The 143,387-nt window shown below is 43.7% G+C and overlaps 4 protein-coding genes across 8 annotated transcripts in view; all 4 read left to right on the top strand.

Annotated features, from left to right (window-relative positions):
• Nucleotides 1-16,287, top strand: part of CSF1 (colony stimulating factor 1) — a 22,221-nt gene extending 5,934 nt beyond the window's left edge. Inside the window, exons 3-10 of one of the 2 annotated variants that reach the window (XM_033152462.1) lie at nucleotides 5,182-5,247; nucleotides 6,850-7,023; nucleotides 8,601-8,757; nucleotides 10,293-10,296; nucleotides 10,354-11,482; nucleotides 12,916-12,974; nucleotides 13,287-13,345; nucleotides 15,235-16,287. In XM_033152462.1, the coding sequence (XP_033008353.1) occupies nucleotides 5,182-5,247; nucleotides 6,850-7,023; nucleotides 8,601-8,757; nucleotides 10,293-10,296; nucleotides 10,354-11,482; nucleotides 12,916-12,974; nucleotides 13,287-13,344 (1,647 nt within the window). In that variant the 3' untranslated portion in view covers nucleotide 13,345; nucleotides 15,235-16,287. The remainder of the gene's footprint in view (nucleotides 1-5,181; nucleotides 5,248-6,849; nucleotides 7,024-8,600; nucleotides 8,758-10,292; nucleotides 10,297-10,353; nucleotides 11,483-12,915; nucleotides 12,975-13,286; nucleotides 13,346-15,234) is intronic. The other variant, XM_033152463.1, reaches the window with a different exon arrangement.
• Nucleotides 16,288-33,719: 17,432 nt separating this feature from the next.
• Nucleotides 33,720-84,607, top strand: AHCYL1 (adenosylhomocysteinase like 1). Of its 3 annotated transcripts, XM_033152460.1 has the most exons (17): nucleotides 33,720-33,953; nucleotides 65,607-65,718; nucleotides 66,635-66,778; nucleotides 67,333-67,433; nucleotides 67,840-67,942; nucleotides 69,561-69,655; nucleotides 72,216-72,322; nucleotides 73,606-73,722; nucleotides 74,665-74,728; nucleotides 76,519-76,607; nucleotides 78,471-78,541; nucleotides 79,020-79,114; nucleotides 79,196-79,294; nucleotides 80,125-80,193; nucleotides 81,396-81,474; nucleotides 82,474-82,594; nucleotides 82,994-84,607. In XM_033152460.1, the coding sequence occupies exons 1-17, from the start codon at nucleotides 33,843-33,845 to the stop codon at nucleotides 82,998-83,000; spliced, it is 1,584 nt and encodes a 527-aa protein (XP_033008351.1). In that variant the 5' UTR covers nucleotides 33,720-33,842; the 3' UTR covers nucleotides 83,001-84,607. The 3 variants fall into 3 exon arrangements, 2 of the variants coding, with proteins under 2 accessions (XP_033008351.1, XP_033008352.1); XR_004426853.1 differs by lacking the exon at nucleotides 81,396-81,474; XM_033152461.1 differs by lacking the exon at nucleotides 82,994-84,607 and having other exon boundaries at nucleotides 82,474-82,598.
• Nucleotides 84,608-88,595: 3,988 nt separating this feature from the next.
• On the top strand, nucleotides 88,596-110,461 carry STRIP1 (striatin interacting protein 1). 2 transcript variants are annotated; one of them, XM_033152459.1, is made up of 21 exons: nucleotides 88,596-88,760; nucleotides 89,603-89,672; nucleotides 90,800-90,874; nucleotides 92,067-92,201; nucleotides 96,698-96,818; nucleotides 97,597-97,659; nucleotides 98,802-98,908; nucleotides 99,277-99,404; nucleotides 101,539-101,721; nucleotides 101,832-102,049; nucleotides 102,387-102,452; nucleotides 103,668-103,731; nucleotides 103,882-103,953; nucleotides 104,388-104,462; nucleotides 104,779-104,876; nucleotides 105,760-105,886; nucleotides 105,996-106,096; nucleotides 106,695-106,761; nucleotides 106,890-106,994; nucleotides 107,135-107,339; nucleotides 108,195-110,461. In XM_033152459.1, exons 1-21 carry the CDS (start codon nucleotides 88,617-88,619, stop codon nucleotides 108,440-108,442), a joined length of 2,472 nt encoding a protein of 823 aa, XP_033008350.1. In that variant the 5' UTR covers nucleotides 88,596-88,616; the 3' UTR covers nucleotides 108,443-110,461. The 2 variants fall into 2 exon arrangements, with proteins under 2 accessions (XP_033008350.1, XP_033008349.1); XM_033152458.1 differs by having other exon boundaries at nucleotides 97,591-97,659.
• A 3,148-nt stretch (nucleotides 110,462-113,609) lies between these two features.
• UBL4B (ubiquitin like 4B) lies at nucleotides 113,610-114,503 on the top strand. Its single transcript, XM_033151016.1, has one exon. The coding sequence runs from the start codon at nucleotides 113,868-113,870 to the stop codon at nucleotides 114,450-114,452; it is 585 nt and encodes a 194-aa protein (XP_033006907.1). The 5' UTR covers nucleotides 113,610-113,867; the 3' UTR covers nucleotides 114,453-114,503.
• Nucleotides 114,504-143,387: the final 28,884 nt, after the last annotated feature.

Here is a 143,387-nt window from a genome sequence, read left to right as displayed (position 1 = left end):
CGCTGGGCAGAGGCACCTCTCCAGACAAGCCACAAACCATAGCCAAGGTTTGTTCTTGGCTTACCACTTGTGGTATGTCTGGGGGAGACGAACTACGAGCCTGGGTTCAGGCCCAAAACAAAATATACATAGATCGTGTGGTGATGGCATAAAGTTACCAGCTCCTTTGGTCAACAGAAGGCAGTGGCCCTGGTGTTTGTTACTTCAGTCTCACTCAGAATGCTGAATGATCTTGTTCAGTTTGCCTTTTTAAGCAAATGCATGAAAACTACTAAAAATCAACAGGAAATATATTAATCCATCAGTGCCAGGAACTGTTTGTTTCTTCGTTCGCAAGCTGTTCTTGCCCTAAGGGCAGAAGTTGAGAAAGGGGAAGGTAGAAAATGAAAGTAGAGAAGAGATGGTGGAAGGAAGTTGAATGACTGCTTTTAATTGGGATAAATAGTGCCATTTTAATTGGGAATAAGTGGAGCCAATATTGTGAGGAGGGAGTGTTAACACTGAGCATGCTACTAAGAAGGAGGTTCAGCTGGATGCCGCCTGGACTGTGCTGTGATTCTGCAGGCTAAAGAGCTTCCCCAGCCACTCTGGGCGGATTCCAACAGAACATTAAAATGCAATAATCTATTAAACATTAAAAACCTCCCTAAACAGGGTTGCCTTCAGATGTCTTCTAAAAGTCTGGTAGTTGTTTTTCTCTTTGACATCTGGTGGGAGGGCGTTCCACAGGGCGGGTGCCACTACCGAGAAGGCCCTCTGCCTGATTCCCTGTAACTTGGCTTCTTGTAGTGAGGGAACCGCCAGAAGGCCCTTGGCACTGGACCTCAGTGTCCAGGCAGAACGATGGTGGAGACGCTCCTTCAGGTATACTGGACCGAGGCCGTTTAGGGCTTTAAAGGTCAGCACCAACACTTTGAATTGTGCTCAGAAATGTACTGAGAGCCAATGTAGGTATTTCAAGACCGGTGTTACGTGGTCTCGGCGGCCGCTCCCAGTCACCAGTCTAGCTGCCGCATTCTGGAATAGTTGTAGTTTCCAGGTCACCTTCAAAGGTAGCCCCACATAGAGCGCATTGCAGTAATCCAAGCGAGAGATAACTAGAGCATGCACCATTCTGGCAAGACAGTCCGCGGGCAGGTAGGGTCTCAGCCTGCATACCAGATGGAGCTGGTAGACAGCTGCCCTGGATACAGAATTAACCTGCACCTCCATGGACAGCTGTGAGTCCAAAATGACTCCCAGGCTGTGCACCTGGTCCTTCAGCAGCAGAGTTACCCCATTCAGGACCAGGGAGTCCTCCACACCTGCCTGCCTCCTGTCCCGCCAAAACAGTACTTCTGTCTTGTCGGGATTCAACCTCAATCTGTTAGCTGCCATCCATCCTCCAACCGCCTCCAGACAATCTGATAATTGGTGCAACTATATTGAGAGAAGGCTGGAGTGGCTTGGGATCAAATCTTACAGTTCTTGTACCTGCAGCATTATGTAGAATCCTTAGTTGGACCCTCTTCCATTTTCTAGGTTTGCATAACAGCTTGCTCATTCTGTAGCCCAAACATGCATTAGGCACTAAGATAATAGTCTTGGTTCCAAAGATGCTGATCAATAACATCTCCCTCTTCCCACAAGACTGCATAGGGTGGCACAAAAGCCTGAGTTTATTTGGGCTCGAAAATAGGTTTGCCACCTTGACATCCATGTGGCTAACGAAGTACAACCCTTGAACTGCTTCATGTTTAGTAAGACATTAGTCAGCTACCTTAAAAACCTTTTCTTGTGTTTATGGAGAAATTTAGAAATTAAATGGTGAGATAAAATTAAATGCTTATATGCTGTCCCCATCCTTTTGCCTTTGGGAGATGCCTTCTGCAAACCTTGTTGCTATGAGTTGCTAGTACATGCAGGTCCCACTACACAAACACTGGTTACAGAAAATTCACTTTATCCAAACATGGGGAATTAGTACCCAAACCTTGCTATACATAACACAGATTCAGATACCCCCAACAGCTGGACCTGTGTGAAATACTGTAAACAAATTATTATTATTATTATTATTATTATTAGTAGTAGTAGTAGTAGTACTGTAGTAGTAATCCCATCTGACTCCATTGCCCCAGCCACTCTGGGCAGCTTCTAACAAAGTAAAACATCAAACATTATAAACTTCCTTGTACAAGGCTGCCTTCAGATGTCTTCTAAAATTCAGGTAGTTTGTTTTCCTGACATCTGACAGGAGGGCGTTCCACAGGGCAAGCATGACTGCCAAGAAGGCCCTCTGCCTGGTTCCCTCTAACATCACTTCTTGCGATGAGGGGAAAGCCAGAAGGTCCTCAGAGGTGGACCTCAGTATCTGGGTTTGGTGATGGGGGGTGGAGACACTCCTTCAGGTATACAAGACTGAAGCCATTTAAACAAGCCTTTAACTTTTTGTGTTTTGCCGGTCAGTGACAGCTGTTTTGCCAGAAACCATGATGGGAGGGGGGGGAGATCTGACAATTAAGAGAGCATTTGGTTTCCTTGTTTGCCTTTTGCAAGGTTTCCCTGGTTTTTTTTCATCATTTGAGTGTCGAAATTCTGTGGTTGGGAACACCTTAGTAATTCCTCCACAGGAGTCAGTGGAAATCTTCCGCTTGTTATGTAAATACTCACTTCACAAACAAATTCCTGAGAATGCATTATGTATTGTCACTTTCCAGGGTTCAGCTCTCTCCCCTGGAAAGCTAATTTCTGGCTGTTTACATGGGCACATTCTGTCTCTAGTACACAAGTTGAGGAATGCTAAAGCACCATGCAGTGCACAGCTTGCCACTTAGCACACTTCAGCTGCTGAGGTATATCAAAGAGTAACTATGCATTTCAAGTACAGTACATTTTTTTAGGCTATAGCAAATCACACTCTTGCCATTTCCAAGCAGTGGAGGTGGTCAGCGCCATTGCAGAGTAATTAAGGGGTTTTTACTGCCATCTACAATGCGTAATAGTCAGGGTGTGGGGTTGAAACTGAGCTTTGGTGTGAGATTAGGGGCCTTAGAATCATGCCACTAATTTCCCCTCTGAAAATGCTGGAGGAGAAAGCTCTAAAGCCTTAACATTACCCAAATTACTATGTAGTATCAAGGACACAATTGGTACTAATTATCTCTTGTCTGAGAGTGATAACACAGTGTCTGACTTGTACAAATAAACTTCTCTTCACAAAGTCTCTTCTGGGCCAAAAGTAATTTGATATATTTGGTCAAAGCTAACATTTGATCACTGCTCCATGATTGAGATTCTTACTTAGCTGTAATTTGGGCTTGCAACCACCAACCATTAAATGATTTCCTCTTTTAAAAAAGAAGCAGAAAAAAGTAACTCGGGTTTTTGCAAAGCTGTTTTTTTTCTACTTTTGGTGTGCTTTGCTTACATTAAAGGGGCAATAAACCTTAATTAGGAGAATAATGAATGAAGACCTAGATATCTTGTAGCACATCAGGTGAAATGAAAATAGTCCGTTCGGATTTAAGAAAATGCTCAGGAGAGAGCACTGCTGTAAAATGTGTGGTCTGGCTTGCAAAGTGCTGGAATTCTTTTTTTAAAAAAAAAGTTCTGCTGCTGCCCCTTTAAGTTTCTGTGCAAGAAACCAGGATGCAAATCAAAATGTTGTACTGCCTGCCAAGGATTAGGTTGTTTAGCTAGCTGTTGCTGTGCTGACCCCAGAGCTGTTCTTCTTGGTTCCATAGAATCCAAAATCCTGTGATCTCTTGGCCAAATGGAAACGGGATCACGATTGTAAAACCAAAACTGAAAGTGAGATGCTCCTACTGCTGCATATGCTTCCCTCGTCTTTTAGGGCAGTGAACCTAAACTTTGCCCCCCCCCCCACCACTATGCTTTCTTCTGCCTGGGCTTCTCTGTGATGAATAAATGTTGCTGGCGGCTGCTCTCTCCAGATAATGAAGCAATTGTTTCCAGTTCGACATGCCCTCCTGGCAGTCCCATCTCGCGTTGGCCTGCTGAAGAAGCTCAAAATCATTCCCTGGTGTTTTCCCCCTGCCGGCACTAGGCTGTGATCGCTGGAGAAGGTGTTCTAAAGTGTTGAGTCAGCACTTGACTTGGAAGGCACAGCAGGGTGGTAGACTCTTGACTTCTGCCTCTGGGCAAAGAGAGCCAGCTGTTTGCTTTGGTAAGGATTAGCAAAGCTCAGAGCTGGCTCAATGGCCACAACATGGTTCTTGCTGGTTTGTAGCATGGCCTGCTGCAAGAGCTTGGTGCCCCTGGTGCATGACGCCGGTCATATGCTTGTGCGCATGCTACCACTACTGCTCTAATGTGCAGTGTATGTTTTCTAACAAATTGCCGTTCAGAAAATAGCAGGGTTCACATCGCAGGTGTCCTCTGTGATCTAAAGTATATGTGCTCTGCTGAGTAGATGTGATGGGGGAGCCCCCACTGCCTCAGATGCTTAGTCAGCCAAGATGCTGCAAATTTACCCAGAAATCTTTGGGGAGAGGGTGGTTTGTTTGTTTTTAAGAAGCTTGGGTGTATTTGCAACATCTTAGCTGGCCAAGTAGCCACAGCAGTGGATTCCCAGCAAAGTGATGCAGCTGGCTGACAGAGTTGGCCCTTGGATTATCAGTCCTGCAAAACCGTAAAAAGAAGAGAGTTCTTAGATACTCAAGCACGCATTTCTAAATCTTGTCCTACTGTTACTACAGTGGTACCTCGGGTCACAGACGCTTCAGGTTATAGACTCCGCTAACCTGGAAATAGTACCTCGGGTTAAGAACTTTACCTCAGGATGAGGACAGAAATCGTGTAGTGGCAGCGGGAGGCCCCATTAGCTAAAGTGGTTCCTCAGGTTAAGAACAGTTTCAGGTTAAGAACGGACCTCCAGAACGAATTAAGTTCTTAACCCAAGGTACCACTGTATTTGGCTGCCCCTAACCCTAATCTCTGTAAACTATTTCAGTGCAGAAGGTAGAAGACCGTAGTCTAGCCCTTTGCAGTAAGCAGAGGGATGTCATCCTATACCTCCAGAATCGCCCCCCTCTTCCTCTCCCAACCCCCCAGCCCAATAAAATATTCCTAGCAGTGTAGCCTGGTGGGGATATTCTTTCCTGTATGCTGGATTCCTAGGTGAAGGAAACTAAAAGTCCACTAAAGTTGCTTTGACTTGACTGTGCCTTTTTGTTACAGGTTGATAGCCAGATGATGAAGCCCTCTTGTGAGCTGTCCTTTGAGTATGTGGATGAGAGAGAGCTGGTGAGTTGGAATTGAGAGACACGCACCTGCTGTGCTGCTGACACCCCTGTGGGACTTGGTGTGTGTTTACCAAGGAATGTCTCGTGTTTAGACAAGGGGCAGGGGGGAAAAAAACATTTTTCATCCCTGCTGGGCAATGTTCTGAGGACCACATACCACTGCTGGGGGTGGCAAAAGTGGGAAGGACCAGACATACATCACTCTCCATCTTCCATCAAGGTGGTTGCATTTTGAGGGCACATTCCAGCCAAGCAACATCCCTGGAGGAGGAGAACAGAGCAGGACAGCAAGGGATTGTGGCCTGGGCTGGCTCCCCACCCCAAGTTGAGAACAGTGGCTTTGAACATCATACCTTCAGGGGACACCTTACGCTATTGTTTTGTTTGTGTTTTTAATACTATACTATGATTTGAGCATTATGAGCCTGTTGAAGCCTTAGGTTCATGTGCTTTCCCTCCACACCCCCACCTACATACACACATCCCTCCTTCTTGCATAGTCACAAGTACTTTGGAAGTTTTCATCTCTGGTTGCAAACCAACCACTTCTATGTCGAAACCCAGGGAATTATGGTGTGGTGAAGATCCTGACTTATGATCAAGATCTTAAGACTCAAATGATGGCTTATGATCCTAGTTGGTTGTCTATTCGTTGCTTAAACTAAGCAGACTTCCCCTGAGTTTGGATATAAATGAAGAACTTTGGTTTGGAATCAGATGCTTCCAATCTCTTCCTTGTGGCCATTCCAGGTGAGGAGGAACTGTGCAAACACAAGCACAAGCACATCACACATAAAACACTAAACCATACTTCGACTGTTGAACGGGGCCACTAGCTTAGCTGAGGAACCGCTGTGTATCTGCCAAATAATTCCATTTTGTTGTAGATTATTCTGGGCCATATCTGGGAACAGACACACTTTTCCTGTGGGATTCTGGCTGGGGCCTATTGAGATTTAAACACATGCCTGGCACAGCTTGTTGTAGAGGAAGTTTGGTAATGGCAGCAATGTGTCTCTCTCTCTCACTCCTGATCTTCTTACTGAAGCACCTTTGATGAAGCTTCTGAGGAACCCTGAGTTCACTGATTTAGAGAATGTTTGAGCTAAAATCCTGCATAAGATGACCTTGTGGTTAAGTCACCAGTCATGGATTTGGTAGACTTGGGCTTCCTGCCCATCCCAGCCCCTTATAAGATGTTGTACAATTCCTGTGGTCTCTCGGTTGTATCATGGAGTATTTCATCCTGGAGGACACTTGGAGAAATATCTCTGCTGGCTTCAGGCTTTGGGGGAATTATTTTAAAGCAGCCCTTGCTTGGGGGTTCCTCAAAGCTGCTATTGCCCATTCTCTTGGCCTGTTCTTCTGGACCCAATCCAATTCAATTACTCAGAGGGAGAAGCCAGATCAAGAGAAGCTGGTCCTCTTTTTCACTCCAACCACCATTCACTTGTTTGGAGAGGGAAGGTGGAATCTGCAGCACCAACAAGGAGAAGTAGCAACTGCCTCTGGGGGCTGATGATGGTAGATGCCGTGCATTGCTGATCTTTGACACCAGCCATGAGTCTTTCTATGATGGACACCTGTCCCTGTTGCCTTCCAGGATGACCCCAAATGCTTTCTCAGAGCAGCATACTCGCCTCTAAGAAACATCCTTGAAAGTATTGAATTCAAGCGCAATACTCCAAACTCTAACACAATGAAGGATGTAAAGGACTGGCACATAGAAGTTGGAGACTGCATGAATATTAATAGCAGGGATGAAGAAGAGAGCAAGGTAACCTCTTACTTACCAGACTTGTAGTTCTCACAGATGCTAACAGATCTGTGGTGAGACTTAGGAGACTAAATGGCAGCTGAAATGTGTGCTCTATGGAAGTGGGAAAGAAGCTGGGGACTGATAATACTTGTGTGACGTGGAGAACCCTCTGGCCCTTTTGATGTTGCTGGACTACAGCTCCCATCATTTCTGGCAGTTGCCTATGCTGGCTGGAGCTGGTGGTAGTTGGGAGTTCCACAATATCTGGATTGAAAACAGCGGTCTGTGATGTGGGATGTAAACACAGAGCAGTCAAAACATAGAGTGGACGTGAAGGTGTTTCAGTCCTCCAGCTGTAACTTCCTGTTTACCTGGACTGAGGCAACTTCCTCTATGTAACTGGAAATGGGTGTGGTTTCACCTGGGCAGGTTTACACAAAAGCACAGGGGCCAGTCTCCATCTTTCTCTTTTTTGGACTCTTCTCTTCAAGGAACAGGATGCTCTCTTGGCTTGCAGCCGAGAGGGGCACAGCTGAAGCCTGTTCCCTTATGGAACCAGCTTCACACATGTAAATACATTTATCTAAGCTAGCCTGCCTTCTGGGACTGTACTGTAACTCAGGATGAAAAGCTGTGAGTAAACTCTTTTATACTTTTCAAGAGAAGTGTTGTGTCTTTACTTTTAAGAGTAAGGGGAATATACCAGGAATATAAATTCTTCTAGAGGCTTTAGCAAGCCTATGCAACCGTCTCTGCTGTGCTTTAGAAAGGGAATGGAACTCTGCTAAGTTTGGAGCTTGTTAACACAAGCTAGGATGAGATATATAAAGTAATATATCATCATCCACACTCCTAAGCATTCCCACATGTTTGGGCTGCTCTACACATAATGCTACTCACTTCTTTAGCTCAGTGCATGCTTTTTTTTTAAAATTGCTGGTGCAGGACTCCATGAGTCAGATCATGACCATGATGTAGGGGAGGGAGTTTTAATCCATGATGCCTCCATCCAAATTACTGAGCCAGTATAGTATAGTGGGTGAAGTGTTGAAGTAGGACCTGGGAGACCAGAGTTCAAGTCCCCATTTGGGCATGAAGCTCACTGGGTGACTTTGGGCCAGTCACCGCCTCATGGCCTAACCTACCTTACAGGGTTATTGTGGGGATTAAAGGAGAGGAGAGAACCATGTACACAATCTTGAGAACCTTGGAGAAAAGGTGGGATATAAATGCAGTAACAAAAATTAGGCAGCACCTATGCTGGTTATCTGCAGCTGGAGGAAAACTCCTCTTGATGGTTCTAGCAGCATCACAAGTGATGCAAGTTCTTCTCTGCACTACTGGGACCTTTTAGAACTCTTACACTGCTGAGTGCTCTCCAAATAGGGTTCAGAGTCCATCACTGAGAATTCAGAGGTGCTGGAAGCCTGCTTTATGTAGTCAGATAGCCTTTGCTGGGTCACAGTGACTGCCTCTTGCTGCATATGCTGCCTCGGATATTTTTTATGGTGGCTGTTTGGTTCTGGTAGATTCAGATAGTGGCTCATTGATTTCCACCACCACCACCCCAACTACTTGCTCTTTGTCAATTACAGCACTGCACCAAGCCGTTCTCCCAGACTTCAAGGCAGATGCTGAAGCTGGTGCATGAGTACTTCAGCAAAGCTAAGGAAATCTTGTCCGAAGGAAATTTCAGCCACGATTGCAGCAGTGTCTTTGAGAAATGTTCTGACTCAGAAGGGAAGAGTGCAGGTAACAGAAAATTCTGGGTTTTTTTTTTGCATCTCCTGGCAGCTGCTGGGCAGCATTTGAGGAGCAGGAGGCTTCTAAGTTAGCTTGGCTTTTCCCAAACTGGCGCTGTCCAGATGTTTTGGGCTTCAGCTGCCATTAGTTAGCCCTAGCCATCTGGGAGGTGTCACTGCATGGGTGAAGGCTGAGGTACATGGAGCATTCCAGGCTGGGAGGGTATTCCAGAGCTGCTATTTGTGCGCATTTGTTTGTGTGCTTCTCTGTGTATTTACACTTGTTTGTGCGGTTACTAACTGCTAAAGCCTTAAGTCAACAGAAGTTCCATGTTTTTGAAATGAGCATTATCTCTTTGATCTGTGGCAAGGGCAAAACTGACTGTCCAACAATCAATTCAAGGCCTTCTTTCCCATACCTCAATGCTGCAATGGACAGCTTTCACCTCCCCCTCTCCCAGTAAAATATGCATTTCCCCCACATAGCTTAAGAGAAGATTCAAAATGTGTTGACAAAGGCTGTTCAAAGATCCCCTCTGAAGGGTTTCTCCTAACCTTGGAAGTTCTTTGCTCATGCAAAGTACCCTCTTGATGTACCCTGACCTTTACAAATAAGTCTTGTCTGCTTGTGGTCAGACCATGAGGAAATCCCAGAAGTGGCTTGGCATACCATGTCTGTATGTGACCTGCAGAAATGGGGTCTTCTGATGTTATGGCCAGGGCAGAGGTTTGGAGATGTCATGCTTGTGGTGGCCCTCAAAACAGATTGGCCAGGCAGGGAGGCACTGGGCTACGCAGACAGAGAAAGTTGAGAAGACACTGCATTGCTGTTGATGTTCTTATACACATACATGCAACTCTCAGAAACAGGCTTAAGAAAAAGCCATCCTACTGTCCGCCTTTTAGAAGATGCTCACACGGTCAGGCTTATTGCTTTGGCCTCAAGTGAACCACTTCCTAGCTTGGTTTGCCTGCTCATCCGGTCCAATAGGCACAATGACACTGCCCGTTCTCTGAGTGGTGCTTGGTTGTGCCGGTGTGGAGAATGCAGTCGCTGTCTTCCTCTTGAGTCCATATTCTATGTTCTGTCCCTGTGTGCACATTGCCTGCAATGCTGGGAAGGACGGCGAAGTAGGAGCACCATGCTTCCTCCCTTGATTCTTGCTTGATCAGCTGCTTCTTGCTTGACCAACTTGCTCCCTCTGCTGTTCTGCTCATGGAGTCATGTGCCGAAGCTCTGGTTGCCCTTGCTTTGGCTTGCTAAACTAGCTGAATCTTGATCCGATGCTGTTCCTCCAGAGTTGGTTCTTTGGCCTCTTTGGTATCCTGTGTGCTCTCAGCAATCTTGGGCTGCATGTGATGCTCTTGGGAGTTGCTGTTCCTAGCTGACCTTGCAGTGTCTCGTTCCATCCATTGGTCCCCTGGAAGCCTTGTGGCTGCCTTGCTCCCTCTGCTTCATTTACTTGTTTTGTTGCTTTTTTGGCACTGGTCTGCCCTGCCTTAGCATGGTGGATTTTGAGGGAAGGGGCTGATCTCGGCTTGAAGCATCCATTCTGTTCTTCTTGCTGGTTACTCTATGGCCATTCTCTTCTCTTTATCTGGATCTTTCAGGTGTGGTGACTGACCAGGATTGCCCGTGTCCAGCCACAAGCCCCATGAGTGGCAGAGGCTCAGCTTCTCTCCTTCCAACCTTTGAGCCCTCCTCTTCCATTGCAGACCAGCTGGACAGCAAAGAGGCAGCTGCCAGCACTCTCCAGCTCTTTATGCAGCCTGGCACCATGCAGACTCAAGGCGGGTCACAGGGTAGCACCAGGCCCAGGATGCCTAGGAGCACCCAAAGGGGCCAAGGAGCTGCAGCACCCACGGATTTCGTAGCTAGCACTGAGGCTGTCATGTCCTCGCCGCCAGAAGAACTAGCGTTGGCAGCTGTGTCCCAGGGACTTGACCCTCTGTCTGCAAACATTGCATCCTTCCTGGACTCAGCCGTAACCCTTGATTCCTGGTCCCCCAGGCTCAAAAACATTTCTCCCCCTCCTTCTAGCCAACAAAGCATTGAACCTATGGGGACAGGGTCTCCTCTTCCTGGTTCTGGGGCTGGCAGCAGCCAGACATGGCCCCATGAATTCCCTTCCCATTCTTCCCTTTTCTCTGGCTCAACCAAACCCTACCTCAGAAAGCAGTGGCTTCGATCAACTGAAATGGATGTATCTGGTTGGGCTATGACTGACACAAGCAGCACATCTGGCCTGACTTTGGCGTCTCTTGCCAGTTTGGACTCTGCAGAGAGCTCAGGGGTGCCCTCCAGTGGCAGTGGGGCAACCCTCTCGCCCAGTGACCCCACACTCTTCCCTGTCTCTGAGGATCCTGTCTCTGCTGCACAACAGCTTTCTAGATTGGTGGTCACCACAAACAGTCCATCATCTCACAGGCAGGTACCCCCAGAAAGCTATTCCTCGGGCAGCCAAGGTAGAGCCCCAGGAGTACTGCAGAACACCCAGCTCCGAGAGAGACGAGCGGAACAAGAAGAGGGCCCAGCCAAGGGCAGGGAGCCGGAGGATAGCATGCCAGGTCCCGGCTCTGATCTGAGCTTCATTCCTTCGAACACAGACAAGCACAGCAAGAAGCCAGAAGCCAGAGTTACCCAAGGGATGGCTGTGACTTATGTGGTGGTGCCCAGTGTCCTGGGAATCCTGTTGGCCGTGGGTGGCCTGCTCTTCTACTTCCATAAATCCAGGGTAAGGCCCAGACCTGACTTAAACTGTTCTCCTTTATACTCTTTGGATTGCAAATGTGGGGCATAGCGATACCTTGTGAATACGTCAATGGAGAAGGCGGAAGTGGCTGAACTCAAAGTACACTCCCTCTGCTCTGGGTAGAACGTTATTGGATGTGAGCAATCATCTATCTGCATTTCTTTTATTGGGATGAGGGAAAGATTAGCCAGCTAGGTCTTAAGGGGTATGCATCTCCCGGTGCATGCTTCCCACTTTTGCTGTGTCCGGCAGCTGAACGTAATCCAAGCAGTTCTGCAGCCACAAGTTAGATCTGTTTTTTTTTATGGGGAAAACTCTCTTGTGGCTCTGCACCTCAAAGTCTGGAAGAGTTCTTGGCAGCAAGAGCCTAGTGCTTGGGGTGAATTCTGCTGTCCTTGCTGGGTGATGTTGAGCGGATGAGTTCTCCTTCCTGTGACATAGTTCTCTCATCTGTCTTAACAACGGTCACATTTTTCCAGCCTAATTGGACGGAAAGTCTTCTGGGAGTTGAAAGTGATGCCTTTCCCAGTAGGAACCAAATGGATATGTAGCTTTGGACCAGCAAGGTCCATTGTACTTCATCTTGCCAGTGTTAACTGACCACCTCTTCCGGTTCTGGACAGGGCTTAACCATTCCCAAGCACATGCTTGATTCATGCCCACTGCTTAAGAAGTCCTATAGGAAACTGAGAGCATCTCTTGATTTGTGGAGCTGCCTTGCAGTCAGTGTATATGTTCAGAAGGCTGACTCTTATCGCTGCTGTTAGGAGAGGGGATGTAGTTGTTTCTTGCATGCTAAAATATTTGTTATGCTTTCAGGCAAGTAGCAGCTTTCTTTTAATGCTGTCTTTATTGTTCACCATCTGCAATGAGATCCCTGTCTCATGCAACGGCAGGGGGAATAAGAGTTTTTTTTAAGTGTAGGAAGAGTGTGGTTGAGATGGTGTTCATGGAACTGTTATGGAGAAAAGTAGATATAAAAGGCAAAGTGTTTAAAATGGTATGGGAGGACAGGGCAGGAACCTGGTGGCATATCCTCACCTGTGCCTGTGACACCAGTTCTGTGGGTGCTAATGGCATTGGCACAAATAATAAAAAATAATTTTATTATTTGTACTCTGCCCATCTGACTAGGTTGCCCTAGTTAGGGAAATTCCAGTTATGCTTGGGCTTGGGCCTTGGGATGGGCTTTTACCAGCAACTGGTAAAGTTGCTGGTTAATGGGTGAACTGATGGCCTCCTAGCCCTCAAAACTACAACGAGAGCTTGCTGGGGCAACATGCCTGCTTGCCCTCCTAGGACAACCCTAGCATCTCAATCGGCACAGCCAGTTTGACAATACTAGCCATGCAACCTCACTCTTGCTTCATATCAACATTCCTTATAGTAGTAAACATTTCCTTTCTTCCACGCAGATGCTAGCCAGGAGGCGACTGCAGAGAAATGAGAGAAACCTGGAAAGGCAAGAAGGAAGGTAAGAGGGCGGGAGGTTTGCGTAACTCAGATGTATAACTAGGGTGAAATAGGCCCCTTGCTCTCAGATAGCTAATTCCTTGAGATTCCATCAGCCTTGGGAGGTTGCAGTGAGTTGTAGAGCCCATGTCTGAAAACTTAGCCTGTTCCCCACAGAATGCAATTATTGGGTACACCAGCTATTGTTGAGAGGAAAAGATACCAGATGGATTTCTACCATACAGAGGGAGATGTAGACTCATGATGTATCAGTTCTTGCTTTTAGTCTTCAGTGCTGGACTTCTAATCCTTTTTTTTTCCTTTCCCCCCCTAGGCCACTGAATAGAGGGGAGGGAGATCTGGAATTGCAGATACAGGAGGAGGAACTATGAGGTAAGAACAGGTTTGATCTGATTCAGTAGGGCTACCCACTCCCTCATTCTGTATCTGCAGTGGCCAGCCAGACTTCTAACCATCATGACTAGTAGCCACTGATAGCTTTATCCTCTGTGAATTTGTCTTAACCCCCTTCTAAGTTGGTGGCCATTGCTACATCTTCTGGAAGCGAATTCCATAGCTCTAACTACACTGCATGAAGAATTCCTTTCATTCTGCCTGCCTTGAATCTCCCAGCATGCAGCTTCACTGGATGATCTCAGGTTCTAGTACTGTGAGAGAAGCTCCCTGTCCACTCTGGCCCTCTTTTTCCAGAGAAGGTCTATTTGGAGGGGTTGTGTGTTCATGGATGGAGCTGAGGCACATCCTTGTGCCACAAACAAATCTGGATGGGCGTGGGGAAAATGGGACCTTTTAGACTCAAAGGCAGCTTTCCTCTGATTCCCAGCTACTGGGGACAGACTGAGGGCCTTCTTGCCTGGCATGTGGTGCCTTGGCAGGTGTGCCTGGCTGGCAACTGCTGGAAACGGGATGTTGGAGTAGATGGGCCTTTGATCTGGTTCCCCATGGCTCCTGTGTGCTTTTCTGTGTGTGGGCTCAGAAATTGGTTTATTGACCAGCCGAATGCCGTTGGGCACATGCAACCTGCTACCTCCTTTTTGCGTAGGGACATGTTTCCCGAAAATGTGTCTAAGTGCAGTGGAATGTGACTTTGTCCTTGGGGGCAGCCGCAGATAAGGATCTATGCAATTTGTGGTGCATTCTTAGTTTAGGGGTGGGGACTGAGGAATGGCTTAGAAAACTACCACTTGCTTGCAGGGCTTTCCTGTTGTTGTTGTTGTTGTTGTTGTTGTTGTTTGTTGTAATGTTTGGAGTCACCCTTGTGTAAAATGTGGGAGCAGAAAGTGGCCCTCGTAGGATGTGCTGGAGTCAAAGCTGCTGGTCATTAAAACCTGCCCTGCTTCAAAGACTAAATGAGTCTCATTTGAAGGTCTGCTGCCGCCTCCTGCCCACATTCCGGTTTAAGGCTCTTGGCCAGATACAGACTTTTGTTGTTGCATCTGAGATCTACAGATGAAGGGCGATATACAAATTTGATAGATAAATAAATAAATAATTGACCAAATCCTCTCCCCTTTCCAGAAGAAAGTTCTGGGGGGGGGGAACTATATCTTTATTAGGTCAACATACTTTGGTTGACCTAATAAAGGTATGGCTCTAATCTGGATTTTGGAATACATTGTCCTGAAGTTCTGTGATTTGCTTCCCATGGCTTCATTTAGATCAGTCACACATGAGACTAGGCTCAGCTCAGGGTTTTTTTTTGGGGGGGGGAGAATAACTGCTCAACTTTCTCCTCTCCTGTTTAAAAGTGCACTCCCAAAGCTGCCTTCCCACTGGGGGGAAGGTAAGAAAATTTCATACCCGTCAAGAAGCAAAAGAAAAAAATCCTATGTGTTAGTCCTCCATTTCAAAGAAACACTGAGTAAACTCTTTCAGCAAGCAAAATTTGGCTAGTAAACTAGCTTAGTTTTGAAATGTGTATCTGGCAATATTGCTTTCAAAAATTGGGCTCTATTTAAAAACAAAAACAAAAAAACTTTTGGTAGCCTTAGTGCTTTGATCCTTCCTATGGCGCTACTGTTGTTTTTGTTGTTGTGATTGTCGGCTGAGAAGGGATTTTTAATATTATTGTTGCATTTTTGTTGTTGTTATATTGTAAATATGAACTGTGTTCTATTCATAAATTGCTTTAATTTTCCCTGAAGAGAAAATTATTAAAATGGAAATCTGCCTTGTCCGAGTCCTGCAAAGTGGCTTGGCCTACGCTTGAGCCAATGCGGTTAGACATTGTGTCATTGTAATGCTTGTCTTCTTCTTTCCAGCTGGACCCCTTTCCCTCTGGGATGACAAGCCACGTGGGGACTGGGCAGCCAGCCCCTCTTTTTTAAAAGGACAGCGCTCTCGTTACTGCTGGGAGAAATTAACACAAACTGGACTCTGGGAACTGAAGCAATTGCAGTCCCTTCCCACGAAGAGTGTTTTCTCTTCCCAGACACGTTTTAATTTTTTTGCGATGGAAAGGGATTCATCGGGAAATGGACGCTATATTTATTCCTGGCATTCAAGGTTGGCTTTCACACTTAACTGCAAGCTGCCCTCTTTCTGCCAGTCGGACAACAAGCTGGAGCTTGGTGGGGAGGATGGAAACTGTTTGGAAGCTGACTTTGGACTTCAAAAGGCCTCTTCTGATGGTGAGAGAGGGAATTACTAAGAACCACTGTGCCCTACTGCCTTCCAGAGTGGAAAGGGTGACATCCTCTCCAGAGATGGATGTTGAGTCTGCAGTTTGAACAGCTATGTATCTGGGAAAGAAGACTCTCTTCCAGGGCTTCCAGCTCCTTTGGAGAAGACATAGGATTTTGGGCCTTATATCTATATATTTTCCTAGACATAACTCCCCATAGATATGAATAATGGCAAGTTGTGGTTCTGTAGAGAATGGGCACTCTCTCCCCACCTGCCTTTAAGCCATGTGTATAATGTAGCCCAAGGAAGGACACCCATTTTCCCTCCTCCCCTGCAAAACATCCTCCATTTTTAACTCCCCAAATAGCCTAATGCATTAATCTGAGAGTTTGCTATCCCAGTGGCCTTCTATGTCTTCATTCCAGGGACCCCCTTTTATTAATCCCAATCTACAAAATGGGACCCGCTTTTAACTTTTTAACTTTTTACCAGGACTAGCAGGGGTCACTTAATAAAATTTGATTTTAGTTGCACTTTAGGGCAGACTAGGTAAGGAATACAGCACAGCCTTATGATGGCGACTCCTAGCTTAAGATGGCTTTTTTTTTAAAAATGGGGTTAGATAAATGTAGCACCAAGCAACTGTCCCATTGGTGGAAAGATTTCTGCTTGTGCAATGGCACCCCCCCCCCAAAAAAAACCCTGTTTTGAGGATCTCCCAACTCTCCAGTGCAGAATAAGGGAGAGAAGGGTGGGTAGTGAATTGCACTAATAGAAATCCTTGTTCTGTTGGGATTCTGCTCCCATCTCTGTTCTAGCAGGGCTTTATGAATGGATCTCTCTGTCTTCAGACCCAAGTAGCCAACCAGATGCCCACAGGAAGCTGGCAAGTGGGCTGTGAGCAGAGAAGTCCTTTCCTGCTGCTCCCCAGCATCTGGCACAATGCCTCTGATACTGGGGGTGATATATAACCACAACCTTTATCTGCCTGGAAAAAGTGATGTGTTTATATCACTGATGCAACCCATCAACTGAAATCCAGTGTGTTACACACTCCGGTAATATTGTCAGAAAATGTAGAATATAACATCACTCCCTGGTCCCCATACCCCACCTGCATTGTGTCTTGACCCAAACAGGAAGTGATGCCTTGTAAGCCAGGACATGAGCAGATCTGGCACTGAAGTGGCTGTAACTATATCCATAGGAGAGATGCAGCCTCTTCCAACTGTGTTTAGATTATCCACTTCCCAGAACCTGCTGAACAATGCGGGGCACTGCAGGGAATTTCAGCAGTACAGAAGTTAAATATATTGGCCCTGTGCAGTGACACCCCCCCCCCAAGGTGAGCTTGGGCCTCGGAACTGCCAGAGCTTTACCATTTTACACAGATTGACACACACCCCGCAGACTTGATCTCTTGTACCAATGGAAGGAAAGTGTTAAGACCCACCCCTCCCATCTTCCACAAATTAATTTAGGAAACGGGGACTTTGGTAATCTGTGTTCCCATGCCTACATTTTCCAAGTTAAAGCAGAATGGTGGGGGAAACTTGCAGGGAAACATTGGAAAGTTGGGGTGCTCATAACAACAACATAAACTTGCTGTTTCTCCTCCAAATGCCCCTGCAAGCTCTATTCCTCCCAGCTGGGTTTACTTAGAATTTGAGAAGATGGGTGGTGGGCAAGGGTTAAGTTGTTGTTGTTTTTTAATGGTGTGAAGGCATTTTCAGGGGAGAATCTAATGGGGGCTACCTGCCACCATACCCACTGCCTATCCCCTGCAGTGCTACACCCTCAGTTTAGGATTCCAAACATATCATGGGTTTGAGGACCAACCTGTGTTTAATGTGTATTTCTGCTCTTAAGCTTAATTGCCGACCCGGGAGCTGCTACTGGAGGCTTTCTCCAAGAGGACCCACACTTTCCTTGCTCCCCTGTGCATCTCTTTCCATGTTGTAGTGGAGAGCTGATGAGCAGAGGGCCAACGGGAGTTGCCGCAGCCCAGCTCTGAAGTGAAGTGAAGCTCTTGCACTTTGTATACTTAACATGTTTTGCCTCCCGTGTGCTGAGAACGTTCCCACCCTGGATTGAATGAGTGAGTGTCGATGAGTGAGTGCATCTGGTCCAGCCTCTTGCCATTCCGTGCCTCTTCTCGATCCGTCCTCGCCACAACCAGCAGCCCTTATCTGCCTCACCTCTTGCCCTCCATGCTTTTTCCATCTCTGCTTGTAGCTGTGACGCTGAGCTGGCCTCAGGGTAATGACGCTGCCTTCCCCCATTTGTTATATAATGTAATGGATGAAATGTTGATAGACTGTTTGTATTGGAGGAAGGTGTGGGTGCACCTAGCCAGACTCTGTAAGGGGCTGATCGTGCGATGTATGTCACTCCATTGATGTGAGCATGCCTCCATGTTTGCACCAAATGCTGGTGACTCTTATTCAATGTGCCAGTGCATCATATTATGCCTTATAATGTGTGAGTGTGTGTGCAGCATTCTGAGACCCTGAGGGCATATTGCCTGGTTGGTGTTCAAGGCTTGCACACGCTAATTTTGATCTCGCTAATTCAATGATCCTTGCAAAAGTGGTAGAAGTTGCCTTATTTTTGCTTGCACATGCATTGCAGCAAAGGGGCCTTCAGTGAAACATGATTCGCCTCCCCTTCTTTGCTCCTAATTTAGCTGCAGTGCTCATGAGCAGCTTGCTTACACCTCAGAGGCAGACAAGTTCCCTCTTTGTTTTTGGCAGAGACCAAGCGTTAGCTGCTTCCATAGGTCAACGAGCCATGGCATAGGACTACCTTTTGACATGCATCAGATGAAGAACAGTCCCTGTTTGTTTTAGCACCCTGTGGCCAGGTTTGCAGTGGCGTTTGGATGCAGCAGTCAGTACATTCCATCTTGCACACTTATTCACTAGCATAGCAAAACTTAGGATCTGGCCTTAATGCCTTAACAGCCACCCTTCCCTTGCCTCTTTTTATTAATATAGGAAAAACCAATGAAGAGGAGTTCCTTTTTTAAAAAACGGAGTTACAATTCTGGTTCAGACTGTGTTCTTTTTATATATATATTTTTTACAAACAATGAAATATTTTATATTAAAGACTTTTTTAAAAAGCTGTTTAAATGTTTATTTAAAAATAGGAAAGTTTGTATTTAATAATAAAAACACGAATGTGTGTAACACTTTTTAAAGTTCAGTGTGAAGTTGTCCTTTTTACAATTGGATGGTTTGGAGAGGAGGGGTCTACAAGGAATGTATTGGGGGTAAATAATTAAGTCATGCCTCCTGAGCAGCCTGGAGGTGGTCAGCCATCCAGACATTGTACCGGGCCAGAGCTGCATAGCTTAAGTATCCAAGCATCTTGTACTGTCACATTTTCTGCGCTACCTAGCAGAAACTACATGAATTCCTAGATGGAACAAGGAGTTCTAGGGATATAGCACCACATAGAGATGGACGAGGCATGCAGAGGGCGAGTTCAGGTATGCACTAATAGAAAACCACGGTCAGTAGGGGAAAAGGCAACTCTCAGGGAACAACAAGAAGTGGAGATAAGGAAGAGCCCTGATGGATTGTGCAGCATCCTATCCCCACAGCCAGATGCCTCTGAGATGAGTAAGTCAGCACCTGGGCATTTTAATATGGCATATGTTAACAACTTTCAGCTTTGTAGTAGCAAACATCACTGTTAAAAGAAAATGTGTGTTAGTGATTTGAAGAATTGCGAAACATATCTTCCTCACTCCTTGAACATATGTTCCCACTTTATGAACAAATTAAGTTCTTGCTCAGGAATGGGAAGCACAGATAAGGAGCTTTGGGGGGGGTGTCCCCCATACACACACTTCAACAATTTTTATTTGGCCTTTTGAAGCAGAGCAAGAAAAAAGCCATCTGCCTTGTATCAGGTGTGAGGCATTTTAAACAATTGAGTTTTGGAGGGAGGTGGGGGCAAAATACACAAAACCAGGCTGCAATTTTGTCATATTTGCCAGAAAACATTCTGATTTTAAAAGTGAACACGCCTTCAGCATACCTCATCGGTTGAGAAATTTATTACAATTCCCTGTGGGGGGTGTATGGGCTCTTCTTTCCCTCCCTCCCACTTCCATGTTGTCCTCAAAACAACCCTGTGAGGCAGGTTAGCCTGAGAAGTTGTGTGTGGCCCAAGCTCATAGTCTAAAAACCTCATGGCTGAGGAGCTGGGGGTGGATCTCTCCCAACGTTTAGCAGCTCCTATGCTGCAATGCAGAATGTCAAATGAGAAGCCGTATGACACGCTTTCAAAGTAGTTTCCACCCTCCTTTAACGTCTTTAAACAAATACTTCAAATGAACTTGTAAAATTATTAGGTTCATAGCCCACCTTTCTTCTGAGGAGCTCAAGGTGGTGTATATGGTTCTCCGCTCCCCTTCATCTTCACAGCAGCCCTGTAAGGTAGGCTTGAGAGATAGGAACTAGCCCAAAGTAATCCATTGGCCCCTTGTCCCTGAGTGGGGATCTGAACCCTGGTCTCCTGCACCAACCACAACAGCAAGTAGTTTGCTTGCCAAGAGAAAACTGCCTTTACCAGATCAGGTGCTCAGAAAAAGGCCACAGCAACATGAAGACATAAAAGTGTGTATCCCAGTCCTATGCGTGTTACTTGATGAGAATGGTACTGTGTGCAACTTGGCCACTTCATGGTAAGCATGCTGACAACTGCAGTCCTAACTTACTGGTATATTGAGACCAGTGATGTGGGCAGCCTGCTTCCAGCCAGAGCTTATTTCTCTGTGTGTCAACGCAGGGTGGGGCATAGAATGTGAACATTGCAACACACTCTTTTCCAGAATGCAACAGAAAGAAACTGACAATTCATTTATAACAAGCTGGAGTTTGCAAAACATTGCAAAATGAGAACTGGAGGCAGTGCCAGATTTACATATACGCTAAACAAGCTACTGTATAGCTTAAGGCCCCACTCTCTTGGGGGGCCCCCGAAAAATTAAAGGGAAAAAACCTGGATGTACATTTCCAAAATAAAAGATAAAAAATAAAACCTACATACAGTTAGAGCTTAATAACTATTTCACTATTAACATACTTCTTAATTGTATTTTAGTTCAACAATTACTTTGATAAAATACATATTTTGTTATGTGCAAATGGCTTTAGATACCTATTAGGTCCATAAATTACCATATAGCATATATTCAACATAAAAACAGTGACAATTTGTTGATGACAAAGGACAGCTGGACATATAAAGGGCCCCATTACCTTCAGTAGCTTAAGGCCTCATCAAACCTAAATCTGGCCCTGACTGGAGGCAGAGTCAACTTGGAACCAGCCTGAAATGTAGCCTAACTTGAAGAAAGTAGTTTGATCCTATGTAAATGCAAACTGCACATTTAAAAAATAAATAAATAAATGCCAGAATGGTTTTTGGGACCCTTTCAGATTAAAAAGCCAGCAGCGCTAGATTCTATCCCTTTGTTATAAAGCCTTACTGTGAGGCAGGGATCTGTTTGCAGTTTTGTTTTGGGAAGACAGGAGAAATGTGTGGAGATTCCAGCAAAATGCCCCTCCCCACTCGCAATGGGTGTGGCAGATGGGAAACTAAATGTGTATTCCCACAACCTGACATGGTGACTGATGTAAACGGAAAATCCCAGGTGTGGAATGGCCCAGGCACCTGGCCCTTGGGGATAAGCCCACTGGTTTCTGCGGAGTTAAATAAAAGAAGTCCAGCCACTGGAGCAAGGACAAGACAGGGTTTATTGCGCAATAGGTTACAGTCAAAACTGCACACCCAGAGCAGCGTTACAAGAACTTTTAAAAACTCCTATCATATCCCAGAATACAGTTTGGAAACATCATTACTACCTCACGAAAAGGGAAGGGTTATACATGATTAACATATAGGAAAAACAAGATTAGCATATGAGGGAAACAGAGCAATATCAGGGAGATAGCCCTGGGCCAATGTGAATTGGTGTTAAGTATTGGCAAGGATACCTTGAGCACTTATCTGGGAGAGAACAATGGGATTCCCGCTGAGGGATATTAGCCCAGTGGCTTCCTGAAGCACCCAGAGATTACCTGCTGAGGATGGGTTCCCTTAAGGGCATCACTCCATACCCCAATGAGTTTGCTCTGGAGGAGACTTTGCTTGGGTGACCCCCCCCCCCATGATTTCCGTAACACTGAGCAACATGCACTATACAAGGATTGTTTGGGCAGATTCTTATGATACCCATGCTGAACATTGTTGGCAGTGTTAGCACTTGTTAGGACAAGGGTTGCCAATGGGTGCACGTGTGCCCACAGAGACCTTTCCTGGTGTCCTCAGAGGCCTTCCCTGGCACCCACAGGGTCCCCTCCCCCTGTTGAAATTACACTTAAAAGAAGCATATTGTAGCCAACAGAATAAGGTTGTGTTGTGTATGCATGGTGCCGAAGACAGTTTATGCAGCTTGCAACTGTGCCCACAGGACCTGAAAGGAGGAGGGAGGGGCTTCAAAGAGCAGTTTGCTACGTGGCTGAGTGAAGTGTCTCTCCTGTTAAGCCTTACTCAGGTGTGTTTAATGAAAACAGTTCACAGCAACTCCCCACCGCAGACTCCATGAAAAAGCTCACCTGGATTGTCTGTCACCCAGGCTGCACGCTCTCTTGCTCACCTGCCTGCTCCTGCCTGCCATCCCTCACACTGCAGGTGGCATGGCCACCTACTGGTGGCTGTGCTAACTGCAGCATGCTGACACCTTACATTTTTATGTATATGGGAAGAAATGCCATGCAGCACATTTATTATTCATGACAGAACAGTCATCTCAAGTGTATTAACCTAAACGCAAATGTAAGTTTAAATAATGCTCCTCTTTCCAAGTCCCTAGAGATTTCCATTACCATCTTGTTTTAATCTGATTTAAACCCAAATTCCTAAATAGGAGCACCAACGAAAACACCAACCGGTATACAAAGCAAAAAATTTACACTTGCCCACTGACTATAGTTCAGATTTTGGCCAATTTATTGTATGCTCTGAAATTCCACTTTCACATGCACAAACCATGCATCTCTCTGTTCTAATTGCACATGCCAGTGGTTCCAAACATAAATCAAACATCAATGGAGAAAGAAGGTGTTCCTCTCTTGTGCCTTTCTCTAAATATAATGGACCCAAAAGGATTCTACTTGTACTTACTGGAGTTTTAGCTTTATAAATTCTTCAGGGTAACCCAAATCACTCCAAAAGTAACAAACATAAATTGACAATAAATCTTGTCAAATGCTTCTTTGGCACCAAGAGAAATAATTGTAGCTGGATCCATTCTTTGATTATTCAAAACAAGCAAATTAGCTTACCAAGTGGAGAGAAAAGAGACTCATAGCTGAGGATTATTATGTAGGAAGGTCCTTTGCTGCCTGTGGGCATGGCTAAGCTAGAGAGGGAAAGTGGTTGCGGAGCTTTTTTGAAACAATTGGATCAGATTTCTCCAGATGAATTCCTGGAACCCAGAGAAGCTGATAATCTATGGGAAGTGAGCATGGCTGCACACCCTCATTCCCTGAAGCACAGTACCTTGTGCATCTGGCAACAACACTGAGATGTTATCTTTAAGACCCAGTTCAAGCTTGTGAGTTCTCTAGGTTTGTCCTTGTAAGCTGTAAGGAGTGTCTGTAGAGCAAATTCTGCCCAACAGGGGAAAAAAGGAAATTAAGTGTTCATTGGGATTCGTCAGAGCTTCAGTCCTTCACAAACTACAACAATTAAGGAAGTAATTTATATTTCCAAGTAGCATTTACAAAGATATAGCAGGCATTCTCTTTCTCTGAGGTTTATACCACTTCCTTACAGTTTTTCTTTCTGTAATCAGTGTGGCAGTAATGGTTTGAAAATTTTAAGAGTAGTTTAAGAGTAGTGCTGAGTCAGGTGCAGATAAGTTGCTGTAGCATCGGATAAGGGTCAGGAAACCTGAATGAGTCACAGGAAACTATTCGGATAGAAAACAATGACAAGGTATTTAGTACAGTCCCCATCGTTCAATCTCTGCCACTAGATCAGGCATCCCCAAACTGCGGCCCTCCAGATGTTTTGGCCTACAACTCCCATGATCCCTAGCTTAACAGGACCAGTGGTCAGGGATGGTGGGAATTGTAGTCGAAAACATCTGGAGGGCTGAAGTTTGGGGATGCCTGCACTAGATAGCCACGTGACCTCAGTGCCCAGGAGTGCCCTTTTACCAGCTTTCATAGAATTGTAGAGTTGGAAGCTTGACCACTGTTGTCCAGATTGGATTATTACACAATACATTCTCCATGGGGCTATCTGAAGTTGACCCAGAAGCTGCAGCTAGTGCAGATTGTAGTAGCACCTCAACTGCTCACTGGGGCTAATAATAACTATAATTATGATCTATTTTATTCATTATTACCCAACCTTCATCAGCAGTTCATTGGGTGGTTTATAACAGTTTTAAGTTCAGAACTAAACAGTTACAACAGATAACTGTCCCCAAAACAGGCTGCAAATACATCTCTCAGTAGCAAAGGCCAGGATAGAAAGGTGTGTCTCCACCATCATGTTACACTGTTGTTAAAAAAATTGCACTAGCTGCCAGGCTACGTTTGAGGTCCTGGTCCTGGTGTGCAAAGCCCTCTAAATCTTGGAATCAGGTTACCTAAATGATCACCTCACTCCTTATACACCCAACCAATCACTGCACTTGGCAGGAGAGGGCATCTGATCAGTAGATCCGTTCTGTACAATGCCAGAATTGGCCCACTATCATGGTGCCACCTACGCTATGGAACTTCCTCCCGTTGCATATCAGACAAGCATTGTCTCTATTGTCTCATTGGCATCTGCTGAAGACTCCCCTCTTTCAACAAGCTTTCTGAATGGAAATTCTTATGCCAGTGGGTATCTGTGTTGGAATTGATGTGGTTTTTATATCTGCACTTGTTTCAGCTCATTTATGCAGTCCTTCTACATGTACTTTCATTGTATTGTGAGATCACTTTGAGATGTTTCATAGGAAGCAATTCGTAAACAAAACAAATAAATAAAAGCCCCCAACTATTAAAATTAAAGACCGATGATTCAGTTAAAGATGCCATAATTTTCATGTTCTATGTCCATTTCACAACTGCACGTCCTTTCAACGTAGAGAATGGCCTTCTCTCACACTGTCTTTATTTAAACTCCCTCCTGGTGTGTTCTGGAGTGGATCTGGGCAGCCACCTGGGCCTGCCTGGAGCCTGAAGTGGGATGATTTCCTTTCTCTCATTTTCTACATGGCCCACGTTGGGAGGGCTGCCATAAGCTAAGCTTCTGCCGCAAGTGACTTGGGAAGACAGATATGGCTCCCTGCCTTGAAGATGGATATCAAGTGTTTTCTTTTCTTTGTGGGCTTCTGCCTCTCACATATTTCAATCCAAAACCTGGATTCCAAGCTTTCAGTTGCCAGCAATATACATGCAAATCAGGAGTAGCTGCATATTTAAAATCTCTCCTGCTGCTTGAGCCTGCTTCCCTCTCCATTTGCAAATTTGTTTGACTGACTGACATATTAGTCCACAAATAGACTGCAGATTCCGTAGTCTGTCTTCCCCTTCATTTCCAAAGAGTATGGGGGGGGGGTCAGTGTGCCTTTTTATTTTTAACTAAAGTACCTACCATGTTTACACTTAATCAAATGTGCATTGATTCCTCACCCCTTTCTAAAAAAAATCCAATCTTTAAAAATAATAACCATGGAAAAGGCACTTCGGGAAAGAGGTGGTTTTCCAACCAATGAGTGCTATGTGCTTGTGGCATCTGCTGAAAAACTCCCTTGAGTTCAGCCTGGGAGAGAAGATTTTATGCCTATACAAAACTCAGGGATAGCCGCCACCACCTCTAATTTTATCATCTTCACCCAGTTTTCTCCTGATGGGTCATCAAGTGATGCTGATGTTTTAAACTGGTCTACTGATGTGTGATGCAGCTTGCCCAGGTCTTTTTTTTTTTTTTTTGCATAGGCTAACTCAGGAATTCCTCTGCAGCTTGTATTTTCCTTTTATATCCAAAATAATCAAATCATTTATTATTTTCTACTATTCACTAATAGACTCTGTTACCTCAAATCTGTAGCAATACAAACACACACACACACACACACACACACACACACACTAACAATATATATGGGCAGTGCAGAAAGGTAATAAATAAATAGCTTGGCCCTGGTGAGTGGGTCTAGGATTGCACACCCGTCAACAGTCCTGATTTGAATGGGACACCCCGGCATGAGAGAAGCCATCCTGGCTTCGGATTGAATGCCCCGCTTTCAGTGCCGAGCTCTTGTGCAAGTCAACTGGTTCCTGCAGGAGCTCAGCACCAAAAGGCACATGTCTTTCATATGAGCCCTTAAGTTGGAGGTGGAGGAGCAGCAACTGGTGGTGGTGCAGGCCAGGAAAACTACAGTTCCCAAGATTGGAGGGACGGGGTTTGTGGTGGAAGTAATGACTGCTAAAGTGGCACCATAGTGCTGTAAATGCATAGTGTGGGTGTGGCACAATCACACTGAATTTTAATTGCATCTCTCGTTTCCTCACACAACAATGGATCACTTCCTACACTGAGGAAGTGATACCATGTTTAGCACCAGACTTTGGGCCACATTAAGTAAACCTGACCTACTTCTCCATTATGGCACCAGTTATCCAAAGGGCACCCTCCTCTTTCCACTTCCTCATTCCCTGTTTCCATCCTTATTTCATTCCCTGTGCTTGGTATTCTCCTTTTTGTAACCATTTCACATTTCTTGGTCCTGTACCGTTCCTTTCTACTATCCCACTCTGCTAAGCCACTAACTGCCTGTTCTTGCCACAGTCCCCGACTTCTCAGCAATCAGACCTCATTGTGCTTCCTTTTCTCCTGCTTACAAGATCTTGAATCAAGATCTACGTCCAGAGCCATAAATCTTTAAAACTCCATACAGTTAGCCTACTTTGTAATAATGAAGTTCTTGGTTTATCTTGGACCTTAGCTGGTGGTATATTTCAAGTGCTTTCTAGTTTGCAGAGGAAAAGGTTTGCCAGACCTCCAGGTCTGGCCCTATCCCTTTAGAATGAAAGTTATGAAGCAAAATATGTAGGCAGCATTCAAAGAAACTGCTTTGTGGGATATGAGTCTACTCGCACCTTTCAGTCTTTTTAGCCAATTGAATGAAGTCATTTACAGGTGGGTAGCCGTGTTTGTCTGCCATGGTCAAAACAAAATAAAAAATTCTTTCCAGTAGCACCTTAGAGACCAACTAAGTTTGTTCTTGGTATGAGCTTTTGTGTGCATGCACACTTCTTCAGTATCTGAAGAAGTGTGCATGCACACGAAAGCTCATACCAAGAACAAACTTAGTTGGTCTCTAAGGTGCTACTGGAAAGAATGAAGTCATTGTTATTCTGGCACCTGAGACAGAATTCCACAAGGGCCTCTCCCTTTCCTGGCAGCAAGAATATAATGATAAATTAAATTACTAACAATTCCTCATGACACCCAAATTAAACTGCCTGAGCTGACTGCCTCTTTCTGCCTAACGGTAAGGTCAGCTAGCATACATACCACCGACCTTGCAACCCCCTTGTTGCCAAGCCCTTTTTATTTATTTATCCCCAGGCAATTCTGGATGTCTTGTAGCTGATCAGGTGTGGATGGATGTTTTATAAAATGGGCTGCTGGGTTTTAGGGATTACCAGCTTTGGGCTGCTGCTGCGATTCATATTGTTGCAAGCCACTGAAATCTCCACTGAATGGCTGCATGAGATTCCGGGGGTTCTAGGAACTCATCCAGGGTTGAGATTCCATTGGGAAATCAAGACGCAGGGGAGATGAATGCCCTTCAGAAATATGGTTTATTGTACGCATATTCACACCTGGGTCCACTTTGGAGAGAGTTGAGAGTATCACATCTCAAGAAGGGCTTGTTCCCCACAGCAGTGCAACATTGGAGTCCAAGGCACCCTGCACGCCATCTCTGTGCCAACTTGCCAAGATGCTTCTGGCCTTCGTAGCAACAGTTCACGCAGTTCTGCCTCCACCCTTCTCCTTTCCAAAGACCCTTGCCAGAAAAAAAAACCCAGACACCTTTTTTCCTGTGGGCACACAGCATCCCTCTCCCCTGTTTTCCTAGTCATGGAAGCTGAAATCCTAGACCTTTCTCTGTCCACGGTAACCATGGGAACTGCCTTCTCTGCCCTGATGATGGTTTTCATCCATGGGTTATTGACTTGCTTCCAGGACCGTTTTTGTCATTTTTAAAGACTTCATCTATCCCAGGTGAGGCCCTGGCCTAGAAAAGCAGCTTAGCCTGTATTTTTCAGTGGCCTGGAACCTTCCCTTCAATACTCTAAACAAATATTACTGGTATCTAAATTCTACCTAAATTCTACCTAAATTTATTGATTTCTAACATTCGCCCCTAAATTCTGTTGCCCCAGATCTGTAACAACATTGACCTAATATAGTTTTTATTGTACTGATTTTTATTGCTTTTATTGTTCACTGCCCTGGGATTCTAGCACCTAAACATTTACGAAATAAGTTAATATTGGCTGTTTCCATAAGGTGATCCCCTTGGACACCTTAAAAAGCCTTGCAGACAGCTGACAAGAAAGCTTGAAACAGCCAGGCTTGCACATCATGACACTGGTCCATGATAATGATCACAGCAGATTCTGAGTAGCTGCGACAAGCTGTTTCCAAGAATACAGCTCTTTGGTTTCCTCTGGAGAGACTATCTGTGGCTTTACACTTAGTTATTTGCTTTTTAAGGTGCTATCAGCTGAGGTCTCAGGGCTTGCTTTGGGGTTAGAGGGGGGTGGAAAATAACCCATAGCTGTGCAGTCCCTTTTTTCCAGAAACGTCCATAAGCTTGTTTCCATACACGAATAGATTTGACCTCACAGGCCATCTTGAATGTAATTCCCCTACATTTCAACCTCTGAATTCATGCTATGTTCTCCTCCCTTTTTCTTTCCCTTGTTCTTTAATTCTTTAACAGGTTCAGAGGGAGGCAGAGCAGAGTAGACCCGACCCCAATGGCCATGGAGAAAGTCACTGGTGGAGTGTGAAAGGTGACAAAAAGCAAACTTTTTTGAGTTTCTGGTCCATGGCCTCTCCTGGCTTCAGAGGCGCCCATACAGCTCCTTGCCAAGGGTGCAAGGGAGCCTAGGTGTGCCTCTGAACAGGTTCATGGGAAGTACAGATAAAAAAATACTTTGCATTCCCTTAAAGGATCAGTGATTTAACTCATTGCAGGCGGTTGGATGAGATGACTCTCAAGCCAATTCTACAATTCTAGTGTGGGGGGACATACTAAATGGGCTTTTGGGGCCCCCCTCTGAGTTTCTATTAGCTGTAAGATGGGATACAGCAGATAAAGAGACTGCTAACACTGTCAGAATGGTTAAGTAAATTAACTGTTTGGTTTCATTATGTAAGCTGAAGATATTTCTGGAAGATGAGCTGAAGTGGGAAAGTCCCCTGGCTGGAGAGAATGTGTGTGTGTGTGTGTGTGTGTGTGTGTGTGTGTGTGTGTAACGGATCAATAAGACAAAGAGCTGCCAGTCCTGGAGCTGGAAAGACATAGAGGCTTGATTTGCTTTCTATGAGATTGCAAAGCTGTGGCTTTGGTGCCACCTCCTAGAAAACTAATGGTGAAGCAGGTTCAGTTAAAGCACTGGCGCTGTGAATCTTCCATATGTGTAAATAAACCTCATATCACAGAAAATGCTAGCCACCTCCAGTGACACTAATTTCAAGAAATCAAATCCAAGGTTTTCTGTTGGGATGCTTGAAATCTCTTACCACTCAGAGATTCAGTTGCACATAACATACCTGCTAGTCAGGTTGATCCTGAAAAGATATAAGTGATTGATCCACCCCAGAAATATAACTCTGTGTATGAAATCTGTACAACTGAATGACTTTTATTGATGAACATAAATCCTTCTTAACTAAAACTAATGCTAACACAAATGCCTTCAGGAGGTACCTGGGCTTCATGAGACCAAATGCAAAGGCTTCTCGTTGGTCAATAAATCAAAACCTGGAAAGGGTGCCATCCTATCCACCTTTACTGGGAGAAAATTTGAAAAGTCGTAAAGCAGTGAGTGAGTGAGTGAGGGCACTGAAGAGTAGAACCATGCTCAAGGAAGCTCATGTGCCCACTTCATTTTCAAGACTGACTTTTCTCTGAACCCTAGATGTCTTATTAGGGACCAAGAGGCCTCTTGGAGCATCTGTGGCTTCTAAAGGACCAACACTTGACAGAAACTATATAGAAAGTACAACATTGCCATCTTAAGGTCAGCAATGTAATGTCCAAGGAGATGTTTATTTCAGTATGTTGTGATCTATTTGCTCTTGACTACATCTTCTCTTTCTTCTCAAGACCAGATACGTCTGCCCTCAGAGCTGACCCAAAATATTATGGTACCTCAGGTTGCAACCCTTACAAGGGAGAAAGCCTCAGTGTAAATTGCTTCTGAATAAACATGCATAGCATCGTGGCTGATGACACACAGTGGATGTGCTGGACCAATGTTTTGCCTCAGTAATGGACTGGATGAGAGTCAATAAACTGAAGCTCAATCAAGATAAGACTGAGGTACTGTTAGTGGACAGCTCTCTAGACTTGATGGGAGGTTGCTGCTCTTGATAGGGTTACACTCTCATACCCTCCAACATTTCTCCAATGAAAATAGGGACGTCCCGTTCCATAATGATACTTTTCCTATTTATACCCCACACATCTTATCGGGTTGCCCCAGCCACTCTGGGCAGCTTCCAACATTTATAAAAACATAATAAAATATTAAATATTAAAAACCTTCTTTATACATAATTACCTTCAGACAGCTTGGAAGTCGAATAACTCCATAACCCACAACATTTATCCAACGAAAATAGGGACACCTTAAGGAAAAGCGGGACATTCTGGGATCAAATCAGAAACCGGGCGGCTTCTCTAAATCAGGGACGTCCCTGGAAAATAGGGACCCTTGGAGAGTCTGCACTCCCTGTGAATGAGTGGGTATGTAGCTTGGGGGTTACTTCTGGATCCTTTGCTGTCGCTTGAGGCTCAGGTGGCCTTGGTGGCATGGAGTGCCTTCCGTCAGCTTTGGCTGGTGGCCCTGTCCCTATCTGGACAGATATAGTCTAACTTCTATTGACTATGCTCTGGTAACCTCTAAGTTAGATTACTGCAACCTGCCATGGGGCTGCCTCCGAAGATTATTGGGAAACTTCCGCTGTTGTAGAATTCAGCAGGCAGCTTGAACATATAATGTGATTCCTGGCCCGACAGCACTGGCTGCCAATTAGTTCCTGAGCCAAATTCAAAGTGCTGGTTTTAACCTATACAGCCTTAAATGGCTCAGGACTACAATGCCTCAAGGACCACCTCTCCCCATATGAACCAGCCTGGACCCTACAATCATCATACAAGGCCCTTCTTTGTGTGACTCCTCCATGAGAGGTCCGGAGGGTGGCAACACAAGAATGGGCCTTTTCTGCAGTGGCTCCCCATCTGTAGAATGTTCTCCCCAGGGAGGTTTGCCTGGCAGCATCATTATATATCTTTAGGGGCCAAGCAAAAACTTCCCTCTATAAGCAGGTCTTTGGCCTTTGACTGTCTATGGCCTTTTAGAAGTGGGTGGGATGTTTTTAATGGGTTTCTCTTCCCTTTTGGTTGTTATGTATCCATGTGGGGTTTATGTGGGGTCTGTTTGGTTGGTTGTAAGTTACTTTGGGTTGCGCTGGGCAAGAGAAAGCAACTGACAAATTTAATAAACTATAAATAAATTAATATGTATAAATAGTGTATGGTCACTTTTTGTATGATCCTCATTATTTATTTTATAGCCTTTAGAACATGAACAAGCATGGGGAAATCAAAGAGAAATGATTAAACTTGGAAGAGTCTAAAACATTACATTTGGTCACATATACGTGTAAGGTGTTGGTGCTGGCAGGAGAGGGAACGGCACCTAAAATCCTGGGAAGGTGAAAGCAGAGTTCTCCTTAGTGAGTCCTTCCAAACAGATTCCTAATGCCCCAGAGCACAGATGCCTTTGACAGATGAGTTCATAAAAAGTGTGGCAACACCTGCACTTTGGAACTTCCTGCCCAATGAGATCAAGCTGCTGCCTTCATGGTACTTTTTACGGTGCCTGCTAAAAACATTTATGTTTAGAGAATCCTATGCAGACACTTCCACCTCATGAGAAGAGAAGACTCCTTGGAAAAGACCCTGATGTTGGGAAAGATGGAGGGCACAAGGAGAAGGGGACGACAGAGGATGAGATGGTTGGACAGTGTTCTCGAAGCTACCAACATGAGTCTGACCAAACTGCGGGAGGCAGTGGAGGATAGGGGTGCCTGGCGTGCTCTGGTCCATGGGGTCACAAAGAGTCGGACATGACTAAACAACAACATGCAGACACTTAGAAAGTTGAGGTAATTCTAATCTGTATTTTAACTTTTGTATGTTTTAAAGTATGGTTGTGAATTTCCCCCAATTTTATTGTTTTATCTTTTTTGTCAACCGCTTTGAACTTTATTACAATCAAATGGTGTATACAAATTGTAAATAAAAGAGATAAAATGGAACTGGCATTGGGGTTGTGCTTGACCAGGAGTCAGACTGATATGCTTCCGAAAGTGCAAAATTCCTATTGTGACTGTACCAGCTTGAGGGAAAAATCTGACAGCTCTTCCAGCCACTTGAAACAGTCATCCAACAGCCACTATTTAATATTTTAAACGCTATTACATTTAAAGTGTTATTTAATACTTACATTTTTGTAAGTTGCTTTGAGAGTGTTTTCTTTGCACCTTAAAGCAACAAATAAATTAATACACTATTAATAATACACCATAAATCCACGTGAGGCAATCACCTTAGGCGGCAGGATCCAGGAGGCAGCAGATCCTTAAGTTGATGTTTTGTTGTTGTTGTTGTTGTTGTTTAGTTGTTTAGTCGTGTCCGATTCTTCATGACCCCATGGACTAGAGCACACCAGGCACTCCTGTCTTCACTGTGGCCTCCCGCAGTTTGGTCAGACTCATGTTGGTAGCTTCAAGAACACTGTCCAACCATCTCACCCTCTGTTGTCCCCTTCTCCTTGTGCCCTCCATCTTTCCCAACATCAGGGTCTTTTCTAGGGAGTCTTCTCTTCTCATGAAGTGGCCAAAATATTGGAGCCTCAGCTTCAGGATCTGTCCTTCCAGTGAGCACTCAGGGCTGATTTCTTTGAGAATGGATAGGTTTGATCTTCTTGCAGTCCATGGGACTCTCAAGAGTCTCCTCCAGCACCATAATTCAAAAGCATAAATTCTTCAGCGATCAGCCTTCTTTATGATCCAGCTCTTACTTCCATACACCACTACTGGGAAAACCATAGCTTTAACTATACGGACCTTTGTCGGCAAGGTGATGTCTCTGCTTTTTAAGATGCTGTCTAGGTTTGTCATTGCTTTCCTCCCAAGAAGCAGGCGTCTTTTAATTTCGTGACTGCTGTCACCATCTGCAGTGATCATGGAACCCAAGAAAGTGAAATCTCTCACTGCCTCCATTTCTCCCCCTTCTACTTGCCAGGAGGTGATGGGACCAGTAGCCATGATCTTAGTTTTTTGGATGTTGAGTTTCAGACCATATTTTGCGCTCTCCTCTTTCACCCTCATTAAAAGGTTCTTTAATTCCTCCTCACTCTCTGCCATCAAGGTTGTGTCATCAGCATATGTTGATGTTACTTCCCCCCACCCCTTGTTCCTGATGTAGATCTCCCCTCACCCCTTTTTCTGCGGTGGCGAGGGAATGGGGAATGCCCTTTTGGGGTCCGATACTGTATGTCTTGGGCCGGCCCTGCGTAACGACTGGCTGCAATAGGCGACGAGTCACCTAAGCGCAGGCTACGACCATTTCGCGGCGTGTTCCGCCAGGTGGCGCTGAAACCCCCGCAAGCGAGACTCCTTCGCCAGATCCTTGCGTGAAGGCGTCGCGTGCCCGACCTGTGCGTGTGCGAGCGGCTCGTAGGCGACTCCGAGCGTGCGCGGTGACGTATTCGGCCCCTTGGCCCCGCCCCTTGCTGAAGCGCGGCGGCCGCAGTCTTGGCGGTTGCAGAGGGAGGTCGCGGCGGAGCCGGTGAGAAGCAGCAGCTGCCTTCGGCCTCGGTGCCCGGACGCTTCCGCGCTCGCCCTCACGATGTCTTCTGTGCCGGACGCCGCCGCCGGCGACGAGCTGAAGCAGACGAAGGAGATGGAGGACGCCGAGAAGTACTCCTTCATGTCCACGCTCACCAAGGCGCCCAAGAAGGTGCGGGCCGGTGGCCGGAGCGGGGAGCTCGGGGGGCGCTCGCGGGGCGGGGCGGCAGGGACGGGGCTCGGCGCCTCAGGCCCTCCGGTGCGAGAGGGGCCGGGGCTTGAGCCCCCCACCCCTGAAAGTCACGCCCTCTGAGTGGGAGAAAGCTTTCCTTCCCATTGACCCCTAACGCGCTTGCAGATTCAACGGGCGCTCTGCACATGCCCAGGGGAACTGTTTTCTGTGTCGGCGTTTCTCGTGTCCCGGCGCTGAGACCTGACCCTGAAAACTGGTTCCGGGGCTTAAGGCATGTAGACGTGATCCCCTCCGGCAGGGAGCGGGGACTGGGGAAGAGGAGGAAATGGGGGGGGGACTCCGGGAAGAGGAGGAGGGGATGTGGAGGAGTCTGGAGGGGACTGAGGGCCGGTTCAGCTGTGGCAGCGCTGGGCAGGTGTAAGAACTGGGAAGGAAGGTCTTTTAGGACACGGATCCTCAGCGTGGCAGGCCTGGGCGGTGTTCGTGCGAACGCTTTTCTTTGCAGCTGAAAGGCTGGACCGCCTGCCTCGAAGGACTCTATCCCCTTGTCTGCCAGTGGAAAGCATTTCCGTCTAGCAGTCGCAGAGGAGATTTGACTCTGGTTCCCTCCATCCACCCGGCTAGCTAGGAACAGTGTGGAGCCCAGCATGCATATGTGATATCTGACTGCTGTCTGTCAAGACTGCCCCTGGGAAGGAGGTGCAAGCTAAAAGTTCTAGCATAGCAGTACAGGCTTAATCCAGGCAGTCTTGTGGTAGCTCCCACAAGAGTTATTGCTTGACTTGTGCGAATGTACCTTCTGATAGAGGCATGGTGTCTTGTGCTACCTGGAATATGCTCTCAACTTTTTGTTCGTCATTGAGAATGTCAATCCAGAGATCAGAAAACGCCTTCATGCTATTCTTAAGTGCTGTTTAGTGGGAAGGGCTATTTTTGCTTTGTATTCCTACCTGGTTTAGGATTTTCAAAAACCATATTCCTGCAGCCTCAGTGATTGTAACTGTTAGTAATCATTGCTGTTAGTGGAGCTGTAACTGTGAACTACTGTATTCAGTTATGCATGGGCAGATACAGCCAGAATTCTCAGCTTAGATTTCCTGTGGGAAGTCCTTCTGGGCTGAACATTGTGTTCTCCCTAGCTTTGTGTTGCATGGCTCTGAACTTAAACCTGAATGGAGTATGGGGCAAAAGCTCCAAAGACAGCAGAGCTTTTCTTGGGAGAATGGGCATTTTCCTTTTGATGGCTGAACTGAAGCAGAATTAAACTTGTGAAGATAGTTTATTTCTTTAAACTCACATTTGAAACCTTTTGTACAGCCCAACCTTTCAATAACTAGCAGAAACATTCTGGTGCTAGTTGAAAGATCAAACTTCACACTTAGCAGGTGCCCAAGGACCACGCCTATAACATTCCAGTACAAAAAGTTTGCTCCACCTGAATATAATGCAAAACCATTAGTTCCACCTCAGACAGTAAAATTTGAGAAACTAGAGATGTTATTTCTTTTGGCTTTGGCAAATTCTATTCTTAGATACAAAATAATCACAAGTGTGATAATAAAAATATACATACATATTTGTTTTGCTGTGCCCATGAACTCCAGCAGGAAGCATTCCTGTCCTCCAAAATCAACTGTCAGAAAAGGCATATGGTCACCTATTCCAGACACACATCATCTCAGATAATGTTTCTGCAATTTGTGTGGAGTTGGTGTTTGGGGTACCTATCAGGACTGTTTCTGTGACCTTGTACTTTTCATGATCAAAACATGGATGGAAAACTGCATATATGAGGTTGGCAGAGGGAGGACCGCCTCAGGTGGCAGATGCTGGGGGATGGTGTCAGCAGCCCTCTGGTTGTACCCTTTTGTTGGAGAACAGAGCTGTAGTGCCACGTGAACTTACCTACACCTTCTAAACTAACCTGCTATCCTCAGCTGTGGTGGGTGATGCTGTACTGTCCCTAGCCAATCTGTTCAGTTTCTGTACATGAAATGAGGCTGGGATGGGGGCCTTGTCCTTAAGGTATCTTGGACCAGCCCTGGACACACGCTCCCCCTGATCTGAGATCTTAAATTATGGAAAAGACATTGATCCTACCTCATGAGTGTTCCCCCTTTAAAAAGAGCAGTGAAGGGGTTGGCATCAATGCTGTACCAGGCATGGCCAAACTTGGCCCTCCAGATGTTTTGGGACTACAGTTCCCATTATCCCCGACCACTGGTCCAGTTAGCTAGGGATGATGGGAGTTGTAGTCCCAGAACATCTGGAGGGCCAAGTTTGGCCATGCCTGCATAAACTTTATTCAGATGTAGTTATGCCATTGGTATACACTATTACAGCCAGTTTGCTTATGTGACTGTATTTAGTACTGCATTGTATTGTATTTAGTTGTATATGTGTGGCCTCAATATCCCATTGAAGTATAACATGCTATGTTGTTGGTTTGAGTGGGTTAGAAGAACACTGCAGGGAAAGAAGTTCTCAAATTTCTGGTTGCAAATAGTTGTTCTTTAAAGTTGCTTTAACTTTAAGCCTGTATTTAACTCCAATGTTGTCATTTATGCTACTTATATGGGCCTCAATAACAATTTGATTGAAATATTGCTCAGAGAAATATAGAATGTGCAGCTAATGTCTGAGACTCATAAATCAGAAAAGACCATTAAACCTTGGTTGATCTGGATATAAATTAATGTTTTCAGCTACCGTTTATTCAAATCATATCCGGTATGTAATGTTAATAATGGGGTTCCTGTGACACACTGTCCTTATCAATGTTTTTAAATGTAACAGAAAGGAGGTTTAATTGGACCTGTGAATTTCCTTGCCCTCATCTATTCCCAGAACCTTGTCTGTTTAGTTAAGAAGATGTACATAAGGTATCTTTTTAAGTTTAAGCATAGTTTATTTATATGCCACTTTCCCACTGTAAACATATACCCAAAGTGGTCTGCAATTTGAAAACAGTTTATTAGAAAACATATCAGGAAAACTGAAAGCAGTTAATTTAACCTGATAAGTTAGTATTGTAGTAGAGTAGTCTAGACTTAATTTTTATATTGCCCTGTATATATGTATTTACAGGGTAGTAATAATAGGACTAACCAGTGCTAGTAGTTATAGTCTTGCTGCCCTCCCAAGGGGCCGCAGCAGCCTGGCTTAAATACAGTTCAGAGTGGGTAGAGCTCTGTTCCCCCCACCCCCACCAAATGGTTCAAAGTCAGCTTGGCCACCTCTCCGCCAGAGGAGGCTGGCATCAGTAAAAGGGACTTATTGGGAGAGTATCAGTGATGTAAGCCCTCTTGCCCAGCCTTCCAGGTGTTCCAGCTGCTAGCATTGCTCCTACTGTGATCCTTGTGACTTCTATTGTGTCTATTGGCATCAGGATGGATTATTGCCCATACGTTGTTAGCCTGCCCAGAGGATCTGTGATGACTACAGCTAGGATGTTGGATTGGTGGTATGGATGGCGCTTCCTTTATTTTCAAAAGGCTCATTTAAGGGGGTTTGTCCATGTTCAGGGAATGACCATTTCTTGGGTGCAATGCTTTGTATTAGGCAAGAGTTTTTGGCTCTGACTCCTTCAAACTCTGCTTTTATGAATTTAAATGAGTGAAAACTAGTGCTCAAATTATATTTTGATTTTCATAAAATAAACAAGACAAGACTTACGGGTGCAGGCCACTTAAACTGCCAAGGGTGTAATTGAGAAGACTTGTTTAGCCAATGGGCTAAGGCACACTTTTTATATTACTGTACAGCAGTTAGAATGCTAATAGTATAGTGCTGCAGCTTTGCCATAGTACAGCTTGAGTTCCTACATACAGACTGAGGAGAGAAGGTAGTATCTTAGTCACTTTAAGTCTACAGTAGAGTACAACAACACCCCCCACCCCCGTTAAAAGAGAGTTCCTGGGTTGCTATGGATGCCACAAAGCTCCCTCATGGCTGCTTTGATAGATTCAAGAAGAATATGTCCTTGCATTTCTTTCTATCTCCTCTCTCCATCTTCCTAACAGCTGGTCAAAGAAAGTAGAAGGTCAAGCATATTTTGTTCTTCCACCCATACCAAATATAGGATTGTTTCCTTTCATTGTACTCTCATATTCACTCCTATATAGTCTGTTAAAATGCTTCAAACTGTGGCTTATTCCCCCGCCTGAAAGCTCTTACCACCACAGTGCTGAAATCTCCCCTTGAGTCTTTGTGAAGTACATTCATATCACCAATAACTCCTTCTTCCGATACTTACAAGTGGCTCATAGATCTTCTTAGCTGCATCAGTATTAGTCAATCCCTATATGCAAATTTGTATTTCATTATTTGCTTTTTTTTAAAAAAAAACCACCCTTACCATCGTCAGTCTGGATCGGGGGTCGGCAACCTGCGGCTCCGGAGCCGCATGCGGCTCTTTCGCGGCTCTGCCGCGGCTCCGGGGCGGCTGCCTGGGGCGCGGAGGTGGCGCGGAGTGGTGGGGGCACTGCGCCTGAGAACTCCTCGGCCGGAGGGAAGACGCGCCGGCCCTGCACGCGATGGAGGGGCGGTTTGCGGGAGGGAGAGAGAGGGAGGGGGCAGCCGGGGGGAGGCGCGGGGGGGCGGGGCCTGGTGCGGCGGCGGCAGCGCAGTTGGTGGAGCGGAGCGGGGCCGTCCCTGCCGCGGCCCGCCACTGAGCGCGCAACAGGCGCTCCTCCTTCGGCTCCGGGGCGGCTGCCTGGGGCGCGGAGGTGGCGCGGAGTGGTGGGGGCACTGCGCTGCGCTCCTGGCCCGCCTGGGCTGCGCCCGCCGCGCCGTCCTCCTGGCCTGCCGCGCCTGCCCGCTTCTCCGGCTGGCCGGCGGCCCGCCCTTGGGGGGCTGGGGCGGGCGCTGCTGCTGCTCATGCGTCCTCCCTCCTTGGAGTGTCGGGCCCGACGGGCGGCTGGGGTGTCCTTGTGGGGCTTGGCTCCGTTGCGCCTTCCCTGCCCCCGGAGAGGCGGATGGGCGGGGGACCTTCCCGGCGTCGGGCGTCGGTCGCCGGATGGCGCTGCTGCTGCCTCCGCCTGGCTTTGCCGCTCTGCCTCACCGTCCGGGCGCCTCTTTGGCAGCGGGGCCTGGCCGGGACTCGGAGCCTTCCTGCGCCGCCGTGCCTGCGCCGCCTTGGCCCGGGCGGGCGGGCGCGGCGGGAGGCTGGGGGCCCTTGCGGGGCCCTTGCGGGGACTCGGGGTGGCGTCCTTTTGGATGTGTGCCCGCCACTGTGAGCGCGCAACAGGCGCTCCTCCTTCGGCTCCGGGACAGGAGCTGCCTTGGGCAAGGGGGGAGGGCAAAGGGAGGAACTCGGGCGGCGGGGACAGCAGCCTCCTCCTCCTCCACTGCCTCCCCTTCTCCGCTCCTCTCCTCCCGCCCCACTTCTTCCTCAGCATGACGCCGATCATTTTTGCTTCTGGGGTAGGGGGGCACCTGGCTTCTAAGGGGGGCAGCTGGCTTCTAGGGGGGCAGTACGCCCATGGGAGGCGCGCTTTGGGGAGCCCCGCGGACTGACCTGCCGCGCGCCAGGGACAGGCTCTGCGCGCTGCAAAGCAAAGCGGGGACGGAGAGGCGGCGCTGAACTGGCGCGGAATGGTGGGGGCGCTGCCAGGGCCGGTGTAAAATGGAGGGGGCGCCACGCCGCGCTGCTGGCCCGCCTGCGCCCGCCGCGCTGCGCCGCCGCTCCGCAGGCGGCAGAGTGGCGGGGGAGGGGGGAGCAGCCTGAAATCAGGCTTCTCCGCCCCCTCTGCAAGCGGCTAAAAGCTGCCTCGTCGAGAGGAGCATTGTGCGCCTTCAGTTTCTGCCACGGCTCTCCCGCCCCAGTCAGTCCTGCCAGCTTGCAGCCCAATCCTCTCCTCTCAGCCGCTGCGTCCGGCTCAGGGAAGCCCCTTTGCGTCCCCTCCCGCCGGGGCTGCCTGGGTGCCTGATGGGCACGATTGGGGCAGGCACGGGGCACCCCTCTCTGGCTGCGTTGCTGCCTGCGCACCTCCCTGCGGAATCTGCGAGCGGAGCGGGGAAGTGCCCTGTCAGTGCAGCCGGGAGCAGATAAACCCGCTGCCCCTGCTGCAGTCGGGAGCGAAGAATCCCTCCGCCACCACTGGAGGGAAGAAATTGAAAGATCGTGTGCTTTTTGGAGGGGGAAGCGTCACCCAGAGAACCCCAGCTCAGCTGGTTTGAGGGGAGAGATCAAAAGATTGTGTGCTTTGGGGGGGGGGAGTAGAAGCATCGCCCAGAGATCCCCAGCTCAGCTGGTTTGAGGGGAGAGATGTAAAATTGTGTGCTTTGGGGGGGGGGAGTAGAAGCATCGCCCAGAGATCCCCAGCTCAGCTGGTTTGAGGGGAGAGAAGAGATTGTGCGCTTTTGGGGGGGGTAGAAGCATCGCCCAGAGATCCCCAGCTCAGCTGGTTTGAGGGAAGATGACATGCTGGTTGTGGGGGGATGGAAAGAGGAGAAACGTTGCCCACCCTGCACCAATACCTGCAGCTCACCCTGCACCTATCCCTGCCCCCTCGCGAGAAGCAACCAGCACCTGCACCATCAGGGGAAGCAGCCAGAGCCCACCTACCCACCCTGCCCCCATCTCTGCCCCCTCGGGGGAAGCGGCGATGCCCACACTTCCCCCATCCCTGGGTGGTAGGGTGCCTCCCCCCCCAAGAAGTACATAGAGATGTGCTATAAAATGAGCTCATTTTAGAAGCTGCATACTGGGTCATCAGGCTGCTTCTCTCATTCCCTCCAGTATATAATTTGGCTGACCTAAGACCTCTGGGTCCAAAATGCGCCGCCATGCCTGCGCCGCCTTGACCCGGGCGGGTGGGCGGGTGCGGCAAGAAGCTGGAGGCGCGCTTTGGGGAGCCCCGCAGACTGACCTGCCGCGCACCAGGGACAGGCTCTGCGCGCTGCAAAGCGAAGCGGGGACGGAGAGGCGGCGCTGAATGTCTAGCTGCGCAGAAAAGCAGCCTCGGCGGTCTTCGCGAAAACCAGCAGCCCTCCCATCGCCACCTCCCCCGGGATTGCTTCAAGGGGGGTGGGGAGAAGTTCGGGGAGCTCTTTCTACGAGAGCCGTTTGCTACCTCGCAAATACCGAGCGCGGGAGAGGACGCTTTCCATTTGCAGCTTGCGTGCTTCTTGTTGTCCTTTTTCTTTGCCTTGCAACCCCCCCCCCCCCCCCCCGCTCAGCTTGGCTTGTCAGCCTTTCCAGGCAGCTTAAACAAGGCTTTGCCCTGAAGCCAGATAGTACTTGCAGGCTCCCTGCTGCTTTAAATGTGCACAAAATAAGATTTAACGTCGTCCTAATAATAATAAATATAATACTTCCTTTTCTATTCTTTGCATTGGCTCATAATAATAATAATAATAATAATAATAATAATAATAATAATAATAATAAGGGTTTTTCCTCTGCAGTGTTATATTTGTTTTAAATCTCGCAATGGTTTTGCGGCTCCCAGTTGTTGTTTTTTCCTTCGGAAACGGGTCCAAGTGGCTCTTTTTGTCTTAAAGGTTGCAGACCCCTGGTCTGGATAGTTCAGTTGGTTAGAGCATGGTGCTGATAAAGCCAAGGTTGCAAGTTTGATCTCTGTATGGGACAGCTGCATATTCCTGCATTGCAATGGGTTGGACTGGATGATCCTCAGGGTCTCTTCCATCTCTACAACTCTGTGATTAGGACACAAGGTTGTGTTTTACTGTCTTACTCAGAGTAGATCCATTGAAGTTAATAAACCTAAGTTAGTCATGTCCATTAATTTAAGTAGGTCTGATCTGATTTGATCTAGCGTTGAATACTAATCACAGCTTTTAAAAATGTTAATAGCATGTAATAAAAGAAAACAAAGAGAGGTTGGGAGTTATAAAAGAGAGATTAACTTTCAAAAACAGCTTTAAGTTTTAGTCACTCCTTGGATTTCCACCCACACCCCCCATCGTGCCATTCATGTAGGTAGCAGACTGAGGCAAGTGGAGTCATGTACTCCCACTCTACAGAATCCCTTCCAGTGACAACATATTAACAAGTATAAAAAAGTGTTACTCTTCCTCTCTGCCCACTTCTTTTTTGTGCCTCTCAGCAATCAGTATTTCTGTTTCTCAGTTTGATTGCTCATTGGAGCTCCCTCCAATACATTCCTTATGCTTACATATACACATTGGACTGACACTTTCTTCAGTGATGTGTTTTTTTCTGCTTTACAATTGTATACTGTCAATTTTGTAAATATACTTTTTGGTCTCAAAATCTTAGGTGAAGAATTTTAGCAGCAAGATTGTTATATGCACAAAGAAGGAAAGATACAGCCCTACCTACTATAAATGAATGGTTGATAAAATTATTGGACTTAATTGAGATGGCAAAATTAATGTGTTTAATTAGAGAAAAAACATTATTGACATTTATTAAGGATTTGAAACTTCTTATGGACTTTTTGCATGTAAGAGAAAATGAACTTAAAATATCTGGATCTGAAGATTGAAAAATTTAGCTCATAGAAAATAGACTACTTCAGTTTTAATGAGTGAATACTATATTTATCTGCAGGACAGAGAACTGAAAGTCTTTTTATCTTTTTCATTTTCTTTTCTTTCTTTCTTATTTCTCTTTGTCCCTTTTCTTCTTTTTTCTTCTGTTCCTTTTAAGATTGGATTTTTAAAGCATTTCATTTATTCTGGTGTATCATAAAAAGTTACTTTGTATCGGGTATGAACTTTTGTATATAATGGACAAGTATCAATAAAAATAGATATTAATAAAAAAAGAATTTTATATTCCGGTTAATTTACTCTGAATGGTATTTCTCTAGTGCTATATGTGCACTACAACTGCAACAGAAAACTCAAAAACTATTTTTCTTAAATGAAGTTTCATTTCATTTGTTTATTACGGTTATAAACCAGCTCAGAATGAAGTTTATTTTTCTTAAATGAACAATAAGAAATTAAAAAATGTACAATTTGTTGTGCTGAACAACCAGGAATCAGAATGTGACAATGCATATTTGTATATTTCCCCGTTCCTTCCTACTTTTTAAGCATATGTTCCATACATGATTTGTCAAAGTCCCAATTCTGCAGAAATATTGCAGTTTGAATAAATTGCATGTATTTATTTTGCATAAATTTGCAGAATTCAAGCTCTGATGTCATGGATACATTTTGTATAGCACAGTCCACTTAGCACAAGAATCTCCTTCCTTTTTCCTTCCCTGCATGAATGGATATGAAAAGTCATCTTTTTTCAAATCTACATATGCCATCTTGAGAAACAGATAGATTTCCTCTTAACATGCAATCAACTTCTCCAGTTTTCATTGGTTCTTGACCAATAGCTTATTTATATCTTGACTAGAAGCAGTGTTCTCAGCCAAATTGCTTGGGAAAAGATTTTCCCCCTGCCTTAGTTTGGCCAAACCCTATATGCCCATTGTTTCCCAATCCTACATTGCTTTTCAATTACTGTATATATCTAAGAAGTAGCTCAGCTAGTGTTGCCCATGAGATTGTTGCTCACCCCTGCAGACCCACATTGATTTCTAACCATTCATTTCCATTTTTGTTATTCATAGAAATTGTTTCTCAGAACGTCTTGCAGTGTGGATGGGTCTCTAGTTTTCCTGGTCCTTATCTCTCAGCACAATTTTTGTGTGTGTGCCACTGTTCAATATTGTTTGGTTCTAAGCAGTGCTTTTTTTTTCTTTAAAAATGTTTAGGGGTACTCTCATTTTGACTCAAGAAAATCACCATTTTATAGTTCGAATTGGGAAAAATAAATACAGTAAATGGACAAAAGTACAAAGATTCACAAAATGTTAAGGGGTATGCATCCCCCCAGAAAAAAGCACTGGTTCTTTGTCTTTTAGAATTGGCCAAAAGCTGCTGCTGACAGGGTTGTTCATCCTAGAAAGTATCTATGCAACGTTTAGAAGTAGCGTTATAGAATACAGTGGTACCTTGGGTTACAAACACTTCAGGTTACAAACTCCGCTAACCCAGAAGTAGTACCTTGGGTTGAGAACTTTGCCCCAGGATGAGAACAGAAATCACGCACCGGCGGCAGCAGGAGGCCCTGATAGCGAAAGCGCATCTCAGGTTAAGAATGATTTCGTGTTAAGAACAGACCTCTGAAACGAATTAAGTTCGTAACCCGAGGTACTGGTACTGTACTTGCTTGCCGCTTAGTGCTAAAATGTTTGTAGCAATGCAAATAGCTGTTAGAAAGGGAAAGACCTACTATGCTCCCCTTTCAACTTCCTGATAGCACACCCTGGCATAGATAATCCAAGGAGTTCTACGGGTGGACAGATGTGCAGACTTAAAATGGACTTACTAGCACTTGAGTTGATAATAGTCATTCAACATCCCTTAATAAGAAGAAAGGTTTTGTCATTCAAATTCTTTGGAGGCAACTCTGATGGATTTCCCAAGAGTCTCATTATAATAAGTGCTTCAGTTGTTGATGAAATGATCAGCTCTAGAAATGCTCAAGTTTGCATATCTCCTTCTCTTTGTTGTTGTGTGTCCTCATAGCAACAATTGAGATGTGATTATTTTGTCGGTTGTGAAGTCTGTGAAAGACATACTGGGAGATGCTGAAGGGCTGTAGATTTATAAACAGCCTTATAAATTTCTCTCCCCCCCCCCCCCCCGTTTTGCATTATAGAGTAGGTTCTAATGCTTCCTTTGGGCTTATCACAATCCTTTTCGGGGTTCCAGTTTGTGTAAACTTAGAGATCCTTCCCTGATTTATTCTAAATATTGCTATGGTAACTGCCTTGCAAAGTGTTGTTGGAACATAGCAATCTTGTTTATGCATATAGAAACACTAGTTGTAAATTATTTGTGATCTATTCAGTAACCAAACAGGAACATGACAACAAAAAATATACTACTAGGTGTTTTTGGGATCCAGTAGCTCAAAATACTTTTGTCTGATTTGAGAGACCCCCTTACACTGGCAGTATACTCCTCAGGTGGAGAATCTATTGTAAGCTTTAATAATGTAACTTTTTTCCATTCCAGGTGAGAAATGTGTGGCATAAATGACTGATGCAAATGTGTGAGCAGAAGGGCTTGTAAAATATCGTAGTTGTAGTCATAGTAGTAGTAGTGTTGCTGTTGTAGGTTAGCAATTTTGCAGTTATTTCCAAGGCTGCTTTCATTGAATGAATTTTTAAGAAGTTGTACTTCAATTACTTGATTGAATTTTTGCTGATGCCTCATAAGGTGCTGAACTTCTTCTAAAGTCATTGCATATTATGTAGCAAAAGTACTAGTTTATGTTTGAATCCATTAGTTCTTGGGGACATAGCAGCCTTCAGGGCTTACCAACATTGAACTTGCTATCTTTGGCTGCCCTTTGTGCTGTTCCATTGTGAAGTTTCCTCAACCAGGGGCCAAGTAGCTTTAAATGTTTGTTTTAGTGAAACACTGAAAGGTTCATCTGTAGTCTTGTAGCACAACATAAAAACCCTTTCCTTAGGATGTATGCAGTTCAGCATGCTACTCAAAACTGTCCCTGATGGTGGCAACATGAAAGTGATTTTGAAGAAATGACAGCAGAAGGTTGACTTGTGGTCATACAACTTGCTTAGAATGTAAGCCAATCCTTTTTTAAAAAAAGAATCCAGCGAGCAGCTTTTTAGAAAGGATATTTCCTATTGACATGGTTCGAGTCTTAGAGTTTAGGAACTTTCCCTTTCATAGTGAGCTATTATTATTATTATTATTATTATTATTATTATTATTATTATTATTACCCCGCCCATCTGGCTGGATTTCCCCAGCCACTCTGGGCGCTTCCAACAAAAATCAGATACAAAATATCACACATTAAAAACTTCCCTAAAAAGGGCTGCCTTCAGGTATTTCTGAATGTCAGGTAGTTGTTTATCTCCTTGACCTGTGATGGGAGGGCGTTCCACAGGGCAGGCGCCACTACCGAGAAGGCCCTCTGCCTGTTCCCTGTAGCTTTGCTTCTCGCAGTGAGGGAACCGCCAGAAGGCCCTCGGCACTGGATCTCAGTGTCCGGGCTGAATGATAGGGGTGGAGACGCTCCTTCAGGTATACAGGAGCTAGTTGAACTATATTATGTGTTGTGATCAATACTGTGCCCTTGGTAACAGGCTTATTGCTGCTGCAGAATCTGCTCACTTTTAGGCTTGTAACGGGGGAATCAACTAGCTGGCCATGGATTGGGTATTCTAATCAAGTTGGAAGTATAGTGGTGTATGCTGAGAATCCAGGCGTGAGGGTGGGACAGGATTCTCTTTTTCTGCATACAGGCGAATGATCTTGAGCTAAATATCTGGTACCATTGATCTCCTGGCACTAGAGGTGGGAGGGCTGTTGTTCATACATATCAGAACTAGAACTTGGGAGCTTGCTGTTAGAAATGGGCAGAATCAGACTTCTTGTTGAATCAGTGGGAATTCCTTCTTCACCTTCTTGCAAAATTCTTTATATAATTTGAACCTGTATTCTGGAAGCTTTCACCTTCAGCCATTCATCCCCCCTGCCCAAGAATCCTGGTCAGAATTTTGTGCATTCTTTTCCAGCCCCACAGGAAGAGGATTAATTTGGATCCAGGCAAGCTCTAAATAAGAGGGTATTGCCAATTCTTATTAAAGTTGGATTGAATGACTGTATACATAACAAAGCATGACCTTTCTCTGTCTCGATGAAGCTAATTCTCCTGTGTTCTCATTGCTGCAGCTGTGTGGGCTGAATATTGCATTTTGCAATTAAGCTAGGGCATGGTTAAAAATACTTTGTAGCCTGCATGAGACCAACCAAAAATGCATTTTAGGGATTGGGTTTTGAAAAATTATTATTATTCATTAGATTTCTTACACTAACTTTACCATGAGGTCCTAGGGCAGGTTAGAATAATTTTAAAATACATTATTAAAATTAGTTAAAACAGATTACAGTTGAGAGATTTAAAGTTGTGCTTGAATCCTGCTTGCTGGTTTCCCACAGGCATGTGGTTGGTCACTGTGAGAACAGGATGCTGGACTGGATGGGCCATTTGCATATAAAAATTAAGCATATGTTGACTAACTCTGTGCAGATATTTCCTTTCCTGACTATCTGATATGTATAAATATGACTGAGTAGTTGCCACATTAGGCAATACATTAAAACCATACCATTTGCCACATTTTGCTATATGTTTCCTTGAATTTAAGCTGCCTAAGTATTTGCTGCAGGTGTTCATTTCTTTTTTAGGATGGTTATATACTGTAGCAGACAGGGTCGAACCATTTTCTACAACAGCTCTAAGGCAAATGTGCAAATCTGAAATGAAAGTATTAATTAATTAACCCTTGCCTGGATGTTGCGAAGCAAGAGCAAAGGGGTATGGTGGAAGGTGACTTTCCTGTACTTGTTCCCCTGGCAGCCCTCCCCCAAGCTTCTTCTGAATGTTGGGGACCCTACTGAATGGGGTGAGCTCTGGTGCATGAGAAGGACGGGGGTGTCGCTGAAAATTGGCTGGAGGTTCATTCCAGGAATGGAGTTCTGGCCATGGAAGGTGCCTCAGCTCCCTGCATCCCAACTCCTATGTGCCACCCTTAATACAACAGAGACAGAAGGACAACCACCTCTCATAAACAGTTTGGCACCATTTTGAAAAGAAGTGCCAAAAATCACCAAAAGGAGGAGGGAAGCGTCTCATGGTGAAAATGTTTGCAAAATCTGCCTCCTCCATTTCAGCTCTCTGCTACTTTCAAATGTTTTGACTTCCATTTTTTTACTGAGTACAGCTTGTGTCATCCAAAACCAACAAATGGTGGTTTAGAACAGTGTTTCCCAACCTTGTGCCTCCAGATGTTTTCAGACTACAATTCCCATCATCCCTGACCACTGGTCTTGCTAGCTAGGGATGATGGGAGTTGTAGTCCAAAAACATCTGGAGGCACAAGGTTGGGAAACACTGGTTTAGAAGATCACAGAACACCCCTTCTGTCATTGTGTGTATAGTTTATTCAGATTTGTTTGTGAGGTCCATAACTTTTAGTATATGCTGAAAGGGATAAGTTCCTCCAGTGTGCAGGGGTTGTGATCTTTTCAATAGTAAAGGAAGTTTTGCTTTGTGATTGCTGCTCACCAAGTTTTTCTTAAACCTTGTTTCCTGCTTTACAACCTGTGGCTTAATATGTAACCTTCATTAAGATCTTTGCCAAGAAACAGCTGTATCTTTTCCCCATTTTAAAAGCAATTAGCTGGTTTTTATTTAAGACCTAGGGGTAATTGCTGCCCATGCATCAGTACACTTAATATTAGTATGTTAATTTATAATGTGGCCCAAGGGTTGGATATGCTGGAAATAATGGCAGTCTGGATCCCCTCTTGACTCTTCCAGGTGCTGCCCTTGGGTAATCAATTAGTATGCACCTTTATTGTGTCCAAATGTATTTTGTGTTTGGCGCAAAATGACATGGCTGCCACTGCACCTTTAGAACAACCGAACTACCTTCCTACCCAACCACCCTGTGTCAAACACTGTCATTTTCAGTGTCCCATTCCTAAACTTGTTCCTGTTTGGTATTGCCCCTGCTTTTAAATGATGCTAGGCCAAAAAGAGAGAGCAAAATCATTGGCATGGATGGGAAATCATGACCTCCCCTTTTTTCTTGCAAACTATCAGGTACTACAAAATGCACTATTATTAATATTCATTTCATTTCTATGCCGCTTTATATTGTTAAGAAAAAAAACCCTCAAAATGTAACTATTGATGTGTAAACTTTACTCTCAAAAGGGAGGGGGGTTATTTGGAACTCTGCTCAGTAAGTAGTCTGAGGAACTGAACATATAATTTCATGTTGAAGCTCTGCAGCTGATACATCAAGATAGCTTAAATTCATTTGATGTTTAAGTTGACTAGCCAGTGGTGCCATGTACCAAGCGTGATGAGTTCAGCTCCATTGCTGCTGTCACAGCTCCTGCTGTGTCGAAAGCATACCAGCACGAGTAGATAACTAGGTACCGCTGCGGCGGGAAGGTAAAGGGCGTTTTCATGCGCTCTGGCTTCTGTCGCGCCAGAAGCGGTTTAGTCATGCTGGCCACATGATCTGGAAAGCTGTCTGTAGACAAACACTGGCTCCCTCGGCCTGAAGCTATTTGAGTGCCACCCCATAGTCAAGTTTGACTGGACTTAACTGTCCAGGGGTCCTTCACCTTTACCTGCCATGTACTGGATTAACAAGAACAACAACCAAAAAATGAACTGTCAGGGATAGGAGAATACCACCGTGAATTCATTCAAGGCCTTGAAAGCCCCAGTTCTGGATTCTACAGTCTTTCTGGTCCTAAGTGCTTCCCTTTTATAGGTAGCCTTTGGCATTTTAAAAAAAGTGGGAGTTAATGAGTTGCAGAAACGATTCACCTTTGCCCAGCAGTATTTGTAAGGCTGTAATGTTCAGCTGCTGGACATGGGCAAATCAGCTTCTAAGTAGCCCTGCTAGAATTCTTGGCTGAAACTTATCAGTGTTCTACCCTAATAAATTGCTGGTGTTTTAACACAGTACTGTAACAGCATTGAAAGAATAAATGCAGCAACAGGAATTACTACTCCCATAGCAACTGTGCAACTCCCCCACTAATCATTACATTCTCCTCTAGCGGCTCCCCTAGTAATCACATACAGAGCATGAGTCGTCTTCATGCTGCAGCACTGAAATTGCATTGCTGCCAATACTTTGCTTCCATTTTCAAGGACCTGGACAAATCAAGGTTATAAGAATAGGGAGCAGCAGCCATTCTCTTTGTTGTCTTTGGGCCGGACGCTGTAATATTTGGGATAGAAGTTCTGCATAAGGGAGATCTAAAAGTCTCTCCCCCCCCTTCCAACCCTTGATATTTTCAAAGAGCTTGTCTGCTAGACGTGCAGCTTTTGTGAAGCTCTTGAAGGTAACTTTTCCCATCTTCTCCCCATTGCATGACAAATATCCCCTCTCCCAGCACCATTTTGCTTATAGCCTAATGCAGGCATAGGCAAACTCGGCCCTCCAGATGTTTTGGGACTACAACTCCCATCATCCCTGGCTAACAGGACCAGCTGTCAGGGATGATGGGAGTTATAGTCCCAAAACATCTGGAGGGCCAAGTTTGCCTATGCCTGGCCTAGTGTGCCTAAGCAGCCAGGAAGGTGTAATTGCTCTTTGTTTTTAGAAATTTTGTATCTTGGGAAACTTTATAGGATCAAAATGGTACAAATGTGGTTATATGATGATTTTGGCCTTCTTATAGCCATCCGTTTTCTCCATGTTTCTTTCAAAGTATCAGAAAATTCTCTTTAAACCACACAATAAATTCTTTAGAAGTAGGTGTTTAACTGCTGCCCTAAGGCAAGACTGTTCTGTGTCATCTGTAAACCTCCCTCTGTAGATGAGTGGAGCTGTAGCATCTGTCAGTACTAACTGGGATTTTTGGTGGGTTCTCTTTTGATAATAGGCAATCTAAGACTGTTTACAGATAGTAACTTCAAAGACTTGATGTTGCTATCATTGCCCATAGCACACACACACATTATTTCTGGTCAAACATGTTTTGCAGGTTTTTGAAGTGCTTCAAGAAATACTTTGAAAGAGCCAAAACTGGCTCTGAGCACCATGATCAGTACTGCCACAATAATAATATTAAAATATTTTTTATAATACAGTCTCCCAGTCTCCCTCTCCGCCTCATTTAAGAACATTTTTTCCCTTTAAAACTTAATTAGGGGTGGATATTTTTAGACCAGAAGCTGCTTCTGATGCCGTCTGGTCAATTTCACAAGTCATTGACTAGTACAGGGCTCAAGTAAGTGACTGGAATTAGAAACGGGGTTGGGGGCAGGCATTCTCTTTCTCCTTCCCCTCCAACTTCCGTTATTGCAATTGCTGAACAAGGCTTGGGTTACAGTAATAGTAAAGGAGAGGTTTACACCCATTGCTCTACAGAAAAGTATCACAATGCAGCCTAAAATATGTGGCCTAAGCTAACTCCTGTCAGTCATCTCCAATTTGACCCTGGAGGATAATGCCCTGCAGTTCCAGGATGTCAGAGGAGCTTTCATGCTTCTGTATGACTGACACAAGCAGAACTGATGCATCCCCCCTTGAATCTGTTTTTATTAAATATGACAACTTGCTTCCAAAAATAAATGAATTGAAACAATTACCATCCCAAAGCCTCTAAACTTACAAATGTTACAGGAGCTTACAAGGAAACAGGTCTAGGCTCCTAAGAGGAAATTCTGCTGAAATAATGATCTTTTCTATGGGGTAACTAATCTTTACTGATGGCAATACTCATTCAAAGTAGTTTGGGTCTGCAGCCTAAATTGTAGTAGTAAGGTTCACATTAAAAAAATATTTTTCTGATTAGAAAGACTGTGTGAAAAGTACTTATTTTATTCGTACTTAAAAAAAAATTATATACTGCTAGATTATAGTAAAATCTCTAAGCAGTTTATAAGAAATAGTAAAATCATCAATTGTTGTTGTTGTTGTTGTTGTTGTTGTTGTGATATGCTCCAAAGATTTTATTGTTTGAACAGAAAAGCAAAGGACCACAAAGATCATATGTAATGCTCAATCTCGAGAAAACAAGAATATGGGAATGAGGAAGGGGTGCCTTTGGTTCTCCGGCCAGCTGGCAAAATGCTAAGTGCCACATCTGCCATCCCTAGGTGGGCACTATTCTATCATTGGCTTTCCCTAATTGGCCAAGCAGGGACTGTTGCTAACAGGTTGGTTACTGTTAAAACATTTGATGTTTAGTCATTTAGTCATGTCTGACTCTTCGTGACCCCATGGACCAGAGCACGCCAGGCACTCCTGTCTTCCACTGCCTCCCACAGTTTGGTCAGACTCATGTTAGTAGCTTCGAGAACACTGTCCAACCACCTCATCCTCTGTCATCCCCTTCTCCTTGTGCCCTCAGTCTTTCCCAACATCAGGGTCTTTTCCAGGGAGTCTTCTCTTCTCATCAATAAAATCATCAATAAAAGCTGATAAATGCAGTTAAAACATTTTAAAATAATTAGAACAAACAGTTTAAAAGATCAAAATGTGTCAGCATCTATTTGTCTGGGTAGACTTACATAAACGAAACTTTCAAACCAGTGGTGCAAAGAGTTCCCTATGAAGAGGAATTTCTTGTTAAAGCATTCTGGAAATTGTAGTTGTGTGAGGAGAAATATTTAAAATGGCACAATTCTTCTTTAAATGTATAATGCACATGGTACCTTACATTTTGTACTTTGGGAAGCAGGGTGCAGCATTTATGTTCACGTCAATATATTAATCTCACTAATGCTATAGACCTATTTTTTTATTTGGTAGTTTCTGCGCTGCAATTTCTGGGATTGGAAAATCTCACCCTTTCCTCCATTTAAAAAAAATGTAATTTTAAGGACAAATCACAGATTTTAGCAGCTGTGTCTTTTCATCTGGTTATGTAAGCCAGTGTGCATGCAACTTTAGATAAGACTCTTTAAAGTTCCATTTCAACTACTCATATATTGGACCCACAAAAGCTATCATATACTGGTAAGTGGCAAAACCATCATTTACTTGGGCTCTGTCTTGGGACAATTGCTGAATCTGTTCTGATAAAATGTAGAAGTCTTGTGTCAGAATGAATATGCTGTTATGAGCAAAAAGAACAGGTCATATTAGGACGTGCTGCAGTGTTTAATTTCTGTGGAAGCAAAAGAGCAGTGTGCAAATTTAGTATCCCCTCAGTGCAAGTGAGCTCCTGTTAGGGATCACTCTGTCTCCCACTCTGGGCCCTGGGGAAAGACAGTCGGTGTCTCCCCTCCTGAGTACCTTGGAGGGGTTGCTACATGTGATTAGCACAAAGACTCCAGGCTGGTGGCTTTGCCTGATGTTTCCTGGGGAAAAGGAGAAAGCACTTAGTTGTTTTTGGACTTCAGTCAATCCTGTATAAAGGATGGTAGTGGAGAGTTTATTATCTGGTCTCATTTTCATGATTTTCCCCTTTCCTCCAGTAGTAAACCACTGTCATATCAGGTCTTTTAATTATTTTTAATAGATGGATCCTAAACTGTTGATCTTGACTTTCACTACAGTGAACACTCAGTTTAGTAGCTCCCCCACCCTTTAAATTGCCATATACTAATGTAAGGGACAGAGAGGTGATGGCCAGGGTACTTTGCATGTCCATATTATTTTGACATTTAGGTCCCACCTCTTCACATACTTCAGAAACAAACATGATGGTACTTATATTCTGCTGACATGTACCGGTAAGCTGTGCTCAAAAGGGGGAAGGAAACAAATTAGCATAAATTGAAATAATCCTGACTCCTTACCTCTCACTGTCCAGATTCTCCAGAGTGAGTATGTTAAAGCTAGGGATATGCAAATAAACTGTTCAAACCTTCTGACAAGCAATGGTATTGCTTCTAGAGTTGTTTTTTTGGGGAGGTTGTGAAGACACCGTTTCCTGTTTGCAGCAGTTAGTAACATGAATGAAATGTTTGTTTGATTTAGGAACTCTAGAGCAGTGTTTTTCAACCTTTTTTGGGCAAAGGCACACTTGTTTCATGAAAAAAATCACGAGGCACACCACCATTAGAAAATGTTAAAAAATGTTAAAAAATTTAACTCTGTGCCTATATGATGATATATAAAGTAATTTTTCAATTTTTCCCACGGCACACCAGGCAACATCTCGTGGCACACTAGTGTGCCGCGGAACAGTGGTTGAAAAACACTGCTCTAGAGGTGGAGAGGAGTGCCATTCAGCAAAATATAGAGGATCTGCACACGGAGTTACCATGCCTGCAAATTTATTTCTGTCCGGCCTTTCAACCCAATTACTTCTTCACTGTTCATGAGTATTTAGATTCCTACACCAACCTTCAAAACAGTCTTCAGTCACACACTGTTTATTTGCCTAAGTTGTTTTTTTTATTATGAATGGTGGCTGATCTTACAGGTCCACCCCTACCTTCTTGTCTTAAGTCAGCTGGCAACTGGGATTGGCTCTCCCAATTTAGATGAGATTGCAGAACAAGTTAGTTCACTTATAAATTGCTTCCCACAACAGAGTGTCTGGAAGCAGTTTACAAGCATAGAACATGGTGACACAATTAAGAAAACAAAAACCTTATGCCACAAAAGTTTTTTCCTCTTAAAGAAATACACTGGCATGTTGAGCAATCTCCATGTCTTTGCCAAATAAAGACTGTCACAAAATTGCACTAGCAGTTTTAGAACATCCTGGTGTGTGTCTGTATTGTGGGAACAACAGATCATAGTGCTCTGTAGGTGGGATTGTACCTCTGCTGGAGTCAATATTTAGTCACCTTGAGTGACCAGACAATGATCAAACTGCAAGCTTGTTCTGTGAGAATGAAATTCGAGTCATGGCTGTGGGGCAAGAATCCAAGAAAGTTCAATTGAGGAATGTGTGCTTGTCTTCATAAAGCCAGATGATCTGTCACTCAGTTTAGATGGGTACAGAAGAAAGTGAGTGGGGTTACAGGAGCAGCCTACTCATGTCCTTTGTGGGGCACATGTTGCAATGTGTGGTGGGATAACATTGTATGGCACCATGTGGAACAGCCTTCCCCAATCTGGTGCCCCCCAGATGTTTCAGACCAGCCTTTCTCAACCTTGGCACCCTACAACTCCCCTCACCCCTCACCACTGGACCTGCCTAGGGATGATGGGAGTTGTAGTCTAGCAGCATAAGTGGACTCAATATTGAGAAAGGCTGTTTTACACTGTAATTCCCATCAGCATGGCCTGTGGTCAGGGACATCTGGAGAGCGGGCTGAGGAAGGCTGGTTTAGAGAGTACAGCTGAGGCTACAACCATGGGATGTTAGCTTTAGCTTTTGACATCCTCATGCCTCTTCACTTCTGTTTGGTATCTGCCGCTTTGCAGGATCAAGAATTTTGACTACTTCTATTTTGGGTGATATCCCTACTCCATTGTTGAATTTACTCCCGTCCCACATGGTTCTCTCACCACCCCCTTGGGTGTGTTTCAGATAAAGCTTAACTTCAGTAAGACCAACTGCTGTTCATATGGCTGCACTTCACATAAGGCTGCTTAGAAATCAGGATGACAAAATAGCTCCAATTGCAGATTTTTATGGGCTTATATGTTTCTTCAAGATTAGTTTATTCCAGTCTCTAATTCTGAGCAAAGGGACTGGCTGCTCTAGTTTATTTCATAAGAACCATATGTGCTGAACAAATAAGCCACAAAAAGCTACATGCAGAGTTCAGATGTGTTCTATTTTTTTTCTATAAAAAGCAATTTAATGTGCTTAAATGAGTATAGTAATCTCAGGTATGCAGAGAACAATTTTTGTGCTCAGCAGCAATAATTTGCACCCTACACAGCTTTTTCTTCATTTTGTGTTTTTAAAGGAGCTGGAGACCTGTGAGTGTTTTATTTTATTCCCTCGGTTCTTAGCCAAGGATTATCTTCAGGAAAAGATCAGGAATTGGGCTTTAGGATTGTGCACCCTTTTAAACATTAAAAGAAGTGAATTCCAAATTAGGAGATTTTATTCTGAGGGTTTCATTCTCTTTGATCAAGAACTATTCTACATTCCAAAATGGGGACCTCCCAATTTCTTGCTCAATTTTCCCTGAGGTAAGAGAATGCAAGAGCCTGTGCAAGACTGAGGCCTGATTCATTTTATTCCTGGAGGATAACTCATCCAAATGGTGGGATGGGAATAATGTCTATGCAGGCCTTGAGATGTCCATGTAGAAGTTGCTCTTTTTGTGCAGCAGTGCAGGTCAATAGTAGAAGGATCCAAGCTCTAGAATGTAAACTCTTCTTCCCCATCTTTATCATGGTCATGGAAAAAACTTGTAGAAGAATTGCTCTTGTAAGTAATATTTTACTCTCAGGTAAATTTATTAAAATACAGTAATGAGAAATTTGGGCTGTGATTCCCCAAACCACTTTTAACGGAGAATACTTCCAACTAAATGGTCAGTTCTTTTAAAATGCAGATTTTTCCAGCTGTACAAATCCCCACCCCTAGAAGAAGGCAAATGAACTCAAAGGCACTCTGTTCCTGGCTTACACCCTTCATTGGTGGAGTTTTTGCCATAGAAATCACTAGTTACTATCTACTATCCATTGGTGATTTATTTTTTAACTTGCCCAAGACTAACAGGTGCAAAAACAGGAGTATTTTAAGGGTATATACAAGGATGTGATGAAGTTTTTCCTGCCTGAAGATGAAAAGTGAAGAAGAGGAGGTTTTGGCCCCCCAAAAGAAGGGAGTTTAAATACAGTTTGAGCAGTTTGTTTAAATATGGAAACTGAGCACATTCTGTAACATATATATTTGGTGTACATGCTGTCGGTGACACTACCTATCATTTAAGGGCTTAATAAAACACATGTGCTTAAGATGTCTCCTTCCTCTCCCCTCATTTTTCCGACTGCACAGTATCAGCTTTCCAGCAGCACATTTTTCCAACTCTAGATTTTGTGCCAACTACACACTAAAAAAACCCTTTGTTAAATTGTGATGTTGGTCCTACCTGAGGTAATAAAACCAAAACCTGTGGATTGCAGCCATAAAACTGCAGCCATAACTTTCTAAAACCAAAGGAAGTGTCCATCTTGGGGAAAGTCTGTCTGTGAGAAAGGGTCGTAATTACAGTTGTGTTTCCTTGACTCTATTTGTAACACAAGTGGTTTATAAATGTTGGTCTACCATATTAACACATTACTACGCTGCAATAATGGCAGTAGTGCCAACAATATTAGATTATCACCTCTTTGGGTTGAGTAGCACTTGACATTGCTTCTTAGAATCCATCTTCCTGCCTCACCTTAAAGCAGGAACACAATCTCTTCCTCTTGACATAATGTACTAGGGTAAGGGCTGATCTATTTACTGATGCGTATAATATGGTACAGCTCGCCTGCAATTGTACCAATTCAGAATGAAGGTGTGGATAACATGATTAAATGTACTCAATGTTAAAAAAGCTTTTCAGTGTAGAAAATTAACTCATGAATTAGGATTCGAGATATACAATACTAGCTATCCTTGTCTCCGGAGTGTTGTAGCTTAGTTCTTGGGAAGCAAATTGGGCCTTAGGACAAATATGGTAGCTGCAGCAAATCCATTGCATCAGTTGGCCAGCTACATATTAATGCTGGAATCTTAATCCACCTACCTAGGAGCAAGCCCAACTGAATTCAGTAGGACTAACTTCTAAGTGAATATGGTTAGGATTGTGCTATAAATAATCATTGATTAGTTTCCCTCCCCGCCCCCCCCCCCCCACAAAAGCAATTAAAGGCTTAGAGTAATAAATATGAGCCATTCAAATACTCTGCAATTAAAATTATTGCAGCAGAATGTGGTAATTATAACATTTCCCCCTGCAGTAAACACGTATCATTCTTTCTTTCTGTAGGTAGAGACTCATGAAGTACCGGTAGTTAGTTATTAAAGAAGTTAGTCTAAATAGCCCCAGGAGTAGCTTTTTGGAACACCAAGTACCTGAGATATAGGCCAGTCAGTTATTGCATTTTTTTGTGTCGAAGTGGAAACTATAAGGTTTAGCTTTGCTTTTGGTTTTTATATGTGTGGTTTAACTGAGAATGTTTGTGGAATGCACTGTCACTGTCAATCTTGCTTTCAGGATTAGGGCTTTCAAATTTTCAATGTGTTACATACAACAAATGCAAGGTGAATTACTGTAATATTGGGGTTGGAGTATGAGAGGCAGGGAGACTAATAATGGTCACTAAGAAAAGGGGTTGGAGGCTAAGTGAGCAGACAATTGCCCAGTGAGAGTTTTGTCCAGATCTCTTGGGTTCTGAATTGTCACCAGACATAGCACAGGTATTTTGGAACTGTTCTTGCAAGTGTTCATGCTAGAAATGAGCTTTAAAAAATTGCAGGTATAGAGAGAGACCTGTAGGTAAAGGGCGGTATATACCGGTAAATTTAGTCAATCAATCATTCAGTGCAGATCTAATTCATTTTTTTTAAAAAAAAATCTTTATTAGGTTTTCAAGAAAAAGTGAATATATAAGTAGAGTAAGTTATCTGTTGAATGTCGTTACAATTGCATTGCACTATAGTATTTCCCTCAGGAAACAAACATACACAGAACTATTATAACAAAAAAAATCAATTAATTAGTTTAATTGAAGCAAAACTAAATCCCACTTCCCCCCAACTAACAGACTTTTTGGTTCCAAGTATCATAAGAATGTCCCGTCACCCCTCAACAGGTAAGTGTAGCAAAGAAATAGGAATTTACATGCAAATAATTTCCACAAGGTAAACATTCTTTGCTTGTCCTTAATGGCTTTACAATTATTATTTTTTAACAGGTTCTTGAGCTTTTCCTGTTTCAGTCTTCTCTGTTGTCTTCTGCTTCCCCACTCCTTTACATCTTACCAGTATTTTTCAGTATTCAGCTGGAATGTGAGAGCCAATAGTGTTCCTAACATTAAGAAATGCATTTAACAATTCAGGTTTCACAATAGAAATTCATTTTATATTAATCATGTTAGTAACTCTCAGTTGATATTGGGGATAGTATGTTTTAATAGTAATAATAATGCTTGGTTTGGTATTAGTCATATAGTTAACCTTTGTTTACAAAGTAAGGGCGATGCTGACTTAAGTATGTATGAGCTTCATGGATTAAAGGTTGAGGGAGAATCTAAACTGTTTCCCCCTACATTGTGTTGAAGTATTGGGATCTAAAATATTTTCTTTGCTGCTAAATACTGTGCCACACCCGGTTAGGAAAGCAAATTCCAGCAGCGAAACACGCGTGAGTTCCAATGAAAATATGACATTGTGAAGGTTGCTTTTGGCTTTGGGAAAAAGTAAGTCTCTACCCATGGTGAAAGGGGGCAGTTTTCTGCTTTCCTGGGTGAAGTCAAACTAGCAGGCCTTGAATATATAGCAAGCTGTCCAGACCTTCCCCAAAACACGTGCTTGGACGTCTACATTCCACAGCTGTGTGTGCAGGAGACACTCTGTACTAGTCAATATTGGTGTCAGAGAGATTTGAGAGAGGATTTTCCTTTTAATGTCATCTAGAGATCACAGCACATGAACAAAGAAGATGATATTGTGAGGTCAACTGTTGAGGTTGCAGTTGGGTCCTGTCTTTTTCCCAGAGTTGTATTCCAGCCCCGTGTCATACACCATTTTGGTTTCAGGCTAAGTTTGAAATTGATTTAATGCTGGAGTAATTCACTTCATTAGTAAGCTGCTTGCCATGTTTGATAATATTTTTAGACAGGACAGATTTTACTAAGCTGCAGAGTTCAGATGAGCGCCCTTAAAGCCGGTTCAGGGATTACAGTGGTAAATTCAGCAGTTGATTTCATTAGCAAGCAGTTTCCTAGATCCAAATTGTCCTTTTTAGAGCTTAAAAGCCAGATCCAAATGCAACTTGTTTGTTCCTCTTTGTATTCTGAAGAAATAGTGGTGACAAATGGGAGCACTGGCCAATTTTTAGCAAATGAATCTTTGCACTGGATAAACAGGGACTTTTCTTGGGAGTAAATGGGAATCCACTGTTCGTCTGGAACATTGGGAAAAGGTATGCTTATAGTTTCTATGCTTTCTCAACATGGTGGGAATTTGTTTTGACATACAGTATTTGCAAGCTTTAAAATTAGTTTGTTACCAATATGACAAACTGTAACCTGGATTATTGATTGTTTTTGCGTGATGTCTCTTGGGTTTTGAATTAGAAGTTTGACTGTCCTGAATTTTTTTTTAAAAAAAGTTTTGCTGATTTGTTTTTAAATAAATGTTACATTTACGGTTTACAGCAAAGACATAGGAAGCTGCCTTGTATTCAGTCAGATCGTTAGTCTGTCTCATTCAATATTGTCTACACTCACTGGCACTTTCAAATGAGACAGTTTCTGAGGACATACCTGGAGATGCTGGTTATTGAACCTGAGACCTGTATGCAAAGTAGATGCCCTACCACTGGGTTAGGACAGATGTCTGACATACTAACCACCTGTTAGGACTTGCACATATACTCGGGTTGCCATATTTCAAAAAGTAAACTCCCTGACACCCACAGAGTTGTTGAACTTTTTTGGGGAAGCCTCTCCCCAAAATAGTGATTTTAAGCTTTTGGAGCTGTTTCCGCTGCTTTTCCCACCACGTTGCCATACACCTGGATTTTTCCTGACATTTTACCAATTCAGCAAAATTCCCCTGACGCCATTTTTACACCCAAAAACCAGGACATGTAAGGAATTTTCCTAACATATGGTAAACCTAACATATACCAAATGCCTCTTGCTGGAACTTCATATTAACAATAACATTGTTACCTCTGCCACCCACCTTAGTTTGTTGCCCTTTCCTTGTGCATTTCTCAGTTCTCAAAGTTTCTGTTCTGCTTTTAAGGAATCCCCCTTTGATGTATTGCCACATTTATAAGCACCTTCATTGTTCAGAGGCCCCGTCTAAGCCTAGATTAACATCTTGATTTACAGCAAATAGAGGAGTCTGGATTTTCAACTTCAGGTCTACTACAGACCACCAAAAATCAGCAAGCCTGCATCAAACATTGTGTTAGTCATCCAGTCACTTGAAGATAGCTTTCTCTCACTTCTAGGTCAGTTGTACTACCAATAGTACAGAACATAATCAGTGGTAGATCCCTTCAGACACTTCTTTGTTGCTTTATAGGATCGGAACAGTTATTCCACCTTATAGGATTGGGACAATTACGGTGCACATAGGTTTATTATGAAATTTCATGTTTAAGCTACTGTTTCTCAAACTGCTTATAGTAGTATAGCCAGTCTTCCTGCCATTGTATCTTGACACCAACTTCATGAAGCAGACTGTTCAAATGTCACTAGTAGGTTTTGTGGCTAAGCAATGAATTGAATCTATGTCTTGCTGTAACTGCACACTGCTACACCACACTGAGTTACTGGATATGCCACAGAACAAAAGCACTTGAGGTATAGCTGGAAAGAGGTGGTATACACACAGAGAGACACACACACAAACTAACATGCATGCATGCATGCATACAACAGATATCCTATCACCAGTGCTGACAATGGATGTAGTTGTCCTGCCAGTTGAGGGCACTCCTTTTCTGACATTGTTCTGTAGCCCACTTTTTCTTAGGAGGAGAGGGTATTTTCCTCACATGCACAGCTATCACTTGTCTGATTAGGTGGATGCAGAAGGGAGGCTTTGTGGCTCTTGGGGCAGGCAGAACAGCCTTTGGCATCAGTTCACAGTTCCCTCTTAATTGCTCAAAGCTTTGTGGTCTGCGTTACATAGAGTTCACAGGACCAGAGTGCAGCTTTACCTAGCCTGTAAAATCTTGTTGAAATCTCATTTGCTTGCTTGCTTATTTATTTATTTAGCAAACTTTATATACCACTTGATAATAAATAAAACCTCTAAGCGGTTTGCAAAAATAAAACAGACATTAAAGTTATCTACAAAATAAATCTGTATCTCTCTCAACTTGTGTGTATTTATTTTATACTCACTGTAGTCTTTGATTCTTTCAACAGCTAAATTTCTAAGGACTTCCTGGTGGCCCCAAGTGGTTATTTGACCTCTCAGACCTAATGCAGACGTCTGCTCCCCCCTCCACTCTGTGCCTCTGGTGCAGTGGCAAAGAGGAAACCAGAAAGAGCAGTTTTCATTTTAAACTAACTACACATTTGTTCTGTCCATTTTGATTAAATAGTTTGAAGAATAGCAGTCTTGGGAGGAAAATCCATCTTCTGATACCACAACAATTGAAATGAAGTGAAGTTTATGTTAGTGCTAAAATCGTGAGTGATTTCATGGTGGTTGAGATGCCCAAGTTGTTTTTTAGGTTGTCAAAGATGCTTCATAGTTTTGTGTTAGTATAGCAGCTGAAATTCCACTCTAGTTGGTAATGGCAGTAGTGGAATAATGTAAAGATATTACATAGATGCTCTTCTGAATAAAAAGGAAGCTGTAACAATTAAAGCCCTTGTGAGCCACTTTCTTTACACTGGGCCATTCCGTCTTCTCAGAGGAGAGCTGGTTTTTCTGTGTGGCCTCTTATTGTTGATTGCTAACCTTCATGTTATAGCTGATGGCTTGTCTGGTAGTGCTATAGAGTACAGTTTGTATTCCTGGTTCTTTTCTGACTGAAGGAAATAGTATTAATTTACCAATATATCCCTTTTGGTCTAAAAATCTTCACAATTGTGACTGCTTCAACATTTACAGTTCCTGACTTCTACTGAAGCCTTGAATACTGCCATATAACATGCAATTAATGGGACTTGACAATGCAGTACTTAAAATGTCAGAGGCCAATGAAGCTCTGCCTTCACAAGAACAAATTCCTTTGCTCCCTGTGGTGGTACCCTTATGGTGATAGCAATGGTAGGGGATGTGATGTGATGTGAGGGAAGTCTAATTTAGGCGGATAATTTTGAATGCTCTTTCATCCATTTTGGTATCTATTTATTGTGCTTTTTCCATTTTTGAATGTCACAGCACTTCATTAATCCTATTTGTCATACTTTTGTTCTGAGGGAAGCATGGCTCCTACACATCAGCTGTGGCAAAGAACACGCACCTTTATTGGGCCAGTAAAAACAGCTCAGGGGGCCTGCCGGGCAGGGGAGGGGGAGAAACATGATAGATTGAATTCAGTCAAGCCAGTGTAAACAGATAATTTTAAATCACAAAAGAAAATAGACTTTCTTTATTTTGTCCTATTGTATAAATCAATTAACTAGTTGCTGTAGCATACTCCTTCTAAACCTAGAAGAATAATCCCAAACAGTTGGGTGTTTAGCACACACGCTTTTTGAAATACAGGATCATCTCCTTAGGGGCAAATTTGGGCAATTGTGAAATAAACACAATTGTACATATGCATAGACCCTAAGAAAGAACACTTGAGTAATGGCTAAATGCCAAATAACTTTTCAGAGGCTGGGGTTAGCAATTACTGAGCAGATTAGTGTTTCTCTGTGAGGTGAAAAGTAAGAGAATTGCCCAGTAAAACTTAATTCTCAATTAATTTTATGGAAGAGTAAATCATTGAATTAATACTCTCCCTTTTTTAAGTTAATGGGACTTAAAACTTGGTTGCCCTGTTTAGTTGACATTCTTCAATGCTCACACTCTGCCACAGTTAATATATACACTACTGCATCAGTATAATTCTTGATCAGAGCCCCACCCTTAAATGGAAAGCAAACTTTAATTCTTTCTGTTGTAGTAATTAATGGATTCTATTTTAAAAGGTTATATGAAGTTTTGTTGTATTATAATCAGATTTCATTTTCAGAGACACTAGATTTGAGTTTTATACATTCTGAAGACATGTGGAGCATTGTCCTCTACTGGCTTTCATTCTTCGTTGCACTAATTCTTTCAACAGTTGAACGGGCCGAAACATTAAACTTTGTTCAAGCTGGAATACTTCTCCCTTCAGGTTTCTCATCCAGGGTTTGATTTGCTGGGTATCATTCATTGATAAGATCTGAATGCAGTGCAGAGTCTCTGGTAACTCACCAGCTAAGTATGATAAGTTGGTGTTTAGCACGGGAAATACTTTTGATCCTAGTTTTTATTGGTTGGTCTTATCAGTGAAAGTTACAAAGCTCTCTGCTAGGCATTTATTAAATAAGGATTAGACTGAAATAAAGCAAACAGGTTTATGAAGAAAGGCGTTCAGCACAATGAATTGCTTACTAAATCTCACTCATAAACATACTTCCTGACATGGTGAACAATGTGCTGTTCCTATAGGACTTAAAATAGCATTTTACACAGTCTGTAGGGATTGGTTTGTTCAAAGTTCACTTGTTTTTGTTCCTAGACCTGGATGAAATCAGAGGGCAAGGTTAAAGTAGGCTCTTGGTTGCACTCTTTTCAGCAAAGGGGGGGTTTACTTTTTACTAACTTACTAACCTGTTTTTTACTATTGGCTTTTAGTTAATGACCTCCCTTTTTGTTTTTGAATTGTCACTAGTTATTTTGCTACTTGACATTAGTGAATTGTTTCAGATATGACACTTAAGCCATGATGGGAATCCATTAATTTTTGCCAAAGACATGGTTAAAGCCTGCATTTGAATATAAGAGAGGAAAATGGGGTGGGGGGGTGCCATAATTTTTTTATTGAAATAATTTTTGTGCATTATGAAGTTCAGATCTTAGAAAAGCACCCTTCAGGCCATAATGGTTGAAAGATAAGAGGCAAGCCTTTTTTCCATTATATCCAAGACTTCTGTTTTTCCAGTTATGCTTCTTGGCAATCCCATTGCTATCATGCTGTTCTTAAGGCCACACAAGCAGCACATGGGGCTGGTTTGTTGAAATAATCAAATCACATGGTGAGAACTGTTATGATCCTTGAACTATGTGCTTTGTATAATTCAGGGCAGGTTCTATATTTTGATTCAGTTGGGGTTTTCAGGTTCTGTTCTAGTTTCATGTAACTTGCTTTATGAATTAACTAAGCTATAAATGTATAAAACAAGTCTTTTTAATAGAATTGCTAGATGACATTTTTTTAATTTGTATCTTGGTGAGTGACAGGGGCTATCTCAAAAACAATACGGGGAAGTTTTGAATTGTCAGTAGTGTGTGGGGGTCCAAGATAATATCACTCCACTTTGCTTCCTTCTCTCAGCCTCTCTGATTCTGTTTTCTCTTATTGTTGAGTCACTTACACCTGGGAGGAGGTGTTCCCTGGTACAAATTCTTTGTTTTCTTGAGTCCTAGAAGTACTTGGAAGTTTGACCCACTTGTTCTAGAATTTTCATAATAGTAAGCTAATTGCTGCAGTAAATCTTTCTTTGCATTCAAATTCATATTTTCAATAGTTTTTCCACAGTGCCATTCTAATAGTACACGTCTCTCCTCAGCCTAATGCTACAGATTTTTCTCTTGCTCCCAACCAAGGTGCTGCATGTCTTTAGTGTATCTTAGTTGCAGGTGGTACAATCCAAACAGTTCTCTTCTCCAGCCAAGGTATTGTAAGAGAACAGGAACCAGGTTTTTCCAAGACGTGTCTTGTGCTGTCAGTTGTGAGCTGCAGTTCCTGACTGTATGCCATTGTCAAGATGTTCTAAGCCTACAGCTCTTTCCTGGTTTACCTAAATTAATCTAGGGATTTTCATGTGGAATAGCTAGTATATTTGGTTTCTTATGATCACATTGGTTTTCATTACACACTTCAAATACTTTGATTGATTGACTTGAATAGCAGTATTCTTGTTGGCATATGACTTGACTGTAGTTTAATGATTTAAATATTTTAACTGTTCTTAAACCCCTGATGTATCTTTGGGTTACTGAAGGGGGGAGGTAAGATATAGCTGGTATTCATCAAGAAAGTAGCATGAAGCTTGTTGTGTCTAATGTGACCTTCTAATAGCGCAAGTATGTGGGGGTGGGGGAGGGAAATTCACCTTTTGCACAGAGAAACTGGAATAAAAGAGCAAGCCTTTCTCCTAATGGGTTTGAATTTTAGCAAGCAACATTCTTCCCTGGATTGCTTATTCGTTTAACTTTGTGGAATGTGTACAGAAGTGAGCCTGCTGAATAAAATAAATAAAATAAAGTGGTATAACTATGTATGTCTTCTTACTCCTTTGCATTTAGCAAATCCAGTTTGCGGATGATATGCAAGAGTTCAGCAAATTTCCAACCAAGACTGGTCGCAGGTCTCTTTCTCGGTCCATTTCACAGTCTTCCACTGACAGCTACAGCTCTGGTAGGTGTTTTTCTTTTCCAGACCTTTTCTTTCCTGTTTAGCTGATATTTTGAGCATTAACCCTGACTCCAGACTTAAAGGCAATTACTAACTTTCTTTTTGACAATCTCATTCAATATTTTCAAAAGTACTGCAAAATATTGGAATACATGACAGTTGGCAGTGCTAGCCTTACAGTTAGGGATGCATCTATTAGGGAAAACACCATTCTCTCTCAAAACTTTGGCACATTCAACTATGAGCCACAGTGGCTGTCATCTCTTGTACCCTTTCATGGTCTCTTGGAAAGTAAAGCCCCTTTGTATACCTCTGGTTTTAGTGATTACAAGTAATCACCTTTTTCTGTTCAGTTGCATGTAAAGCTTGAAAGAGTCCTGTAGTATCCCTTGTAGCATCCAGTGTGCATGTATAAAATACTAGCATTTGAGTTCTGTCGTGTTCTATGGTAGTTGACATTAATGGAGTTAAGAAATTTAATTGCATTGATTTCAGTAGATCTACTTCAAATATGACTTCGATGAATATCACCCCATGTATTTATGCACTGCTTTACCCTTACTGTAAAGCACCCTTGTAAGGTGTTTTAAGGACTTGATATGTTAGGAAGGAAGTCTATTTTTAATAAATAAAAAATAAAAATCTGCCTGCCAGTAATCTTCAAAGGATGTTGATATCCTGCAGTACTTGAAGCACACACTGTGCCACCTTATGCTAGTGTGTATAAGCCAAGAAGTGAAAGATTTGCAACAGGAAACCAGATTGACCAGGACACTTCCACTGTTTTAAGATGAATGATCAGAATGAAGTTAAAATAGCACAGATGGTAAAATGTCAGCCCTTTGTAAGAAATACGAATTGTCTGAATTTCTTTTGCATATACTCCTTTCTTACCAAACACTTCTGTTTTGTTCTCTAGCGGCATCCTACACAGATAGCTCTGATGATGAAGTTTCCCCAAGAGAAAAACAGCAAACTAATTCAAAGGGCAGTAGCAATTTCTGCGTTAAGAATATCAAGCAGGCAGAGTTTGGCCGCCGAGAGATAGAGATTGCTGAGCAAGGTAAAGAGTGAGCTGCTGAAGCTTCCTTCTCCTTTGGGTACCACAAATTATATCCTGTTCGTCAGCAAACCCCTTGGTAGTAGATTAGCTGTGTCAAAATGTCAGCAAGCAATGTAAACTTAAAACAAAAACAAAACCTCTCGGGATTGTTTCAACAGGTATTGCTAATGATGCCAGTTGCAACTGTCTATGACTCAGTCTTATGAACAACAGCTGATGGTCAGTACGTGAACAGTCCTTTTTTACCACTTGTGTGTTAGGGACAAATTAAAAGGCCTTTATATCCCTTATATTCCTTTCCATTTAGGCTGCACACGTGACAACTTCCAGCCTTTTCTGACTGCAGTGTCAGGTTGCCAGCATCCTTCACTGACATCCAATCTGACATTCAAGACAGTTGCCGTTACTGATCTTTGTGTTTCTAGACCTTCTGTTCTCTAGCAGTTCTTCACATACATAAATTTCTTTGAGCTGACTTACTATGGGAACCCAAGAGGATGACTGGCCAGTGGATGGCACAAGTTTCATTGAAAACTTCTGTTCTGCTTTTGTAGACATGTCTGCACTGATTTCACTTAGAAAACGAGCTCAGGGGGAGAAGCCTTTGGCTGGAGCTAAAATTGTGGGATGCACGCACATTACAGCACAGACTGCGGTGAGTGCCCTGCAATTTGCACACCAGCTGCCTTTCATCTTAACTGCCACTCACCTTTGTCCCTTTCTGAATAAAGAGATGAGTGGAAAGGTGTCTTCATTGTCTAAACAAGAGCATTTGTTGTTGTTGTTGTTGTTGTTTCTCAACCATCCTGGTGTGTCTGTGCATAATAGCGTTCAGCAAAGACGTTTGCTGTTATGACAACTCCAGGATTCAAGTTGTCAGCAGTATCCGCTGGGTTTGGCTGATGGCTGCAATGTCTTGCATGGACTTGGGTATGCCTGATTTGATTGGGGGTTGGCTAAGCTATAAATTAAATAATGTCATAACTCTGGGCTGGTATTGGCCAAATTGAGCCAGCCATTTCTGCTGCGTTTTTGGTTGATTATGCTTGCATCGCCCCCAGGTCTTGATTGAGACGCTGTGCGCCCTGGGAGCTCAGTGTCGTTGGTCTGCTTGCAACATTTATTCGACTCAGAATGAGGTAGCTGCTGCCTTGGCTGAAGCTGGTGAGTACACGGCAGCGGCACAGAGATTTGGTATCAGAATTAGAAATGCAAATTCTGTTTTTATTAGGGTAGCACTTAATACTTCTGTCAGATATTCAGTACAGATGAATACATGATGTACCGAGAATATTTGGCTGTGTTTGAAGCTCTGCTATCAGATTTGTACAGCTTGTCACTAAAGATGCAAGCTTCTGAACGATTCATTTAAAACAAAATAAGACCGACTTTGTTTCAGGTAATTACATAAGAAAAGCCCTGCTTGATCACAGTGGCCAACCAAAGGCCTATGGGAAGCCCACATTCCAGGCAGCTGGCATTCACACTGCCACTGATGGTGGAGCAAGAACATAAGTCATCGTGGCTAGCAGCCATTGGTGGAAGCATTATTTTTGAAAGAAGGACCAAATTACTAATAAGCAGAAATTTTGAAGCAAAATTCCACAGCGATGGAAGAAGTGCAATCTTATTTGAAAGAAGTGTAGTTGGATGTCTTTATGCACACGGTGGCCTTGTGGAAAGATCTTTGGTTCTGTTTATAAAATCACAAGTTCATGCTTTATCTGTGGATCCATCGGTTAGTCTGCTAGTAGACTTATATTGTACTTTATTAGATCTAAATGTATGGAAGTAGCCATGTTGTATCAGTTGCACTTGCTTCATGTTAGAAATTGACACAAAGACTTATTGCAAATGAGTGGTTTAAGTAATAATTATGTGGAAATAAAACACAAAAACTGGTGCCGACAAGAGAATGAAGACAAATTCACTGTTCTTTCAAAAAAGATTTCTAGCATTTTTCAGTTACTGCTGAATATTGTAAGCTTGTATAACTCTTAACTGGTATGTCATTTTGTACAGACTTCAAGGGGGGAAATACTGTTGCCAACTTCACTGTCCTAATATTTCTGTAAATTCTCTGCATGCCTGAGTTGTTGGGTATTTTGCAAACCCTTCTCAGAGAGACATTCCATAGCCAGATGGACTCCATTGAACCTGCTGGGAGAACCTAGATTATGCTAAGAGAGCTTGTTTGGCTTTTCTTTTCTTTGCTTTACTTTATTATGTTCTGTGTGCATCTCTTATCTAATGAAACTTCTATCACAATTCATTTCTTATGCTGAAAGTGCCACAGGACTTTGTCTTTATGCTGGCTCTGTTCCTGCATATTCTGCCAAGAATCCACCCTGATAGACAGTTTAGAACTAGCAAGCTAGCTACAACTGCTATTACCTGTATAGTTTCAAGAGATCCCAAAGTAGATTTTAGATTGTACAGAAAAATTGCTTCAATGTAGTCCATTTCATACAATATAATTCTTAACTAGGATGTGCTTTAACTTAGTTACAATTCAGTGACCAGAGAAAGCCTCCAGAGATCAGTGTCTTGTTATTTATGTGTTGTATAAAGATAAAGTCTTTTCAAATAGCCTGGTCACTTAAATATGCTAAACAGATGATTAAAAAAGGCAATCCAGAAGAAAAAAGTGGGGCAGCTTTCAGCATGGGTTAGATAAAATTGGGGGCGAGAGCTGCTTTGTGCCAGAACTGTGCTTATTTTGAGTCTGCTTCAAGCAACACTGCTATAAGAATGATCCAGCAAATTCATTTTCTTTCGCTAGGTGTTGCTGTATTTGCCTGGAAAGGAGAATCCGAGGATGACTTTTGGTGGTGCATTGATCGCTGTGTTAATGTGGATACCTGGCAGGCCAACATGGTAATGGAACATTCTCCTAGGTTTCCCATATCCTCACACATTTGTTAACTTCTCCTTTGGAAGTGTATTTGGTGGCATCCAAAGAGGTACTTTAGGCACATCCAAGGGTTTTGACATGCCCAGTGGAACTTCTGACTTCATCCCTTTCAGCAGACCACTGTGTATTTTTCTGTTACAAAAGAGGTTTTTCACATGGATGTGGAGCTAATGTTTAAGAAAGACATTTTTTGGACATGCAGAACTAGTTCAGTGGTTCTTTGGATCTAGTCTACTGGATCACACTGCATTTAGTGTTCATTGTCCAGTCACGTTCAACCCCTTTTCAAGTTTTATTCTCTCTTCTCTCTTCAGTGGGGCTTAGCTGAAAGAATGGGAATGTGCATTATGATTCAAAACTAGTTAATTCCTGTCCATTTGCAGCTCAAATTGGAGGGGTAAGGTGAAATTCACCCTCCAAAAACAGGCAGCCGGTTTGGGTGATGGGGATTGCAGCAAAATTACCAGCAGGGTCCTGGAGTGGGCTGCTTCTTCTTTATTATTTTGTTCCTCCCAGTTGCAACAGCTCCTTTTTCAGCCCTGCAGCCATTTTGTTTCCCCCAGAATGCCTTGGGCACATTGTGTGTGTTCATGTGTGTGTTTTCTGCGGGGGGGGAGGAGATTGGTGGCTCATGGCTGCATTCTTGAGGTTGAATGGCCAGGCTGCTGGGAAAGGAGCTCAGCTTTTTCTGTCACAAAAAACCTGCCCTGGGATCAGTATGGTGAAGGGTGGGTTTATAAGTATAATGAAATAAGTAAAGAAAAACCTGCTGCTCGTGGTCAGTACCCACCCTCCACAAGCATGGCGGTGAATTTCACATGTATCAAATCTGTAAAATGCCACTCCTAAATTTACCACCTATAAATGGGGTATTTAATTTGTTGGTGCAAATTTGCAAATCTCAATAATCATCACATTCATACTCTGTTTAAAGCACATCTCTTTCCCCAAAACAATCCTGAAAAATGTTGTTTTCCCTCCACAAAGCTACAATTCCCAGTACTCTTAAAATAAAGTTCCCAGTCTTCTTTGGGGGGAAGATCTGTGCTTTAAATGTATGCTGTGAATGTGCCTGGTAAACCAAGGGAATAAAGCACACTGGTTGGTTTTGAGCAAGTCACTGTATTGCAATCTAACTTATCTCAGAGGGTTGTTGTGAAGATCAGAGATAAACAGAGCTATGTTGGAAGAAGGGCAGAATTTCACTGTGGCAAGGCAGTCGTGATAATAGACAGATAGAAAATGAGATTTTCTGAAAGGAGGATACTGCCCAATGTTCCCTAGCTCTCAGTTATCACACTTCTTCACATTAGCCAGTTGAATCATTAAAAAAATAAAAATGGATCCCCCCTCCTTATGTAGGTTCTGTTAATTGCCATATAGCTAAATGACTGATCTGAGTCACTAGAAACCAACTGAATATTTACACACGATAGAATCATTCACATTAAAAAAGAAACTATAGGGATTGCTCACTTCATTGTATAATAAATGGTGGCATGTCTTTCTTAGATTATCTATTTTTAAGAGAATGTGAGAATTGTCTGTCATATGTCCTTTGCATCTACTAGAAGAATTACTTCCCATGAAATTAATTGCATGACTTGTGTCCATTGCTGCCATTATGCTTGCCCAACATATATTTTCTTATGCAACACAGCATCTTGTCCTCTCCCCTGCAGTCCCCTGAGCACCCTCAAAATCTGTTCCAGAGTGTTGTGGGACCCTCCAGAGCAGATTTGGGGTGCATGCAAGAAGAGGAAAGGGGAATGCTACTGCATGAGCAGAATTCCACATGTGCAGCATCGGATACAACTCTGTGTGTCTTTTAGAGTACTATCAGCAGAACCCCATACCTTTTGACTTGGTGTGCTAGATATACCAGATAAGCATAAATCTGTACTGAAACAATGCCAATTCATTTTTAAGGGGAAATTCTGCTGTGGTTTTCCCTTCCTAATAAAGTATTAAATTAGACATTAGTATAAGCAATGACTTCTCTGTTTCATGTATCTACACTAGCTCATATCTATACATCAGGAAAAAGCTTTGTAGTTACTGTATAGCAAATCCCTTACTTATTGATTGTTCAAGGTTTTGTTTTGTTTTTTTAAGATAATTGGCTATAGATGAGCATCCCCTATTTCTTTTTCTGTCAGGTCAATTATGAAAAGGGTAGATGATCCTTACTCTGAGATATGGCTTGCACCAGTTTTCCAGCTTCCATTTGCATTTGAGCGATAAAATCTAGTACTGGTTCTCAAGAAGTATACCTTGTAGAATTCATATATTTCTATTTATATGTTAGAAAACCAGGCCAGGTTTGTTGCTTGGACAACATTGTGCACGATAATAATGGTTTGTGAAGCGATATCAGAGTTCTGATCCCTTAATGGTTATGTGACTTAACAGTTTAATTGCCTAGAAGTAATCCTGCTTTGTGCCTTCAAAGTGAAGTTAGATGTGGCATGCAGTATAAATAGCAGAATATCTTTGAGCTAATTATGTTTATCTTATTTTCAGATCTTGGATGATGGGGGAGACCTGACCCATTGGGTATATAAGAAATATCCAAATGTATTTAAGAAGATCAGAGGCATTGTAGAAGAGAGTGTGACAGGTGTGCACAGGTAATCAGCCCCAAAGGATCCTGCAAACCTTTGTCTGTCCTCCTTCAATATGAAGCTTTGGGAAGTTGTAGGGCCTTCCCCATATCTGGTAAGCAAGCATCTAAAAATTAAAGCTCACTTTTAATTATGATGCCCCTACGGGATGGTAATAAGGATGGGGGAGGAATAAATAACGCCATAAAAGAAAGGTACAGCTGAGCTAAGGCTACTACCATTTTAGTTCCCAAACTGTTGAGCCATGGGGCTTCACAAGTTTAAGCTCAAAAGTTGACATGTTCTTCATGCAACATTCCTCTGGTTCCCCTTTGCCACATCTTATGTTTATAAAGAAGGAGGAATGCATTTTAATGTCCCTCTGAACAATCTCTTTGGCCCAACTATTCTTCCCTGTACTTTGGCTACTTGTAGAGACTGCATGAGGTGCTACTGCTTGTTCTTTTTTCTCCTTTCCCCCTTCCCCCATGGGTATTTCAGTACCCAGTACTTGGTACAGATGCTAAGTTACCAGTGGTCATGATTTTCAGTATGGTCTAAAAGAAACTGGCTTTTGAGTCAGACCATTGCTCCATCCAGTTCCATATTCTCTACACTGAGTTACAGTGGCTCTTCATGGTTTCTGATAGGAGTATTTTCCCAGTCCTGCCTGCAAATGCCAATGATTGAACTTGGGACTTTTTATTTATTAGATCATTTACTGTTTTGTATAGTTTACCACCAAACTGTATTTCACAGTTGAATATAATACGGGGGAGGAACATGTTTTTTTTCTCTCTCCAGAAATCGAGAGGCGTAGTCCATTAATCACTTTGGCTTACTCACTGAAGTGAAGCATTTTATTTTTATTTTGTTAATTACACATATGATGGCTGTAGGAAGATACTAAGGGTGCTATGTACATCAGGCCTAAATACAGCTAAATTCACCTGTTCTTTTTTATTTTAATAAAACTATATATTTACTGGAAGCAGAAAATGTTTGGGGGGACTCAAGTGTATATTATAAGAATTGGTACTTCTGCTGTTGCTTGAAGACAAGATGCAGAGCAGACCTGGTTAATATGTGGTCCTCAGGATGTTATTGAACTCTTAACTCCTTTCTGCCCTGCCAGAATAGCCAGTGGTCAGAGATGCTTGGGATTGTCGTCTAGCAACATCTGGAAGGCTGCAGATTAACCACAAATGTGGAGTTTGGGTGTTAGCCCAGGGAACAAATTAATGTTCTGCTGATTATCCTGTTTTTTCTCTCAGTATTCAGTTCTGAAATCTTCTCTTTCTCTCTTTTAGGTTATACCAGTTATCAAAGGCTGGGAAACTTTGTGTTCCAGCTATGAATGTAAATGACTCTGTCACCAAACAGAAATTTGATAACTTATATTGTTGCAGAGAATCCATCTTAGATGGGTAAGTCTGGCCACAGCTTTGGGAGTTGGGAGTTAAAACCCTCAGAATCAGCCCCCAGCTTCCATATTTTTCTTACTCAGCTCTTTGTGTTGTGGAGTTGAATACTCCTGTGATTGTATTATCCGGTAGCCACATAGCGCCATACTACTGCGGAATTAAGAAACATTGGTCACATTAGGGCATCTCAATAAACCACTCAATGAACTTCGACAAGTCTTCAGTTCACATTCTCCACCCTCTCCTCCTCCCTTATGACTGGGAGGAGGACTTCAGAAGCTTTTGCTTTTGGTTTCAGCTAATTGCAGCTTCCCGTTTAACCCAAAGATCTGGTTTACACTCAGGATAGTTGGTTTGTTGTTTAGTCGTTTAGTCGTGTCTGACTCTTCATGACCCCATGGACCAGAGCATGCCAGGCACTCCTGTCTTCCACTGCCTCCCGCAGTTTGGTCAGACTCATGTTGGTAGCTTCAAGAACACTGTCCAACCATCTCGTCCTCTATTGTCCCCTTCTCCTTGTGCCCTCAATCTTTCCCAACATCAGTGTCTTTTCCAGGGAGTCTTCTCTTCTCATGAGGTGGCCAAAGTATTGGAGCCTCGGCTTCAGGATCTGTCCTTCCAGTGAGCATAGTTGGTTTACACAAGCCTGTTTCATGAACTATGGTTTGAAACTGTCTTGTTCTTGCCAGCCATAGTTCCATAAACCACAGTTCCCAGTTCAGATGAAACAGGAAGGCTCAGTTAGTTAAAATCAAAAGTATGTAAATGCTTCCGAAGTCCTCTGGCCCATGCAGGACAAAGAGAGGCAAGCTCCAGATTTCCTGTGGCTTGTGCATGTTACAGTTTATCGAGACACGAGACAGCTAAGCAAAGCCATTGTATTGAGTCAAGCATGCATTTTGCATGTGGTTAACTTCTCAAAAAGGGTCTCTTTCTCTCCCACAGCCTAAAGCGGACAACGGATGTGATGTTTGGAGGAAAGCAAGTGGTGGTGTGTGGCTATGGTGAGGTGAGTTGTAGCCTGGCTGATTTAGCAGCTCTCATTAGTGTACAGGAAAGAGTTACCTTTGCTTTAGCTTTCATTACTTTCTGTATTCATGATCTACCTTTTACTAGTAATGACTCCTTATGTGATTACTATAAGGAGCATTAGGAACAACTTGTGTTGCAGCAGAAGATTATGCATCTAATTGTAATGGCTCTCACAGTAATTGCAAGCTGATGATACTAGCAAGTGTTTTCACATCATTAGAAGAGTCTCTACTCTCAACTGTATTTGTACAGTAAAATCTGGAAAGAATTTAAGAGGTGATTAGGGCACACATTATGGTTCAAGTGTGCTGAAATTTGCACAGATAACAGTGCTTCAACATGGGTGCTTCCAGCAATACAATGGTACCTCGGGTTAAGTACTTAATTGTGTGTGTACTTAATCAGTGTGTACTTAAAGATGCACACTCACTATATCCAGCACACAAACCCTACCACACAGTCATACATGCCCACACACACAGACATTCAAGTGTGCGTGCACACACCATTTCCCCACCCAACCACCCTGGAAGGATAAAAGCTTTTACAAAGTCATCCCCATTACACATACAAATGCATGCATGCAGTCCTCACACACATACATTCACTCATATCTGAAGAAGTGTGCATGCACACGAAAGCTCATACCAAGAACAAACTTAATTGGTCTCTAAGGTGCTACTGGAAGGATTTATTTTTATACATTCACTCTGGTTACATACATGCATAAATCGTTCTTTTTCTTTACAGCTGGAGGAAATGCTATATTTTACTCTGTAAAGAGTAAAGGACAGCATTTCCATTCCTGCCTATTTGGCTCTGAGATAGGATTGGGGAGAAATGCTGCCTTTTTACTCTGCATCTCTAAAAAGAAGACAGAAAGCTTTATCTCCCAATCTGAGCACTATGTTTTCTGCCTGCTCTTTAGAGAGTGATTCTAAAGAGCAGGCAGCAGAGATTTTGTCTCCCGATCTCAGAGCTGATTGCCACAGTTCTGAGATCAGGAGATAAAGGACTATGTCTGCCCTTGGAGATTACTGTATTTATTTGTTGGCTTGTTTATTTATTCCTCTAAGCATTTAAATAAGAAAAAAAAAGTAATAAGGTAATATTTCATGAAAGCTAGGCAGACAGGATAAAAAGAAAAGTATATACATCACCAATAAAACTGAGCATTATACAAAACATGGATTTAAAAATTTAGTAAGGCTCAGGGACCAGAAAAGCTTGGGTAAACTTAAGTTTTATTCTCGGTGCTAAGCTATAGCTTAAAGCTACAGCTGCAGGAGCTGGTGGGCCACTTCCCACAGCTTGCCAGGCTGGATCTGGGCTGTGAGTTAGCCAGCCCTGCCATTGTAGCAGGGGGCGGGGGAAGCAACTAAGGGTGGAGGAAGAACAAACCTAAAACCAGAATACTACAAAGCTAGTCACTGGTGACTGCATTACTGTAGTTGAATACATACAGAAGTCAGCAAACTTTCCAGCATTTCCCATGTGATAAACTGGTCTGAATTCATCCTGTGCATCAGTGATTGTATATTTTTTAAGTTTTGCATACAGATAGCATATACTGCACTTCATGGTCCTTTGGCTGCATTGCTTACATTTTCTCTCTCTTTACACATGTGTGTGCTTGTGTGTATGTAGAAGTGGGGGAGAAAGAAGACAGAGATGGGCTGTAATCCAACAATGTTTCTCAATAAATCCTGTGTTTTTAAAACACTTGTATTTGCTTAGATTTTGTATAGTTGTTTTTGTGTATTCCAGGTTGGAAAGGGATGCTGTGCAGCTCTGAAGGCCCTGGGAGCCATAGTTTGCATCACAGAGATTGATCCTATCTGTGCTCTTCAAGCCTGGTGAGAAATGAGGTGTTACAAATCCTGCTGTCTGAGAGAACAAGCCTTTTCTTGTATTGCTTGCTGTTCTTTTTTGGGCTACTGCAAAAGGTTAAAATTAATTAGCCTACTAAAGTAGAGCCTCTCTCTACCCAAAACTTCACAATCTGAGGCTATGCATGCAAGAAGGCATAAACCTTCAGGGAATCTTCCATTTCCTGTGCTCAGGCATTAGATTCTCATTTGAGGGTTCCACAATTGATTGTGACCTTGTACCTCTATATGTAAGAGTCCTTTCCCTCATAAGTTTGACACTGTTCTGTTAACAATGGCTAATGAATAGTTTGCCGAAATGCATTTGTCAATAAGAAGAATATTGGGGTGGGGAGGAAATAAACATTGGAATATCCTCTTAAAGAAGTAAAGGGACCCCTGACCATTAGGTCTAGTCGTGTCCGACTCTGGGGTTGTGGCGCTTATCTCGCATTACTGGCCGAGGGAGCTGGCGTACAGCTTCTGGGTCATGTGGCCAGCATGACAAAGCTGCTTCTGGTGAACCAGAGCAGCGCACAGAAACGCCATTTACCTTCCCACCGGAGCGGTACCTATTTATCTACTTGCACTTTGACGTGCTTTCAAACTGCTAGGTGGGCAGGAGCTGGGACCGAGCAACGGGAGCTCACCCCATCGCTGGGATTCAAACCGCCGACCTTCTGATCAGCAAGCCCTAGGTTCTGTGGTTTAACCCACAGCACCACCCGCGTCCTGCTTAAAGAAGTAGTAGATGCTAAAATACTAGGATAGTCATCAAGAGCTCCAGCAGCACTAATCTGATGTAAAATGGAATAATTGTGAAACTCCAGTAAAATTAATAGAAGCAGTAAAATTTAACTGGATATGCCGTTTGACTACTTTGCAAGGTTTTTCTAAAAAGTAGGGTAGAATGTCTACTTTAAATTTTGAACTCATTAAGATTAATAGCATGCTGTTTTTAATAGATCTTGCAGAACTTTCTTTTTTACCTTTGAACACTGATCTGTCTGCAAAAAGCCCATTTCTCTTCAGACTGCCCCACACAACTTGTCCTTTTTCAGAACTGCTACAGATATCAGGAAATGTCGAAGTTATTTCTCTAGTCCCTGCCTACTGAGCATAGGAAGAGCTTCGGTGTCCAATAAGGCAGTTTTCTGTAACTTACCCTAAGATCAGCTGCTCTCAACTAGTAAAATGGCATATCCTGTTTCTCTTTATTTCTTCTGTTGCTACTGTTGTTTCAGGCAGTGACAGTTATTTCAATAATACATGTGAAAAGGATTAATTTATTGGCAGTGGGTAAAAAGAAGGATGAGGTATAAGCAAAACATCTATATGAAATGTTTGAAAGTATGAGCCTTAAATAAATCATGTGTTACTCCCTCTGTTTCTTCCAAATTAGACAAGGAGATCATGATCTCCATTTTAACTGTGTCTTGCTTTTAAAGAAGCAGAGGTACATTTATTGTAGAATGGGTATCTAGCAAGTTTTATTAATAATAATATAACTTGTAGTTCAATAAAATGAAAATGCACATTAATGACCCCTTTCTTCAAAATCTTCACACCATCTTCAAAGCTTAGTTGAAAAAAAACCCTTCTGAAAAATGTATTGGTGAAAACTGCAATTGTTATTCATGAAAATAAACTATTGCGGCAGTTTTAGTCAAACAGCTATATAGGAATGCATGTACATAACTACAGTGTGACATTGTCAGTGGATTCTCTAAGCATCATTCAAATGTTGGGGAACAGAGTTTGAGGTTTAAAACTTAAATAGCCAGAGCAGCTTGTTCAGTTTCACGTTGCCCTGTTTGATGTCTCTTTAATCTCTTACCTTCTCTTTGGCAGCATGGATGGGTTTCGGGTAGTGAAACTCAATGAAATCATTCGCCAAGTGGATGTTGTCATAACTTGCACAGGTAAACCAGTCTAGTAAGGACTGTGCACGTGTTTTGTTCATATTATTCCCACCCACCCCACACACTGAAATCCTTCCGATTTTGTCTTTTTGCTAAATAACAAGTAGTAGTATTTCCCCACTCACACTGGAAACCTGCAAAGGATATTAAGAGGACATAGGTTGTATCGCTTTCTATTGTAGGTTGTATCCAAATAAGTAATTGTGCAAGTGGAATGAGTTCCGCTCATGTAACCCCCTGCACCTTTACCATAGCTGCTCTGAGTTTCTCCCCACAAACCCTCTGGAGCAGATTTGGAGGAAGGCAACATTTGCATGGGGGAGAAGAGGGAGGGGAAATTACACTGTGCAAGTAACTCATGCAATTACTTGGTGGGATTCAGCTCACTGTGTTGAGATTAAAGTTGTAGCTATAGATAAGGAGAAATTTGATGGCTCACCTGCCCGAAGCTTGCTTTAGCTGCCTCTTTTTACTGCAGGAAACAAAAATGTGGTGACTAGAGAGCACTTGGACCGAATGAAGAATAGCTGCATTGTATGTAATATGGGCCATTCCAACACTGAAATTGATGTGGTGAGTGTCTGTTAATCTTAATTTTGCTTTCAGTCATTTTAATAAATCCTAGTAGTTGATCCCTGCCTCAATCTCTCCTAGGCTAGTCTTCGTACCCCAGAGCTAACCTGGGAGCGTGTACGTTCTCAAGTGGATCATATAATCTGGCCTGATGGCAAGCGAGTTGTTCTCCTAGCTGAGGTATGTTGGCGAAGGCATAAACAGAAGCCTTTATAGGGTTCATCATAAGGAATTGTGTCTCTTATTTTCAGGTTCCCAGGAAATTGGAAGGCTAATAGAGTGGGTGGCTAGCTATGTATCAAGGAGAAGCTGTTCTGCTGAGAAGAGAAGATGATGCAGGTGTCCTTTGGGTAGTTCACAGTTGTTGTCTGACTTGAACTTTATAGCAGAGTTCCAAAGCTAGCCAGACCAGTGGGAATATGAAGATCTCAAAAGTTTTTGCTAAACAGATTTTATCCTCCATGCTGCTAAATCATGCCTGTACTTTTCAGTTACAGGTAGGTAGCCACGTTGGTCTGCCATAGTCAAAACAAAATAAAAAAATAAAAAATTCCTTCCAGTAGCACCTTAGAGACCAACTAAGTTTGTTCTTGGTATGAGCTTTTGTGTGCATGCACACTTTTTTAGATGTGGTATCTTCAGGTATCTGAAGAATTGTGCATGCACACGAAAGCTCATACCAAGAACAAACTTAGTTGGTCTATAAGGTGCTACTGGAAGGAATTTTTTTATTTTGTTTTGTCCTTTTCAGTGCATCATTGATCTTAACTTTTCACCAGGAAAAGAACCATGTCAGACATTAACTATCTAAAAACATCAGTGGTTATTAGTCCTGGTCAGGCCACATTGCTCCTGGTTCAAACTGTGCAGTTATATCCCAAGTTTGCTGGGCCTGAAGAGTTTAGCATTGCACTTGAATCGTAAATATTGCATTTCTGTTTGATGGTGCTTTCTGTGCACCAGAGGTGATTTCTCAAAAAAGTTTTTGTTGTTGTTTCCGGTCATTCTAGGGAAGACTTCTGAATCTGAGCTGTTCAACAGTTCCAACCTTTGTTCTGTCCATTACTGCTACCACTCAGGTACATGATTTAGCCTGAAGGTTCCCTGCCTTGCTTGATGCTGTATTTATAATGTGTTTTTGGGGGTGGATAATATAAGATACCATATTTATATTAGTTTTCCAACTCAAGTCTGAGGGAAAGCCTAGTTAGAGGATTTATTTGAACTGCATTTTGCATGTTGATTCTGATCTTTAAATAGAGGCATAGTATGAAAAATATTTTCAGCTAGAGTTCTAGAGAATATTATGTGCTCAAGACAGGTAATGCAGAGCATACGAACTTGCATATTTATTTGAAGTATTCATCACAGATGAAATTAAATAAAATGTGAATTTTGAAGCAAAGGCTCAACTAGAAGGGAATGACATGGAAAACTGAGCCAAATGATCAGCCGAGCTAAAGAGGGAGCAAATGGGTCACCATGGGAGGAAGTTGTGTCCATTGCTGAAGCCCCACCCCTTTACAACTTGAAGCCCTGCCTAGATCTCCCATTCGTTTCTGAACTTTTCCTGTCTTATTGCCTACATGTGTTTCAGGTTCCCCCCCACAATGAAAGATCAAGGTTCTCAAGATCACCAGATCCAGTGTCCTTTCATAGTGAACCTATAAATGAATGAGATACTTACAATTGCTGCCTCTCACTTATTATTATGACTGCAGTTTAAAAAAGCAGCATAACTGTCCACTATTTTTGTATATGTTTATGCCTTTGAAAACAGAGTTTGCAGTCTGGAGAGGTTAAAATCTAAGGAAACAGAGTAGATGAATTGTTTGTTCAGCTGAATAGTGTTACACACATACAGGGGAGATTGGTCGTTCCTCTCAGTAAAATGCCTCTATGTATCTTAGTCTGTTTAGGCACTAGGGTGTGTCTTAATAACATTTTAGCATGTTTACATTCCCTATTTTTGTTCCTACTGGCTCTGCAAAGATACAACACATAGATTTCCTTTTCACTAACTCAGTACTGTATTCTGTACCAACAAACTCTTCGCTGCAGTTTCAAAAAAGAAGCTAGATCCACAGAACTGTTGTGTCAGTTATCCCAAAAGCTTGGACAACCACCTCTAAGCTCAATGTCTAAAGTATTGGTGCTGAACATAGGCTAATAGGTTAGCCACCAGGCATGTCAAAACTACAATGGTAACTTTTCAGAGTGTGCTGGAAAGAATTGATAAAGCCTGCAGTTGTTACTTCCAGCATCTCTCTGATCTTCACAGGCTCTGGCTTTGATTGAGCTTTACAATGCTCCTGAGGGACGATACAAACAAGATGTGTACCTTCTGCCTAAAAAGATGGGTGAGCAAACAATGGTAGAATTTTTAGCTGCTGCTTGTTGATCAGTGAGCGGTAGCCTCCTCTCTTGGAACACCAGGCTAGCACAGCATGTACCACTGTAATAAACATAGTTTCTTCACCACATGTTTGTGCTGGGCCCGGCCATGCTTTGAGAATAGAAAGGAAAATTTGAGAACTTTATTATATTGAGAACTTTAATACATTGAGGCCTTATGGGCAATGTCCACCCATTTCATGTCAGGCTTCAGAGTTGAAATTTAGATGTTTTTAGTAACTGCTCCCTTTGTCTGAAATAGCTATATTTTTATTAGTCTGTTTGCTGTGATTGTAATCCTGGGTATATAAACTAGGGATGTCCCATTTTGGAGATAATACTATCAAAAGATGGGAAAATAAACCTTTAATATAAAATTAAAAATGCCAGGGGTCTGCCAGTACCAAAATACAAAATCCACTAAAAGGACTACATTGAATCTTAACATTCTACTACATCGTATGGTATATTCTTTTCAGGGAACATATATTTGTTATTTCTTTCTACATGTACATTGATTGAATATCTTGAATATGAAAAATACAAGGCAGAAGCATCTACTGTACCCTCTGGCAAGAATTGTTAAATGAAAAACACCTGTTAAGGATTGAGTTGAGAAAGGGATTCCAAGGTTATTTCACCTCTTAAGTTATAACTTGTCTCATGATTGAATTCAGGGTAAAAATGTTAAAAGCCAAAGTTCCAGACTGAATGCTGTGGAGCAACACACAGCCAAAAATATACCCCGCCTATTGACTGTCTCTCTGCCTCATTATTCATGTAATCGCTGATATTTGTCCATAGTGTGAAATAATTATAGATGAGCTTTGCTAGACCTGCAAGTGGCCTTCCTTATTGAGCCTAGCATTGGTGGGGAAAGCTTTCAGGAGTAACTGGTTAAAGATGTCTAGGCACTATAAACAGGACCTTAGAGGTTCTAACACGTCTTCCTGTATTCTTTCTAGATGAGTATGTTGCCAGCTTGCACCTGCCTTCATTTGATGCCCATCTGACAGAGCTAACAGATGATCAAGCGAAGTATCTGGGGCTTAACAAAAATGGACCCTTTAAACCAAACTATTATAGGTAACCTTCTCCATTGGGGGAAGCTAGGAAACATATAGGGATTTGCCTATAATTCAGATACAACAACATGAATTGTAATTTTTTTTTAATAGTTTTGTTAGTGTGATGAGCAGGGTAGTTGTGAGACTTCTCTGAACATCCTGGAAGGAAGATTGGGGTTCAAATAATAGTAATAAATACAGGTGAAATATAAAACCCTTCTAGCTTAAGTGTCTTGAATGAAAATACAAACATCTAGTGCCAGCTAATGATGGATTTATACACCAGGCAAGGGAAGACTAGAATTGGACTGGCAGGGCCAACAGTTCTGATAACCTAAGGCAGGAGTGCCTCCATTTGATCCTGTGTCTTGGTGGGCGCCCAGTGCTTGACTTTGGCTTTCTTTCTCCTTTACTGCAGGTACTGATGGACCATAACGCTGAAGGACCAGACTACATAATCTACACAAGAGCTTTAGCAAGAATATTTTTAAAGAACATATTTTTTGTGTTACTTCTAAAAACTTTTTTATTTTTTATTTTATTCATGTGATTTTACTGCCCTCTCTTATTCTCTTTAATATTCCTCTGTCTTTGTGTCTGACTTTACAGACAACCTGGGATTTCCCTGCTGCATCACCACTAAAATAGTACAGTTTCAGCTCCTCAGCTCTATTACTAAGGAAAGGATTTCCCTGGGTAATGAAGGGCATTCCTGTCCTCTGCTCATTTTATTTTTTAATTTAAAACTTTCTGGAGCACCTTAGTTGTAGTTGGTAGAACTGCAAAATATTAAGAGTACTATTTTTTCTGTGTGGAATTATCTACAAATTCTAAATTGCCTTAACGAGCCCCAATTTATTAGCTGCTAGATCAGTGCTCCTTTTCCTGTACTGGAACAGAGTTATATCTTGTGGCCAGTTAGGTGTATATTCAATAAATGCCTAATATTGTGTTGTGAAGAAAACAGTGGGACAATTTCAAATACTATTTATTTTTAGTTAGGCTATTTTTCCTACATGAAATATGTAGCTGCATGCCTGATTACACCAATCCTAGGTAGACTTTTAACATTCTTTTTAAGTTGCTAGGGTGCTAATCTGAATTGAAATGGCTATTGACTATCCACTGTCTTCACTTTTCCATAGCTTTTATATGTTATATTTTTCCTTTCTTTAAATGAAGATGTACCAGAAACATATTTTAAAAGGCAATGGGTGAGAATTCCTTTTCCTTCGAGTTTGGACATTTTTAAGGTAGAATCATAGAATTCTATGAAGATATCAGTAATACATTGCAGAATTGGTAGGGGCCACTAAGAACCAAGTCAGTCCTTTTGAGCTGAGTTGGGTATCTCCTGTGCTCCATCCTTTCATTTGTCCAGCACCGGAGATATATGGATGATGTAGTAGCTTAGCTTTTCATACCTTACAAAGCCAGTGTGGGGAACCTTTGGTCCTACCAGATGTTGCTGTACTACAACTCCTATCAGCCCCAGCAAGGGATGATGTGAGTTGTAGTTCAGCAAACAATTGGAGAGCCAAATGTCCTCCCCCTGCTGCCGCTCACACCTGCTATAAAGAATTATTCATTGTGTAAAGCACCTTCCCTCCACCTTCAGGCTCCATTTGTAGCAAATGAATATTGAAGGTGGAATCCCTTCCCATTGGCACTGCTGTTTTAAGTGCTCTGCTGCTTTAATTACCTTGGCTTAGGCTAGCCTATTCTGTCTGGTTATCTTGATGCACTGGTACCTCTCCTGCGAAACTACGGTGCAGCCAGATTTCACATTTTTGTGCCATGAAAGAGGAGGGAGCTCATCTTTAGAGAGGCAAACATCAGGCTAAAGGAAGGTGGTTCAGGCAAATACTGCCTGCATCTGATCACTTCAGACTTGTGCTGAAGTCTCAAGGGGCAGTGATGAAAAGCTAGAGACTACTGTGAATCATAGTGAATATATGATCAACCTTGAATTTCTGTGGCTTTTTATGTAACCTTTGCAGAAAACTTGATGTAAATACAGATGACATTCCTAGGTCCATCTTCTTGAAATCTATTCCACTATTGTATGGCATTGGCTGTGGTCCTTCCTGATATCCTTCACTGAGGAGAATAATTTAACTGTGATTTGATGAGGAGTCTGAGCCACCAAACCTTTGCACGTTCATGCTCTCTCTCTCTCTCTCTCTCTCTCTCTCTCTCTCTCTCTCTCCCTCCCTTTCTGAGCCCTAGGTGACCTTTCTCTTGTACCTTTGGCCCCAGATAGCTGTCTGGTTCCTTTCTGGCAGCTACATGGTGGGCCACTTGGCCTTGCAGAATGGTTGCAGGCCATTGACTGACTTGAATGTGGGAGATCCCTTTGCCTCCAGCTCCTCCTGCCCACCCCACCCCCTTCCCTTCCCAGAATCTGATTTACATTTGGCCAGGCCAAATGAACTCTGTTCTTCCTTTTTTGTTGAAGTGATCTCAGAACTGAGCATATGTGCTTCCTCTCAGTTCCTTCATCAGGATGGCGTCTTAATATTTTGTTTCTCAATTTCACAGCTCTAATACTACAAGTTCTGATCCCGGAATTGGCTTGGATCCTTCTAAGCCAAACAGTGCGCTCCCAGATGTCCTCCATGAAGGTCAGGGAGGGCCTCTTCATTCCATTTGTCTGCCTCTGTGTTGCAGTGTCAATAGATACCTTAGCTAAGGGCTTCATCTCTGTATAAGCCATGGAATAAATTCTCATGCCTGGCAACACCTCAGTTCAGTCAGAGGGAGCATGTTATAGCATCAACCCAGGTGGGGATAGGTTTATTTTGTATATGAATGATTTTTAATGAATGCAATATTATTCCTTGCAGATGAGCAATAAATCATTACGCAAAATCTAAATAAAATGATTAGAAAAATATCTCTGGCTTGAGTTTTTAAAAATCTAATATAGGGATTTTCTAAATAATCAGTGCCACAGTTTGTGCTGTCCAAGGAAACACGTTGCCAGCACACTTTCAACTGCAAGATTCCAATTTTATTCCATCCACATAACAAACCATTTAATTCATTCTGAGTACATAGCATGTCCATGGGTTGAGAAGATATACAAATCCCTGATGTCAGAGCACAAGGAAGAGCTTGGTATCCCTGCTTCTCTTCTTCCCCCAAGTAGACTTTATAGCAGGGGTGAAACCCTACTCTGTGCGTCAGATATGGCCTGTAGTTAGCCCTTCAGGAGTGAAGCAGCTGAGGGGGAAATGTCATGGTTTTTAAAAACGTATACAAAACATACCACAAATCTACACTATGCAAATATGGGTAAGTCTTAATAAAATGTTTTCAATCTTTATGAGAAAACAAAATTCTGTATAAATGAAGTAGGGTAAATGCTTTTGTCAGGTGAAATGCACACTTTCAAAATGTTCCTCTGAAGTAAGAGCTGTTGGAAGAAGATCAAAGCAAATTTTAAAAATGTTCAGAGGAAAGGTAGATTACTGTTCCTTTCAAAGATGGGGTGGGGGGGATGTCCAGGCAATATGCAGTTGCAGGTGCATTTTGAAATTTTAGGCTTCAAATAGCTGTAAGACACAGCTTTGCAGTTCCTCTGTGCTTTAACATTGCTTGAATTTCTCTAATGGAATTACTGATTACTCTTTGCCTTTTGCACAATTAGCATAGAGACAATGGTGATTAGGAGCTTTACTCTTTTAAAACCTTTTGTTAAAGCTTATGGAGAAAATGGAAAGTGAAATTTGAGTGGAGTTGCTAAGAAAAAAGCCCCTTGTTTTCATAGGAAATACCATTTTGTGTGTCTCTGTATATGTTAAGAATGTGTGGTTGGTGTGTTGATATGGCCCCAGTCCTACTTTTCAGGAAGGGAATAGCTGCCATTAAGTTAGCATTAGAAACTCATTGTTGAAAGAGAGCCCTATATCCAAGCTTCCAGAAGCAAGCACACTTCTGTGGCTGTCTAGCCACACTGGATGCAAAACAAGCCTAAGCTTGTTCCCATTGCTAATAAAATAGTGATGGTGTTGGGCTTTCCATGCAAGCTTTAGTTGTTGAGTTTACATTAACATAACCAACACTGAACTATTTGGTTTTTAAAACATAAATAAATGGTACATAACATTATTTCTATCCCTATAAGTCCACAGTCCATAAAAGAGTGGATATACCAGACATCTTGATCTTGCTTGCTGTAGTCCAAGAAACTCTTCTCATTGTGGTGGGCAGAGGCAGTTCATATTGTCACCTCATTTACTTCTTTCTTGTGAACACATTTCCCATCTTTAATGCTTTCTATTTGTTAAATTGTTGTAACTGAATATGGCCTAAAGCATTCTGCAATTATCTACAATCCTTTTCCTCAATGGGCCATCCCTGATTCCGTTGGACCCCCTCAATCTCAGATGTTCCTATTGCTACCACACCTTTCCGTTCTGCTTCTATATGGCTACTAATACTTTAGTAGCCTGGTCATGTGCATACTGGTTGGTGGTCCCCAATATTCTCAAGTAGCAGGCAAGTGAAAGGCCACCCCACCAGCATTTTAGTGCTGCATCACAGATATGCTAGTGATGCTATCACAAGTGTGTATTTCAAGCATTTGTGGCTTTTGCCAATGTTTTTGATAAGGTAAGATTGTGCAGTGCTTTTATTAATGTCCTCCTTACAACTACCCTACTGCAGGTTTGTTTGTTTGTTAAAAATCAGCTCATAATTTTTTTTTAACAAGCTGTAGGTAAAAGTGATAGGATCCACATAGTGTTCAAGAAGGTTTTCTTTCTGCACATGAATAAATACTAGCATGAGCTGGTACGTAGGGCTCAACTTGCAGTGTTAATAATGAATGTCCAAGGTGTCTGTCTACCTCTTTCCAAGTTCAAGATGCTGTTAAAGATAGGTAGTAAGCAGGCAGATGTTAAAAACATGCAGTGAACTGTTAACACTGAATAGTGGCTTGCTATGGAAACTATTTAAATACAGTGCTGCATTGCAGTGTTAAAGGCACTGATGAATGTGTTTAGATTCACAGAAATTTTGTAAGGAATTGTAAGACTGCACTAAGATACAAAGGCCTTTTAAGCCCCATCTCAAAGGCACACTGTTCTATTTAAATAGAAAGCATGTATAATCGTTAAATCCTTATTGAGCTGCTTCACAAGTGCAACCCTAGTTGCTGTAATAGATTTTTCCAACAGGCGCATGTAGGAGTGAGCGTTCCAGAAAGTGTGTCGCAGATGTGGGTCTGGGACCCTTTTTAAAATGTCCAGTTTCTCTTTCTTGCACTTCCTTTATTTAGATGCATAATTTTCAGAGCGCTAGCCAAGTTCCAACGAGAGTCTTATGGCACATAACGAATTTATTGTGCCTTAAGCATTTCTATTTGAGTCTCCTCTGTCAGGTGCATGAAGTGTCCTCAGTTGGCAGGAATATATGCGTAAGTGGGGGAAATGCGAACAGTGGAATCGAATGACAGTGAAATGCAGGAAGTGCTTTCTGTATTTCACTGCCGTTTGATTCCGGCGTTCACAATTTTTTCTCTCCGCCCCTGCGTACAGCCTGCGTTTCTTGGACCCTTGTGCACTTGTCAATCATGAAGCTGCTGGTTTTGAGAAGATGACGATTTGAGAACTAAACCCTTCTTCATAAGCGCGCTTCACTTGCACCGTCTGCGGAACTTTACGTGACAGCTCCCGGCTATGGCCCTACGAACCAAACGAGCCTCCGTTGCCTTGGGAACCATTTCACAGCCTTTGCAAAAACCGGAGAAATGCCAGCTTTCAGGCAGCGCCGCCTTTAAGAGGATAACACGACGCAACCAAGATGGCTGCCGCGCGAGGTCACAAGAGTCCTTTGATCCGCCCGCCCTCTCGCTGGCCATTCTCAATCTGTTCCTGTCCTTTCCATGAAACAACAGCTTCTCATCTTAGCCGCACCCGCCGATGGCGCACTGACGGCGCCGCTGGCCCATCCGCCACGCTCAAGATGGCGTCGCTTCCTGCGAGAACCTAGCCTTGCCTCTGCCCAGTTCACGCGAGAGCTGCCGGCGCGTCGAGATGGAGCCAGGCGGCGGCGGCGGAGGTCCGGGCTTGCTGATTGTCAACAACAAGCAACGGGGCGCGGGGCTCGGTCTGGCGGCGCCGGTGACGCCGGGGGTGAAGGGCCGAGAGCCCAACCGTAACCAGCGCAAGGACTCGGAGGTCAGGCGGGGCGGCGAGGGGCTCCGGGGGGATGGGTGGGAAGGACGTGTCCTCGCCCACTCGCCGCTTCCTACCGAAGTCTCAAGGAGCCCGGAGGGAGGGAGCGGCTCCCGCTGGCCGATTCGGGCTTCCCTCACCTGTCGGGCCTTGCATGTCACCAGCGGTTTAAAAATAGAGATGAGGGATGTCCCTGCGCTGACAGTGGACGTGCAATGTTTAGTCTCCACCCGAGCCTTGGCTTCCCTCCCCTCCTTTACTCACGCGAAGCCATTTCCCAAATAAAGGCTCTTTCCCATCCCCATCACGAAGAGGAGCCTGCCATGGTCACAAGGTAGCTGCTTCCTCCTCGGTCCGCCTCGTGCAAAAAGTGCAACTTTGGGGGGGGGGAAACAAACTTCCCCATCGTTTTGTCTTTTTAGAAGGTGTTTACAGCGCAGACGCTTGCTCGGAAGTAAGCTGCCCTGTGCCCAGTGGCTCTTACGCTCGGGAAAGGGTTGCCTGTAAGGTGGCAACCCGGAATATTATAAATCGGCAGTCCTATCTGTACACATTTACTTGGGAGTTAAGTTCCGTGGGTTTTATAACTCTGAACAGATCTTGTCCAGATTGCACTGCAGTCCGCGAAACATGAGTTCCAGGCAAGCCTTAAAAGTGCGAAGTTGCCGAGCAATGTGGCAAAACAGGTTTAAGGGAGAGGAACACTGCCGTAGTCATTTGCAAGTTACCATAGTAACAGTGAAGCTGCGTGGGGAAAGTCGAGAGCCCTTTCATGCTGAGCCTAACACCCTTAGGGGATTCTGCCTGGGAAAAAAGTTTTATTTTAAACTGTCCTCTTCGCCTAGGGCTATTCGGAATCTCCAGATTTTGAGTTTGAATATGCAGACACAGACAAGTGGGCTGCTGAGCTGTCAGGTAAAATATGAACTGCTTTACTCTAATATTGTGCTTTGTTTTGAAACAGTCTCATTTTATTATAATGGATGTTGCTACAAAGTAAAAATCAAGCCTATTTGAAAACTCAACAGATTTGTTTGAGTTGCTGCTTCATATATTCATTGTTAGTTGCTTTCAGGTTTTATCTTGTGATTACTGCTGTGTGAGGAAAGTTGTTTTGAGTGGAAGTGATATCCACATAAAAGCTCTCTGTTTATATTTTCTGGTCCACCCTGGATATTTTTTTTTAATGAAGAGCACGTCAGAAATGTTCTAAATAAAAAAATAATTATGTTATAAATAAATAGTGTGTCTTAGATTTTGCTTTAAATATACATATGTACTTTTGAATATTGTCAGTATTATGTGTTCCTAATTTTACTACAATAGGAGAGATGTGCAGACATTGCCCAGATTCAGCTATCATGTTCCGCTTGTAAAACCCAGTGCAAGGACATCTGCTAGAGCAGTGGGGCTTTCCCACCTCCCCTGTGAGCCCCCTGCACCTTCATAAATTCACTCAGAAAGGTATCCAGTAATAGGAGATATCCAGTAACAATGCAGGGAGGGAGGAGAGGAAAGATGGTTCCATCAGGCAACCAGAAATCTTTGTACTGATGGAACAATTTCCTTAGTGCTATGCAGAATCCTACCCATTATGCTTAACCATTGCTTCTTTCTGTAACTACAGTTAAGTGTTGCTTGCACCTGAATACCTACATCATGGTTAAGGGTTGGCTGCAAACTACTTATGTTAAGTCATGGGTCTGAAGTAGGTTTGTAAACCATGTTTTGTATGTAACCATGGTACATCTACATCAAGCAGTTTAGTTCTCCCTGCATCTCCAGGATCTTCCCTTGCAAAGTTATGAGCAGGCCTCATTGGTGTGGTTCCCACCCTACAGGGGCAGGGCTTAGCTTGATAAAGCTCACCCATGGCATCAATTTTCAAATAATGCCAGCTTCTATAACACTCTGTGTTATGAACATTCTTCCACTTGCTATGACAAATAGCTGTCTCCAGTCATGTTGCTTTAAACCATGCTCAGGTATTGTATAACATATAACTTGGTAATTGTAAGATTTTGTTTATTATCTCATGGCAGAACTGTACAGTTACACTGAAGGTCCGGAATTCCAGCTCAACAGAAAATGCTTTGAGGAAGATTTTAGACTGCATGGTAAGAGTGATGTATTGTCTTTTTGCTGTGAAAATGTACTGTAGAGTTGTTTTGTGTGTGCTCTAGAAGTTGGTCTTTGTGTGCTCAAAATGTAAGATCTTTCTCTTTGTGATAGAAATAAAATACCAAAGAATTGATTGCTAAATCAAGTATGTTCTTACATCTTTCCATGAAACTTTGCTTTTATTTTAATCTATTGTTGTTATTATTATTATTATTATTATTATTATTATTATTATTATTATGTATACCTCCCTTCATCCAAAGATCACAGGGTGGTTCACAACATAAAAATACAAAATGTGAGCACAAAATACATAATAAAGAACCCCAAAACAAATCAATAACCCCCCTCCAAACCAATAACACATTGAAAAGGCTATAGAATGTTTCAGAGAAACCTTTTCATCTGGTGCCTAAAGATATGTAATGAAGGCTTCAGGCAAACCTCTCCACGGAGAGCATTCCACTAATGGGGAGCCACTGCAGACAGTGGCGTACAGAGCTGCTTTGCTGCCCAGAGCGGCAAATGTGGGGGCACCCCCAGGGGCGGGGTGCTGCTCCGTACTGGGTGCTGACATCACGACGCATGCACGCTACGGAGCGCAGTTTGTTCATGCTGCTGGGCGCAAGCAGCCGCTATATAGATGGGCTACGGCAGCCCGTCCGTGCGGCGGCTGCTCGCACAGCAACTCGCAAGGTTGCCGGGCACGAGCAGCCACACAGACGGCTCAACGCCCCCACCTTTCTATGCCACTGACTGCAGAAAAGGTTCATTCTCATGTTTCCACCCTGGACCTCTCATGAAGGAGGCAAACAAAGAAAGGCCTCTGGTGATGATTGCAGGGTCTGGTATTGTGTTCCTGAGCCATTTAATAGTTTGTATTTTAAGCAAATCTTGAGTTTTTGGAAGCAATGGAAAGTATTTAAGGTAAATGAGAGGGCCTGATCTCACAGCATAGGATCCTTATTTATGATTTTTCTGAATGTTCTAGTGTGCCAAACTGAAGGGTGCTTACCACAGCTTTTAACTCATAAGAATTGTAAGGGCTTTTGGGTTCTTATGAATTCAGCCTGACCTCCCAGACTCTTCTAAAGCAAAGTTGCCCTGTGACTTGTGAGACTAAAGCTGCCATATCTTTGAGGGTCTGTTTCAGAAAGCAGCCTTATATCAAACTGCTTGACTTTACAGTGCTGGATAAAAAATGGACAGAGTTGGACACCGATCAGCATCGTACCCATGCCATGAGGCTTCTTGATGGCCTTGAAGTCACTGCTCGGGAGAAAAGACTGAGGGTAGCCCGAGCCATCCTCTATGTTGCACAAGGTATACCTTTATTACTGCCAGAGGAAATTCTCAGTTATGAAATGTTTGCTAGTTGCTGTGTAATGTCTTCATGAAATATTTATTAACATGGTACTTGAGTGAAACCAAGCCTGTTTTTTAAAAAAGAAAGAAAGAAGAGAGATTAAGGAAATTTGTTGGTTACTACCTTTATTGCACAAATGACTGAGAGCAGTATCCTACTAAATGGATCCACTAGTGCAGAGATTTTCACTTGTGCAATGAAACCTCCTCTGTCTCCACCAAATATGTTTGCCAAATCTTTTCCAGAGAGTTGAAGAGAAACCCAGAACAGATTTAGGAGGTATGCAAGGGGAGGAGAGGGTGGAGAACTTGTGTTGTACAAGTGGAAATCCTTGCACTAGCAGATCTGTTTAGTTGGATACCATCCTTACTCAGTTTCATTTTTATTTTTGGTTGTTTGGGACTTACAGTCACTTTTCATAGTAAACCAAGATGGTTGTCCATCTTTGCTCATAGTGTGCCTGAACATCAGAGCTGACAGAGGCAGCAGTTTGTAGTTGACCATCACATATATAATTAATATGAGTAGTTGTTATTATTATTATCAAAGTTATATCCCACCCTTCCACTCAAAGGAGCCCATGGCAGCAAGCGCACAAATAATGAAACAGTTTAGACATCTAAAAGGAATTCCAATTGAAATGCAACCTGTAAAAGGCTTGTTGAAAGAAGAAGGAGGTGCCAAAAAGGCAACAGAGGTGGTCCCTGTGTAATATTTAACAGGAGGGAATTCCAAAGAGTGGGTGCCACATCACAAAAGATCTGATTCCTATATTTTGCAGAATGAAATGACACCCACCCCCCCCCCCGCACTCAGTTAGTATCTGCATGAGGCCCTCACCTACAGAGCACAGTTATTTGTCGGGTAAATAAGGGGTGAGACAATCTTTCAGGTATCCTGGTCCCAAGCTGTATAGGGCTTAATGCACCAAAACCAGCACCCTGAACGTAGCCCAGTAACTAATTGGCAGCCAATGCAGTTCTTTCAGCAGCAACTTAGCATGATGGCAATAGTCTACCACAGTGAGCAGTCGAGCCATCTCATTTTGCACTATCTGCAGCTTCAGGACCAACTTCAAGGGTAACCCTGCATAATAATAATAATAATAATAATATTTATTATTTGTACCCCGCCCATCTGGCTGGATTTCCCCAGCCACTCTGGGCGGTTTCCAACAGAAACCAAATACAACAATATCAAACATTAAAAACTTCCCTAAAAAGGGCTGCCTTCAGGTTTTTTCTGAATGTCAGGTAGTTGTTTATTTCCCTGACCTGTGATGGGAGGGCGTTCCACAGGGCGGGCGCCACTACCGAGAAGGCCCTCTGCCTGGTTCCCTGTAGTTTTGCTTCTCGCAGTGAGGGAACAGACAGAAGGCCCTCGGCGCTGGATCTCAGTGTCCGGGCTGAATGATGGGGGTGGAGACGCTCCTTCAGGTATACAGGACCGAGGCCGTTTAGGGCTTTAAAGGTCAGCACCAACACTTTGAATTGTGCTCGGAAACGTACTGGGAGCCAATGCAGATCTCTCAGGACCGGTGTTATGTGGTCTCGGCGGCCACTCCCAGTCACCAGTCTAGCTGCCGCATTTTGGATTAATTGCAGTTTCCGGGTCACCTTCAAAGGCAGCCCCACATAGAGCGCATTGCAGTAGTCCAAGCGGGAGATAACCAGAGCATGCACCACTTTGGTGAGACAGTCCGCGGGCAGGTAGGGTCTCAGCCTGCGTACCAGGTGGAGCTGGTAGACAGCTGCCCTGGATACAGAATTAACCTGCGCTTCCATGGACAGCTGTGAGTCCAAAATGACTCCCAGGCTGCGCACCTGGTCCTTCAGGGGCACAGTTACCCCATTCAGGACCAGGGAATCCTCCACACCTGCCCTCCTCCTGTCCCCCAAGAACAGTACTTCTGTCTTGTCAGGATTCAACCTCAATCTGTTAGCCGCCATCCATCCTCCAACCGCCTCCAGGCACTCACACAGGACCTTCACGGCCTTCACTGGTTCTGATTTGAAAGAGAGATAGAGCTGGGTATCATCCGCATACTGATGAACACCCAGCCCAAACCCCCTGATGATCTCTCCCAGCGGCTTCATATAGATATTAAAAAGCATGGGGGAGAGGACAGAACCCTGAGGCACCCCACAAGTGAGAGCCCAGGGGTCTGAACACTCATCCCCCACCACCACTTTCTGAACACGGCCCAGGAGGAAGGAGCGGAACCACTGTATAACAGTGCCTCCAGCTCCCAACCCCTCTAGCCGGTCTAGAAGGATGTTATGGTCGATGGTGTCAAAGGCCGCTGAGAGATCCAGCAGAACTAGGAAACAGCTCTCACCTTTGTCCCTAGCCCGCCGGAGATCATCGACCAGCGCGACCAAGGCGGTTTCAGTCCCATGGTGAGGCCTGAATCCCGATTGGAAGGGATCCAAATGGTCCGCTTCTTCCAGGCGTGCCTGGAGTTGTTCAGCAACCACCCTCTCAATCACCTTGCCCAAGAATGGTAGATTTGAGACTGGGCGATAGTTGGCCATATTGGCCGGGTCTAAAGATGTTTTTTTAAGAAGCGGTTTAATGACCGCCTCTTTCAGCGGGGCTGGGAAGGCTCCCTCACAGAGGGAAGCATTCACCACCCCGCGCAGCCCATCGCCCAGCCCCTCCCGGCTAGCTTTTATAAGCCAGGATGGGCAAGGATCAAGGAGACAGGTGGTTGGTTTCACTCGTCCAAGCAGCCTGTCCACATCCTCGGAGGTAACAGACTGAAATTGATCCCACGCAACTGGACTAGACAGGACTCTGGCACTCTCCCGCCCTGGCCCTGCTCCCACGGTGGAGTCTATCTCTTTCCGAATCTGAACGATTTTATCTGCAAAAAACTTTGCAAACGCATTGCAGGAGATCTTGGGGTCCCTACCAGGCCCCGATGACGAAGGTGGCTCCGATAGATTCCGAACCACCTGAAAGAGTCTCCTGCTGCTATTTTCCGCAGATGCAATAGAGGCGGTGAAGAAAGTCTTCTTCGCCGTCGCTATCGCCACTTGGTAGGCTCGACGTTGAGCTCTAACCTGTGTTCGGTCGGATTCAGAATGGGTTTTCTGCCACCGGCGCTCTAGCCGTCTCAACGATTGTTTCATCGCCCTCAGCTCCGGGGAAAACCACGGGGCTGTCCGGGCTCCATGCAACCGGAGAGGGCGCTTCGGAGCCAAACAGTCAATAGCCCTGGTTAGCTCCACATTCCAGCGGGCCACCAGGGAATCGGCTGAAAGGCCATCAACATGGGATAAAGTATCCCCTACCACTCTCTGGAAACCATTTGGATCCATTAAGTGGCATTTGGATCCATTAAGTGCATAGAAAACATTGCAATAATTTAGCCTGCAGATTACCAGCACATGGGTGACAGTGGCCCAGTCCCAAAATGGCCATAGCTGTCGTATTGGCCAAAACCGGTAGAAGGCACCCTTGACCACTAAGAGCACTTGGGCCTCTACTGACAACTATGGATCTGGGAGCATTCCTGGACTATGAGCCTGCTCTTTAAGTGGGAGTACAACCCTATCCAAAGTAGGAAGTTGGCCAGTTATTGGGAACCAGCCACCCAAAGCACTTCCATCTTGCCAAGATTCAAAGTCAGTTTGTTGGCCCTCATCCAGCCCACCACCAAGTCCAGGCAGTGGTCCAGAGCTTGCATGGTCTCCATATTAGTAAAGGTAAAGGTAAAGGGACCCCTGACCATTAGGTCCAGTCATGTCCAACTCTGGGGTTGCGGCGCTCATCTCGCGTTAGTGGCCAAGGGAGCCGGTGTACAGCTTCCGGGTCATGTGGCCAGCATGACAAAGCTGCTTCTGGCAAACCAGAGCAGCACATGGAAACGCCGTTTACCTTCCTGCCGGAGCAGTACCTATTTATCTACTTGCACTTTGACGTGCTTTCGAACTGCTAGGTGGGCAGGAGCTGGGACCGAGCAACGGGAGCGAACCCCATCACGGGGATTCGAACCGCCAACCTTCTGATCAGCAAGCCCCAGGCTCTGTGGTTTAACCCACGGCGCCACCCGCGTCCATATTAGTACAGATGCATAATATTGCATTAGTGACATATTTCCATTTGCAACAAATAATCAGGCAACAGAGGTTGTTCAGTTGGAATTTCCCTTGAGATGTTGGTGTGATCAAGTGCTGTCAAGTCTCACTGGAAGCCATGTTTTATTTTATAATTGTGTAACACTCTTGTTCTCTGTCCTGCAGCAGGTTCCAGATGCTGCAGGAAGCTGACATTCTAGCCGGTTGTTTTCATAGTATTGTATTATAATTTTTGTGTTATTATAATGTTGTGAATTCTCTGCCCTTAGGCATAAGAATCAGGAAAAACATATCAGTTATGAAGAACAACAACATGCTTTATCTGTAAAATGGAGAGCAAATTGGTATGATTTTTGTTTTTGTGGCTGCAGGCACATTTGATGAGTGCAGCTCTGAAGCTGAAGTTCAGTCCTGGATGCGCTACAACATTTTCCTTCTGCTTGAAGTTGGCACATTCAATGCTTTGGTGGAACTTTTGAACATGGAAATTGAGTGAGTTCCATGTTGCTGCAGAGTTGGGCCTCTGAGAGGAATGTAGGCTGTTTAGATACCCTTGTTATGATCTGCCCCACCAGGGTATATATTTTTACAGCTTGTGAATGATCAGATGCCAGATTCATTCTGCTATCCATCCAATTTTTATCTGATTCCATAGAAAGCCCTAGAGTTTAGAACTGGAGTATTAAGGCAGTAGGGTAACACTGCAAGTTCTTTTCACCTACCTTTCCAGTATCTGATTAAGAAATGCTATATTTTTGGTAATGGAAATAAAACAAGTAATCTAGAATAATTTGATTTTTAATTATTCATTTAGAATAATTGTATTAATTAGAAAGATTAATAGAAAGATTAGTATATACTGGGATCAGATGAATGCCTCTCTAGCCCACTGCTTTGATCTCAGTAGGATCAATCATGTTCCTATTCAGTTATCTTTAAAAAATGAACACAAATTTGTTCATTTTTACTAGTAATTGTCTAGTAATTTGGTTCTATGGAGCAGATGCTTCTCTCGTAGTTGAATTCAGTCTAGTTTGTAAGATCTCATAGCAACTGTTTTGGGCAGCTGCTGTTGGATATGTGAAGGAATTAAGAGCATGTGCAGAGTGGTGCCTAGCTGCAGATAGACCACAGGATATGCAAACTGTACGCTGCTGTTTTAATGTTTAATGTTATTATCTTAATGTGACTTGTGTAAAAAAAAGCCTTTGGTCCCAGATTGTAGGCAGCAAGAGCTAAGTTGCTGTTGCTTCTTTTCTCTCAGCAACAGTGCTGCCTGCAGCAGTGCTGTGAGGAAGCCTGCCATCTCCCTGGCTGACAGCACCGATCTGAGGTGAGGAATATTGGCATATAGGCCACAAGTGTGATGAGATTTCCCTGTGAAGGACTCATGAGTTTAAAAGAATGCTTTGCATTCATTTCCTCCACAACCTTTCCTCTATTTGCATATTCTCTTGTGTTTTTTTGAATCATGACATTTAGAGGTGGAAGGGACCTTTTACACCATATAGTCCAACCCCTGCTCATTGCAGAAATCTGCAACTACAGCAAAGCCTTCCAGCAGGGGTGGAAATATTTTTTCAGCCTGAGGGTCACATGCCAATAGTGGACAGGGCAGAGGGAAAAGTGGGCAGAGCAACTAATGTGAATTTGTATACCTTCATATACTAGGCAGTTTCTTCTCACACCTCCCTCTGTCTTCCATCCAGGCAAGCAAGAAGCATGATCAGAGTTCAAGGGACATATTCCAGCTAGGCAAAAACACTCAAGGAGTGGCCAGATGAGGGGTATGGCTAAGGAAGAGACTTGAGTACCTGACAGAGAGGCCTGAGAAACTACATGTGGCCTCAGGTCTGAGGTTGCCCATCCCTGCTTTCAGTATCTACTTGAATACTTCTCTGACATTTGTGCAAGAATCAGATTTATAGATTTGATGCAGCATACTGTTGTGCCTTAAGCTGTCTGCATTGATTTAATGGACATGGGGTGTGTGTGAAAAGATAGGTAACCAAACCCAACACAGCTTTGAATAGAGTGTGTTAGCAAGAAACACTGTGTACTAGCTAACACTGTATGCTAGTGGCTGTGCAGAGTACAATCCCCTCATCTGTAGTGAAACCTCTTTAGCTGGAAAATGGCGAGTTCTTCCAGGAGATGCTTGTGGTTTATGTAAAGATACACCCACTAGAATGAGTACATTTTTCTTCGAGAAATACAGGTTGCTAAGCAACAGTCACCTTGGCAATATAGACTGGGAGCAGGAGGAAAATGCTGGCTTCTTTCAGTAAACTTGTCATCTTCTTGTTGTGCCAAGCATATAATGTTGCTACTTCTGATGAAGCCGGGGGGACATCACTTGTGCACACTTTGCTAGTCTAGCCCCCTCTCTCCTACCCCTGCAGTTTTGAATAAGCTGAGCCATATTGTCAGAGTTTGTCTTTCTAACCTGCTTGGTCTTTGCAATCCATTTTGCAGGGTGCTGCTGAATATTATGTACCTTATTGTAGAGACTGTCCGTCAGGAATGTGAAGGAGACAAGCCTGAGTGGAAGACCATGAGACAGACCTTTAGAGCAGAACTAGGTAAGGATTCTGTTGCTGCCCATTTACATGTGATGTGTTTGATAACCCTGTTTTATAAGTCTCTTGATTTGAAGTAAGTATCAGTAAGCCAGGAAGGTGCAATTACTTTGTTGCAAGAAAAACTGCCCAGCCAGGTATGGAGAGGTATCTTTTTTCATTTGAGCTAAATGGGCAGGATGTTTAGAACTGAACTGAAGCAGGGACAGTGTGTACATAGACCAGAAGGAATACAATGGTTGTGGACAATATAATGGCTGTTATGTTGGACCTACTAGTGAATTGACGGCAGAGGATGGGGTTGGAATATATACAGCTAGAACTGAGGCATCTGCATGTAACATGGCCATCACCAATATATTACCTTTCAGGGGCACCTCTGTATAACAATGAGCCATTTTCCGTGATGCTCTTTGGAATGGTGACCAAATTCTGCAGTGGCCATGCCCCACACTTCCCTATGAAGAAAGTGTTGCTGTTGCTCTGGAAGACTGTCCTGGTAAGAGGTTGCTGCCTACGAATAATTGGTGTTTTAACGGATTGCTTCTTTTGCTGTAACTAAAAACTCTGTCCCCTTGGGATATAACCAGGATTACACAAGGTGATGTGGTGGTGCTGTTTTAATTTCTTGACTGAGATCAGTTCAGAGACAAGCATGCTTAGTGTGTAAGCTGTAGGATACGCATAGGTCCGGAGTCCTTTTTATTATCAAAACCTCTGTTGTAGCTAATCAATAGATGTAAACCACTAGAAGGACGTCTTGTGTGTTGTATGATAATATCCTAGGTTGAGTTCGTCACCACCATTGAAAGATCTTGTGGAAAAGCTTCACAATTCACAGCAGTGAGATTTTGGGGGTGGGGATATTATACCACAGGCACAGGACCAGTCCCTTTTCATGCACCGTGCAGTGAACCTACAAGCAATGAACAGTGCTGGGTTGAAGCAGGATCTTAGATAGTGACTTGGGGGGGGGGGAATCCCTTACAGCTCTCCTCCATCACTGTTGACAAAACAGACACACAGGAGAGCTGCTCTGTAATTTGTTGGGCTTATTCAACTCCTTTCATATATGTCCTGCTAATGCCATTTGGCACATCCCTGTATCAGGGCTGTTGGTTTCTTATGCTGGCTGCTAGCTGAGTCTGGGTATCCTCAGGGCTTTTTGGTTGCTTGAAAATAGCAGATGGCATCATGGTTCCAAGCCTGAGCAAATCAAGTTGCCATTGACACATTGGAAGGAAAAACATTATTCATGCGAAATGAGGCTTCTGGGTTATTTTGTTTAAATTAACAAATGTATAGATATTTTGAAACTCGGAAGAAAGAGATGATGAATATTTTCTTGCTAGCTAGAGTAGTTTAGGAAGAGGTTCAGTTTACATGGAATCCTAGGACTGACAAAGAAGCACACTTGCTGGCCTAAATTTGAAAACCAGGCAGTCCATAATTTTATTTAACAATGAAATGTTTATCCCACCCCACCAAATTGTTTTAATTTTTCATATTTAAATAAACGATTTCTGGATATTGACTAGAAAAGTATCTCAGGTTAGTTAATAAATGGACTTGCAGTGAACTAAAGCACAATCTTTTTAAAAAGAGCACAGAAATAAAAGAAGTATTTTAGTTGGTGCCATAATGAAATTCATACTCCATAAATTTGGCTTGTTTTTTCTTTTTCCTTTTTGAACTGCTGAAATGTATAGTTTAAAGACGGTGGTGCTACAACTAGGATGCTATAATATAAACCATTTGTGACATAATGACATATTTTTCAGCTGTTTAAGACTAAATGATCATGAAATCAATAAAGTGCAATGTTATTGCCAGTTTTCAAAGGAACTACTCCTGTGATCAGTACAATGTGGTCCAGCTTCCATTCAGCTAAACACACCTATTTCAGATAAACCTACCTGTCTTTTCCAGAGTTCTTGGTATTTCTCTGGCTGTTTAGCATCTGCCGAGTAAAGGGCATAATAGTACAGATACCACAGACAGGTATCATATGCTACTGTTTAACCAAAAGTGGTCTTTCCCTGTCAGTGATGAGAATTGCCCGGAAGTCTCATGTAAGCCCCTCTGAACTTCTTGAAGAAAGAGAAGGATATGTTAAATACAGTGGTACCTCGGTTTTCGAATGTCTTCCGTTCCAGAAGACTGTTCGAGTTCTGAAACGTTCAAAAACCTCAATAGCCGACAGGTAGGTCTCAGGATCTTGCACTCAGTGGAAGCCGCATGGCATGTTCGACTTCCGAGGCGTGTTGGAAAACTGAAATGTTCGTCAATGGAGATGTTCAAAAGCCGAGGTATCGCTGTATGTGTGTCTGCTAGGGATGTGGAGCTCTCAGCTTCATGAGCGAGTGTCTTTAACTTCATTTGTTTGAAAGTTAGCTGTGAAAATGTTTCATATGAGCACAAAGACAGGTTTAAAATGCCATGTTCTTTGGTCTCTGCTATGCCTTCCCATATACACAAATGGTTCTTTGAAGAATGATGGACATTCTTATAACTGCAGCAAATCCTCCATTCCTCTGTCTTAGTTTACCTTTAATAAACTGGTTTTTGAAGGGTTTGTGAGTGACCAAAGAGATAATGGAAGTGAATGACCTGCAGTTATCCTTTTGCCGTAGTGCACCCTTGGAGGATTTGAGGAACTCCAGGATATGAAAGCAGAGAAAAGGGAGATGTTGGGGCTCCCCCCACTTCCTGAGGATAGCATAAAAGTGATTCGCAACATGAGGGCTGCCTCCCCTCCAGCATCTGCTTCTGATTTGATTGAGCAGCAGCAAAAACGGGGTCGTCGAGAGCACAAGGTTAGTCGGGGTACAATCTGGGTGGGAAGTAATCTTCCTTTGTTTAGGAAGACACTGAGAAGGCAGACTATAACATCATTTGCTGTGTGTGTGTGTGTGTGTTCTTCCAGGCTCTTATTAAACAGGATAACTTAGATGCCTTCAACGAGCGAGATCCCTACAAAGCTGATGACTCCCGGGAAGAAGAGGAGGAGAATGATGATGACAATAGTCTTGAGGGAGAGACATTCCCTCTTGAAAGAGATGAAGTGATGCCCCCTCCTATCCAGCACCCACCAACTGACCGACTGACTTGTCCAAAAGGTTTACCTTGGGCACCCAAGGTCAGGTGAGCACCTATACAGGATTGTTGTATTTAAAGAAAATCCCAGGACTGGAAGGCTCTCATCTTGAGCCTCAAACCTCAACCTAATAGATTTCTGCATGTGCTCTGGCTTTTCTCATTGACATCGTGATGATGCTTGGGAGCCTTGATGCAGGGCAAGTTCTGTGAGTATCTGTCTTTGAGGGTGCTTGGGATCAGAAGAGCCATTCTTATTTTTGTGTGTGTGTCTAGCATATAAAGGAACTTCATCTCCCCAGGGCTTTGTGGTGAATGAAATATGCCATAATCTTGAGGAGCCTTAAAGTTCTGTCTGAATATGACTCTCTTCTCTTTTCTTCAGAGAAAAAGACATTGAGATGTTTCTGGAATCAAGTCGGAGCAAATTCATTGGCTACACCTTGGGAAGGTGAGTTAATGGAGCCCCAAATTTGTTGCCTCTTGTGCTTAGCTTATTTGTAGGGGATCTTTTCCTACTATGCAGTTAATGTGTTGGGTAACTGGCAGCATAGACTTTTTCCTGAAAAAAGTAAAGACATCAAGCTGTTAAGGCTTCATTATTTTTTAAAGCATTCACATAATCGTTTCTCATCCTGTGTTATGCCACTACAGTAATACTATTCAGACACTGAGTTTCTGCTGCCCATCTTGTCAGCTCTTGAAATCTCAGGAGGTCTGTGCATGCAATCATACATGCATCTCAAAACTATAAATGAAGCTATAATGTTTTATGGTGTTGTGCTGTAATTTGAGTAACCAAAGGACTAAAATACTTAAACAACAAAAATAAGGTGTGCCTGTATACATAAACACACACACAATATTGCTATGGACAGATGAAGAATAGGACCAGGAAAAGACTTAGGACACCTACCATGTGTAGAGTTGCTAAATAAATTAGCATATCAAGTGGTAAACAGACATTTTCCAGGCTTTTGGCTGGTACAACTAAAAGCTTAATAGGAATAGTGAAAACCTGCTACACTAAGTCACAAAACCATATTGCAGAGGGTACATATGAATCTAGATAACCAAACTTTTTCCAGGTCTAAAAAATAATAATTCTTACTTTAATATGTATTAGTGCTTCATTTTAATAGGAAAAAAATCTTATGTTTTAGATACATCCAGTTAGATCCTCCTGTTTATTTCAGGTTCTGTTCCTGATGCATAACTAATTACACAAACTGAACATTCTTAAAAAATCTAGCATGCTTTTATATTTTAAAGCTGAGAGGAAGGTTCCTATAATTTCCAAGCATTCCTGTTTTTTAGGTTGCTAGGTAGCCTGAGAGAATCATATCTGAACTTACTAATGAACAATTTTTATTGACTCAATAGGAGCAGGAAGCTCTTGCACAAATGAAAGAGATTTTTTTCTTAGACTATTTATCAGGACATGCCTAGCAGGTATTGTAAGCTGCCCTGTGATCCTTGGATGAAGGGTGGTATAGAAATTTAATAAATAAATAAAAATAAAAAGGTGTTGTTTGAAAGCATTACAGAGAGAAGAATGAAATCCCTTAATCAGATTGACTAGCTTCCTGTTCACAATTTTACCAAAAGAGCTCATTTGTATCACATGATATTTACTGGCTGACTGGTTTTGCTTTCACCCCTCTAGTGACACTAACACAGTCGTGGGGTTGCCTAGACCCATTCATGAGAGCATCAAAACTCTTAAGCTGGTGAGTACTCACTGTGTGGACTTCTTAATTTGCATGTGTAGAAGACATCTCATCTAATTGGTTACTGCTTGTCCAGGCTAAGAAATATATCCTAAGCAGGAAAACTGCCAAAATGATGAGGTTAACTTTCTTTGCCCGGTCTCTTTATAGCACAAATATACATCTATTGCTGAGATTCAAGTACAAATGGAAGAAGAGTATCTGCGTTCTCCCTTGTCAGGGGTAAGTATCATAGGGCAAATGTTCAAAAGGGGGAGGACTTGTGGTTTAAAAAGCATCTGCATGAAGAAGTGGAAGGAGAAAAGTGTGAATCTCTAATTTGGAACTGGACATTTGGCTGATCTTTGCTATCTGTATATGCTGTGAGTTGGTCAAAGAGTTGATTCCTCCTGATTCCTAACCTGCAAATCAGATTATTGGCTTTGATCCAGAGTTCCCATGAGCAGAACTCTGCCCATGAGACACACTCATTGGAAAGAGAGACTCAAGATCCAACCCTTATGTGGTATGATGCTGTGCAGCTGCCTCTGGAAGGAGTTCTTTATTAAGGAAAGTTTTGCTGAGTTTCTGGATGAATGCTCATAATATTCAGACTAACTTAGCATGCACTTGAGGTTGGAATGAATGATGCTATTATCTCCCTGTTGTTAATAAAGGGGGAAGAGGAGGTTGAACAGGTTCCTGCAGAAATCCTGTACCAGGGTCTACTTCCTAGCCTGCCACAGTACATGGTGAGTTATAGTTTCCCCCTAATGTTCATTCCCAAGGCTTCAGCGCACCCTTTTTCCCATTTCTTAAACTCTAGCCTCTCTACCATTTTCAAGATGGGAGAAATAGCTAGACTCTGTTTGCATTTCACTGCTGGCTTATGCAAACTCCCATTCTGATATATCTCTTTTTTTGCTTGTCAGTATGTGTCAAGCTATATCCTTTGATGCTTCATGTTCATCTCTTCCCGTTGTCTGTGTTTTTGAGTTTCCTTCTCCTCTTTCCTGTACTTTGGCACTTCTGAAAGCCTTCTTTGCTTCACTCAACTTTCACCCACAGATTGCCTTGCTGAAGATCCTGCTGGCTGCAGCACCCACCTCCAAGGCCAAGACTGATTCCATTAACATCCTAGCAGATGTTTTGCCAGAGGAGATGCCGTGAGTCTCATTCTTAGGGGGAAAGCATATGGTGAATGAAGGGGAAAGACAATGAATGGGTGTTTACTTGACATTCTGTGGTTGGGCGTTGAGTGGGCAGGCTGACATTTATTTGTATATTTAGACATTCCTTTCCTGCTGTTCTTTATTTAAAAAAAATTCAAATGCTTTTCATATGGTGGAACATTTGATTGTGTTGAATCTTGCAAAATGATGTGTGCAGCCTGGAATTAAGAGATCTGGTAGCAGAGAAAAGAAGTATTCGGACTGCACCTGGAAAGTTGTTTGAAAATGGGTCTCCTTAGAAATAGCAGGCCTCTTAAGTATGGAGGGGGATGTTAAGTCAACAGTCTCTTGAGAAGCTTCAAGGCAGCTTAAGTGGTGATGCTTGTGCTTCAATAGAAGACTTTTCCCCCTAAATTTGAATGTGCCATTAATACATGCACAGTACTTCTCCATGTTTGGAGCAACAAAGATTTCATAAGATTGATAACTAGGTTCTGCCACATAGCATACATGGGTTCAGGGCAGAATTTTTTTCTTTTAAACTTTTGTTCTGCACAGTACACCCTGAAGTGCTTATGTTGGCAAATGGAGCCACACACAGCTTGTTGAATTCTTCGTTTTATTGACATATTAAACAGAGTCAGGAAGGGCTTGGAGAAAAGTATTGAGGAGTTGCCAACTCTTCCTTGATCACCCATATATTAACTAAAATTAAAGCAACCTTCTTCACTGGCCTATAGAAGAGAGAGACCATAAAGTGCTACTTAAAGGAGAATTGCACTAAAGTGTAAATAATAGCATTAAGCACAGGCAGATCTGCCTTACCACAGTCACCATCACAGGCCATAGAAACTAATACTGCTGCTTTGCCTTCCAGAACAACTGTGTTGCAGAGTATGAAACTAGGCGTTGATGTGAATAGGCACAAAGAAATAATTGTAAAGGCCATTTCTGCTGTTCTGCTTCTACTGCTTAAGCATTTTAAGCTAAATCATGTCTATCAGGTAAGCATGAAATGGCATGAGCAATCAGCATTGGAATTGAAAGAGAGATTGAAGTGAATCTGGAATTTGCTTGGCTAACCATTCTTACCACATCTGTTTCCTGCTCCAGTTCGAATACATGGCCCAGCACCTAGTGTTTGCCAACTGCATCCCCCTTATACTGAAATTCTTCAATCAAAACATCATGTCATATATCACTGCCAAGAACAGGTAAGTGGGAATATCTCTAGCACACCTGTATCCCAAAATGCTATGACGGGAAATGTGACACACTATCTTTGCAGTGGGGCACCTGGATGGTATCCGGATGGGATATCTAAGAATAACTAGTTATCCTCCACAATTTTAACTTGCAGAGGGGAAGATTTTTCATCCCACTGATAAAAAAAAACCTGCTGAGAAATCATTCATCTCCACCAACACTACTACTTGTCTGTTAAATTGATAGCTTTAAAATGTGCTTGTTTGAAAAGACATTGAGTGACATTCATGTAGATCCCATGGCCATGAGTGTCACTGGACTCAACAGACACCATTGCCCTAGTGGGCTAAAACATTACTAAGCAGCTGGCTGATCTGCTTATTTTTCTTGGCAGTAGGTAAGTATCTGGGATAGGTAGATATGGAAAAAGATATGCATGGATTAAGCCTCTTGGTTGTTGCCAACTGAATAGCAGCGGGTGGAGATGATGTCACAATCATTTTTCTCATATGTTTGAACTTGGCAGGGGCAACCATTTTGGACATGGTATATTTGACTTGATAGGTCGTCTGTTCTGATCCGTTTGGGGTGTTTTATGTTTTTTAGCATCTCTGTTTTGGATTACCCATACTGTGTGGTGCATGAGCTGCCTGAGCTGACTGCAGAGAGTCTGGTGAGCTAAACTACCTGGACAGAAACTTATATAGCCAAGGGATGGAGATGGCATTGTCAATAAGGGGCAATTTCTCACTTTCCTTATTTGGTAATATTTCCTTTGTTTTGGTTTTTTTTCCCCTATAGGAAGCTGGAGACAACAATCAGTTTTGCTGGCGAAACCTGTTTTCCTGCATTAATCTACTTAGGATACTGAACAAATTAACAAAGTGGAAGCACTCAAGGACTATGGTGAGTAGAAGGGCCTCCTCTTCATAGTGCTGTTAAGGCTGTATTGAGCATGTACCATCATTTTGGCCTTAAGCAAATGGATGATGACCAAGGCACAGATGAAGTCTTCGAAAACTGAGAGTGTTTCTTTGCTTTCTCAGATGTTGGTGGTATTCAAGTCTGCACCCATTCTGAAACGAGCCCTCAAAGTGAAGCAAGCCATGATGCAGCTTTACGTTTTGAAGCTTCTCAAAGTGCAGACCAAGTATTTGGGGCGACAGTGGAGGAAGAGCAACATGAAGACCATGTCAGCAATCTACCAAAAAGTGCGGCACCGGCTCAATGATGACTGGGCTTACGGCAATGGTATGTCCTGGATCTGTCTCTCCTCTTTCCACCCACCCCAAGTCTTTCATAAGCCTTTAACTGCTATGCCCAGCCAGTTCCCTTAAATCACCCATCTGCCTTCCTGTTAACAGATCCCATCAGTAATTGCTAGGAGCTCATGGAGATGGCTCCACTTATACTAAACGGAGCAAGCTGAGGAATGTATTTCCCCACCTCTAAATTGATGTTGCTTGATTGACAGTGTGGTACAGTAACTATAGTGCTGAACTTGGACCTCAGAAATCCGTGTTCAGATCCTTGCTATGAACCATAAAGTGTAATCTTGGACAAGTCACTGGGTCTCAGACTTAAACCTATTTTCTACAGTGGAACCTCGGTTTTTGAGCGTCTCGGAAGCCGAACGACTCGGAACACAAACACAGAAAACCTGGAAGTGATTGATGCTGTTTTCGAACGTGCCTCAGAAGTTGAACAGCTTCTGCTGCATGTTTTTCCATTTTTTCAATGGATTTTGCCGACTGCCCATTGATATTCGGTTTTTGAATGTTTCGGAAGTCAAACAGTCTTCTGAAACGGATTACGTTCGAAAACCAAGGTTCCATTGTACTAGAGTGACCATAAGGGACAAGATGGAGTCACTCCATACTTCTTCATAGAAGGTTGGAATACAAATGTGAGATATTATTGGTGTCTATGTTTGCTGGGAAGTCCCTGTGCATCTCATCCCTAGAAGCTGTATTTCTTAAAGATCTGCCAAATGGGATGACATAATGCTGGACTGCCTGTATGACATTGTATGGCATTTTCATTGTGGGGGTATGACTGGAGCCCTTCTGCTCCTTTAGCTGATTGTTTGCTTCATGACACTTGCAGATCTGGATGCACGTCCTTGGGACTTCCAGGCTGAGGAGTGTGCTCTGCGTGCCAGCATAGAGCGTTTCAACTCTCGCCGTTACGACCGGGCACATAGCAATCCCGATTTTCTACCTGTGGATAACTGTTTACAGAGTGTTCTGGGCCAGCGCGTAGAACTGCCTGAAGATTTCCAAATGAATTATGACTTGTGGCTGGAAAGGGAAGTTTTTTCTAGACCCATCTGTTGGGAAGAATTGCTCCAATGACGTTTGACAAGAGGGAATCGGAGTTAGTACGTGTGCCCAAGGACAAGGCAGTTTCTCTTCGGTCAACCAGGCATAGAGAGAAGAGATAAAACTGGTTTTTCATATGGCTTGTAATCTGCAGTTCTTTCCTTCTCCTCCAGGTGGCGGCATGGATTTATACTGCTCTCAAGGTCCTAGCAAATATGGCTTTCCTACATCTTTTGGGCTGCTTCAATTACTGATTGGTTTAGAAGGTGCTAAATGGATTCAGAGTAGTTCACTTTGAGACTCAGACCAATTGAAAAACGCTGAGCAAAATATCAGTGTCTGCATTGATTGCTATTCACGTGCTCCTTGTTGGGTTTCTGTCAATTGACATTGGCCAGATGTTCTGTTCCAAAAGTAGTATGGCAGCTTTTTTCTGCTATGCCCCTACTCTTATCCCAAAAGGACAGAACCCTTTCTCTGTTAGCTTCTAGGATGGAAGACAGTCTCATGGTGGTGTGGATGAAAGGACAAAAGATAGGTGGTGCATACAGTTGTTCATACTAATAGGAAAAGGAGAGATCTGGAGTCCCATCTAGTGCATGTAGGGACCTTGTATAATTGAGAGGATTGGGAGCAGGGAATAGGATGCGTTCATAGCAGCTGCTTCCACTCTCATTTGGTGGATTACAAATGGCTTGGCCCTTCATGGGGAAGACAATTTAACTGGATCAGGGATGTTACCTTCTTTTGTTCCTGTAGTGGCACCAAACATCTAAACAACTGCTGATCATGTCCCAGTATAATTGAATATTAATATATATTTCTTTCCATTGAGCAATCTTCTGTTTTGAAGGCTTCACCAGGGAACGAGAAACTCTTGACATTTTTCTGTTTCCATCAATGTGCCATTCTTTCCTCCTTCGTTTGCTTGAAGGCCTCAATTTTTTAATAGCTTTGCTGCACAGATGTGCATGCCAATGTAGTTTGCTTAATTTGACCCCTTGCCAGGGCACCTTGTTTGTGCCTGCGCTTCTTGGTTAAATGTCGCATAATCCTAGTCTCCTCAGTCTGGATGTCGGTGACCCAGGCAAGTAACTCATCCTACCTTGTTGCTCCATCCCAGTCTAGTTCTCATAAACAGAAGATGAAGTGGCAAGCCTGTGTCTGGACTTTCCCACTGCAAGTCACACCCACAGCCATCTGGAATAGTACTGTCAGTCCAGACAAAAGTTTGCCACTTCCAATGATGTTTTGTAAGAACCTAGTCTCTGGGTTCCTGCAAACCAGGACTGTGAATGTGGTAGAAGTAAAGGCATTTACTTTAAGTAGATAAGTGGCCCTGACAATAAAGACAGTAGGTGCTTTCGCTTCCTTAGGAGATGGTATCTGCTCTGTGAAGACTCACAACCAAATCTAAGTTTAGCCTGTTGTATTTATAAACATTCAGGAACAGGCAAGTACAGTAGGTCATCACCAGGTGCAATACGGTAGAATGCATTCTCCTATTTGTTTGTTTGTTTGTGCTTTGTAGTCTGATTATATGCTCAGGCTACAGTTCTAACATTACTTATTTGGAAGAGAGTCCCATTGAACAGACCTCCTGAGTAAATATGTTTAGGTCTGGGGTGCCATTAAAATGCTACTGTTGGAGTGGGTGGGACTGCTCCAGCGCCCCACACTGAGCCTCAATTACTTATACCCAAACACTCCTGGCTGTTTAACTTTCATCACTGAGGTTACAGAGTGTCTCTCAGGCAGAGAGCAGCAGGGACCAAGATACACAGTGTCAGTTTAGAATAAGAATCAAGTTTTAGCAAAGCTAATTCATTTGTTTTGAGCAAATGTCATGAGGCAGACGTTTGCTCACAAATTGTAACATAGCTACAGATGGGGCTCCAAGCTTCTTTGAGGTGTAACATACTGAGACTGTAGGGCTCCCCCCTCCCCATCTCTGCATTGTTAACAGTGTGATGGTGACATGATCATGCAACAGAAGCACATGGTCGCTTAAAAGAATGAACAAGCATTAAAAACAACAAAATGCCTATCAACTTACAGTGGCTACTTTTGTGTATGAATCCTGAGATCTGTACATATCTCCTGGAAAGAAATCCAGACAATTTCTGCTCAGTGGAAATTTGGGACTTCAATGGGTGAGTACAGCATCTTTCTGGCTTTGCCCTCCTACCCACAGACTTCATAGAGCTTGGTGGCAAAATGAGCACCTGGGTGGATGTCACCTCTTGACAGATGCAGCAGAATAAATAACTCTTCTTCCCTGGGTTCAGTCAACCTGGCTCTTGGCTTACACCTCAGCTAGCTCAATTCCTCTATACCATAGAGGGAGATAGAACTGGAGACATGGGGGGCAAAGACCTGATTAGCCTCCCTGGGTTGAACTGAGAGTATTTGGGGGGATGCCTGTTTGCATGGTGGTTCCTTGATACGTACTTGCTCAGCTTATCTGTAAAATTTCTGATACCGGCAAACATCTGGCCATTTTCTCCTTCTGGAGCGCTACACTCTTGGATTTTGTTTTTAAATTACAGTGAAAATGAAATCCAGCTATTATGGGTAAATTATTCAGTGAGCACTTGCTGGTGTGTGACACAGCTGATGGGGACAGTTGAATGATGGGTACAGACTGCAAACTTGAAAGCTGCCTTCCTCTCCTCCACAAGTCCATTGATGTCTGTGGATGGAGAGGAATGATACTTGCATTTTTTCTTGGTCATTTCAAGCAATCTGGGTTATGTACTACAAAAATGAACCAGGAATACAGGCAGTTAAGATCCCTTCCAGCACGGTCCCCTTGCAGTAGTAGATTTGTTCACCACTTAAAAGTTTTAATAGAAGACTCTAACCAGGTAGAAGAGAGCTTTCCAAACTTTTTATGTTGGTGACACACTTTTAAGACAGGTATCCCTTTGTGATGCAGTAAATTTGTTTTGCATCATTTCACAACACAGTAATTGTTTTACTAGCAAACTGGAGGTTAAACTTAACCTCTTTTCAGCCTCAGGAGCAGCGTGGGGAGAATTCGGTGACACACCTGCACACTGCAGCCGACCCACTAACGTGTCACAACACACGTTAGAAAGCCCTGTGGTGGTGGTGTTGTTGTTGTTCAGTCGTGTCCGACTCTTCGTCACTCCATGGACCAGAGCACGCCAGGCACCCCTATCCTCCACTGCCTCCTGCAGTTTGGCCAAACTCATGCCAGTCACTTCGAGAACACTGTCCAACCACCTCATCCTCTGTCGTCCCCTTCTCCTTGTGCCCTCCATCTTTCCCAACATCAGGGTCTTTTCCAGGGAGTCTTCTGTTCTCATGAGGTGGCCAAAGTACTGGAGCCTCAACTTCAGGATCTGCCCTTCCAGTGAACACTTCCAGTGAGTGGTAGAGTAAGGAATTGCAAACTGTGGACAGTATCCAGCTAACACGTCCCACCATCACAAGGATTTCTACTTACCTCTGCACATGCCCTGAGGGGGTTGCAGGAACCCCTAGAACATATTTAAGGGGCACACAAGCAGAGGAGAGGGGGATCCGATTGTGCCAAGTGGAAATCCTTGTGCTGGAAGGTTATGTTACTCAGGGTTACTTTAGATACCCCAATTTTTTATTATTTACTCCTACTTATTAAAAAAAAACCCACCTCAGGGCATCTCACAACAGAAATAATTTATAATGGCAATGAACAGTTTTATGCCTTTTCTGTGTGATCTCCAATCTTTCTGAAATGTATCCAGCAGAATTGCTCTAAAAGCGTACAAAGTGAAATTCTTGCTAAGCTGCTCAGACTATGGTTTTCCTTGCTGAAAAATGAGAAGAGTCTCATAGCAGTGTAATTAGATAAAAAGAAACAGTTCCCCTTTCTGGAAATGAGACAGTGAGTATATTTATTAAGAAGATTTATGTACTACCTTTTTACAAAATACCTATAATACACTATAATAAAAGGGAATGGGCAGTAAAATGGTAAGTGCAATTTAATGCAAGCAAATGTAAAGTGATACCTATTGGGGCAAAAAAATCTTATGTCACATAGTACAGTATAAAAATGCAAATATAATATCATACAAATTATTGTGCAACCACACTTGAAATACTGTGAACAGTTCCGGTCGCCTCACCTCAAAAAGGATATTGTAAAGCTGGACAAGGCTTAAAAAAGGGTGGCCAAAATGATCTAGGGGTTGGAGCAACTCCATAGTGAAGAGTGTGACGGTAACATGAAGGTGCTGGAGGTGAAATAGTTAAACCAGGTTACCAATCAGAACCCAGAGGGGGTGGAGTCAGAGTGACAGTTAGTTGGCAGTTGAGATAGAGAGGTAGTTAGTGATTTAAGGGTTGTAGCAACTCCATAGTGAGGAGTATGTAACATTTGGGGCTTTTTAGTTTAGGAAAAAGATGAGGAACATTCCAGAGGTGTAAAAGATTGTGCATGGGATGAAGAAAGTGGATAGCTAAGTTTTTCTCTTATATAATACTAAAACCACCTAGAGTCATTCAGTGAAGCTCGGTGTTGGAAAATTCAGGACAGACGAAAGAACTTCAGAGTACATAATGAAAACACCCAGAAGATGTAGTCCCCAACTTCGATGGCTTTATAAGAAGATTAGACAGACTCGTGGAGCATAAGGCTATCATTGTCTACTAACCGCAATGGCTTTGTTCTTCCTCCACTGCTGGAGGCAGTGAATCACAAGTGGGGAGAGTGCTCTTTGACTCATGTCCTGCTTGTGGGCTTCCCATAGGTATTTAGTTGGTCACTATGGGAACAAGTCGATGATATGAAGAGCTTTTGGCCTGATTGAGCAGGGCTCTCCTTACGTTCTTAATATCATATGGATCCTGCCCCTCAGTTGCTTTGTTTTCTACACAGGCAAAGGCCCAGAGATTGTGTATTGATGACTGGAATGCATAAGCAGTTTTTGAGAGATGAATTGATTCATCTAATAATACTTGGAGTGCAGACAAGGCACACTTAGGCTGCTCCTTTGGCCCAGAGGCAACTCATCAGCATTTTAGTGCACATTTCTCCCGATGTAGTGTTTTTTGTGCAACATTCCCCAATATACACATTTTTGTATGCTCATTTCACTAATACAGTGCGTTTCTATGCCCACTTTCCCCTAATGTTTATATATTTTGGTACACATCATTTCACTGCATTGCAAAATGCAGAGAAGTGTGAATTTCAAAGAATATCAATTTCAGATCGTGCTGTATCAGGAAGTGCAAATTAGGGAGTAATCATATCAAAGTGCAATCTGAATTAAAATTATCCCCCATCCAAACTTCCCCCCTTTGTTCAACAGCTAAAGATCACAGTGACCGGCCCTGGTAGAATTGTGACATCAGAGGAAAATCAGCCAATTGCTGCCTTCCTCTTTGTCCCTTCCCATTCCCTCATTCAGGCAGGGCTTGATTTACTAGCCCATCGAGCAAGGCAATGCTGCTCACAGTAAAGAGGCTGCTTGGGCAGCAGTGCCGCCTTCAGGTATCTGGCGAGGAGAGGATCTCTCTGGTGAAAAGCCTGGTGTGTGAAGAGCTCAATGTCCCGGAGAACCAGCAGACCCTGTTGTTCCAGGGGAAAGTACTGGAGGGGGAGCACAAATTATCAGACTATCTCATTGGCCCAGAGTCCATCCTCTATCTGGTCATTAAAAAACCTGAGCAAACTTATCCTGAGGAGCCCTCAAAGCCGACCGCTGCCCAGCCCCACTCAGTGTGGTATCGACTCTCGCAAGTCCTGGAGAAACATTTCAGAACTTCTGACGCAGTGAGGGTTCTCGAGAGGGTGCTGAACGACTACTACAAAGGCCTTGGCTTGCTGAGCCTGGAAAACATTGAAGAGTTAGCAGGGGACCTCCTAAGTCCTGAGGAAGGTGAAGGTGAACCGGTGGCTACAGGTGAGCTCCCCCAGCAAGAGGGGCACCCCACAGCCCCAGTGTCTGAAACCAGGAAGGATAAAGCGACCCAGACTGAGCCACAAGAAATGCTAGGAGGAAGGTGGTGCTGGAAGAACACTGAGTAGACTTATTTAGAGAGGTCTAAGCGAAAATTAAAATAGTGATGGTGTATGGAACATGGAGCTGTGTCTTTATGTACCAAGGAGGAAGAGGTTTAGTAAATGAAGTTGACCGTTTTTAAAAGGACCAGAGCTTCAGTTGGTATTGAAACTAGCACTGTGCCAGATTTTTCACAGGCAAACAGTTTTGGCATGAAAGGGAATCCTTGGGGAAGGCAAAACATTCACGGAACAGTCCCTGAATGTGTTTACCCCTACTGACTGCTGCTTTGGTGCCAGTCTCTCCCTGCCTCCTGCCCCCGGGCATCTCATTTCTGGCTATATGATCCCAGATAACTGACTGCCTTGTTCCTAGTGTGGTGATGTCATGGCACCACACAGCAAATCAGAGCTGGCGATGTCCAGTATTCCTAAGGCCAAATGAAGCCCTAATTTACACTCACTCTTGAATGAAGGAAGCTTGCATTGCCTCAGTGCTCCCTGTGTTATCATACCGCACTGGCCATTTAATTGTCTGACAGCACAGCAAGGCAGGATGCATCAGCACCATTGTCTTGGCAGCAGGTTGATATATTCTGTCTTCTCCCATGAATAGCTTTTTTGGGGGGAGGAAGCCATACCCTGAAAAATCACCATAAATGGGGCATTCAGAGGGAGGTGCAAAAACAGTCCCCCTGTTTCACACCTGGCTTTATCATAGGTTTATCTCCTCCACCATCACCATCACACTAGGCTTGTATCTAATTACATGTAAGGCAACATGTGCTTCACAGATGCTTGGTTCCATCTTTGGCATGGCTATTTAAAATACTGGTGTCCAAACAGTGGAAGATCTCTAGCAAGACAACATGAACTGGTTGAGCCTGACAGCCCTGGTTGAGGTGGACAATTGTCATGGTTTGCACTCTCTGTACATTGAATCAAACATTTTCTTAAAGTCAGTGTGTCATATGGGAGCATATGGCTGGCTGGTTTCCCAGGACTACAGGCAGGAACTCAAGCATTTCCATGGCAGCTTCCCAATTTTGTGCTGGAACTGAAGCAAACAGTTGAAGAACCATTCCCAGGATCCATTTTACATGCTTCCCGCAGCAAATGCATTGGATTCTGCGCAGCCCTAAGTCTTGCGTATAAATGGATCTGCATGAGAAGTGACTGTTCCCCTACTTCCATGTAGAGCTATTCCACTCCACTTCCCAAGAAAGTGATCTCCCAATTAGTAGCGGGTTGTTTTTTCTTCACATATACTAAGCTGGTATCAGCAAGCTGCTTCTGAAATGCTAGTTTTGACATGGTTCCCAACTTGTCATTGTGTTCCTCCACTGAGATAACTACCCAAGAACTCAGCAGAAGTGAAGGAATGTTTTCAGAATTGGAGATTAAAACTGACATTTCACTACAGAGGGAGTGGGGCAATTAAAGCACCAGACTTATGAAGAGTGCTACACCTGCTGTGGAGATGAGATCGCTGTCTTCAAACATCTAAAAGGTTGTCATGCAGAAAGCAGAACAGACTTATTCTCTGTTGCTCCAGAGGGCAGGACCAGAGCCAATGGGTGGAAATTGCAGCGAAGCAGATCTTGCAAAGAAATGAGGAGAGACACCCTAACAGTAAGAGCTGTTCAACAATGGAACAGGCTGCCTCAAGAAGTGGGCAGCTGGGCGGCGGCTGTCTATCTTTTGCTAGAGGAATTTGAGCAGAGCCTGGATCTCTGATGTTACATTGAGGCAACAGGTTGGACTCGATGACCTAAGGTCTCATCTGACTTTTTGATTCACATGTGCATGGCATCAAATTGTCTCATGGGGAGGCACATACTTTAAACATAAAACCCTACAAATGTTAAAATGCCACCACATCTCTTGTCGGCCAAAGCCAACTTTTTATTATTAAGAGTTTTACATTGCTTTTGAGCTATGTTCACGTAAGGGGAAGCATATTCCACAGCTGAGAGATAGATATGGAGAATATCTCCTTGCCTCTTTGCAGTTCTTTCCTGGCATATATATGGTAAATTTAGTCAATCTTAGAAAGTGTGATGGACCATAGTTAGAGCCAGGCTCAGGTATAGATGTTGAATCAAAGGTGTAATATGTGCCAGCAGCTCCAACAGAGCTATTCAGCTCAAAGGACAAGCTATAGTTTGTCTGAAGTGATTCAGTGCGTGATGAAGTCTGCAGCCACCACATTTTGGACAACATTTGAGCTTGCCCAAACAGTGATTGCTGAATAGAATCAAGAAAACTTAATTCTTTTTTATTCTCATCACTCAGTGACTGCAGAAGTCATCAAACCACCCTGAGATCTACAGATGGAGGATGATCTACTACTACTACTAAGTACTGGAAAAAGAGCAACTATGTTTGCAGAACCATAGTTTGTCTCCCAGCCCTAGGGTATTATTATTTTATGTCTTTTCATAAGTGAAAATTAATGCCCATGTAGAAAAAGTGTCTCTTTGGTAATATATAAAGGGTTGCCTGAGTGTCATTTCTGTAACATGTACCTGCATGCCTGTCATGACTACCTGGCCCATGGATCCACCTTCTCTATACATTAAAAAATGCACACCTTTTCCTGTATTGTGCGATTGCCACCCAGATGTTCTTGGACTCCAGCTGCCCTCATTCCTGACCCTTGGCCATGCTGATGGGAGCTGGGACTGACAAGAGGTGAATCTGGAGGATCACAGGCTTCCCACCCCTGCTACATGGAAATTGATTTTTCATATATGGAAAAGTAATATGAGAAGAAGCCATGGATCACATATTTATGTAATATTGGCTGTTACAGCAAGAGTGCTGCTCATTGAGCTTTTCCTCGGCATTGAAACAATCAAGCTCAGCACCATGCACCACTGGTCTAATAACAGCGTTGTAGGCACTCTGTGCTCCACAGTTCCCATCTAACCACCAAACATTCCTTTGGGGTAAAATTAAATTGGCAGTAACCAAGTGCTTAATTAGCATGCAGTAGTAATTCTGTTTGTAAACACCAAAGCCAGAGGAATGACGTTTGAGGCAGCCATGGAAGGTGGATTGTTTAATGAGATGAAACGCATAAAAAGGACCGAGGGAGAGAAAAATCTGTCAGTAATATAGCCAACACTGGAGCTAATATGTGTGCATCTGTGCCTATATGAGGAGCATGAGAAGTGGGAGCTTTGGGCAGGCAGTGTCCCCTCAACAAACAGGGCTGTTGTATGCTGACGGCAGGCTGCTCCACTAACTAGATGCTGCCTTCAGCCCCAGCTGCAGCTTCCTGGCCAGACTTCAAGGCAGTTTCCCATACAGTGCATGGCAGTACGCTAATGTTGAGGTTACCACTGCATAGACCCCTGTGTGTCCAAGCTTTTCCTGTCCAGGAATGGTTGTCGCTGGCGTCCCAGCCAAAGGTGAGAAAAGGCACACAAGCAATGATGATAGATCAAGCATTAACTCCAAGCTATATATACCTGATCCTGGGGAAACAGTCCTTTCCAGAGCAGCCAACTGATCTGTCACCCAGACCCACAAATGGCTCGCCCGCTGCTGGGCCCCATTCTTGCCAGGATTCAATCTCAGTTTATTGGTCCTCATTTCACCCACACCAAGGTGCTTGTATGCAATTGCACAGCCTCACCTGATTCAGATGTTACGGAGAAATAGAGGGAAATGGGGGAGAGTCATTTTTGTTTGACTAAATATAGATCTTAAGCACCCTTCTGAGCACTTGCTCTTTCACGTGCTGAGAGACGCTGCCGTGGTGTGGTCCTGATTTTGGGTGATTCAGGAGGAAATGATGCTTTCATGACCAGCGAAGGACAATGGTGAAGAAGAGCATCACCTCCCACCCTTCCCTCTGCCCATACTGCAGTTTAGTGAGCATTAATTGCCTTATGATGGGAAGAACGAGAGCATGCCGGACAGTAATAGTCTAATCCCTGAAAACCGACAAAACAAGGTCCTGTTGAGATGGAGAAGCGCATGACGTCAAGGAGAGGCTTAAAATATACTCCCGGGTTGAGGGAAGAAATCACATGACAGTTGTGAAACATGAGCTGCCCTTTTGAAGCACAAACCTAGGCAGGAGATTAAAGGGTGTGAGGGCAGGAGAGTAAAATTGCAGCTACTAAAACAGATTCTTTTCCATCCCTTTCTGAAGGCTCTGGCAGCATCCTGGGAGCTATTTCATTCAGTGTACAGCCTTTTTGTACAAATGGCTGGCTAACCAGTTCCCCATCTGCTTTGCTTAACCGCCCCAGCTAGGCAGCCAATGAAATAAAAGCCAGGAGCAGTTCCTGGAAAGGGATAGCATTGAAGGGACCAGCTGCTGGTTCATGTTTGACTGCCCCCTATTAGCTGTTGCGGCTGGTTGATGAATGGAGCTCAGAACTGCATCCTTCAGCTTGCTTGCTTATTTGCAATTAACTATGGACTGTTTGCCTCGGCTTGCTTATTGGGTTGACATTAAATCTATCCCTTCGTTTAGCTGAAGGCTTATACAGTATATTTTGTGAATTTTAGCCAGAATCATTAGAATTAGTGCTATGTGTGTATATATATATATATATATATATATATATATATATATATATATAAACAACCTCCCCATGTTTTCCAGTTATTCTCCATCAATAAATAAAGAATGAACTTCTCCTAGGTGGGGTGCTGGGTTTATGCTGCACTTAACTTACTTTTGAGGTGGCTAGAGGGTATTTCTGTGAGTGTTGTTTTTTCATTCTCCAAATCATCTCCCTGGCGGTCTGCACTCTGCAGCCTTCCCAAGTGTCCCTGCATATGGTTTTGAGGAACTGCAGGATGGGAAGACAACAGACCATCCAGGGGTTGTTCTATAATGGAAGAGGACATTTATTCATGTCCTCCCCACCCCAAAGCCACTCATAAGTAAATGCAATCTCCTCTAAACCTAGAAGTTCCTAGAATTTCACCCCGAGATAAAAGGCAGATGATAGACCACCCTCTTTCACAGGAGACAATGATTATCCGGAAATGTAAAGGCAAGACTTGGCACAGGGCTAGTGAAAATGGGATCATCATATTCAAAAGCTGTGAGCCTGTAGTTGATGTGGTGGTGGCTACCTCTCTCATTTGAACATAAGAACTCAAAAAGAGATTTCATGGATCAGGCTAAGGGCCCATGTAGTCTGGCATCCTGTTCCCCCAGTGAACAACCAGATGTATATAGGAACTGTGACCAGGAACTGAATGCAAAGGCACTCTCCCTATTTGTGATTCCCAGCAGAGGCATACTTTCTCTGACAGTGGAAGTGGTGTTTGTGTGTTTGTTGGGGTTCTGGGCAAGATGAGCCTTTGCTCTGACCCAGCCAGAGGTGGGGAACCCAGTGGCTTCCAGATGTTGCTGGACTAGGGCTCCCATCATCCCTTGTTATTGACCAGGCTGTGTGGGAAAGGTGGGTGCTGGAATCCAATAACATCTGGAGGGCCATAGCCACTAGATTCCAATTCCTGAGCAAGGCAGTGCCACATTTGCGTGCAAGTTGCCATGCTAAAACCTGCCCTGATCATGTAGGGCTTGTTCCCGCAGTCACATTCTGTGTGATGTAGTTTCTTCAGCAGCAGTAATGTGTCTCTGCAATGAACTTTGGGAAGCTGAACTAGTCCTGTGACTGCTTTGGTGCTTGTTGCAGAATCAGCTCCCTATGTCATGAAAAGTCTTGAGGGAAGTAAGTCAGACCATGATGTGAAGAATTGTGACCAGGATACACATTGAAACATTCCCTGGATATACTTTAATCCAGTGTTTTTCAACCACTGTTCCGCGGCACACTAGTGTGCCGCGAGATGTTGCCTGGTGTGCCGTGACTTAAAAAGTGGGCAGCGAAGAGAGTGTGACAAAAACCCACCCCGGGATCTGCTCAAAGGACCAGCTGTGCCTCCCTCCACTGTGACGAGATTGAATGGAGTGGGAGAGGAGACGGCAAGCCGCTCGGAGCAGGGAGCCGCCGCTCAGCCAAGCCCGCGCGCCAAGGGCGCTATAAATAGGCGAAAAACCCGCCCCCCCAGCCAGCCAGTGAGCGAGGCCTGCCTGCTCGGCGTGCCCGATTTGCAGCGGGCAGGCAGGGACCCCTGTTGCCTGCTGGCTGTGCGCAACAAGACGGGCTTTCGCCGAGCGAGGCGGCGCTGACTCAGCCTGGGCCGAAGGAAGCGCAGGGCAATGGCGCTCAGCACCCCCCGAGAGGCAGCTGGGCCTGCCCGAGCCCCCGAGCCCGGCGGCGCCGCCGCCACGGCAGCACCAGGCGGAGGACGAGGCCGACCTCGACCCCGACCCGCAGCAGCAGCTGAGCGGCCTGGAGCCCGACGCCGGCGAGGGGATCCCGCTGCACTCGCCGTGGACCTTCTGGCTCGACAAGTAAGTGCGGAGCTGCCGGCACACCAGGTGGGGAAGGCGAGCGGCAGCGGGAGGAGGAGGAGGAGCTTGCGGCCTGGAGCTCGCCTCTCCTGCGCCGGTAGGGTGGTAAAAGGCGCGCTTGAATGAGGCGGCAGCGACGGGGGTGGGCAGCGTAGGACTGGCCTTTGTTCGCCGCCGCCTCCTCTCCTGCTCTGCTCGCTCCTTCCCCGTCCCCACGGCGAATTAATTCCCTTCTCCGCCGAGGGCAACGAAAAGGGGGGGTCTGTTCTCCAGCCCCACAGATTGCTTCACTATGCTTAAGTATTTTATAATTTTTCATATTTCTGTTTACTTACTATTTCATAATAAAGTAATTATAAAATACTTTCTTTGTGTTTATTTGATTCCTATTCAAGAGAATTACTTTATATATAGTCAATATAGGCACAGAGTTAAATTTTTTAACATTTTCTAATGGTGGTGTGCCTCGAGATTTTTTTCATGTAACAAGTGTGCCTTTGCCCAAAAAAGGTTGAAAAACACTGCTTTAATCTGCCGGCATGCCAGCTTTTCAATAGCCCAAGAAGAAGGAAGGAAGGATACGAAGGAAAAAAGGGTAATGGTGGAAATAGTAGTGTTACAAAGATCTATATGAGGATATGTGGACTGGTTGGTACACACTTATAAGTAAGAGTGAACTATACGGTTGTGTATGACAGGAAGTCAGAAGGGATTGGAAAATGGGTTGATAATATAGTTATGGGGTTTGGGGGGGGGTTGGGTAATTTCAAATTTATTTTTTCCCCTTTTTTCGATTTTTTTTTGTTAACATGGACTTTTCTGTAGGACATTGTAAACATATAGAATTGACTATAGGATAGAAGTAACAACAAATTAAGTAATCATATTAGAGTTCAGTAAACTTAACAATTGTATTCTTTTTTATTTTCTTTGTATTATTTTTTGTAATATTATATACAGTTACTTGTTTATGTAATGTCGGGTGTATATTTATGTACATTTATCTTAATTTCCTTGTAACATTTTTTGTTAACTATTTTGCATATGATAAATAAACAAATAATAATAATAATAATTTGCCAGGAAAGTTAACGTGGTTTGACTTTACTGTGTAAGAAATGGTTGTGTGAGTGAGCCCACAGACAAGACTCTACAGACATCCAGGACATTAAAAGGTGGGGGCAATTTACTTCCGGGGGGAAAGACAGAGGCTCTTTTCTCTAATCTAGGGAATAGTTCTTCTTGGTTTGTCCATAGGGTAAACCCAACCTTATTGCATTTTTCATTCAGCTAAAATTAGAACAGAGCACAGTAGTAATTAGAAGAGTAGTCAATGCAGAGTAACATTACACGATTGTTTTCTGTATCTTTCTGAGCTTAGTGCTTCTCAAATAAATCGGCACTTGCTATTCCCATAATGGCATTGTGATGACTCATGTTCAGAGTGTAACTCTCTGTAGCATCCCAGTTGCAAGTGTAAAGTGATTCCTCATTTTGCCTTTATGTAGCAGCAAATTATTTCTCATTTTGTATGTCGGCATACCAGTGTTGCACTGCATGCATGCACACTAGCGTCAGGGGGCATTCCCCTTGCCTCTGGAAACCTCAGAGAGAGAGAGAGAAACACCTGAAACCTGAAGGAAATCATCACTGTCAACTCTTGCTGACATTTTATAAGCCATCCTCAGTATCTCTAAAAGACAAAATAACACGAGGATACAGATTCCAAAGGGGACACTATTTCCTTGCTTCCAATCTCCTTCTCTCTCTACCATTGAAAAGGGGCTTTGGTCCAGAGCAGGGAGGCATAACATTTTATTCCTAGTGTGTTAATGTCTAGCACACTGGGGCACCCACTTACCATATTGCTTCTTCAGAACACACTAGCAGTGTCTGCTGCTGGAAAGGACAGCCCTCTAAACCGAGCAACCCTGACCTGACAAGGTGGGTTACTTCCTGGTCTTAAAGATGGCAGCTGAAGCTTGAAAAGGCGCAATTCAGAGAAAACTCAGACAGTCACAATGTCTGCATCATAACCAAAAGAAACTGCACTTGCTGAGTATTTCCCTGCTGCATACAACTCTCAAAGGGCTCACGGGATGAGGAGATGGCAGCTTCAGCTCTGACCCAGTCTTGTTACTCTTAAAACACTACCTCTTTCCTGAATGCTAGCCTGTTTTCTAAAACAGCAGCCTGCAAAATCCTCTCTCGGCAGCATCCATACTTGCCAAGATCAGTCTTTATCTCCTTGTGTTTTGACTTTCCCTCCCACAAAGACCCAAATGTTGATTTCTCCAAATTATTCCCCCCCCCTCCATCAGCTTGAAACAGTTATGAATGAATGGCTGGTGGTCATGTGATTCTATCACCATGGAGACACATGGCAGCTGTAAGATGTAAGAATCAGGATCATAGGAGGGCGGCTGCATAACCAGCAAGTTATTTATAGGTTGCTGTTTGTGAATTTATGGAATCACATCTGTCTTTGAGCATCATGTTTCATATTCACTCTGATTCAGGTGGGGCAGGGCATTATTCTTTACAAGCGTGCATTATACAAATCCCCCAAGTCTATGAATTAATGCAGAGAAGGAAGGGTTCTCGGTAGCTTATACAATCTCTGAGCAAGCTTAGATCAGGCTGGTTTAAAATTCACATTAATTTTTCCATCATGAGATCCTCTCACAAACCTACTCAGACTTCTCAATAAACAGGCCAAACCACATCTTTGAACATAAGCTGCTGATGGCTGCTCCATGAACACATGAAGTAAAAGCCATACTGCAACCTGTTCTGTGATTGTTTCTTAAGCAATGAGGTTACTTTTTGTTTTTTTTCCATGCAAATAGGAAGCAGGAGGCAGCGCCTGTTGGCAGCACAAGGTGAGATGTGGGATCACCCATTACAGGGTTGAATCTGCCAATTTTGGGTTGCTCGGTTTCTCATTTTTCCAGTCTTAAATTCAGTTCACTATATTTCTGCAGCAATCTTTGAATTAAAAAAGTCATGAAAATTATTCAGTATTTTAATGCAAATTTCTCCTAATAAACACATTTTTGAATGCAATTTTACTTGATGTACACATTTTTGCAAACATTCTTTCCAAATATTATGCATATTTGTTTGCTAGTTTCACCAATATTCTTTTTTATGCACACTTTAACCTCATATTTGATTATTTTTTTTTGCAAACACTGGTGGTTGGGAACCGCATCACAAAATTTGAATGAGTGCAAATTTCAAAGTTTAGTTCTGTTTTGTTTCTTGCCTTGTTTTGGAAAGTGAGAATCTGATGGATTCACCTCTAAATGTGAACTGAATCAATATTCTCCCCCATCCCTAACTATAGGTACCCATTTTTGCCCCATTTCTTAGGAGGTGAACATAATCTATTCAGCTCAGCCTTAAACATTTTGTTATCCCTTAGGTAAAATATGAATAATGTGATACAGCAGGCAGAAAGTTGGATTTGGATCTGGAAGACTTAAGCTTTCTTCGGTATAGCCTCTCCTCCTCAGCGAGGGGAGGGGTTGTGAACGGGAGCCGGCTCCTGCATCTGCGCGGGGGCGTTTAGCCCCCAGCCTTACCTGCCCCGCCGCCGCGCCCCGCCCCTAGCAGTCAGCCAATAGGGCTGGCTTGGGGGCGGGGTTTTGGCTGTACCTTAGCAGCCGCGGCGGCCCCCATCCGCCATTCCGCTTCGTTCCTGCGCCGGATCACCCGCCCACCCTCCCTTAGGTTGTTTATGGTTAGGACATTGCTATGGACTTCGGTTGGTCGCCTTGTATTCTCAAGGGGCCTGGTAGGAGTTTTTGTCCAATGTGGCAAATTAGCACGGCCTCATTGGTTTTTCGCCTACCTCGTAGCAAACTGTCACAACTTTGTTAGATTGGCGGTTAGGCATTGGGTTTAGTGTGGTGTTGGAGGGCAAGGTTCGGGCCATCGCCTAACCCTCCGAAAATTTGGGTATTCTGTAAAGGAATCCGGAGGTCGTGGATCCTGTCCAATGCCCTGTTGGTGGCTAGGGGCCATGGCACGACCTTCGGTGACTCCAGGGGGTGGAGCTTCCAGTTGTATCTTGCATCAACGGGCTCCGCCTTCTGGGCGGTAAACCCTTGAGTGACTCCACGCTCTGCGGGGGGAGTCAACTATAGTCTGTTCAACCCAATGCCTAAGCCAATACCACTCACATGCTGTAACCAATAAAGTTGTGGCCTTTTTAATCTCCATTTAACCTAAAATCTATGTGTCGTTTTGTTTTATTCCTGACATGCGGGAGGAGGGTCCTCGAATCACAACCATAAGTTTTCTTTGGCAGAGCAAATAACAGTTTAGGGTGGGGACTGCTTATAGCAGAAAAATGATGGGAGAGGGTGAGTGGGAAAGAGTTAACCCACTGCTGGTTTTTGCTGCTTTAACTTATCAGCAAGGAAAGGTGGGTGGAGGTGTCAGGATATTATTTTCTTAATTTTTGCTTTGCCAGTTCCATGCTTGCACAGCAGAGAGATGCAGATTGACCTCTTCTCAGGAGGCTGGACCAGTTTAGGATCCAGTGGATCCTTGCCAGCCCTGCCCTGCCCCCGTTCTACCCTATTCAGAGCTTAGGTCATCAGTAGTTTGTGCCATCAGTGGGCACAGTAGCAGCTTTTGTGGAAGCAGATCCTCACCACCACCACCACCAGTGCCCCAGCCGAGAGAAACACCTGGCTCCCTCCTGCAGCGCGTATCTGGGACTAGGATTGCTCTGCTTAGTAGGAAATGAGAAACAATAGGAAAGATGGCTTCTCTTTCTAATGCTGTGGTAGACTTTCTTCATTAAATTGTCATTGTAGAATCACAAAATTGGTTAAACACCTAAATGAGCTACGTTCTGCACAATAGATAAAGAATGTGATAGCCCTGTTGGGATGTATTTTAGTGGGGACTTTTTCTTTCTTATAAAAGAATCCCCTTTCCACCAAAAAAGAGGGGGGGGTGGAATAAAAGACTCCCACCAAACAGAGTGAATCTCTTGTCACACCTAAGGCTGTCCAGCTCTTGAGGAGTTTATTTGCCTCCCAACCTGCTTTAGGAAAATATAAACAGGGAGAGAACATTTGATTTATGTCTCCAAAGACACAGAACTTGACAGTATTTTGTGAAATGTCTCAAGGGACATAACCTCACTGTCTTAAGCACACAGGGGAAATTCTGATAAATTGCCATTTAAAAAAACCAAGGAAGCCAAATGTCAAAATATAAATAATTTTATTGGACAGGCAGGGTGGAGGTAAAAGAAGGGAAAAAGGAAAGATAACAACCATCTATAGATACCCAGGCCAGCAGATAAAATGGATAATGTAAATATAACTGAATCACTAATGTGCTTGGATGAAGTCTATACCCACAGATAGTTTTTCTTTTTAAATACCAGCACCATCAAGAAAGACATTGAGGTTATTGCAAGATGAGTGCATATGCATTTATATTTAATATTTATTTGTTTATTAAACTTACATCCTGCCCTTCCACCCAAAGGAAGGTGCCCAGGGCAGCAACCAACAACTGATAAAACAATAAAAACATCCTTACATGATTCCAGTAGAGATGTAGACTGGGAGGCTTGTTAGAAGTAGGTGCTGAAGAGACTACAGACATGGCACCTGTCTAATACTTGTTGTTCAGTCATTCAGTCGTGTCCGACTCTTCGTGACCCCATGGACCAGAGCACACCAGGCATGCCTATCTTTCACTGCCTCCCGCAGTTTGGCCAAACTCAGGCTAGTCACTTTGAGAATACTGTCCAACCATCTCATCTTCTGTCGTCCCCTTCTCCTTGTGCCCTCCATCTTTCCCAACATCAGGGTCTTTTCTAGGGAGTCTTTTCTTTTCATGAGGCGGGCCAAAGTACTAATACTTAAGGGAAGTATTAGACCTATTAAGGTCTAATACTTAAGGGAAGGGAATTCTAAAGGATAACACTAAAAGACACAATTGTGAGAAGCAGGCCCTCCTGATAATGTGGTATCTGCAGGAGGACTTAACCTGCACAGCACAGTGATTGGCTGGGTATATAAGGGGTGAGGTGATCTTTCACATATCCTGGTCCCAAGCTGCATAGGCTTTATACACCAAAACCAGCAGCTGGAACTTGGCCCAGTAGCTAATTGCCAGCCACGTGCTTCACATGTTGGCAATATCCTGCCCCAGCGAGCAGTTAAGCTGAGTTTTTATGCTCCTTGACCAGCCAGTAGCTCATGCAGGAGGCTGCAAGATTGAATGCACCCTCTCTCCAAGCTCTGCATCAGGCAGGGAGGGGGAACTTGCCCCAATCCTTGCAGCGCTTACCAACTGCCTCATCAAAAGACAGCAACCCAGGGGAGCAAGCAAAGTGCTCAGGAACTCGCTTCCTTCTCTGGGCTCCTGGTGCTGCAGTTTTTAATAGATTACAAAACAGATGAATCATAGAATCATAGAGTTGGAAGAGACCACAAGGTCCGTCCAGTCCAACCCCCTGCCAAGCAGGAAACAAAGTTATTTCATTGACGGCCCTCATATTGTTATGCACAGAACAACACTGAAGGTGTTTAAATTATAATAACAACAACAGCAACTTTGTACATTAGTGAAGTTAGTATGTTATTAGATGCACAAAAATGGCACCTATGCAGCAGCAAAGGCTGGCCTTGGGCAAATCACTTGTCTCTTAGCTTCAGTGTTCCTTGACCGAAAAAATAGGGTGTTCTTTGTTTGACCCGTTTTAGGGGTTGGTGTTAGAATTGCTGATCAGTAGTAGATTTGTACTTGTACATGCAGGCTATCACATGGCTCATGGGGCTCAGCAGGCAGTTGACTCTACTCTCCATGTGCACCATTACTTTGCACCTGTAGGAATGTTAAGGAATATGGGATAGGATATATTGTTTAAGATATCCTATTCTGATTTGTGTTTACAAGTCCCAGAAATTAGCAGAGCTAACATTCCCCCTTTTAAAGTCACACAGCAAAAGCTTTGCTTAGATTCGTTTGAATCTCCTTAAAATAATGTCCTGGTATTTTCCCCTTTATCCCTCTCAAAATAAGACGCTACACAGTCTTCTATAAAAGATATAAAAAGAGTTTACTTACAATCATCAACTGATCACAATGAGATCCCAGTAGAGGCAGACTTAAGCTTAGTAGACGTTACATGTGATGGCTATCTCCATAAGGGAGAAGTAGCTCCTTTGTTCTCTTGGCTGGAAGCCAAGAGACCCTCATACCGACGTGGTCCCTTTGAGAATGTTGTCAGAAAGAGAGAGATGGCATCTGGTCTCAAGAGTTTTGTACACAGGTGAGACCACACCCATCTCTAGTTACCCACAGGAAGTTGTCTCAGTCCAGGTAAACAGGAAGTTATGGCTGGAGGACTGAGACACCCTTCATGTGGGTAACTAGAGATGGGTGTGGTCTCACCTGTGTACAAAACTCTTGAGACCAGACGCCATCTCTCTCTTCCGTTCTGACATTCAAGAGACGTAAGGGATTGTTGGTGGGAATTTGAAATCGAAATTGCTTGGAAGTAACATGCACATTATTTTGTATATTTATTAAGTCTTTTATTGCCACTAATTTTATTGTCGCCAATTTCCTTTTAAATTTAATTGTGTGAGTGTAATTGCTGTTCCTGCGTTTTTTGTCTTGTCTTGCTATGAGCTTAAAGCTGAAATAAACTGATTGATTGATTGACTTCATGTCCACTCTAGCAATGTTATGTTTTGACTGCTCTGTGTTTACATCCCACACCACCTGGCTGAAGTTAAGTGGACCTTGGGGTTTTAGTGAACAACGAAGTTGAACCCAGAAGCTTGTAGTCTGCCTTTGTTGATCAGTGCATGAAACTGGAAGCATATTAGCAGCATATATGCCTTATGCACAAGCTCTGCTGTCATTTGCAGAGCAGTTTGGAACCAGAGCTGCCACCTTTTGATGTCAAAAGTGCCATTTCCCTGGAAGCTGGGGATGGTGGCAGATCAGATAGAACCAATACAGAATCTGGCAGACTGGGGGGCAATGCCAGAATGAGACTTGGTGTTTTATAGTTGGGTGGTTCATGGTAGAATTGGGTCAACCATGAGTGGTTAATTATATCAATTGCTGCTGAACTTGGCCCCTCCCTCTCTGCTCTTCGGCAGTGAGCAGACCTCTATTCTGGTGGGTGGGGGAGTAAGGATTGCACCACCATGCAGCAGAACCAATTCCCACAGCTGGATCTCCCTCCCTGCTCTTGGTCACTGAAGGCCTCCAGCCTCGGGGGGGGGGGGGATGATTAAGAAGCTCACAGCTGGACAACAGACCATCAGCTGCCAGTAACGGGGCGGGAGGGGGGGGATGAGATGAGATTAAAGGCAATGGGTGGGGACACTCAGGACCAGATGAAAATGGACTTTGAGTGGAAGATATGCCACCTGAGCAGTGGAATGTGTAGGAGTGGCTACGAACGTGATTACATTGCATTGTTTTATGCAGTGTGCTCAGTGGATCCTTCAGAATAATACTGCCATTCTGCCAAAGGCACTTTACCATTTACACCAAAACAAGGACAAGCGGCCTCATGGTATTGATGCAACTTCAGGAGCTGATGATGGCACGACTAGTTCCTTGGTTTGGGCTTCTTCCCTTCTGCTTTCCTCTCGGGGCACACAACTTTTTAGACAGATCCCTGTCTGTGTGGTGAGGATGTCCTGGCTGGATCTTTTCAAGTGTGTGGTCTTTAGACTGCTCCAGAGGTTGAGCTCTCTGAGCTGAGAAGTTCCTGATTCTTCTCAGACCCAAACTCTGGGCCCTTGACAATACTGGCTTACCCATATTAACCATGACGGAAGAATGCGTTGGAACTATTCTGATCTTCCAGGTGGCAGCATGTCCGTTCACACCGCAGGGGCTGCTGGCGATTGCGGACACTTCCCCGCATCGCCCAAGGCATGCCGGGAAAGCGCGCCTTTCACCGAAGCATCAGGTGTTGGTTGGCCCTGCCGGGGAGGGACGTCCGCGGCGGCCTCGAGGGTCCGAGGAGCAGCAGCGTCTAACCCCGCTCGGGTCCCCATGCCACCGCTTTGGGGCGCCGCCGGGTGTGTTTGTGGGAGAGGCGGCTCGCTGCTCCCCCGCGACCCCCTCCCGCCGCCGGATCCCAGAAGGGCGGCGAGCCGAGCCCGTTGCCAGCCGAAGCCCCGCGCTTTCCCACTGACGCGCGTCGGCGAGTGACTCAAGCCTACGTCACGCGCGCCCGGCCAAAAGACGCTCTCCTTGCCTGGGGAAAGGCGAGCCGCGCCAAGGTGCTCTCGCGACTACGACGACGACGCAGCCTGCTCCGTGGTCTCTCGACGGCGACGAGGCGACGGACCTGAGTGAGCCTCAGAAAGAGCGAGCCTTCGGGGAGGAGAAGAAGCAGGAGCGGCAGCGGCAGCGGAGCAACTGGGCGAAGAGCGGCCCGAGCGCAGCGCGGCCACCTGGGGAAGCCGAGGCGCGCGTCAGGTCAGGGCGCGCGGCTTTGCCTTCTTCCCATTGCCCAGCCGCAAGAGCACTTTCCCCGGCGAGTTGTCAGAGGTCCGCCCGGCCCAGCGCAGCCGCCTTCCGTCCTGACTCCTGCGTACTGGAGGAGTTCCTCGACGGCGCGCCGACGGGGCGGGCAGCCCACTGGTAAGGGAGGTAAGGAAGAGTGAGCCCTTTTGGGGCAAGTGCAGCGCCTCCTCGCGCCATCTCCTTCTCTCCTTCGTCTTCCATCCGTTTCTTCCCGGTACGCAGGTAGGATCTGCTTGTTTCCATCGCTTTACCAAAAGGGCACGGGGGGGGGGGGAGAGGAAACTCCCGGTTGCTAGGGGAGGATGGAAAAAGGATCTCGCCTAGCAACTGGGGAGGAGGAAGGCAGGTGGACCAAGGGTGGAGAAAAGGGAACAAGGCGAGGAGGCGCGTCACCTGAAGCCTAAAAATAGCCAGCGATGCGGAACTGAAGGAGGCACGTTTGGGCGAGATAGATTGGGGGGGGGGGGAGAGAGAGAGAGACGAGCAAATCGCCCTTTGCTGAAGCCCGGCGGGATTGCCACGGTCCCTTCCGAAGAGATGCTTGGAGGAGAGCTGACATTTTAAGTAAGCATGGGGTGGGGAGCGGGGTATATAGATCGTCAGTGGCCATCCTGAAATCCACGCAGCCTAAAGTGTGACCTTGATTGTAACATTGGGAAAGGAAGCAGAAACCACTCCGTCCTCATGAATAATGAAACGCCGGCGCTTGAATCCTGGCTTGCTTGCCCCCACCTCTCTCTGTGGCAATTCATCACAGAAGTTAGGGGTGTAGAAGATGGGCCACAAGAAGCTGCATTCTTTTCACTTCTAAGCTGTGGTTTAGGGTGGGGAAGAGGATGCTAGAGGTTTCTTGTTTTTGTTGTTGTTGTTCTTGTTTTTAAAAAAACAACCCTGGGCATTTGTGAAAATGTTGGCTGCATTGGGAAGCCAGTTCTGGATCTGCTTTTTAGCCCTGGTGGAAAAAAAGATCCATTGTATATAAATCCTATGCCCTGAATCTTGCTTTTTTGTATGCTCATTTTGAAATGATCGATAAACCCTTTAAAAATAAAATCCAAGTCATCAGGTATTGACGTACTTGAATGGGGTTTGGAAGTGGAAAGTGACAGATCCAAATAGCCTTCCTATTAAGAAGCGGCTCTGACTGTAACATAACTGCCTTAAAAAATAGATTGTGTTTATGGTGTTTGCTCCTGATTTGCATTTGCAATTGGAAGCATGTGTGCAAAGCTCCATTAACACTTTTGCTTAAACCAGAGTGAATCTGGAATTGAATTTTTATCTCAGGAGCTATGTGGAAGCTATGTGGGTATTTTGGTGCCCCAGAAGAAATGTTTAAATGGTGCCTACTGCACCATTTAATGGCACCATCCTCAGGCTGCTGGAGGATCATTCCCTATTTCACCTCACCTGGTCCTTTTGCTTGTCAATCTATGATAAGGCCTCCTTCACTACCATTCCAGCTCCTGCAGCTGGATGAGCTGATCCCTTATTGGACTATCTGGTTTCTATTTCCTCCAATATGCCCTGCACTCCATGGTTTGATGTGCCATGACTTCTTAACTATCTATGCTTCAGATAGCCTCAGCCCACTTTCCCACCTCTTCCCTCTGCTCATAGCGTCAGGTCCTCCAACCTCTGTTCATTCATTGTTGTCCATAAGCAGCAGAAACACATGTGCCAAGAATTCAGGATGTACCTTTCCTCTTCTGGGGCAACAAAGGTGCTGTTCCATATTGGTATGTTCCTAGATCTCCACCACGACCACCTTATTGTAAAGCCAGCATGGCATGTGACTCTCTGTACAAATGACATTGAATTACTTTGCAGCATGCCCACTATAACTTGATAATGAACGTAGAAAGTTGACTTATATATCAAGCTTGGTTTTGTCCACACTAATTAATAGCGGCTCTCATGGGCTTCATACAAGGGTCTTTCTTATGCCTATCTGGAGATGCAAGGGATTGGGCCTGAGACTTTGTTTGCAAAGCAGATGCTCTGCCACTGAGCTATGGCCCTTCCCCTGGTTTTGGCCCTTCCTATTTGTGGACATATGTTTCACAGAACCTAAGGTTAGATAAAACTGTTGGATAATCCAGCAGGGTCTGTTCCGTTGCATGGCCCATATGGATCTTCCCAGCCTATGACTTATTTTTAGCTGCAGAGAAGCATCCTTTTAGAAGGGCATCTCTATCCATCTTGATGTTCTCAAGGGAATAATAAAGTTTCCATTTGCTTGCCTGTCCTCCAGAAGGCTCATTCTCTGATGCTGAGAGTCAATAGGGACTATCAGACAGAATATTGGGTCTAGTTCAGGGTTCCATTCCTAGGTTAGCCTCTGCGTGGCCTTGGGTCTGCTCCCCATTTCTAATGCGACGAGAATAATAGTTATCCTAGAATAGTAGAGTTGGGACGGACCACAAGGTTGCAAGAATATTTTTGCCCAGCACGGGGCTCAAACCCACATGAGATTAAGAGTTATGCTCTACTGACTAAACTACCCCAGCAGTGATGAAACTCACAAGGTTGCGTGTGTGCACACACACGCAGAAGGACGATGAGAGATTTAAAATGAGTTTTAAAATGGCAAGGCACTTGGCGCAGCTTGAAGTGCCACATCCATTATTAATCATGGAGAATGTATTGCTGGTGGCCTCTGGGGGGTCCTCCTGACATCATTCAGCAGTGCCATCTCTCCATCTGTCCCTCTCCTCTTGCCCTTCCTCAAGGGTAACCTTTTCTCTTTCAGCAGCTTTTGGGCCTCACACCTGCATCGCTCTGCTCCTCCTCTGTCTTCATGTCTCCCAGGGGAGTTAGCGAAGCCATTTTTTTTTTTTACTCCTTTCTTTGTTATCACTACAGCAGCCCTCCAAGATCAGAGAGAGAGGGGAGGGGAATGTATGTATCAGAGCAAGGGGAGGAAGCGGGTACGTATTGGAAGTGAACCGTAGTCCGCGAAAGCTTGTGCCATTTTAAGTTTTGTTGACCTAATTTAAGGTGCCACAAGACTCTGTTGCTTTTGCTGCAAGAGAGTAAGATGGTGAATATAGTTTATGTTGGCAATGCTGTCTTCCATGAAGGTGCAGCCCCCAGGAGTCCCCTACTACTGATTTCCATGGAGAGATTAGCCTTCTGTTTTTGTACTAAAGAACCAATTTGTCCTGTGGCTCTAAATAGAAAAACTCCACCTTGTGAATGTATTCACAGCATTAAGGGAGTCATATGATTACTGGCTTTCACTGCCTTCAAATAAAGGGTCATATTGTTATGGCTTATATATGCTGCTATGATACCAATCAAAAAATGAGCATGGCTTGTATTGGATGAATAGCCCCTTTTAAACTCATTTTCTGGCCAATGATGGTGCAAAGTCTCTCTCTCTCTCTCTCCTCTGAGATATGAAAACAAATGGAGACATCTATGAAAGCATTGATGTGGGGACACGAAGAGTTGAGATGTGTTTTGTAATTAACTCCCTAGCTCTCCCTGTAGACTCCCAAATGCAATGCTGTGAAATAGGTCTTGCCTTGAGCCCCCCCATAAGAGTGCTCTTGAGTAAGCTGTGACGTCTTTTATTACTGGTAATAAAATTATTAATAATAAAGGCCTACAAGTGGAATTCAACATGGCATTAATTGGGGTGTCTGTTAGTGGGGTGAGGTCTGCTTGGCAAGGGAACTCCCACATGCTCCTGTTTTGCCCCCCCAGAGCAAAGATTTAGGGAGCACAGGGGGAGGAGAGGCAGCTTAATTCTTGCTCAGTGAGTGGACTTCATTCTGCTTGCACAGCAACACAGCTGAATCCTACCCGACAGCACTTTTAGGATGCTAAAGGTGACCACAGACCAGCTGAGCAGCTCTTAGATGCAGCCCAAGTGCTTCTCTGCGGCCAAGTGGGAGGAGGCTTGCTGTTGGGATGCCCCACACAGTGTGGGGGGGGGAAGGATCCTTGGGTGTCTCTGTGTTGAGGATGCACAGGATCCTAAGCACCCTCATTCACGTAACATGGCCTTTGCCAGCCTGTACGCTGCCATGGTTAATTTCCTCCCACTGACGGCAGTGGGAAGGGTGGCGGGAAATGGCAAATAAAAGGGTAAGAAAAAGCAGTCTCCTAACCCCCACCCTTGCCTGGCAGCAGGCTGTCAGGGTTTAAGAAGTGTTTTTAGTTCCACCACCCCTCCCCAATAGGATTGTTCTGCCACCATGCAAAAACACTATATCCCCACCCCCACCCCTGTCTTCCAGCTCACTACAAACCTGTGCCATATGTTGTTATTATCCATGCTTTGCAGAGGAATAATTGGGGCTGAGAGAGTGTGATGTGCCCAATACCCAGTGAATTCATGGCTCAGCAGGGATTTGAGCTCAAGTCTCTAAGGTCCAAGATTCTGGGCATTGGCCCATTTTTAGCATCCGATAGCAAGTCTTTGGAAAGAAGATCCATTATATTGTTAACGATGTTTAGGGCAGTATAACCAACAGCAGCAACAAAATTATTTGCCAATTTTGCTCAAATTCTAATTGAAAAGTCACACCCCTGAATTGTCTGACTGATGTAAATTTTTAAAGCAGCAGATTATTAGTGGGATAAATAGAACAAATCCAGGCACTGGAAATCCTGCTCAGCCCTCCTCCTGATATTTGATAGGGGAGTGCCACTCATCTACTTCCAAGCTTGTCTTCATAGCCTCTTGAGAGCTAGAAACTCTATTTTCCCCATATGAAAGCTGTGGGATTTTTAGGGTGCTGAATTTTGTGCCCAGTGTCATTCTTGCACTTGAGAGATGCAATCACACCATTGAAGGATATACTTAGCTCTGGCAAGATCCATTCAGACACAAGGCCATGTGGGTTGAGTTTTGTGGGTTGTTTGTGTGCTAAAGGTCACCAGCATAAGGAACAATCCCCCTCCCCAAAGAAGCTGGAAGGTGTGAATAGAGAACCTGTGCTAACATTGCACATATTAGCATACAAAGTGTGTCTGTTGTGATACCTCTCTCCTATCCATTGTAAGGCACCAGTGCGAGCTCGACAGCGGGCTCTGCTCTTAAGCAATTCTTACTCACTTCAGTGAGTGCTGCTTGCAGAGGAGATTTTCCCTGTGAATTGTCCCCGAAATAAATGAAACAAGATAACTCAATTTTTTCTTCTCACTCCCTGGGTTAATTTCTATTATTCACATCTGTGCAGCATCAATGTAAGACATTAGCATCCATGGGACTATAGAAAGCTGCCTTACACCAAGTCAGACCATTGGTACATTCTGTATTACACTAACAGGGGCTCTCCAGGGTTTCAGGCAGGGGACATCCCCCATCCTGCCTGGACATGCAGGGGATTGAACCTGGCACCTTCTGCATGCAAAGCTCTCATGGCTTGACCTCACAAGAAACTGCACTAGGAAAACTCATTGTAAGACTGCGAATGCCAACCACCACAATAGCACAATGCCTCTCATACAGAAGTGCCACTGCAAGCTGACCCAGTTTGGAGCAGCACTTTTTTGCCAACATTATCAGATGCCATGTATGAGCATGGCAAACTATAGTATCCCCAGGTGTATCTACTTTACTGAGCATGGAGGGTTGCTGTGCAAGGATAATATGACATGGGAAACTACTGTCTTCAAATCTCTGCTCTCACATGAATTTATTAAGTGGCCTTAGGCACCCCACCCTCAATCTGCCTTAGTCATATGTTTTATGGTGATAACACTCGCCTACCATACATAGCTGAATGTAACAGCAGTTGCTTGTGGGCCTTGGGGTTCCAATTGTGTCTGCTAAATTCTCTCTAGTCCTCAGCTGCATGGTTTAAGGCTACTGTCTTTGCAACATCAGAGCAGCTGAGTCAAAGACAGCCAGAGGACTGATGGCACATTTCTTGCAAAGCCCCATGTGGAGCAGATCCGCCAACAGCATCAAGAGGGATGGCATCCTTCATCCAGGATGAAGGAGGAGTTTGCAGGAACAGATGACATCAGAAGACAAAGAATATGCCTTATGGGAGAATAACCATGTAGCTCATTATGCTGCAGGCATATAGCTATATTGTAATAATAAACTTTTCATGACATCTAACCTTGATTCAAGACTTGCTTCAAAACAGTTCATTTGATATTGGCACAGAATGAGATAATTGTAGAGTTGGAAGGGACCCTGTGAATCATCTAGTGAAACCCCAATGCAGGAATATGCAGCTGTCCCATACAGGGATCAAACCTGCAACCTTGGTGTTATCAGCACCATGCTGTAACCAACTGAGCTATCCAGGCACAATCTTTTGGATCTGATGGTAGTAAAAAGGTGTATTGGTGGTTGACTTCCCAAACCAAGCTGATGGTAAGAATGTAGGTCATTCTAATAAGCTTACTATGCTTAGGTATATTTTGATAATTGGGATCAGGGAAGCTTTCTGATGGGCTACTGGCAAATATAAGGAGATGTATGGCAAAAAGAAAACAAAAGAAAGTCCATATGCTGATACGGCCTGCATGTGATATGTAGGCCATGCTTACTGCAGTAAAACAGGAAGCTTACATTGCCCCAAAAGAAGGAAATTATGACACATGGGAAAAGAATTCTGTCCTTGGTGCTGATCCTCTCTTCTATTGCAGCATTAGTGTTGAAAAGATAAACTGGTATCAAATGCAGCACTATGTAACTGTCCTGTCAGCACAAGGATTCTGTTTGTACAATGGGACTTCGTACAGTCTGTTCTAGGGGTTTCTCCAACCTCCCGAGCAAATTTGGGGAGGGTGTGGGGTGCACACATGTCTTCCCTTTGTATCCAAGAAAAGTAAATAAGCTATCCACTGCACAAGTGGAATTTCTTGTGCTAGTGGGATGGTTACTTAGCACTGTGCTGGTTACAAGTCTCATATTCTTAACACAGTCTCTCTATCTTATAATTTATAACTGTATGCTGAACTGGGTGGAAGGATCAACACCAAGGACAGCAGCTTCCTCCATGTGATCACAGGCCTTCCTTATTTACCAGCCCCACCCCCACCCGCTTTACTCCAAGGCAGCCTTACCTTACAAAATAAAATATATTTACTTTGCCGTTGCACGAGGTGTGGAATAAGAAGAATCAGATCTTCTCTCCAGGAACAGCCTCTCCCAAAGATCTTGAAAAGCTGTTTCCCATCAGACAGTGCCAGGCTAGATTCATCAGTGGTTTGCCTCAGTATAGCACAGCTTTGTCTGTTAAATAGCACAGTTTCTATAGGTTTATACATTGCTGAGAAAGTTATTATTTGCTTGTGTGGGTACTGTTGGAGAGTCCCAGTTCTCCCTAGTGATGTTTATGGAAACCAGCTCAGACAATAACTGTGAACTTGCAGAAGATCCAGTGAATTGCTTGTGGGTTTTAGAGAACCTCATAAAGGGATAGGAATGCTTAACAGTGAGATATTTTAGACTGGTTTGCTTCTTCACCTCATTATTTCCTTCCTTTTGAGAACTCACAGTTCAACCATCCGGTTCCTACTTCTATTAGAAATGCTATTTTAAGCTGCATGTTGCTAAGATACACTGTCAGTTCTATGCACTTGCTGTATCGGTAGTGTCTGAGAACGATATATCCAATCAGTTTAATTAGTTCCCCCAAATTAAAATATAATTTACAATAGGATTTAGTTTGGTAAAAACATGCCATTGTGTTCTCTCACAGCTTACGACAGTCACTTCAGGGATAAGTCACCTTCAGAAAGTGCGTCCTTTTCTGAGTGCCCTCAGATCTCATGTTTCATGGCAGGATCACCACGGCATCAGGAGGAACCTTTTTCCTGGTACCTTGTAAACAGCTAAAACCTTCCTCAACCTAAGGCCTGTAGGATGTGTTGAAAGGTTCTCATTGATCCAACCTTTTCTGTTGTCTTTTTCCCCATTCCATATTGACTTAAATATGACTTATTCTTAGAACGTGGTGTACCACACTTCCACATCATCACCTCAGTGATAAGGAAGACTTTCCACCATAGAGCTTTGTGACTTTCTCCAAGTTACAGAACTACTGACCTGGTTAGGAACATTTGTTTCTATGAAGCACATGAAAGGAGAAGGCCAAGCCAAATGAATCATTGTTCTTGCTATGAGTACAGGTCAATAGCTAGCCAATTAGAAGAAGTGTCTGCAGTTTGATCCATAAGAAGTTGTGTACCATTCTCAAATGAAGAGTAATTTCAGATTCTCTCGCTTATTGGGTTAGGAAGGATCTTGGTTGCTGGTGAAGAAAAAAAAACTGTCTTAAATGATGCAGTAAAAAGTACTAAACCCTGCACATTGAAATTTAGTGTTGTATAATAGGAAGAGTGTTGGGTCTAGAGCAGGGAGAGCCGGGTTCAAATACCTACTCAGTCAGTGGCTTTACTGATGACCTTGCACTGATCTTGGCCTTACATACTTCACAGTGATGTGATGAACAGGAATAATCTCATGCACTGTACCTTGACCTTTGTGGACAGACTGCTAGAAACAAATGTGATAAATAAACAAACATTGTCCCAAGCCTGGACTCTATAATGCAGGTTTCCCCAACCTGGTGCTTCCAGATGTTTTGGATCACAACTCCTATCTTCCCTGACTATTAGCTCTGCTGGCTGTGGCTGAGAGGAGTTGAAGGCATAAGGTTGGGAAGGCTGCTATAATGGATTGCTGGGATGCAGCTACCAACATTCTGCTGTCTCATATTGTGTGTTCCAGTTTTTCTCCACGGTGTTATATCAAACTAGCAAATGGCCAAGGAAACTTATGTTCCACTTGTTGCACAGAAATATTGCAGTTGCAGGTAGCTGTGGAAGATGATAGGGGACGCGGGTGGCGCTGTGGGTTAAACCACAGAGCCTAGGGCTTGCCGATCAGAAGGTCGGTGGTTCGAATCCCTGCGACGGGGTGAGCTCCCGTTGCTCAGTCCCAGCTCCTGCCCACCTAGCAGTTCGAAAGCACGTCAAAGTGCAAGCAGATAAATAGGTACCGCTCCGGTGGGAAGGTAAATGGCGTTTCCGTGCGCTGCTCTGGTTCGCCAGAAGCGGCTTTGTCATGCTGGCCACATGACCCGGAAGCTGTACGCCGGCTCCCTCGGCCAGTAACGCGAGATGAGCACCGCAATCCCAGAGTCGGACACGACTGCACCTAATGGTCAGGGGTCCCTTTACCTTTACCTTTATGGAAGATGATACCACACACACACACACACACACACACACACAAAGGGTTAGTAAGGGAATTATAGTGTCACATATGCAATGAATTAGTGGGTTCCTTTTCATTCATGGATCTCAGACATTCACAACATTATATGTGGCATTTGGTGTGGAGTAAGTGCAGATGTGGGTCCAAAGGAACAATCAGAAGCTTGAACTGAACTCTGCTGATGGGTGGTGTGTGTGCGAGCGTGCACCCAACTCTAAGAGGGCAAGGAGTTTCTATTGATGGGCAGTGAGGGCACTCCTTGTTCTGGGAGCATTTTTGAGGCATTGGCTGTGTGAAAAAGAATTCCCTCATGCGGCCAGTGCCTGAAAATGCAGCATTCCCAGCTGGTGGGCAGGAGAAAGAACTTATTTACTAGGCCTATGCTCAGTGCTTCCCAAAGTTCCAGGCATAGAACTGGCTACACCTCTTGTGCTGTGGTTCCCAAATTTGTTGTTGTTCAGTCGTTCAGTCGTGTCCTACTCTTCGTGACCCCATGGACCAGAGCATGCCAGGCATGCCTATCTTTCACTGCCTCCCGCAGTTTGGCCAAACTCATGCTAGTCGCTTCAAGAACACTGTCCAACCATCTCATCCTCTGTCGTTCCCTTCTCCTTGTGCCCTCCATCTTTCCCAACACCAGGGTCTTTTCTAGGGAGTCTTCTCATGAGGTGGCCAAAGTACTGGAGCCTCAACTTCAGGATCTGTCCTTATTGTGCATTTGGGAATCATGCACAAGGGATTTTGACAGATGGGCCAAACAACACAGCTTTTAATCATGGGATTTCCGCAGTGATGTCACAGGTAGATTGTTCTGCCCATCTGTAAAAACTGGTCCCTGGAGCAGTAAAGATTTTCAGCCCCTGGTTTAACTATTTACACACTGCATCGAGATCAGCAAGTGTGGCAAAGTGCAACCAAACTTATATTGTTACCACACACAGACCCATTCTATTTTATCAAGTGCATTTTTTGGATCAGTGGAAAATAAGGATAATGGTTGATGGGATTTCTGTCTTCATGGTCATGGTTGATGTCTCAAATTAATGCAGTATGAATCAGTTTCAGAGTTACTAAGGCCTTTCACTGATTCATACTGCATTAATTTGAGATTCAGAACTCTAGTAGTGTGGTACTGTGTGTTCTGGGGAAAAATTATTCTCACTTATATCAGCTTTTCACTCTGTATGTATTTTGATATAATTTGACAGTAATTTTCTTCTTCATAATGCCCTGAGACATGAGACTTTATTGCAACCTTTCTCAGTATCAGCCTCCCATTGACATTCTGTCCCTTCTGCATTTCTGACAGCATAGTGGTCTTTGCATAGACTGTCTGCCGGGATTGCGAAAGAAAAATATTTTCCAAGCTGGGATCATGATCTTTGTTGTTGTTGTTACTGCCTTTCATGAGGGTGAACTACTGCATTCTGAGTGGTGCAATAAATAATTAAGTATGGCCTTTGTGGGGACACTTATCATAGTGAGACTTTATTGCCTGGTTTAGAAAGTATTCTTTGGCAAGTACATCCCATATAAGAAGTGTGAGCTATATCTGCAACTGATAGCTCATTCTACAGGAGAAAGGCAATCATGTATAGTTAGATGTTGTTAAGCTAACTCCCACTGTATGGGACCTGAGGTGAAATTTCTCAGAAAACAAATTTCTTTTCTTTTTTTACAAATCATATTTATTGTGGTTTCCAATAAAACAATATCATATGAAACATTCCAAATTACATTCCAAATTATTTCTCCAATTATAAAACAAAAAAAGGTTCCAAATTGTCCAAATTATTACTTTAAATTTTATTTAAGGCTTCCCATGCTTCAAATTCCGGAGGCTCTATCATCATAAATTATTGCTTTGCTTTCTCTTCCAGTGTTTTCACAGCCGCTGATATATCCAACAAGTAAGATAAGTCCAAACAAGCAGTATCACTGTGTGATTTTAAGTCTGTACTCCACATTCCTTCTTTCGTTTTGCTGGTTGAAATCCAAAAGTCGTATTTGTACAGTCGCCATTTTCTTCTTTATTATATTTCGTATATTTTCCACTTTTAAAAGTCCCGATCTGCACCAAGTTATAAATCTTTGGAGGTTAGCCGTCTCACTTATAAATCACGTAAAAAGAAAAAGAAATGCAGCCTTGTCCCTCCTACGATCTCACGTTGCAGTCCGGGCATAATTCTAACTGCGTCATTTCTTGGCAGTCAACCAAATTCTTCCAATTAAAGTCCGTCAATGTCCAAGGGATTCATTTCGTACTTCACACATTTATAGGTTATAGTTCATATGTTCTCCTCCATTCTCAGTTTTCAATCATTCAAATCTCACTTGTTATATAAACGTTGGGTCTTCTGGGGGGTATTTGCCCAATATAAAATCATACAATCACATAGTCCAGGGCTCCTCCCCCCCTTCTGTCCCATCACATATTTCACATACCGATAGTCGTAAATTCTCATCCTCTTCTTTTCAAACAGTGGCTGGATTCTTTAGCAAAATACTTTCTCCTCTTTCGTTTGAAGCATGCCCAAGGCGACTCACTAATTTATATTTCTTAGCGTTGGGAATCCCGGACGGACAGGCCGGTCGCAGGAGTGCCGAACCTCAGGGGGGCTATCCGCCCTGACTCCCCTGCCCATTTTCCCGAAGGGTCAGAGCAGGTTTTGGAGCACCGTGGGCGAGCTGCCCTTCCCACATGCCTGGGAAGGTTGGGAGGCTGCATACTCCCAAAACAGCCTCAAAATTCCCCATGGAGGTCGGGAGCAGATGGAATTCCGACCATACCAGTCCGTGCCGGAAGCGGAAGCCAGAAAACAAATTTCTGAGCAAGTGAAGGGGGAATCATAAAGTATGGTTTTGATAACCAAACCTGATCTCATCTCCTTTGGGGTTAATTCATCTTGTGATGTAGACACAAAGTCACACCATTAAAGCTTATTAGAGCCACCATTTTACAGAACTGAAAAAATGAGGAGGAAAGCCACCCCCTTTTACTGCCATGTTTTATAAGTACAACCAGTTTTTACTATGGCAGACCAACACGGCTACCTACCTGTAACAGGTGGATCAAGAGTGTAACATGATCCTAAGTATTTACCCAAATATATAATGACCATAAGAATAAGTGCAATCTTTGTATAAGTCATCAGTCAACTTTATGAAAGAGGTATTGCCTTCAAGGGCCTTAGTTGCTCCTAATATTGTCAGGAATCTGCTAGTAAAAACTGTTTTTAAATGACCTTTTCATTGCCTTATTCATACATGCTTTCATGGAAAACAAATCCCATAAATCCTGAAATAGTTCAGTATAAGAATTTTTCTGAGTGTAAAACTGGCAGGGTTTCACTGAAGTCCAGGGGACTGGGCTGGTTTAGCTCTGTTGAAAGACAGCAGCCCTTGAATGGAGAGGCAGCAGTAATCAATGGCTTTGCATGCAGTGCCAAACATTTTGCAGATACTATCTGTTGTAAAACTGTCATGGGCAATTTAACCTATGATTCCTGGCCATCCCACTTGCTCTGATAATGTCATCAGCTGAGAGATAACCTTGGTGCTTGCTGTTGTCATGGAAGAACTGCCGAAGCCTGCCCAGTTCTTTAGTGCAACAATATTTTAAGCTAAATAGCACTGGACACATTGTTGGCACTAAGCACAGGTAAAACAGAAGTTATAGCACTTAGCTACTGCCAGACTTCAGACTTTCACAGATTCCAGACAACAAGGAGGAGGGACTAAGAAAGACAACTGGGTGGTGAGTTACCTTATAAGGTACAGCATTGTAAGAATGTAACCATTTCACGGTGTGTGTGTGTGTGTGTGTGTCCCCACC

The sequence above is a fragment of the Lacerta agilis genome, chromosome 6, assembly GCF_009819535.1.
Source record: "Lacerta agilis isolate rLacAgi1 chromosome 6, rLacAgi1.pri, whole genome shotgun sequence".
Taxonomy (NCBI): Eukaryota; Metazoa; Chordata; class Lepidosauria; order Squamata; family Lacertidae; genus Lacerta; species Lacerta agilis.
This window is presented reverse-complemented; position numbering and strand designations above follow the sequence as displayed.

What these genes read in the sequence shown, in the direction of transcription:
- AHCYL1 (XM_033152460.1), top strand. Translation starts at nt 33,843, where the DNA reads ATGTCTTCTGTGCCGGACGCCGCCGCCGGCGACGAGCTGAAGCAGACG. An exon ending in ACATTACAGCACAGACTGCG is followed by an intron (nt 67,434 to 67,839) that starts GTGAGTGCCCTG and finishes CATCGCCCCCAG; the next exon opens with GTCTTGATTGAGACGCTGTG. An exon ending in AGTGTGACAGGTGTGCACAG is followed by an intron (nt 72,323 to 73,605) that starts GTAATCAGCCCC and finishes TCTCTCTTTTAG; the next exon opens with GTTATACCAGTTATCAAAGG.
- STRIP1 (XM_033152458.1), top strand. Translation starts at nt 88,617, where the DNA reads ATGGAGCCAGGCGGCGGCGGCGGAGGTCCGGGCTTGCTGATTGTCAAC. An exon ending in GACCTTTAGAGCAGAACTAG is followed by an intron (nt 98,909 to 99,276) that starts GTAAGGATTCTG and finishes ATTACCTTTCAG; the next exon opens with GGGCACCTCTGTATAACAAT. An exon ending in AGCTAAATCATGTCTATCAG is followed by an intron (nt 105,887 to 105,995) that starts GTAAGCATGAAA and finishes TTCCTGCTCCAG; the next exon opens with TTCGAATACATGGCCCAGCA.
- UBL4B (XM_033151016.1), top strand. Translation starts at nt 113,868, where the DNA reads ATGCTGCTCACAGTAAAGAGGCTGCTTGGGCAGCAGTGCCGCCTTCAG.